This window comes from Ranitomeya variabilis, chromosome 1, assembly GCF_051348905.1.
Source record: "Ranitomeya variabilis isolate aRanVar5 chromosome 1, aRanVar5.hap1, whole genome shotgun sequence".
NCBI lineage: Eukaryota > Metazoa > Chordata > Amphibia > Anura > Dendrobatidae > Ranitomeya > Ranitomeya variabilis.
This window is the reverse complement of record NC_135232.1, coordinates 1,047,975,263-1,048,119,441: the sequence shown is the minus strand read 5'-3', so window position 1 is coordinate 1,048,119,441 and position 144,179 is coordinate 1,047,975,263. Positions and strand designations below refer to the sequence as shown.

The 144,179-nt window shown below is 44.7% G+C and overlaps 1 protein-coding gene across 1 annotated transcript; it reads right to left on the bottom strand.

The window, feature by feature from the left end:
• Positions 1 to 75,453: 75,453 nt before the first annotated feature.
• CHIC2 (cysteine rich hydrophobic domain 2) lies at positions 75,454 to 123,644 on the bottom strand. The gene is made up of 6 exons (XM_077279759.1): positions 123,232 to 123,644; positions 106,860 to 106,914; positions 106,623 to 106,778; positions 79,742 to 79,798; positions 79,516 to 79,575; positions 75,454 to 78,022 (listed from the first exon to the last, which is right to left on the bottom strand). Exons 1-6 carry the CDS (start codon positions 123,351 to 123,353, stop codon positions 77,972 to 77,974), a joined length of 501 nt encoding a protein of 166 aa, XP_077135874.1. The 5' UTR covers positions 123,354 to 123,644; the 3' UTR covers positions 75,454 to 77,971.
• Positions 123,645 to 144,179: the final 20,535 nt, after the last annotated feature.

Below are 144,179 nucleotides of genomic sequence, written 5' to 3'. Positions count from 1 at the left end.
AAAAGTTTTCCAAAAAGGTGGTCATCCATTTAAAAAATATATATATAACAGTACCCTCAACAAATCATGTAATCATTTAAAGTATTGATGTGGCAGTGAGGACCGCACCAGGGATGGGACTATCATCGCAGACCTCCATAGCTATTCCAGTACCCATCATCTTAAAAATTTCTACAAAATGTGTGGCACAGATTCTCAATTTTCAATATGAATAGTAGCAGAAGTCAAACGAAATGGTGAAATGGACATAGGAAAATGATATCAGGCCAATAGATGTACCAGTCTCTAATAATGGATCTTCTAAACTTTGCTTTATAAATATATTACTTCCTGATTGTCCTTTATTTTCTTTCTCTACAATGGAGTCTACAGCTGCCTGATATTAGAGGTCACAGCAGGAAACGTCCCTCTGGGCAGTGACTGCAGCCTATAAACGATGAGCATCAGTAGATGAGTTGCTGAAACTGACACTGATTCTCAAATCAGTAAAATAGCAAATCTATTGTGTCCATGTTAAGAAGAAACTTTATTCACATTAACTTGCTTCTGTATTTATTTTTTTAGCTCTGCTCCATGATTAGCAGTAGACGTTCCAGGACCAGTCAAGTGATTCTCAGTGTTCAGATGTGCCACTGCTAGCAGACTGATAAGTTCTCTATCCGAAAAATAACTTATTTCCCAAGTGAAAAAGCCTATTTCTCATAGAAGACCCATCAGAATAAAGCCTGCGGCTTTCTTAAACCTCAGCTTTGCCAATGATATTTGCAATAACTGTGCTCTGACCTCAAACCTCTTCCTTTTAGCTTTGTGATATTTCCTTTCCTCTTTCTAACCTCAGTCAAAATGTGCCCCAAGGAGTTCTCTTCATAAATATATTTGACAATTTTTGCCTTTTGTCTGCCCTAAGCCTAGAGTTAATTCAGTCTTAAGCTAAATACCTGGTTGCTGGGACTATTCTGATGATAAAAGTCTCAACTCACAGCAAGGGAAGATCTAACTTTACCCCAACTAAAATGAACAGTTAAATGGGTTGTCCACAAAGCTGACATCCACTTCTGAATCCCTATGTTTACCCCGAGTAAAAGAGAAACATTTATACTCACCTCCAGTGCTGGCACCGTTCCATTGGTGTTGGCACTGACTCTCCCCTGGATCACTTGACATTGTCATGTTACATGATCCTGTGGTCAATCAGCGGCTGACTCACTCACCTCTCCTTCGGACAAATCAAGACATATGGAGGAAGTGAGAGCTGCTGCGCTTTTATTTACTCTGGATGTCAATTACGTCCATAGGAGAGGAGAGTGAATCCAGCACTGATTGGCCACAGAGATCACTTGACATAACAATATCATGCAATCCACAGGAGAGCCAGTGATGACACTGCTGGAATGGCGCCGGCACTGGAAGTCAGTATAAGGCCGGCGTGACATTGGCGAGTTTTACGGACGTATGAGCGCAGAAAATACACCCGTAAAATACGCATAACACACGGCCCAATGATTCTCTATGTCCCAGCTCCTTTCAGCCGTATTTTACTGATCCGTATTATACGGTCTTCTACGGCCGTACAAAATCGCAGCATGCTGCATTTGTCACCGTAATGCGCAAAAAAATCGCCAATGAAAGTCTATGGGGGCGAGAAAAATACGGATTACACACGGACCAGCAGTGTGACTTGCGAGAAATACGCAGCAGTGTTCTATAGAAAAGCCGGTAATTCAATTGCCGGCTTTTCATTTCTCCTTCACAATCCCGACAGGATATGAAACATGGTTTACTGTTGTGAATTTGGATTCTGGGCTCCCCCGGTGGCTACTGGTGGAATTGAACTTGTGACATCATCTTCCCTGTTCACCTGTTCTGATTAGATCTGGGTGTCGCTATATAACCTGGCTTCTCTGTTAGATGCTTGCCGGTCAACAATGTTATCAGAAGCCTCTCTGTGCTTGTTCCTGCTCCCAGACATCTACTAGATAAGTTGGACATTCGTCCATGTTTTGTTTTTGTATTTTGGTTCCAGTTCACAGCTGCAGTTTCGTTACTGTGTCTGGAAAGCTCTTGTTGATCAGGAATTGCCACTCTGGTATTATGAGTTAATGCCAGAGTCCTAAAGTAATTTCTGGATGTGTTTTGTTAGGGTTTTCTACTGACCATGAAAGTATGCTTTCTGTCTTCTGCTATCTAGAAAGCGGACCTCAAATTTGCTAAAACTATTTTCCTGCTGCGTTTGTTGTTTCATCTCATATCACCGCCAATATATGTGGGGGGCTTCTGTCTCCTTTTTGGGCATTTCTCTAGAGGTGAGTCAGGTCTTATATTTCCCTCTGCTAGCATTATTTAGTTCTCCGGCCGGCGCTGGGCATATAGGGATAAAAAGTAGGACATGCTACCTGGCTACTTCTAGATGATGCGGTAGGTTTAGTTCATGGTCAGTACAGTTACATCTTCCAAGAGCTTGTTCCTATTGAGGCTTATGCTAGTTCTCTGGCCATGGAGATCATGACAGTTTGACCGGCCCACTAAAGGGTTAAAATCCTTGGCTGAGAAAGGAGAGAAATAAGAAGTCTGCTGAAAATTTTTTTTTTTTTTTTCTCTAGTAGTTAGTGTGCTCTTAATTGGATCACTTGCCAGTCTGTCTATGCTGCAGTCTTTCTTTTTTTTCTCTCTCCTTCTAATCTTTGAATGGCTCTATGTTCACCTGTCTATAATGGATCTACAGAGTGTAACTGCAGGTTTGAATAATCTCGCCACGAAAGTACAAAGTTTGCAAGATTTTGTTGTTCATGCTCCGGTATCAGAGCCGAGAATTCCTTTGCCGGAATTCTTCTCAGGGAATAGATCTAGCTTTCAGAATTTTAGAAATAATTGTAAGTTATTTTTGTCCCTGAAATCTCGTTCTGCTGGAGACCCTGCACAGCAGGTTGGGATTGTGATTTCCTTGCTCCGCGGCGACCCTCAGGATTGGGCTTTTGCATTGGCACCAGGGGATCCTGCGTTGCGCAATGTGGATGCGTTTTTTCTGGCCTTGGGCTTGCTTTATGAGGAACCTCATTTGGAACTTCAGGCAGAAAAAACTTTGATGTCCCTATCGCAGGGGCAAGATGAAGCTGAAATTTACTGCCAAAGATTCCGTAAATGGTCTGTGCTTACTCAGTGGAATGAGTGTGCCTTGGCGGCTACTTTCAGAGAGGGTCTTTCTGATGCCATTAAGGATGTTATGGTGGGGTTCCCTGTGCCTGAAAGTCTGAATGAGTCCATGACAATGGCCATTCAGATCGATAGGCGTCTGCGGGAGCGCAAACCAGTGCACCATCTGGCGGTGTCCACTGAGAAGACGCCAGAAAACATGCAGTGTGATAGAATTCTGTCCAGAAGCGAGCGGCAGAATTTTAGACGGAAAAATGGGTTGTGTTTCTATTGTGGGGATTCTACTCATGTTATATCAGCATGCTCTAAGCGTACTAAAAAGCTTGATAAATCCGTTCCCATTGGCACTTTACAGTCTAAATTTATTTTGTCTGTGACCCTGATTTGCTCTTTGTCATCTATTACTACGGACGCCTATATCGACTCTGGCGCCGCTTTGAGTCTTATGGATTGGTCCTTTGCCAATCGTTGTGGGTATGATTTAGAGCCTTTGGAGACTCTTATTCCTCTGAAGGGGATTGACTCCACCCCATTGGCTAATAATAAACCACAATACTGGACACAAGTGACTATGTGTATTAATCCGGATCACCAGGAGACTATTCGTTTTCTGGTGCTGTATAATCTACATGATGATTTGGTGCTAGGATTGCCATGGCTGCAGTCTCACAACCCAGTCCTTGACTGGAGAGCTATGTCTGTGTTGAGCTGGGGATGTAAGGGGACTCATGGGGACGTACCTTTGGTGTCCATTTCATCATCTATTCCCTCTGAAATCCCTGAGTTCCTGTCTGATTATCGTGACGTCTTTGAAGAACCCAAGCTGGGTTCGCTACCTCCGCACCGAGAGTGCGATTGTGCCATAGATTTAATTCCGGGTAGTAAATACCCAAAGGGTCGTTTATTTAATCTGTCTGTGCCTGAACATACTGCTATGCGAGAATATATAAAGGAGTCCTTGGAAAAGGGACATATTCGTCCATCGTCATCTCCCTTAGGAGCCGGTTTTTTCTTTGTGTCAAAAAAAGACGGCTCTTTGAGACCATGTATTGATTATCGGCTTTTGAATAAAATCACGGTTAAATATCAATACCCATTGCCGTTGCTGACTGATTTGTTTGCTCGCATAAAGGGGGCCAAGTGGTTCTCTAAGATTGATCTCCGTGGGGCGTATAATTTGGTGCGGATCAGGCAGGGGGATGAGTGGAAAACCGCATTTAATACGCCCGAGGGCCACTTTGAGTATTTGGTGATGCCTTTTGGTCTTTCTAATGCCCCTTCAGTCTTCCAGTCCTTTATGCATGATATTTTCCGCGATTTTTTGGATAAATTTATGATAGTGTATCTGGATGATATTCTGATTTTTTCGGATGATTGGGACTCTCATGTCCGGCAAGTTAAGAGGGTTTTTCAGGTTTTGCGGTCTAATTCTCTGTGTGTCAAGGGTTCTAAGTGCGTTTTTGGGGTTCAGAGAATTTCCTTTTTGGGATATATTTTTTCTCCCTCTTCCATTGAGATGGATCCTGTCAAGGTTCAAGCTATTTGTGATTGGACGCAGCCCTCTTCTCTTAAAAGTCTTCAGAAATTTTTGGGCTTTGCCAACTTTTATCGTCGATTTATTTCTGGTTTTTCGGATGTCGTTAAGCCATTGACCGATTTGACTAGACAGGGTGCTGATGTTGCTAATTGGTCCCCTGATGCTGTGGAGGCCTTTCAGGAGCTTAAGCGCCGTTTTTCTTCTGCCCCTGTGTTGCGTCAGCCTGATGTGACTCTTCCTTTTCAGGTTGAGGTCGACGCTTCTGAGATCGGGGCTGGGGCAGTGTTGTCGCAGAAAAGTTCTGACTGCGCCGTGATGAGGCCTTGTGCCTTCTTTTCCCATAAATTTTCGCCCGCTGAGCGGAATTATGATGTTGGGAATCGGGAGCTTTTGGCCATGAAGTGGGCGTTTGAGGAGTGGCGCCATTGGCTCGAGGGGGCCAGACATCAGGTGGTGGTATTGACTGACCACAAAAATTTGATCTATCTTGAGACCGCCAGGCGCCTGAATCCTAGACAGGCGCGCTGGTCATTATTTTTCTCTCGGTTTAATTTTGTGGTATCGTACCTACCGGGTTCTAAGAATGTTAAGGCGGATGCCCTTTCTAGGAGTTTTGAGCCTGATTCACCCGGCAACTCTGACCCCACAGGTATTCTTAAGGAGGGAGTTATCTTGTCAGCCGTTTCTCCAGACCTGCGGCGGGCCTTGCAGGAGTTTCAGGCGGATAGACCGGATCGTTGTCCGCCTGATAGGTTGTTTGTTCCTGATGATTGGACCAGTAGAGTCATCTCTGAGGTACATTCTTCTGCATTGGCAGGTCATCCTGGAATTTTTGGTACCAGGGATTTGGTGGCAAGATCCTTCTGGTGGCCTTCCCTGTCACGAGATGTGCGAGGCTTTGTGCAGTCTTGTGACGTTTGTGCTCGGGCCAAGCCTTGTTGTTCTCGGGCTAGTGGATTATTGTTGCCCTTGCCTATTCCTAAGAGGCCTTGGACACACATCTCGATGGATTTTATTTCAGATCTGCCTGTTTCTCAGAAGATGTCTGTCATCTGGGTGGTGTGTGACCGTTTTTCTAAGATGGTCCATTTGGTTCCCCTGCCCAAATTGCCTTCTTCTTCCGAGTTGGTGCCCCTGTTTTTTCAAAATGTTGTTCGTTTGCATGGTATTCCTGAGAATATCGTTTCTGACAGAGGAACCCAATTTGTGTCTAGATTTTGGCGGGCATTCTGTGCTAGGATGGGCATAGATTTGTCTTTTTCGTCTGCTTTTCACCCTCAGACTAATGGCCAGACCGAGCGGACTAATCAGACCCTGGAGACATATCTGAGGTGTTTTGTGTCTGCTGACCAGGATGATTGGGTTGCTTTTTTGCCATTGGCGGAGTTCGCCCTCAATAATCGGGCCAGCTCTGCCACTTTGGTGTCCCCGTTTTTCTGTAATTCGGGGTTCCACCCTCGATTTTCCTCCGGTCAGATGGAATCCTCGGATTGTCCTGGAGTGGATGCGGTGGTGGAGAGATTGCATCATATCTGGGGGCAGGTGATGGACAATTTAAAGTTGTCCCAGGAGAAGACTCAGCTTTTTGCCAACCGTCACCGTCGTGTTGGTCCTCGGCTTTGTGTTGGAGATTTGGTGTGGTTGTCTTCTCGTTTTGTCCCTATGAGGGTCTCATCTCCTAAGTTTAAGCCTCGGTTCATCGGTCCGTATAAAATATTGGAGATTCTTAACCCTGTTTCCTTCCGTTTGGACCTCCCTGCATCCTTTTCTATTCATAACGTTTTTCATCGGTCGTTATTGCGCAGGTATGAGGCACCGGTTGTGCCTTCCGTTGAGCCTCCTGCTCCGGTGTTGGTTGAGGGTGAGTTGGAGTACGTTGTGGAAAAAATCCTAGACTCCCGTGTTTCCAGACGGAGACTCCAGTATCTGGTCAAGTGGAAGGGATACGGCCAGGAGGATAATTCTTGGGTCACTGCATCTGATGTTCATGCCTCTGATCTGGTTCGTGCCTTTCATAGGGCCCATCCTGATCGCCCTGGTGGTTCTGGTGAGGGTTCGGTGCCCCCTCCTTGAGGGGGGGGTACTGTTGTGAATTTGGATTCTGGGCTCCCCCGGTGGCTACTGGTGGAATTGAACTTGTGACATCATCTTCCCTGTTCACCTGTTCTGATTAGATCTGGGTGTCGCTATATAACCTGGCTTCTCTGTTAGATGCTTGCCGGTCAACAATGTTATCAGAAGCCTCTCTGTGCTTGTTCCTGCTCCCAGACATCTACTAGATAAGTTGGACATTCGTCCATGTTTTGTTTTTGTATTTTGGTTCCAGTTCACAGCTGCAGTTTCGTTACTGTGTCTGGAAAGCTCTTGTTGATCAGGAATTGCCACTCTGGTATTATGAGTTAATGCCAGAGTCCTAAAGTAATTTCTGGATGTGTTTTGTTAGGGTTTTCTACTGACCATGAAAGTATGCTTTCTGTCTTCTGCTATCTAGAAAGCGGACCTCAAATTTGCTAAAACTATTTTCCTGCTGCGTTTGTTGTTTCATCTCATATCACCGCCAATATATGTGGGGGGCTTCTGTCTCCTTTTTGGGCATTTCTCTAGAGGTGAGTCAGGTCTTATATTTCCCTCTGCTAGCATTATTTAGTTCTCCGGCCGGCGCTGGGCATATAGGGATAAAAAGTAGGACATGCTACCTGGCTACTTCTAGATGATGCGGTAGGTTTAGTTCATGGTCAGTACAGTTACATCTTCCAAGAGCTTGTTCCTATTGAGGCTTATGCTAGTTCTCTGGCCATGGAGATCATGACAGTTTACATACAGTAAACCATCTCATATCCCTTTTTTTTTGCATATTCCACACTACTAATGTTAGTAGTGTGTATGTGCAAAATTTGGGCGCTGTAGCTTGTAAAATAAAGGGTTAAATCACGGAAAAAATTGGCGTGGGCTCCCGCGCAATTTTCTCTGCCAGAGCAGTAAAGCCAGTGACTGAGGGCAGATATTAATAGCCTAGAGAGGGTCCATGGTTATTGGCCCCCCCCTGGCTAAAAACATCTGCCCCCAGCCACCCCAGAAAAGGCACATCTGGAAGATGCGCCTATTCTGGCACTTGGCCACTCTCTTCCCACTCCCGTGTAGCGGTGGGATGTGGAATAATGAAGGGTTAATGTCACCTTGCTATTGTAAGGTGACATTAAGCCAGATTAATAATGGAGAGGCGTCAATTATGACACCTATCCATTATTAATCCAATAGTACGAAATGGTTAATAAAACACACACACATTTTTAAAAAGTATTTTAATGAAATAAAGACACAGGTTGTTGTAATATTTTATTATACTGGTAATCCAGCTGAAGACCCTCGTTCTGTAAGAAAGGAAAAATAAAAAAACAACAATATCTCATACCTTCCGACGCTCAGGTCAGTCCCACGAAGTAAATCCATCTGAAGGGGTTAAATCATTTTACAGCCAAGAGCTGTGCTAAAGCAGTGCTCGTGGCTGTAAAACCCCCGGGGACTGAATGGAAAGCAGGGTGACCTGGAGTTACCTTGAGTTGCGGTGAGGCGCCCTCTGCTGGATGTCCTCATGAACTGGAGCCTGGTAAAAGTTCCCACGCTCGAGTTCATATGAGGACATCCAGCAGAGGGCGCCTCACCGCAACTCAAGGTAACTCCAGGTCACCCCGCTTTCCATTCAGTCCCCGAGGGTTTTACAGCCACGAGCACTGCTTTAGCACAGCTCCTGGCTGTAAAATGATTTAACCCCTTCAGATGGATTTACTTCGTGGGACTGACCTGAGCGTCGGAAGGTATGAGATATTGTTGTTTTTTTATTTTTCCTTTGTTACAGAACGAGGGTCTTCAGCTGGATTACCAGTATAATAAAATATTACAACAACCTGTGTCTTTATTTCATTAAAACACTTTGTAAAAATGTGTGTGTGTTTTATTAACCATATCGTACTATTGGATTAATAATGGATAGGTGTCATAATTGACGCCTCTCCATTATTAATCTGGCTTAATGTCACCTTACAATAGCAAGGTGACATTAACCCTTCATTACCCCATATCCCACCGCTACACGGGAGTGGGAAGAGAGTGGCCAAGTGCCAGAATAGGCGCATCTTCCAGATGTGCCTTTTCTGGGGTGGCTGGGGGCAGATGTTTTTAGCCAGGGGGGGGCCAATAACCATGGACCCTCTCTAGGCTATTAATATCTGCCCTCAGTCACTGGCTTTACCACTCTGGTGGAGAAAATTGCGTGGGAGCCCACGCCAATCTTTTCCGCCATTTAACCCTTTATTTTACAAGCTAGAGGGCCCACATTTTGCACATACACACTACTAACATTAGTAGTGTGGAATATGCAAAAAAAAAGGGATATCAGATGGTTTACTGTATGTAAACCATGTCTCATATCATGTCGGGTTTGGGAAGAAGAAAAAGCCGGCAATTGAATTACCGGCTTTTCACATATCTCGCGCTGAATTAAATATAAATACAGAATATATATATGTGTCTCAATTACATATATATATATATAGATACTGTATATATGTTTTAACGAACATTTGAGCCCATAAATCCATTAGATGTCAGTTTTGCAAGCGTGCGAGAAAATATCCCAGTACGGATGCCATACAGATTACATACGGAGGATGCCATGCGCAAAATACGCTGACACACCCTGCCTACGGATGACATACGGATCACTATTTTGGGGACTTTTCTGCGTATTACGGCCGTAAAAAACGGACCGTATTTACATACGCTGAGTGTGACGCCGGCCTAAATGTTATTCATTTACTAGGGCGATTAAGAAGAGGTTGTCCAACTAGTGGACAACCCATTTAAACAAGTTTTAATGCAGTTTTGATTTAAAATATTCCGCCATTTTGTGTCAGCTTTGCAGATTTGTGTCTCAATGGCAACAGACTCTTCTATCCCCTAATTGTCACTTATATACATTTGACAGGTTGCAACAGAAACTGAATATCTCAGATGAATCTAATCTATGACAACCATAGATGTGAGCCTAAATGGTTATTCCCAACTTGGTAAATTATCATTTATCCACAGGATAGGTGATAATTTGCTCACAGAGGGTCCTAACAACTGGACTAAGCTAGGAGACATAGCTAGCACTAGAGAAGATGAAGGATTCAGAAGGATCTAAATAAGCTTGAACAATGGGCATCGACTAATAGAATGGTATTTAACAGGGAGAAATGCAAGATTCTACATCTGGGCAAGAAAAACAAAAATTACATCTACAGAATGGGAGGAATAGAACTAAGAAACAGTATGTGTGAAAAAGACTTGCGTATACTAATAGATCACAGACTACACATCAGTCAACAGTGTGATGCAGCAGAAAAGGCAAACACAGTTCTAGGATGTATTAAGAGAAGCATAGAGTCTATGCATCTCTCAAGATCATGACTAAGACCACCAGGTCGAAACACGTAGATCATTGATAGGTTCAGAGTCAATGTGTACTTAGTATTGGATTGTGCTGGATACCATACACATGGAAGATTTTTTAGCTAATGTTCATTGAAAGTTAATTTTTACATTCACCACTCACTGAACACACCTGTTCTTCTGTTGGATTTGTTGTGCTTGCTTTACCCTGGTCCGTTCTAATCATTGGTAATCATACAGGAGGTCAAGATACAAAGATATGGTGAGCTGACTTTTGTCTTGTATAGTGTTAAAGGGAAATGCAGGACGCATACAGAAGTAGGTGGAGCATAGCCGGAGCTTCACGGAGGAAGAAGGGAGGAAGTACACTGCCATCCGCAGCCCTCCTGAACGCAAATGTGAACCTAGCCTCAGTAATGGGGGTGTCTGACACTGATTTGGTGGCAGCATTAATGGCACATTTTATAGGACACCTGACAGTCATAAAAAAAGCATAGTTTATGAGGATAGTTTTGTGATAGTAGTGGTTTGGCGCAAATAGGAGATATTGTTTTGAGGGCAACATGCTGTCTGACACTGGAAAAATGGATACACTTGAAATTCTCAATTGTGATTCAAAAAGAAGAACTGCTCTGTAAGGGCTGCTTTTGTTCCGCAGGCCAGAGATTTCCATACATTACATGGATGACCATTCATTAGAATTGCCAGTGCCACCTTTAAAAACAACTTTAGCACTGATGAACTTTGAGAAACCATGTTTCATGAAGACAATTCCTTTTGAATGAAAGTCAACAGGGCAATCAGATGATTACCACAGATCCAGCTTCCTCGACACCAGGCAACTGCTGTAATATTATCATCAGCAGTTGAAGGGATACATGCAGCCATGCCAAGGATGGACAAATGTACTCCATGGATGAAGTATGTGGGAGTATATTTGTGGGAGCCACTGTTACAGATGGGCTCTCCATTCTGGTTCATAGTAGGAGCCAACCGTACACCTTAATTTAAAGGAAACCTGTTACCAGGTTTTCCCCATATAAAGTGCGTCCAGCACCTGTAAGCCCTCTTCCAAAGCATTCTGTTATACTGTTCTGTATGTCCCCAATACTCTATGCAAGGCACAAAAAGACCTCTTATTGTACTCACAAACCTCGTGGTCCCGTCCAATGGGCATCTCTGGTCTTGGTCCGGCACCTCCTACATCATCAACACAGTGCCCTCCATCGCGCAGCTCTCTGCCCTGCACTGTAGTGTGCATGTACCCACTATACCTACAGGTCATCAGAGCTCTTTTACCTTTCCCGGGCATCCACACTACAGTACTTTGCTCTGTCTTCGGCAGGGCAGAGACAAGTGCGCCTGCGCAGGAGCATGATGGGGACACTGTGTGGATAACATAGGATGCATCATTCACAAGAAGCAGGGAAGGGGGATGGCGATTACAGGAAAGGAGGGGGGTGCTGGATCAAGACCAGAGATGCCCATCAGAATGGACCATAATGTATGTCAGTATAATAAAAGGTTTTTTTTGTGCCTTGCATAGAAGATTGGTGACATACATACAGCATACCAGAATGTTGTAGAAGAGTGCTTGATGGTGCTGGCCGTACTTTATTTGGGGAAAACTTGATGACTGGTTCCCTTTAATATAAATGCCCCAATAGGTATTATAGACATGAGTACTCTGTGTGGACAACTTCTTTAGAACTGGACAATCTAAATTCTTGACTGATCTTGGTTACTCCTAAACAAAGAATTCCCCACCACTGACCCCATGTTCACCAGCCTAAGCCAATGCAGATAGTTTGCAAACAGCAGCAACGAAGCCAAGCTTACTCTCATTAAGTAAAGCTTAACAATTTCTTTAGTGTGGAGCTTAACCTTCTTAAGTGCAACTTAAACTTCAGGAAAATACCAACTCCACTTTCCTGCATGTCCAGAAGAATTCTAGTAGTGCTACAGATCTCCTACCAATCTCTTATTTCAGTGACCGATGTGTTCTAAATCCAGAATCACAAAGCCTAATGCCATGAGTGCCTGGTTAAGTGCTTATTCTCAGGAAGCATTCCCCATATGGTAACCATAGGCTTAATACTTACAACATCTGATCTGAAAGAAGCTGTAAAACATGATCCTTGGTATCATCTTTACCTTGTCTTTAAATTAACAATATGTCTAAGGTTATCCACTTATTAGTCTGGTAAGCATCCATATCTTCACTCCATATCTTCACTCCACGACATGGAAAGCCACCGCTTTCTATAACGCTATGCTCACATCAGCCATAGACTCAGTCGCCCCTATCATGCATGGCAAAGTGTGACAAATCATTAGGCAACCCTGGAAAAACAATCTCAACAAAAAACTTCGACAAGCGTCCAGGGTCGCGGAGCGGCATTGGAAGAAAACACGCCTGCCAGACGATTTGACAGCTTTCAAACAAGCTACACATGCCTTCAAATTAGCCCTCACCTCCGCTAAACACACCTATTTCACAAACCTTGTAACTTCATTACCCTACAACCCAAAACAACTGTTCAGCACATTCAACTCTCTCTTCCACCCACCACTGCCTCCTCCAACTCCCCTAATCTCTGCCGAGGACTTTGCCACCTACTTCAAAAATAAGATCGACCAAAGAAGGCAAACCTTTACTGTTCCACCACCCCAACCACACCATATACCAGACCTCTGCCTTTCCCTAATAACTTCCCTCTCCAACATCACTGAAGGAGAGCTTACCCATCTCCTTTCCAAATCACACCTCACCACCTGTGCACTTGACCCCATTCCTTCCCACCTGCTCCCCAACCTCACTAACACGCTCATTCCAGCCCTAACCCATCTCTTCAGCTTATCGCTATCTTCTGGTACCTTAGGGCAGCACGGTGGCTCAGTGGTTAGCACTTCAGTTTTGCAGCGCTGGAGTCCTGGGTTCAAATCCCACCAAGGACAACATCTGCAAGGTGTTTGTATGTTCTCCCTGTGTTTGCGTGGGTTTCCTCCCACATTCCAAAGACATACTGATAGGGAATTTAGATTGTGAGCCCCATCGGGGACAGCGAGGATAATGTGTGCAAAACTATAGAGCGCTGCGGAATATGTTAGCACTATATAAAAATAAAGATTATTATCATACCATTCTGCCTTTAAACATGCCACCATCACAGCCATCCTCAAAAAACCTAACCTTGACCCAACAAAAGGCCAGAAGCCTCGCCAACAAAATGGATGAATTAGAACTAATGTTGTTGGAGCATAATTATGACATGGTGGGGATATCTGAGACGTGGCTGGATGAGAGCCATGACTGGGCTGTTAACTTGCAGGGCTATAGCCTGTTCAGAAATGACCGTACAGATAAGCGAGGGGGAGGCGTGTGTCTATATGTAAAATCTTCCTTAAAACCCATCCTGCGTGATAATATAGGTGAATTTAATGAAAATGTAGAGTCCCTGTGGGTGGAGATAAGGGGAGGGGGAAAAAATAATAAATTACTGATAGGGGTTTGTTATAAATCTCCAAAACTAATGGAAGCAATGGAGAATATCCTCGTAAAGCAAATAGATGAAGCTGCGACTCAAGGAGAAGTCATTATTATGGGGGACTTCAACTACCCTGAAATAGATTGGGGAACAGAAACCTGCAGTTCCGGCAAAGGTAATCGGTTTTTGACAACTATGAGAGACAATTACCTTTCACAACTGGTTCAGGACCCAACAAGGAGGGGGGCACTGCTAGACCTAATATTAACTAACAGGCCAGACCGCATATCAAATATAAGGGTTGGGGGTCACTTGGGGAATAGTGATCACAAAATAATAAGTTTTCATGTAACCTTTAATAAGATGGGTAGTAGGGGGGTGACAAGGACACTAAACTTCAGGAGGGCAAATTTCCAATGGATGAGAGAGGATCTTGGTGCAATTAACTGGGACGATATCCTGAGACACAAAAATACACAAAGAAAATGGGAGACATTTATTAGCATCCTGGATAGGACCTGTGCACAGTATATACCGTATGGGAATAAACATACTAGAAATAGGAGGAAACCAATATGGCTAAATAGAGCTGTAAGGGGCGCAATAAGGGACAAAAAGAAAGCATTTAGAGAATTAAAGGAAGTAGGTAGTGAGGAGGCATTAAATAAATACAGAAAATTAAATACATTCTGTAAAAAGCAAATCAAGGCAGCAAAGATTGAGACAGAGAGACTCATTGCCAGAGAGAGTAAAAATAATCCCAAAATATTCTTTAACTATATAAATAGTAAGAAACTAAAAAATGACAGTGTTGGCCCCCTTAAAAATAGTCTGGGTGAAATGGTGGATGAGGATGAGGAAAAAGCCAATATGCTAAATGACTTTTTTTCATCAGTATTTACAAAAGAAAATCCCATGGCAGACAAAATGACTAGTGATAAAAATTCCCCATTAAATGTCACCTGCTTAACCCAGCAGGAAGTACAGCGGCGTCTAAAAATAACTAAAATTGACAAATCTCCGGGCCCGGATGGGATACACCCCCGAGTACTGCAGGAACTAAGTACAGTCATTGATAGACCATTATTTTTAATCTTTAAAGACTCCATAATAACAGGGTCTGTACCACAGGACTGGGGTATAGCAAATGTGGTGCCAATATTCAAAAAAGGGGCAAAAACTGAACTCGGTAATTATAGGCCAGTAAGCTTAACCTCTACTGTGGGTAAAATCCTGGAGGGCATTCTAAGGGATGCTATGCTGGAGTATCTGAAGAGGAATAACCTCATGACCCAGTATCAGCACGGGTTTACTAGGGACCGTTCATGTCAGACTAATTTGATCAGCTTCTATGAAGAGGTAAGTTCCGGACTGGACCAAGGGAACCCAGTGGACGTAGTATATATGGACTTTACCAAAGCTTTTGATACGGTGCCACACAAAAGGTTGTTACATAAAATGAGAGTAATGGGGATAGGGGAAAATATGTGTAAGTGGGTTGAGAGCTGGCTCAGGGATAGGAAAAAAAGGGTGGTTATTAATGGAGCACACTCGGACTGGGTCACGGTTAGCAGTGGGGTACCACAGGGGTCAGTATTGGGCCCTCTTCTTTTTAACATATTTATTAATGACCTTGTAGGGGGCATTCAGAGTAGAATTTCAATATTTGCAGATGACACTAAACTCTGCAGGGTAATCAATACAGGGGAGGACAATTTTATATTACAGGATGATTTATGTAAACTAGAAGCTTGGGCTGATAAATGGCAAATGAGCTTTAATGGGGATAAATGTAAGGTCATGCACTTGGGTAGAAGTAATAAGATGTATAACTATGTGCTTAATTCTAAAACTCTGGGCAAAACCGTCAATGAAAAAGACCTGGGTGTATGGGTGGATGACAAACTCATATTCAGTGGCCAGTGTCAGGCAGTTGCTACAAAGGCAAATAAAATAATGGGATGTATTAAAAGAGGCATAGATGCTCATGAGGAGAACATAATTTTACCTCTATACAAGTCACTAGTTCGACCACACTTAGAATACTGTGCACAGTTCTGGTCTCCGGTGTATAAGAAAGACATAGCTGAACTGGAGCGGGTGCAGAGAAGAGCGACCAAGGTTATTAGAGGACTGGGGGGTCTGCAATACCAAGATAGGTTATTACACTTGGGGCTATTTAGTTTGGAAAAACGAAGACTAAGGGGTGATCTTATTTTAATGTATAAATATATGAGGGGACAGTACAAAGACCTTTCTGATGATCTTTTTAATCATAGACCTGAGACAGGGACAAGGGGGCATCCTCTACGTCTGTAGGAAAGAAGGTTTAAGCATAATAACAGACGCGGATTCTTTACTGTAAGAGCAGTGAGACTATGGAACTCTCTGCCGTATGATGTTGTAATGAGTGATTCGTTACTTAAATTTAAGAGGGGACTGGATACCTTTCTGGAAAAGTATAATCTTACAGGGTATATACACTAGATTCCTTGATAAGGCGTTGATCCAGGGAACTAGTCTGATTGCCGTATGTGGAGTCGGGAAGGAAATTTTTTCCCCATGGTGGAGTTACTCTTTGCCACATGGGGTTTTTTTGCCTTCCCCTGGATCAACATGTTAGGGCATGTTAGGTTAGGCTATGAGTTGAACTAGATGGACTTACAGTCTTCCTTCAACCTTAATAACTATGTAACTATGTAACTATGTAACTGCTATGTCCAGCTATCGCCCCATATCACTGCTCCCTTTTGCTTCCAAACTCCTTGAGCAGCATGTCCATGCTCAATTTTCCTCCCACCTCTCATCTAACTCTCTCCTTGACAACCTCCAATTTGGCTGTTGCCCCCACCACTCCACCGAAACTACCCTGACCAAAATTACTAATGACTTACTCAGAGCCAAAGCTAAGAGACAGTTCTCCATCCTCCTCCTTCTCGACCTGTCCTCTGCCTTCGACATAGTTGACTACTGCCTACTGCTACAGATTCTTTCTTCCCTTGGTATCAAAGACCTTGCCTTGTCCTGGATTGCCTCATACCTTTCCAACCACACATTTAGCGTTTCCCACTTCCACACTACCTCCTCATCCCTCTCTGTTGGAGTCCCTCAAGGCTCTGTCCTGGAGCCCCTTCTCTTTTCCATTTATACCCTTGGCCTAGGACAACTCATAAAGTCCCATGAGTTCCACTACCACCTGTATGCGGACGACATTCAGATCTACCTCTCTGGCCCAGATGTCACCTCTCTGCTGTCCAGAATCCCGGTGTAACAGGCCAAAGTAACCCCGTCCCAGATTAACCCCGGGTATAATTTGGCCTAGGCCAGAGTATACCCCGGGGTATAAACTGGCCTAGGCCAAACTATACCCAGGCATAAAATGGCCTAGGCCAAACTATACCCCGGGGTGTAAAATAGCCTAGGCCAAACTATACCCCTCCAGGCCACATTATACCCCCCAGGGTTAAAGTGGCCTAGGCTACATTTAACCCTGGGTATATTTTGGCCTAGGCCAAACTATACCTAAGGATGTAAAACAGCCTAGGCCAAACTATAACAGGCCACACTATACCCTCAGGCCAGACTATAGCCTTTTACTGGTTGCTATGGGATTTTACATGGCCACTTTATCCTAGCAACGCCCTGGATACGGTTGGAAAAGGGGTTTATCTACCTTGGGGGCACCCTCACAGCACTGCGGGGAAGCCGGGGAACCCTTTTACTGGTTGCTATGGGATTTTACATGACCAATTTATCCTAGCAACGCCTTGTATACGCTTGGAAAAGGGGTTAATCTACCTTGGGGGCACCCTCACAGCACTGCGGGGTGGGTGGGGATCCCTTTTACTGGTTGCTATGGGATTTTACATGGCCACTTTATCCTAGCAACGCCCTGGATACGGTTGGAAAAGGGGTTTATCTACCTTGGGGGCACCCTCACAGCACTGCGGGGAAGCCGGGGAACCCTTTTACTGGTTGCTATGGGATTTTACATGACCAATTTATCCTAGCAACGCCTTGTATACGCTTGGAAAAGGGGTTAATCTACCTTGGGGGCACCCTCACAGCACTGCGGGGTGGGTGGGGATCCCTTTTACTGGTTGCTATGGGATTTTACATGGCCACTTTATCCTAGCAACGCCCTGGATACGGTTGGAAAAGGGGTTTATCTACCTTGGGGGCACCCTCACAGCACTGCGGGGAAGCCGGGGAACCCTTTTACTGGTTGCTATGGGATTTTACATGGCCACTTTATCCTAGCAACGCCTTGGATACGCTTGGAAAAGGGGCTTATCTACCTTGGGGGCACTGTCGCAGCATTGCATGGAGGCTGGGGAACTCTTTTCCTGGTTGCTAAGCGATTTCAAATGATCAATCTAAGGTACTTACACCATGTAAAACCCTATAGCAAGCAGGGTGCCCCCAAGGTAGATAAACCCCTTTTCCAAGCATATACAAGGCATTGCTAGGATAAAGTGGTCATGTAAAATCCCATAGCAACCAGTAAAAGGGTTCCTCGGTGTAACAGGCCAAAGTAACCCTGTCCCAGATTAACCCCGGGTATAATTTGGTCTATGCCAGAGTATACCCGGGCATAAACTGGCCTAGGCCAAACTATACCCCGGGGTGTAAAATAGCCTAGGCCAAACTATACCCCTCCAGGCCAGATTATGTAACTAATCTGGGGTTAAAGTTGCCTAGCCCAATTTATACCTCTCAGCTCATATTATACCCCAATGAAATCATTTGCATTGAGTGATATACACAAGAATTACTTAATGCTTCAACATTTTATTGAGAAACCAAACTGACAATTCTTAAAGAGTACCTCCCACTATACAAAACTTTTGCCCATGGCAAAAGTAGTTGTAAAGGGGGGTATTTGTAATGCATATGCATTACAAATACCCCCCCATTTTATAGTTACCTTAGGGGGGCTGCCCGATTACCCCCCCTCGCTAACCGCCGCTGCCCGTCTCCTGGTAGACGGGGTCCCCCTCCTGCCGCTAGGTGGCGCTGCCTCTCCATGCGCCGACGTCACAGCCAGGCGCCATAGAGGAGAGCGGCACCTGGCTAGTGCCGTTGGAGCTTGTAGAAGCAGAGCCAGCACCACCTAGCGGTGGGAGGGGGGGCAATAATTTCTCATTAGCTATAAGTCACTTATCATGCAATGCAATTATCTGGGGCAACAAATCGCCCAACAGTCATTCTGTGTATTATGACATTTAGTCTAGCATGTCCTTGCTACCAAATTAACGTTTAAAGCTAAACACTGATAACAACATTGAAATGATCGTGCTTATTTTCAAGATACAGTGCATGTTCAGTTGTTGACTGCAGATTGAAGCTTGCAGGATATGTCAACCAATCCATGGAGTCACCGACGTTTGTGTAGATTATTATGTCGCAACTCAACAGATTCGCCGTGGTCATGATCTCTGCATCAGTTGCCCAGACTCCATCACGAGAGATTCCAGAGATGTTCACATATTCATTCACATTTTGGTTCAAGTAGTCCTGTAGTTTTTTTGTCAAGTCAGTTTTCATATGGTGGATGACTTTATCTCTGAGAAGGGAATGGTTGTCCTCTGTTCCTGTCAAGATGTAGCTGATGGCCCGGAAGAAGCAGTTTCCATCACCTTTGGTTTTATATGTACGCCGTGGTTGTTCAAGGTCTCGTCTGCATCCACAGTATACAACCTTACTAAACGTAAGGCCAAGAGTGGTGCTAAGATACTTCCTTCTTGAACTTGCTAGTAGGTTGAAAGCCTTAGTTTGCTTATTTTTCTGTGTGGCAGAGTCACTGGAATAATCATCATCGGATGGTGGAGAAGCCTCTTTATCCTGGTAAATCTTTAGGTTGCTGGTGTGGTATGTGTTGCTTAATATCTTGCCAGTTTTGTTGTTCTTAAGTTTTACTCGTCCCTTGGTCAAGGATTCCACAACTAAATAAGGTCCAATCCAGCGTGGTTCCATCTTTGAACCTATGCGTTGAATACGGCGCTGATTCTTGATATAAACTATGGTACCAGCAGTGATTTCTTTGTTGCTTTTGTGTCGGCGATCAAAGGCACACTTCTGGTGTTCTTGAGCAGAGTGGATGTTGGTACTGACGTCTGAGTGCAGCTTTTTAAGAATGCTTGACAGTGTATTTAGCACATCAGGGGTGGCATGATCTGAAATGGGCATGGGATCCACCGTATCATCTTTTGAGGGATTAAGGTCCATGGGAAGCTTGGCCTTCCGTCCATACATGACCTCAAATGGAGTAACCTTGGTTGAAGCATGCACAGATGTGTGATAGGCAAACAGAACACCAGGGATGAATTGATCCCAGTTGTTTCCTTGGTCATTGACAAGCTTACTAAGAGCTTCTTTAAGTGTCCGATTATCACGTTCCCGCTGGCCATTTGTTTGTGGGTGGTATGCAGATGAAATACGGTGATCTGTTTGAAAATGTTCCATCAGGTTGTCAATGATCGAGTTTACAAACTCTCGTCCCTGGTCGCTAATCAGAGTCTCCATACAGCCAAGGCGACAGATAACGGAGTACAAAAAATTTGCCACTGACTTGGCACTCTTATCTGGGACAGCTGTTGCTTCAGTCCATTTGGAGAAATGATCAGTGGCAGCAACTATATATTTGTTGCCATTTGATGTTTCCTGAAGAGGGCCAATCATATCAATCCCAACTAAGCTCCATACTTTTCCAGGCACTGATATACTGTTGAGTGGTGGAGCTTCCTTTGTGATTTTGGGATTTATAACAAAACATTTTTGACAGGCTTTCACATACTGGTGAACGTCATTTTTCATTCCCTTCCAGTAAAACCGGTCAGAGATTTTGGCTAAAGTTTTATCTCTGCCAAAATGGCCCCCAGATATTGGGTTGTCATGACAGGCCTTCAGGATATTTGGCAGTCGACTTTTAGTAAGAACCTCCTTTTCCCTATGATAAACAATTCCTCCTTGGGCTCGATATGGCTTTGCTGTTTGTCTAAACTGGGACTTGGCATTTGCACGTTTCTCAGGAGGTAGATCGTAGGTATACTGAGGGTACCTTTGTTCTGTTGCAGTGTAGAATCTCAAAAGCTGGTCATACAATTGATCTTCCATGGTTGTCAAAATTGGAAAAGATTTGGTGTCATAGAGAGCAGAGAGGTGTCATAGAGAACATACAAAACAAGTTATCATTAACTATGCACTGACAGGACAGCGCCATCTACTGTCAGTTCAGATCTGCACACTTTTCAACAAATAAGCAATAGGGTGAGAAAAACAGTGAAGTGATAACATTATGGCCTAGAGAAATACTATAAAAACTATTTTATACCCCCTGGTATAAAGTTTATCCCCCGGGGGTATACTATGGCCTAAGTCAGCTTTTGAATTTTTGTGCTGTTTCCTTCCTCAGTAAAAGGGTTCCCCGGCTTCCCCGCAGTGCTGCGAGGGTGCCCCCATGGTAGATAAACCCATTTTTTAAGCGTATCCAAGGCGTTGCTAGGATAGAATGGCCATGTAAAATCCCATAGCAACCAGTAAAAGGGTTCCCCACCCACCCCGCAGTGCTGTGAGGGTGCCCCCAAGGTAGATTAACCCCTTTTCCAAGCGTATACAAGGCGTTGCTAGGATAAATTGGTCATGTAAAATCCCATAGCAACCAGTAAAAGGGTTCCCCGGCTTCCCCACAGTGCTGCAAGGGTGCCCCCAAGGTAGATAAACCCCTTTTCCAAGCGTATACAAGCCGTTGCTAGGATAAAGTGGTCATGTAAAATCCCATAGCAACCACCTAAGGGGTTAACCACCTATCCTTAAGTGCTGCGAGAGTGCCCCCAAGGTAGATAAACCCCTTTTTCAAGCGTATTCAAGGCGTTGCTAGGATAGAGTGATCATGTAAAATCCCATAGCAACCAGTAAAAGGTTTCCCCACCCACCCGCAGTGCTGCAATGGTGCCCCCAAGATAGATAAACCCCTTTTCCAAGCGTATCCAAGGTGTTGCTAGGATAGAGTGATCATGCTATATCCCATAGCAACCAGTAAAGGGGTTCCCCACCCACCCCTCAGTGCTCGTCAGTGCCCCCTAGGTATACAAAGCCCTTTTCCAAGCATATCCAAGGCGCCAAGACAACGAGCTGGCACGAGCAGGGCTGAAGATTTCATGTCACATGTGACTATAGGGAGGGGGTGGGGCTTAGAAAGGGAGATCCCTGGCGTCACCAGAGGTGGAGGAGCTTGAAAAGGAGCAGTGCCCGATGGGAGGGGGAGCTGTGACCTAGAAGAATGAGCAGCTTTCCCTCAGCTTACCCTGGGGGGTATAATCTGGCCTGGAGGGGTATACTTTGGCCTAGGCTATTTTATACCCCGGGGTATAGTTTGGCCTAGGCCAAAGTATACCCGGGGTATAATCTAGCCTAGGCCACTTTAACCCCGGGTATAGTCTGGCCTGGGGGTATAATCTGGCCTGTTACACCGGGATGTCTATCAGCCATATCCTCCATCACCTCTCGCTTCCTAAAACTAAATGTAGACAAAACCGATCACATCATCTTTCCTCCATCTCGCGTATCTCCCCTACCCGACTTATCTATTATGGTAAACAGCATCACGCTCTCTCCCCCACCTGAAATCCACTGCCTTGGAGTAACTCTCGACTCTGCCCTGTCCTTCAAACGCACGTCCAAATTCTTGCCATCTCCTGTTGCCTCCAACCCAAAAATATTTCCAGAATCCATCCTTTCCTCAGCCCTCAATCTACTAAAACTCTTGTGCATGCCCTCATCATCTCCTGCCTTGGTAACTGCAACATCCTCCTCTGTGGCCTCCCCGCTAACTCTCTTGCACCACCCCAGTCTGTACTCAACTCTGTTGCCCGACTAATCCACCTGTCTCCTCGCTACTCCCCTGTTTCTCCCCTCTGCAAATCCTTCCACTGGCTCCCAATTCCCCAACTAATCCAGTTCAAACTACTAACACTGATCTACAAAGCCATCCACAAACTATCCCTTCCCTATATCTCTGAACTAATCTCCCAATATCTTCCCTCATGTAATCTTCGATCCTCCCAAGACCTCCTTCTCTCCTCCACACTTATTCGTTCCTCACACAACAGCCTCCAAGATTTCTCCCGAATATCCCCCATCCTCTGGAATTCCACGCCTCAACATGTCCGATTACCCACCACCCTCGGATCCTTCAGACGGAACCTGAAAACCCATCTCTTAAGGAAAGCTTACAGCCTGCAATAACCATTCTGCCGCCTCACCACCACCCGAGCTGCCGCCTCACCATCACCAGAGCAGCTGCACCCCCGACCTTCTGTTACTTCCCCATTATCTTCCCCATTAGAATGTAAGTCTGCAAGGACAGGGTCCTCTCCCCTGTGTTCCAGTCTGTCATTGTAAATTTGTTTACTGTAAATTATATCTATAACTTTGTATGTAACCCCTTCTCATGTACAGCACCATGGAATTAATGGTGCTATATAAACAAATAATAATAATAATAATAATAAGTAGGGCCATATGTATTGGGTCCTGCTACATACAACCAACATATTAGATCAATAAAAAGCCTCAAAGGCAGAGTACACATATAGGTATATAGATAATACTTAACAGTAAAAATTCGAAAGAGGAAATGCAATCACCACTACATGTGTACATAAGACATAGAATCGGGACATATCGGCAAGATGAATAATAAGAAACAAAGATAAAACTAAATTTAAGAGCCCAAAATAGATGAAAAATTGCAACTTTATTCATATTACAAGACACATAAAATAAGGTAGGGGCGGGAAAGAATGACCAGTGAAAAAGCAGAAGCAATACACAAGGGAAAAGGCAAAATATTAATAAATATGAATATACAATAGCATCAGATTTAATAGAGACATCATAACTTGTAAATGCAAATTAGAAAGTTCATATGTGTATAATTACAAGGAAAAACATGATAATAGATATAGAACAATATGAAACAAGCATATACAGGTATGTTTTTCAGATAGAAGAAAATAAAAGTGCATGTGCAATTGGCATCAGGAATTGGCCAGCTGTAAGCAATAGAATATAGATAAGAAGAAAAAGTAATAACAATAATAGTCACGGGGATAGTAATTGTTACGGTGACCTGCTGATGTACAAAGTACTGATGTAAGTATTACCTGGTGCAAGTGAGAGCTGTCCGAAGGGGTGGATGCATCCAAGAGACAGCTCTCACTTGCACCAGGTAATACTTACATCAGTAGGGGAACATTTCCAGGCTGCTTGCAGTGGAAATGTTGACGTTTAGACTTCCTGACAAGGAGGATTTCAACCGACTCATGGCGTCAGCTGATCCTTGGTACACAGTCCCCAGCCACCACTTCTTCTCTCGATGTGGCGTCCCCTCTTTGTGCTATCACATGTCCAGGAACTTAACCTATCCCTTACCAATGCGATTACTGGGATTGTCTACTTAACAACCGACACGTGGACAAGCACTTGTGGCCAGGGACGCTACATTTCCCTGATGGCACACTGGGTGAATATTGTGGAAACTGGAGTTGACTCCCACCCTGGCACGGCATGTGTGGTCCTGACACCAAGGATTGCTGGCCCTACTTCTAGCAGGGTTTCTTCCACATCATACATCAGTTCCTGCACCCCTCCTCATCCTTTATCTCCGATGTGTTATCTCAGAGCACATCGTCCACATCAGCCGGAAGCTGGAAACTCTGCAGGACTGCCTCAGTGAAATGGCAACAGGCTCTGCTGAAGCTAACTTGCCTAGGAGACAAACCGCACACTGCGGCAGAGTTACTTAAAGGAATAACAGACCAGACAGATCTGTGGTTTTTGCCACTGGACCTCCAACCAGGCATGGTCTTATGTGATAATGGGTGCAACTTGATGGCGGCTGTGAAGCTTGGCAAGCTCACACATGTACCATGCTTGGCAGTTCAGCGGTGTCTGAAAATATACCTAGATTTGCCAGAGCTTCTGGTCAAGGTACGCCGCTTCAGCACCCATTTCCTCAAGTCAGCTGCAGCTGCCGTACTCTGGCAGTGCATGCAATTGCCAGCTTACTGACTGGTGTGCGACATGCCCACACCTTGGAACCCCACACTGCACATGCTGGCAAGGCTTTGTGAGCAGCAGAGGCCAGTTGTTGAGTACCATCTCCCAAACGCCCGTTGGTATTCTGGTCAGCCTCCACACATAACAATTGAAGAGTGGCCATGTATGCCTGACATTTGTGTGGTTCTCCAAGACTTTGAGGACTCCACAAATATGGTGAGTGGCGATGATGCCATAGTCAGCGCAACAATCCCACTTCTGTGCCTACGCCTACATAAAACAGTTGCAGCTCACAATTAAACATAAAGCTATACATGCGGACCAGGTGGAGATGGAGGATGACAGGAGACAGGGAGATACTACCCAGCCCAGCCACATCTCATCTGCTCAGCGAGGATTGGGTAATAATGAGGAGGTGAAGGCTGAGGAGGAGGAACAAGAGCTGTTGGCTAACCCCACAGAGACTAGTACTCACGCAACCTTTGTCCCGTCTCTCCTACATGGATAGGTTGAGGATGGGAATGAGGAAGAAAAGAGGGAGGAGGAGGTGGAGGAGATGGAGAGTCGTCATCTTGGTGGAGACAGGGAAGTGTTTGCGGTAGGGAGTTTGGCACATATGCCTGACCTTATGTACCTCTGCCTTTCCTGCTGTGACCCTTGAGTTACATTCATCTTGGCCAAAAAAAAAGGTACTGGTTGTTCACCCTGCTAGACCCAAGTTACAAGGAGAATCTAGCATCTCTCCTTCCTGAGGCAGAGAGGTTTACTAAAATGGTGCTATCAAAAAGCCATTGTGGATATATGTTGGAAAAACTTGCATCAGATAATGTTAGCAGCAGGGGGTAAGCTCTCTTGGCCATCCAAGGAGGAGAGGCGAGAGAGACACACACCAGGTACAGCATAGTCAGGTGTACACTGTCAAAGGCCTGGGCCAATTTCATGACACCATCCCAGTGTCCAGGCCCTGATGATCGGGTATTTTTGACAAGGAGGTAAAAGTTTTAATGATGGTCAAGCAATACCTGGCCAACAAAATCAGTGTACTCCCTAATTCCTCTGCAACCTTTAGCTATTGGGTTTCAAAGCAGTACACCTGGCATGAGCTGTCCCGCTATGTCTTGGAGGTGCTGTGCTGCCCTGCCACTAGCATCTTGTCTCGGTTTTAAGTGCCACTGGGGGGGTCCACAACAGACAGGAGCTTTCACCTATCAACAGAAGGTGCTGACAGCCTCACTCTGATAAAAATGAACAAAGCTTGGATTAGCCCCAACTTTTCCACACCACTAGATGACAGCAACACATTGAGTGTTTTTAATCTTCAATACTTGAATGAGGCCCATCACTTGTTGCCTTCAAGTATCCAAGGATGACTGGATAACCCTCCTTATCATTTTTTTGTGGCTTTGTACTTCATCCAGAGCCTTTATGAGTGTAGGAGTGTTATTGCCTTCAAGGGTCTATAGATGAACCTGCTTATAATTTTTTTTCTGGCATTGCGCTGTGTGCAGAGCCTTAATGAGTGTAGGAGTACCACAACTACACTTTGTTCACAATATTTGAATGAGGTCCTACAGTTGGTGCCTTCAAGGGAGTATGGATGACCCTGCTTGTAATTTTTGGCAGGCTTTAACTGTGCAGAACATTTATGAGTCTAGGAGTACCACAACTACACTTTGTTCACAATATTTGAATGAGGTCCTACAGTTGGTGCCTTCAAGGGTGTATGGATGACCCTGATTGAAATTTTTGGCAGGCTAAATTTACACTTAGTGCATAGCCTTTATGAGTCTAGGAGTACCACTACATGATCATTTGAACAGAATGTGTATGAGCCCTCCTTTAGTCTATTACAGGGTGTATTTCAGTACCTCTTCAATCACAGTTTTGGCAGTTCTTGCTTCCTTCATAAATTACACTGAAATTTCCAAATTTTTTTAATAAAAATTTCAATATTGGTTTACATTATTATTATTTTTGTAAATCCTTCTTAAATTTTGTCATATATATATATATATAAGTCATTATACAGGAAATAATCTATTTATATAATTGCCTTGTAATGTTTTCATTCCCTGTTCTGTCCAGATGTCACCGTATCCCAGAATTCCAAGAGGAGGAAGTTCACCAACTGCCATATTGGGGCATCCAAGTGATGGTGTCTCAATATGGAAATTGCTGCTGGTACCAACCTATTGCACGGTACCACCAGCGGAACACCGTCGCACCACACACACAGACACACTCTCACATTCACACTCACATAGCCTCTTGCGCGGTACCACCAGCGGAACACCTTCTCGAACACGCCACCGCCGGGATCAGCTGAATGATTCACTGACTGCCGCCATCTTTGTACAGGAGGAGTGCATGCGCAGTTTTAATGTGACCGCCGCTATCTGTCTGCACAAGGATGGTGGCGGTCTGATTTACTGCGCCTGCTGGAATTACGCGCAGGTGCAGTGAATCATTCGGCTGATCCTGGCGGCAGATGCGACAGACAATGAAAGGAAAGCAGCAAAGGCACAACATTGAAGACACAAAGGGCAAATGAGACTCTTGAAGAGCAACAGCATCTCTGGGAAAAAAAACAATGCAAATAAGCGTAGGTATCAAGCACATGAGTCCCCTGATGCAAAAGTCATTAGATTATCCCAGGCAGGTCCGCCAATAGGGCATTACTGCCCTGACTGGCGTATGGGACCCAGTGGGCAGAGGGGGCTTACATCGGGCCCCGTCTCATCTGCAGATAGGGCCCGGGCCCCAGCGGCAGGCTTCTGATGGTTCACTGAACAGACACAGGTTCAGTTACTCTGTTTCCTTAAGGGCCCATGCAGTAGTTAAAACCGACAGCAAATCGGAGGCTGTCAGCTGACATCAGCGTGCATGTCGCCGGCGTATGATGTCATTGTCATTCGCTGGCGAGTCCGCGCTGAAATGCCTGGGATGGACGGCAGCGCTGGACAGCGGCCAGGAAAGGGGAAAGATGTTTTTTTTAATTCCTACTGAATGCAGCAAGCCCGGGGCAGAATGGAGACACAGGGGCTGGATGGGAGACACAGGGGCTTGATGGAGACACGGGAGCAGGAATGAAAACATAGGCAGGAATGGAAACAACACGGGGCAGGAATGGAAACAACACAGGGGGCAGAATGTGAGACACAGGGGGCAGGAATGGAAACAACACAGGAGGCAGAATGTGAGACACAGGGGGCAGGAATGGAAACAACACAGGGGGCAGGAATGGAAACAACACGGGGCAGGAATGGAAACAACACAGGGGGCAGTGTGTGAGACACAGGGGGCAGGATGGAGACATGGGGGAAGAATGTGAGACACGGGGCAGAATGTGAGACAAGGGGGCAGTATGTGAGACACAGGGGGCAGGATGTGAGACAGAGGGGGCAGGATGTGAGACATGGTAGCTGGATGGGAGACACGGGGCAGAATGTGAGACACGTGGCAGAATGTAAGACAAGGGGGCAGTATGCGAGACACAGGGGGCAGGATGAAGACACGGGAAGAATGTGAGACATGGGGGCTGGATGGGAGACAGAGGGGGCAGGATGTGAGACAGAGGGGGCAGGATGTGAGACATGGTAGCTGGATGGGAGACACGGGGCAGAATGTGAGACACATGGCAGAATGTAAGACAAGGGGGCAGTATGCGAGACACAGGGGGCAGGATGAAGACACGGGAAGAATGTGAGACATGGGGGCTGGATGGGAGACACGGGAGCAGGAATGAAAACACAGGAGGCAGAAATGGAAACAACACAGGGCAGGAATGGAAACAACACAGGGGGCACTGTTGTGAAATTGGATTCTGGGCTCCCCCGGTGGCCACTTGTGGAATTGTACTTGTGTGCATCATCCCCTCTGTTCACCTGCTCCTATCAGGATGTGGGAGTCGCTATATAACCTTGCTCCTCTGTCAGTTTCATGCCGGTCAACAATGTAATCAGAAGCCTTTCTGTGCATGTTCCTGCTACTAGACAACTCCCAGCTAAGTTGGACTTTTGTCCTTGTGTGTTTTTGCATTTTGTTCCTGTTCACAGCTGCTGTTTCGTTACTGTGTCTGGAAAGCTCTTGTGAGCGGAAATTGCCACTCTGGTGTTATGAGTTAATGCTAGAGTCTTAAAGTAATTTCTGGATGGTGTTTTGATAGGGTTTTCTGCTGACCATGAAAGTGCCCTTTCTGTCTTCTTTCTATCTAGTAAGCGGACCTCGATTTTTGCTAAACCTATTTTCATACTACGTTTGTCATTTCATCTAAAATCACCGCCAATATATGTGGGGGCCTCTGTCTGCCTTTTGGGAAAATTTCTCTAGAGGTGAGCCAGGACTGTCTTTTCCTCTGCTAGGATTAGGTAGTTCTCCGGCTGGCGCTGGGCATCTAGGGATAAAAAAACGTAGGCATGCTACCCGGCCACTTCTAGTTGTGCGGCAGGTTTAGTTCATGGTCAGTATAGTTTCCATCTTCCAAGAGCTAGTTCTCATATATGCTGGGCTATGTTCTCTCGCCATTGAGAATCATGACAGGGCACAATGTGAGACACAGGGGGCAGGATGGAGACACGGGGGAAGAATGTGAGACATGGGGCAGAATGTGAGACAAGGGGGCAGTATGCGAGACACAGGGGGCATGATGTGAGACATGGGGCAGGATGAAGACACAGGGGAAGAATGTGAGACATGGGGGCTGGATGGGAGACACGGAGGCTTGATGGAGACACAGGGGCAGGAATGAAAACACAAGAGGCGGAAATGAAAACAACACAGGGCAGGAATGGAAACAACACAGGGGGCAGAATGTGAGACACAGGGGGCAGGGATAGAAACAACACAGGGGGCAGAAATGGAAACAACACAGGGGCCAGAATGTGAGACACAGGGGGCAGTATGTGAGACACAGGGGGCAGTATGTGAGACACGGGGGAAGAATGTGAGACACGGGCAGAATGTGAGACAAGGGGGCAGTATGCGAGACACAGGGGGCAGGATGTGAGACACGGTGCAGGATGTGAGACACAGGGGGCAGGATGTGAGACACAAGGGGGCAGGATGTGAGACACAAGGGGGCAGGATGTGAGACACAGGGGCAGAATGTGAGACACGGGACAGGATGTGAGACACAAGGGGCAGGATGCGAGACCCCGGATGCAGAATGTGAGACACGGGGGCAGGATAGGAGACATGGGGCAGAATGTGAAACATGGGGGGCAGAATGTGAGACACAGGGGGCAGAATGTGAGACACAGGAGAGCAGAATGTGAGACACGGGGGCAGGATAGGAGACACGGGGCAGGATGGAGACAGATGGGGCAGGATGAAGACAGATGGGGCAGGATCATGGTGCAGGATGGATACGATGGAGACAGATGGGGCGGTAGGATCATGGGATAGATGGGTCAGGATCATGGGACAGATGGGGCGGTAGGATCCTAAGGACAGATGAGGCAGCATCATGGGGACAGATGGGGCAGGATCATGGGGACAGATGGGGCAGGATCATGGGACAGATGGTGAGATCATATGGGGGCAGAATGGATACTCATGAGGGCAGAATGGGAGAACATGGCTGGAGCCAGGAATGAGATACACGGGGCCAGGATGGGGGATATTATTACTATAGGGGCTAATTAAGGGATATTATTACTGCAGTGATGTATTTATTTTATTTTTTGAGGATACTGTTTTAAATGGGAGGGTCGGTCCTGTTACTGTGCAGAGCTACATTATGTCGCCTTTTTCTTCATCTGGTGTACTGTAGAAGTTGGGAAAAATTAAGTAATGTGTTCTGCAAGCGGCGCTCTAGATAACTTTGTTATTTCCTGCAGAGACGAGTCCTGGCTGGAAGACGTGATGGTGGTCTGTGCTGCATGAAGATGAAAAGCGAAGCTGAAGGACTTCACCTAGAGATGTCATTGGTGAGTCAGTATGTTACCTATACACTATATACAGAGTTCCTGTGTGCAATGTCACCAGTGATCACTGAATTACATGTACACTGGCACTATATACAGAGCTCCCCAGTATAATGGCACTGGTGATCACTGTATTACCTGTACACTGGCACTATATACAGAGGTCCTGTGTACAATGTCACCAGTGATCACTGTATTACCTTTACACTGACACTATATACAGAGCTCCTGTGTATATTGTCACTGGTGATCACTGTATTACCTGTACATAGACATGGCATACTAAGTACAGATCTCCTGTGTATAAAGGCACTTTTGGTGATAGTATTATGTTTCTTTTATTAATGATCAGTATTGTAGTATTTAGTCAATATGTGGTGGCAATATATTGTCCGGCCATGGTGTGACGGTATTTTGTCCCTTGTATGTGCTATTATTCGGTCAATGGTGTGGCGGTATTTGCTCCCTGTATGTGGTATTATTCGTCACAGTGTGGTAGTAATATGTGATCTTGACATGGAGCGGTGGTATTTGTTCCTTGTATGTGCTATTATTCGGTCACTGTGGTGGTAATATGTGGTCTAGACATGGTGTGGCAGTATATGTTCCTTGTATGTAGTATTATAGGTCGTTATGTGGTGGTAATATGTCATCTGGTCATGGTGTGGCGGTATTTGTTCCCTGTATGTGGTATTATTGGTCACCATGTGGTGGTAATATGTGATCTGGACATGGTGTGGTGGTATTTCTCCCTTGTATGTGGTATTATAGGTCTCTATGTGGTGGTAATATGGTGTCTGGTTATGGTGCGGTGGTATTTGTCCCTTTGGATGTGATATTATTGGTCATTTTAAGAATTGAAAAATAAATAAAAATATACCTAAATTGTATTGCATAAATATTGCATATTTTAACAAATTTTCAATAGGTTAGAGTAGAGTAGGGCCCGACCAAAGAGTGTACCTTGTTGTGGTGGCAGATTAGAAAAATCTTTTAGCCAAAACAAAAGCTGCTGGCTATATGTGTGATCTGGTGATGGGAACTGTTAATGTGTGACTGGTTAGAAGTGGAGTTTTTCCAAGAGAGAGCGGTGAGACTGTGGACAGTTCGAGGGGGTGGAGGCGGGGCTGGGGTTGGAGATTGGGCAGAGTCTCAAGGGGGCCCCAAATATTTTGCCAGTATGGAGCCCCGAAATTCCTAGTGGCAGCCCTGATCACAGGATACCATTAGGCAACAACAGCGCCACATTCCTGCTCCCATCGTGACATTACTGCCCTCCTGAAGCATCGGGCCTCCATCTAGTATTTGATAACTTTTTTCCTGTGAACTCCAATTTCTCATCAATTTTGAAAGTATTATTGTGAGTTTTTAAATCCTTAAAGTGGAGTAAAAGTGTGACATTATTGTTCTCTGCAGTGATCTGGGAGTCAGAGAGGCTTCCAGGGGTCTTCCCCATGCTGTTCTCCTTTCATTCAGCACTTTTTCCATCCATTTCAACTTTTTCACCCGCCACCAAACCACTTTGTAGGGTATGCCGGAAAAATACTTGGTTTTCCCATTGGCTCCCATTGTACTCGTTCCTCGAAATGAGCATCTGAGCATTAGGAATTGTTCAGTTCGAGTAACAAGCTTCTGAGTATGTTAGTGCTCGCTCATCTCTACCTCTTACTCTTTAGTGTACCAAATCAATGGGAATGTGATTGAATGTACATTCTCTGAATGACCACTAGGTGTCATAAACTGACTCTAAGAAAATGGAGAAGAGCGTGTAAGTACTTGTATATGAACTTCTGCAGTTTCTTAAACAAAATCTGATCAATAGTGACTTGTTTTCTTTTGAAAGGCAGAACAAATATTTCTTCTAATTAAAGTCTGTTAATTCCTGTTTATTTAGCGGTTAGAACAATACATTAGCCTAATGTAACCCATTCTACAAGAATTTACTATGCCGAAGTTGGTTTCTTATTTGCAAACTTTTTCTTTTTTTTTACTGTTTCTAAGTTTAATAGCAAGCAGAAATTATCCCAATAATAAAAATACAATACAACGAGGAGCCCTGACATGAATACACTTAAAAGCAGCTACAAACAGTATAAAAGTGGCATAAAAAAAGAAGGGGGTTATGAAAAGGGGTTATATGACTTTGGGCCACTGATTACACATTACTGTTACACAGAGATAAGTGCCCTGCATAAAACTTGGATAAATCCAGCCTGGCAGAAATGGGTTCTTGGCATAAGAACTGGCATGAATGGGGGCAGGTAATCCATGTGCACAGACTCAAATAAGGAACTGGTGTTTATAAAGGGTTAAATAACATTGGGCCACTGATCTTATAACTCTATTAAACAATGATGCTCTGCTTCAGACAGGTAACTCCTGGCCCAAACGGGTTTTGAGCATGCTGTTTGGCATCAAACTAGGCTATTAGCCAATTTTTATAAGTAACTGGTGTTTTTAAATGGTTAAGCTACTTTGGGCCACTGATTTCACACCAGTGGCACATAGATAGGGTTCCTCCACGTGAAACTAAGGTGACTCCAGCCTGGCCTATACAGGTTCTGTGCACAAAAGCTGGCTTCATATTTGGAAATTAGCCAATTTTCACATATTGAAAACACTTCTTATTCACAAGGGTTAAATGAATTTGGGCCACTGATCTTACAGCACCATTACACAGACAAGGATGCCGCGCATCAAACTCCGGTCACTCTAGGGTGGCTCATAAATGGGTTCAGGGCATAAGAGCTCGCATTAAAGTTGTCAGTCAGTTTTTAAAAACATTGAATCAATAACATATGAATTGAATAAATGATGGATGTTTTTAAAGGGTTAAATGACAGGCAGGGCCGGCCCGAACGTATGGGCGAACTAGGCGGCCGCCTAGGGCGCCGACCCCAAGGGGGCGCCAGAGAAAAAATTGAAAAAATTATAAAAAATCTTTTCAAAAGGCAAAAGGTGTATGGAGCGGAGCTGAATGTGTATGAGGTGTATGGAGCGAAGCCGCATGTGTACGAGGTGTATGGAGCGGAGCGCGTGTGTACGGAGCGCAGCCACGTGTGTAGGAGTAGCTATGTGTGGCCATTATACGGTACGAAGTATCATGTGCGGCCAATATACAGTATGGAGCATCATGTGTGGTCATTATACAGTAAGGAGCATCATGTGTGGCCATTATACAGAATGGAGCACTGTGTGGCCATTATACAGTATGGAGCATCATATGTGGCCATTATACAGTGTGGAGCATCATGTGTGGCCATTATACAGTATGGAGCACTGTGTGGCCATATTTTTTTGTTTATAATTATTCTTTATGAAACAGTGTGATCAGCAGTGCTAACACCACTGGGTGTGGTTGGGACGTGGATATGGGTGTGGCTAGTTATGAATGGGTTTGGTCAGAGGCGTGGCCTAAAATTTGCCGCGGCGCGCTGGTGTAAAACCGCAGTGGAATCCGCACAAAAACCGCCATAAATCCACAGGAAAAATGCACTGTTTTTGCCCTGCGGATTTATCAAATCCGCTGCGGAAAAATCCGCAGAGGATCTTTCTACGTGTGCACATACCCTTGGTGGTCAGTCTGTCAGAGGGAGAGGAGTCAGACAGAGGGAGTCTGAGAGTGGAAAGCTGGGGCCGTGTAGACAAGTGGTTCTGCAGCTCCTGGAAGGAGGAAAGAGAAACAGAGCAGTTTGTAGGAGACTGATAGGAGAAGAGAAGCAGAGGAGAGTAAAGTGCTGGAGGGGAGCTGCGACAGCTTCCTCCACGCTGAAGCGCAGAATACCGGAGGCCGAATTCCGAGGTTGTGGGGGTAACTGTATGCCACACAGCAGAAACCGGTGGTCAGGAGATTTCAAGTCGCCTGTCCACCATTAACACCCGAAGGCACAGCAGCACATAGAGTCCGGAATCATAATTAGAGACACCTGTAAAAAGGCTTGCGAGAGAAAGTGAGGACCTTGTGGGAAGCCTTAGGCAGCAAGGAACTACAACACGGCACGGTAAGGAAGGCTTCCAACCCCTCCTGGCTAGGGGGATTTCCAAATCGCTTCCAAGCTGGCCAGACCTCACCATTACCTGTGATCCGTACCCTAGATTGTAGCTGATTACAACAGTAAAAAGTAAAGAGACTGCAACTTTGTGTCCTCTGATTCTTTCTGGCACCACACCATCTACTACATCGGGAGCCCTGGGGATCCAGCATCACCTGTAGGAAGCAATGCCATCCCTGTTGCTGTACCATCATTCCCAGTGGACCTCTTTAAGCAGAGTCGGTCATCCCTGACCGAATACCACAGGTGGCGTCACGAACACTACTACCATAGACTTTATTTCCATATACTGATCCCCTTCTATTGGACGCCCAAGGCCACGGACCAGTTCACTGCCACCATGACGCATCCCTTTAAGAACCGGCCCAGTTCCGAGTACCCCAAGGCCCTAGTGGGCGCTCCAAATACCACTGCTTCAAATCTGTGAAAACTGTCTACGCATTTTGATGCTAGCTTTAATACCAAGAACCCGTTTGGGCAAGGCTGGAGTGAACCATGTTAGATGTAGGGCATCCCTATCTATCTAGCAATGGTGTAAGATCAGTGGGCTAAAGTCTTAACCCTATAAAAACACCAGATCCTCGAAAAAGCAGTGCATGTTTACAAACGTGTTTGCATATGTGACTCACTATTTGTTTGTGTGGGGCGAAGTAATCACTAAAAAAGCAGTGCATGTTTACAAATATTTGCATATGTGAAGTGTGCAATCCAATGTAAAAGAAAAGTCCAGCTCACCATAGTCGTTATCCCAGGAAGCTCGGAGCACGGAAACGCTGTGTCAGGGCGTGAGGAGGCCAGAAATGAAGAAAGAATTCCAGCTCAACGAGGCGGTGAAAAGTAAACACTTGGTACTTTATTCACTTCATGTCAGAAGCAGAGGATAAGACATCAGCACAATACAATTAAAAACACTATCTACGCGTTTCAGGTGACAGAGCACCCTTAATCATGATATCAATGTGCCTGAAATCGGATGGGCAAGGAGTTCGGCAAGCAGGAATATCCCCAAGGCAAATGTTAGGATTTGTTTGTGATGTCTGTAAGCAGCTTTGTGGTAGTGTGCTTTGGGGTAGTGTGGTGCCACCTGCAGGTCATTTTTCCTTACTGGTGGTTTATGAAAATTAATGTTTAAACTTTATTTTGTGATCACATTGTGGATACTGTATGTGGTTTGTTTGGCTATTTTCTTGCTGAAAGGGGCAAGTTTATCTTTCAAATGGTGTATCATTTGTGTGTGTGTGTGGGTGCAGTATTAATGGAGATACAAAGTAATCACCGAAAAAGAGTGTTTAGAAATAATATAGAAGGATTAGTATTCAGGATCTCACGCCAGGGCCCATCAGACTCTGGTTACGCCACTGACTCAAGGTGTTAAATCATTCAAAAGATCACACAGGTGGCATTATTACATTTAAGGGCACTGAAAGGACAGTATTATTTGTTAAGGGAAGACACCTACATGAAGTATTACCATTTTTAGGGGGACAGAATTTATTTTAACCTTCTCTTTTGAGCATTACTTTCTAGGGAGCAAACGGGTTACAACTACATTCTAGGGAACATGCGGCCCTAAAATAATGCCCCTTGCATTATTATTTTCTTGAAAGCTTCACTTTCTAGAGGGTACAAATTAAATATTATTATTATGTAAGGCCGGGTTCACATTTGCGTCCGGGGGCTTTGCGGAGGGCTGCGTACGTCCTCTGTTAAGCCCCACTTACTTCCGCATACTTCTGCATGCATCCTGCGTATCTATCTTTAACATTGGGTACGCAGGACATGCGGATGTATGTGGATGCGTCGTTTTGACGTGTCCGCCGTCCGCATAAAACGCAACTTGTTGAGTTCCTGTGCGGTCGGCGGGCGCATCAAAAATCCCCCACTCTGTACACCCAGCCATTTCTCAGCTTGCCAGTGAAGTGACCTTTAGTTCACCTTTAGTTCATAATTTAAACCAGAGACATACGTAGGATGATCCAGAGTACAAAAAAAACACAAAAAGTGGACCAAAAATCCAAGAATTAACATAGCACAAAGGGGCAGCCCAGGTCTCAGAACTAATGCACTCTCCGGATTCAGCAAACCCATGTAATAAAGATGGCGGCAATACAGGTTCTTGTATAGGGCGCTGTTTAGCCTTGTAAACTACCGTCCCCAGTACCGTCCCCATCTTTTTCAACCTGCGCAAACTCCTCATCCTGCTGATGCCCCAATGCTGAGCTGCTGCTGCCATATCCCTATTACTGCACCTGCTGTGTGGCATAAAAACAGGCCTCTTTACTGCCTCACATAATAATGCCACCACTGTGCCCCTTACAAAGTAAAATGCCTCCATTGGGCCTTATAGTTGGGAAAGTTGTCCCACCTTTGACAATCACAATACTCTTGAGTGCCCCATTAATTTTCAAGTGCCTATTTAAATTTTAATAAAGTCCCCCTAACCTCCTCATGTACAGCTACTCCTATACACAGTACAATTGGCCCACGGTTACTCTATACACAGTATAATGGGTCCACAGCTTCTCTATACACAGTACAGTGGGTGCACAGCTTCACTATACACAGTACAATGGGTCCACAGCTTCACTATACACAGTACAATGGGTCCAAAGCTTCTCTATGCACAGTACAATGGGTCCAAAGCTTCTCTATACACAGTACAATGGGTGCACAGCTTCTCTATACACAGTACAATGGGTCCACAGCTTCTCTATACACAGTACAGTGGGTGCACAGCTTCACTATACACAGTACAATGGGTCCACAGCTTCACTATACACAGTACAATGGGTCCAAAGCTTCTCTATGCACAGTACAATGGGTCCAAAGCTTCTCTATACACAGTACAATGGGTGCACAGCTTCTCTATACACAGTACAATGGGTCCACAGCTTCACTATACACAGTACAATGGGTCCAAAGCTTCTCTATACACAGTACAATGGGTGCACAGCTTCTCTATACACAGTACAATGGGTCCACAGCTTCACTATACACAGTACAATGGGTGCACAGCTTCTCTATGCACAGTACAATGGGTGCACAACTTCTCTATGCACAGAACAATGGGTCCACAACTTCTCTATGCACAGTACAATGGGTGCACAACTTCTCTATGCACAGAACAATGGGTCCAAAGCTTCTCTATACACAGTACAATGGGTCCACAGCTTCTCTATGCACAGTACAATGGGTACACAGCTTCTCTATGCACAGTACAATGGATGCACAGCTTCTCTATACACAGTACAATGGGTCCACAGCTTCTCTATACATAGTACAATGGGTCCAAAGCTTCTCTATACACAGTACAATGGGTGCACAACTTCTCTATGCACAGAACAATGGGTCCAAAGCTTCTCTATACACAGTACAATGGGTCCACAGCTTCTCTATACACAGTACAATGGGTCCACAACTTCTCTATGCACAGTACAATGGGTGCACAACTTCTCTATGCACAGAACAATGGGTCCAAAGCTTCTCTATACACAGTACAATGGGTCCACAGCTTCTCTATGCACAGTACAATGGGTGCACAGCTTCTCTATACACAGTACAATGGGTGCACAGCTTCTCTATACACAGTACAATGGGTGCACAGCTTCTCTATACACAGTACAATGGGTGCACAGCTTCTCTATACACAGTACAATGGGTGCACAGCTTCTCTATACACAGTACAATGGGTACACAGCTTCTCTATGCACAGTACAATGGGTCCACAGCTTCTCTATGCACAGTACAATGGGTGCACAGCTTCTCTATACACAGTACAATGGGTGCACAGCTTCTCTATACACAGTACAATGGGTACACAGCTTCTCTATACACAGTACAATGGGTCCACAGCTTCTCTATACACAGTACAATGGGTCCAAAGCTTCTCTATACACAATGGGTGCACAGCTTCTCTATACACAGTAGAATGGGTGCACAGCTTCTCTATGCACAGTACAATGGGTCCACAGCTTCTCTATGCACAGTACAATGGGTCCACAGCTTCTCTATACACAATGGGTGCACAGCTTCTCTATACACAGTAGAATGGGTGCACAGCTTCTCTATGCACAGTACAATGGGTCCACAGCTTCTCTATACACAGTACAATGGGTCCAAAGCTTCTCTATACACAATGGGTGCACAGCTTCTCTATACACAGTAGGATGGGTGCACAGCTTCTCTATGCACAGTACAATGGGTCCACAGCTTCCCTATACACAGTACGGTGGGCCCACAGCTCCCTTATATACAGTATGAAGGGTCATCAGCTCCCCTATACACACTATGATGGACCCAGAGCCAAACTGTATAATGGTCCCCATGGTAGGCCCCAAACTTTATAATTGCCCCCATGCTATATAATGGTCCCCACAGTCTATGGAGAGCCCACATGGTATGTGGGCCCCACAGTAGCCTCCACAATGTATTAGAGGCACCCATGCTGTGAGGGTCCCCACAGTAGCCCCAACACTATATAAGGGCCCTCACAGTAGTCTCTACAATGTATAAGCCCCCATACTTTATGATGCAACCCCCCCCCAGTTACATCACACATTTTAATTAAAATAAAAAAAATCATATATTAGCCTAATAAAGTTCCGGCACACGCACCAGACATCAGATTCCCAATGCAGCATGATAACGTCACTGCTCCGGGACCCTGATGTCCTATGCGTGCGTCAGGGTCTTCTGTCCCTACATCACCTTGCCTTTAAAGCAACCTGTGGTCTACAGAAAGGAGAATGGTAGTGCTGGGAGAACATGCCCCCCTGCTCTATTCTCACAGCTAACCATATCTGCGTGCGCAGTTGAGGATAGTGGTAGCTTCAGGTGGTCCCTTCTGAGTGCAAGGACCGAGGAACCTGCCCCCTCTGCCCCTCCGATAGCTATGCTACCAGATATGGGATTAGGTCAATGAACTAAACTTTTGCCACAAGCGCAGGAAAACCTAGCAGTGACTTTTTTATGTTATGCCATGTGTTCTTGCAAAGTAAAAAAAAGTTGACATTTACTGGTCCTTTAAGAAACCAGGCAGTGAGCAAAGGGAGAAAACGGGGAAAGGACATGGTTTAAATGACATCAAGATTCCTTTGGCTCAAAATTACTTAGGCTGGCCAGGTCCATACTGCGTTTTAGGCGTCCGTTAGACGGACTACTTTGCACCACGGCATAAGGCAGTATAACGCAGTCTGTTAACGCCGCCATTAAGTTCAATGTCAGACGCATCGCTAGTGCACGCCCACAATGGGGTGCTAGTGATGTGCCGTCATTGAGTGACGGACCCTGGGATGCGGGCTGTAGCATTTCCGGGTCCGTCACTACTAGTGCAGATAGAGCATCTGCTAGCTCTATCTGCGCTAATGCGATGTCATGTCGGCACTTGACATATACACTCACCGGCCACTTTATTAGGTACACCATGCTAGTAACGGGTTGGACCCCCTTTTGCCTTCAGAACTGCCTCAATTCTTCGTGGCATAGATTCAACAAGGTGCTGGAAGCATTCCTCAGAGATTTTGGTCCATATTGACATGATGGCATCACACAGTTGCCGCAGATTTGTTGGCTGCACATCCCAAAGATGCTCCATACAAGGCAGGATGGATCCATGCTTTCATGTTGTTTACGCCAAATTCTGACCCTACCATCCGAATGTCGCAGCAGAAATCGAGACTCATCAGACCAAGCAACGTTTTTCCAATCTTCTACTGTCCAATTTCGATGAGCTTGTACAAATTGTAGCCTCAGTTTCCTGTTCTTAGCTGAAAGGAGTGGTACCCGGTGTGGTCTTCTGCTGCTGTAGCCCATCTGCCTCAAAGTTCGACGCACTGTGCGTTCAGAGATGCTCTTAGGTCTACCTTGGTTGTAACGGGTGGCGATTTGAGTCACTGTTGCCTTTCTATCAGCTCGAACCAGTCTGCCCATTCTCCTCTGACCTCTGGCATCAACAAGGCATTTCCGCCCACAGAACTGCCGCTCACTGGATTTTTTTTCTTTTTCGGACCATTCTCTGTAAACCCTAGAGATGGTTGTGCGTGAAAATCCCAGTAGATCAGCAGTTTCTGAAATACTCAGACCAGCCCTTCTGGCACCAACAACCATGCCACGTTCAAAGGCACTCAAATCACCTTTCTTCCCCATACTGATGCTCGGTTTGAACTGCAGGAGATTGTCTTGACCATGTCTACATGCCTAAATGCACTGAGTTGCCGCCATGTGATTGGCTGATTAGAAATTAAGTGTTAACAAGAAGTTGGACAGGTGTACCTAATAAAGTGGCCGGTGAGTGTATATATGTGTATATGTATGTATATATATATATATATATACATATATATATATATATATATATATATATATATATATATATATACTAGCTGTACTACCCGGCTTCGCCCGGGTTAATGACTGCTGTTAGCAAACTAGAATGTGTTAACAAAAATTTATTCTGCACACAAAAACCACAAAACAAATAGATAGAAATGTAATTATTAAAAGGCAAAAACTAAGCTAATAGAAGAATTTCACAACATATATTAGCTTTGTTATACTGAGAATGTCTTTGTTGCCTATATTAACCAATCAGAGCTCAGGTTAATTAACTGTAGCAAAATAGAAGCTGAGCTGTGATTGGTTGCTATTGGCAGCCTGATAAATCCCCAGCCAACAGGAAGCCCTCCCCCCTGGCAGTATATATTAGCTCACACATACACATAATAGACAGGTCATGTGACTGACAGCTGCCGTATTTCCTATATGGTACATTTGTTGCTCTTGTAGTTTGTCTGCTTATTAATCAGATTTTTATTTTTGAAGGACAATACCAGACTTGTGTGTGTTTTAGGGCGAGTTTCATGTGTGGCGACATGCATGTAGCGACTTTTGTGAGATGAGTTTTGTGTGGCGACATGCGTGTAGCAACATTTTGTGTGTCGAGTTGCATGTGACAGGTTAGTGTAGCAAGTTGTGTGCAGCAAGATTTGTGCATGGCGAGTTTTGCGCGTGGCGAGTTTTATGTGTGGTGCGTTTTGAGTATGTGCAAGTTTTGTGTGAGGCAACTTTTGCATGTGGTGCAACTTTTGTACATGTGGCAATTTTTCTGTGTGTGCAAGTTTTGCATGAGGTGAGTTTTCCATGAGGTGAGTTTTGCACGTGTGGCGAGTTTTGCGTGAGCCTAGTTTTGTATATGGCCAGTTTTGCATGTAGCGAGTTTTGCGCTTAGCAACTGTACGGTATATACTCTTTGGCGCCATCGCTCTCATTCTTTAAGTCCTCATTGTTCACATCTGGCAGCTGTCAATTTTCCTCCAACACTTTTCCCTTCACTTTTTCCCCATTATGTAGATAGGGGCAAAATTGTTTGGTGAATTGGAACGCGCGGGGTTAAAATTTCACCTCACAACATAGCCTATGACGCTCTCGGGGTCCAGACGTGTGACTGTGCAAAATTTTGTGGCTGTAGCTGCGACGGTGCAGATGCCAATCCCGGACATACACACATACGTACATACACACATTCAGCTTTATATATTAGATATACCTGTATGTAATCTCCTGTATATAGTATATACCTGTGTGTCATCTCACCTATATATAGTATATATCTGTGTGTCATCTCCTCCTGTATATAGTATATACCTGTATGTCATCTCCTCCTATACATAGCATATACCTGTATGTCATCTCCTCCTGTATATACTACAGGTCCTTCTCAAAAAATTAGCATATAGTGTTAAATTTCATTATTTACCATAATGTAATGATTACAATTAAACTTTCATATATTATAGATTCATTATCCACCAACTGAAATTTGTCAGGTCTTTTATTGTTTTAATACTGATGATTTTGGCCTACAACTCCTGATAACCCAAAAAACCTGTCTCAATAAATTAGCATATCAAGAAAAGGTTCTCTAAACGACCTATTACCCTAATCTTCTGAATCAACTAATTAACTCTAAACACATGCAAAAGATACCTGAGGCTTTTAAAAACTCCCTGCCTGGTTCATTACTCAAAACCCCCATCATGGGTAAGACTAGCAACCTGACAGATGTCAAGAAGGCCATCATTGACACCCTCAAGCAAGAGGGTAAGACCCAGAAAGAAATTTCTCAACAAATAGGCTGTTCCCAGAGTGCTGTATCAAGGCACCTCAATGGTAAGTCTGTTGGAAGGAAACAATGTGGCAGAAAACGCTGTACAACGAGAAGAGGTGACCGGACCCTGAGGAAGATTGTGGAGAAGGACCGATTCCAGACCTTGGGGAACCTGAGGAAGCAGTGGACTGAGTCTGGTGTGGAAACATCCAGAGCCACCGTGCACAGGCATGTGCAGGAAATGGGCTACAGGTGCCGCATTCCCCAGGTAAAGCCACTTTTGAACCATAAACAGCGGCAGAAGCGCCTGACCTGGGCTACAGAGAAGCAGCACTGGACTGTTGCTAAGTGGTCCCAAGTACTTTTTTCTGATGAAAGCAAATTTTGCATGTCATTCGGAAATCAAGGTGCCAGAGTCTGGAGGAAGACTGGGGAGAAGGAAATGCCAAAATGCCTGAAGTCCAGTGTCAAGTACCCAGTCAGTGATGGTGTGGGGTGCCATGTCAGCTGCTGGTGTTGGTCCACTGTGTTTCATCAAGGGCAGGGTCAATGCAGCTAGCTATCAGGAGATTTTGGAGCACTTCATGCTTCCTGGCACCTGCTCACAGTGCCAAAACCACTGGTAAATGGTTTACTGACCATGGTATTACTGTGCTCAATTGGCCTGCCAACTCTCCTGACCTGAACCCCATAGAGAATCTGTGGGATATTGTGAAGAGAAAGTTGAGAGACGCAAGACCCAACACTCTGGATGAGCTTAAGGCCGCTATTGAAGCATCCTGGGCCTCCATAACATCTCAGCAGTGTCACAGGCTGATTGCCTCCATGCCACGCCGCATTGAAGCAGTCATTTCTGCCAAAGGATTCCCGACCAAGTATTGAGTGCATAAATGAACATTATTATTTGATGGTTTTTTTGTTTGTTATTAAAAAACACTTTTATTTGATTGGACGGTTGAAATATGCTAATTTATTGAGACAGGTTTTTTGGGTTATCAGGAGCTGTAGGCCAAAATCATCAGTATTAAAACAATAAAATACCTGACAAATTTCAGTTGGTGGATAATGAATCTATAATATATGAAAGTTTAATTGTAATCATTACATTATGGTAAATAATGAAATTTAACACTATATGCTAATTTTTTGAGAAGGACCTGTATATACCTGTAGGTAATCTGCTCCTCTATATAGTATATACCTGTGTGTCATCTCCTCCTGTATATAGTATATACCTGTATGTCATCTCCTCCTGTATGTAGTATGTACCTGTATGTCATCTCCTCCTCTATATAGTATATACCTGTGTGTCATCTCTCCTGTATATAGTATATATCTGTGTGTCATCTCCTCCTGTATATAGTATATATCTGTATGTCATCTCCTCCTGTATTAGCCCTCGTTCACACGTTATTTGGTCAGTATTTTTACCTCAGTATTTGTAAGCTAAAATGGCAGCCTGATAAATCCCCAGCCAACAGGAAGCCCACCCCCTGGCAGTATATATTAGCTCACACATACACATAATAGACTGGTCATGTGACTGACAGCTGCCGGATTCCTATATGGTACATTTATTGCTCTTGTAGTTTGTCTGCTTATTAATCAGATTTTTATTTTTGAAGGATAATACCAGACTTGTGTGTGTTTTAGGGCGAGTTTCGTGTGTCAAGTTGTGTGTGTTGAGTTGCGTGTGGCGACATGCATGTAGGGACTTTTGTGAGATGAGTTTTGTGTGGCGACATGCGTGTAGCAACTTTTTGTGTGTCGAGTTGCATGTGACAGGTTAGTGTAGCAAGTTGTGTGCAGCAAGTTTTGCGCATGGCGAGTTTTGCGCGTGGCGAGTTTTATGTGTGGTGCCTTTTGAGTATGTGCAAGTTTTGTGTGAGGCAACTTTTGCATGTGTTGCAACTTTTGTGCATGTGGCAATTTTTCTGCGTGTGGCAATTTTTTCTTCGTGTGCAAGTTTTGCGTGTGGCGAGTTTTCCATGAGGTGAGTTTTGCACGTGTGGCGAGTTTTGCATGTGGAGAGTTTTGCGCGTGGCGAGTTTTGAGCGGCGACTTTTGTGTTTCTACTTTTATGTGGCGAGGTTGGTGTATGTGTGGTGAAATGTGCGCTGAGGGTGGTATATATGTTCGAGCACGTGGTAGTGTGTGGCACATTTTGTGTGTGTGTTCATATCCCCGTGGTGGTGTGGTGATTATCCCATGTCGGGGCCCCACCTTAGCAACTGTACAGTATATACTCTTTGGGGCCATCGCTCTCATTCTTTAAGTCCCCCTTGTTCACATCTGGCAGCTGTTAATTTGCCTCCAACACTTTTCCTTTCATTTTTTCCCCATTATGTAGATAGGGGCAAAATTGTTTGGTGAATTGGAAAGCGCGGGGTTAAAATTTCACCTCACAACATAGCCTATGACGCTCTCAGGGTCCAGACGTGTGACTGTGCAAAATTTTGTGCCTGTAGCTGCGACGGTTCAGATGCCAATCCCGGACATACACACACATACACACACACACACACATACACACATTCAGCTTTATATATTAGATATACATATATTTTACCAACAGATGTAAGAAAATATTGCCTACCCTATAGAAATATAGGAAAGAGTACAAGATAAAAGCAATGGTGTGAAGAGGTGGAAGAGTTAATAGGTAGGGCAATGTAGAGTTGTTTGTGGTGGGTGGTCTAGACTCAGGGGGGCGCCCTCTTGCTATATCCAGCTCCTTGCTGCAGCTGGAAGGAGAGGGCTAGAGGTCTGCACTAGCCCAGTCTTCATTACTCACTCGAGTGCCCTTCTTTAGTTCCCTTTCAACTGCCCACTTTATATTGGCTTCATTACACCAATGCTCCATTTGTGATGTAAATGCCCAAACTCAGGGAAGTTTTTCTTTTAGCCTTGTCTGCGGAAGAATGCGGAGAGGTATTCAAAACGTATTAACACAAATCAATGGCACCAATAAAGGCAAAATCTCCTTAGCAACATAATCTTGATTGCAAAGGAAGAACTGAGAGCATTTAGGAGAACAGTAGCCAGCGTGGTATAAGCATTTGCCTGGAAGAATTTAACACAATGCTAAGAGGAGATATTTGGAAAGGAATAAAAAGTAAAATGAGCGCACAATGAACAGTTACTTTTCTTCATACAAAAGTGGACAATTGCCTACATCAAATCTTTCGTGTGCGCCTTCACAAAGGGCTGTGATACAATGTAGCTTAGTGGCCTGGACATTATCCTGCGCCTTACTGTACTATTACACAAAAAAGGGCCGGGACTCACCGAAAACTGCACAATTAGGGCAAACTCCAATGAACAAAAGAAGCATTAAATTTCAATGTAAGAGAATAAATGACTATTTATTGGCCGGCGTGTTGTTTAGTGATTTGGGTAATAAATTGTTAACCTCCATTGCTTATTGAACTTTATAGTAGATATGTCACCCTCATTATATTATTACTCTCATCATTATTTTCGGAATGTATTTTTATGAAATTAAAAAGTAACAATTAAGAAATGAATGAATAGTTCCTGTACCAATGTAACAAATGTATTTTTTACCCGTCTTATTACTTCCAGCCATATTATATTGTATAGAGATACAGATAAGGTTTACTTAAAAAGATTTACTTCATCTATTTCTGTATAAGGTATTCTCTGAAAATGCACACATCTTAGCTTAGTTTTTGGTAGAGAACTCAAAAACACATATTGTAAATTTTTTATATAAACATCTAAAACTCAGGGACCCATGTCTCTATGCCCTGATTGAGCACATGGCTGGGTTCGACATTTATCTGTCGTACTGCCCCTGATACTCCAGAAAGTCCAAGTCCTCACAGTTCCATATGTCGTCTAGGAAGCTGTACCCAGACCCGGGGTCTATGTGTCCATTAGGAACAGAGGCTTAGTGACTCTACCTCACCAGGTGTGCCTTACAAAAAGTATTCCCCCTACCCCTAGCATTGCACAAGAGCACATCAATATATAACATTGTCTAAGGGGTACTTCCGTCTGTCTGTCGGCAACTTCCGTCATGGAAATCCCGCGTCGCTGATTGGTCTCTCCAGCTGCCTGTCATGGCTGCCACGACCAATCAGCGACGGGCACAGTCCAATTAGTCCCTCCCTACTCCCCTGCAGTCAGTGCCCGGCGCCCGCTCGCTCCATAATCCCCTCCGGTTACCGCTCACAAAGGGTTAATGCCAGCGGTGACGGACCGCATTATGCCGTGGGTTACGCACCCTGTTACCACTGTTATTAACCCTGTGTGTCCCCAACATTTTACTATTGATGTGTTTGGGCTGTGTTATATACTGCGTGGCCACTGTTATATATTGCGTGGCCGGTATTAACGCATCGGGTATTCTACAATATGTATGTATATAGCAGCCACATACTATATAGCACACGTACTATTTGTCTGCTATATACTACATGGCTCCTATATACTACGTGGCCTGTGCTATATACTATGTGGCTGCTATATACATACATATTCTAGAATACCCGATGCGTTAGAATCGGGCCACCATCTAGTAGTCAATAACTCCGTCAGAGCATACGCCCGAATCCCTTTTTGCAGGGGGATTCGGACACAAGCCCAGATAGGATCAACGAACGTGGACAAAAACTACACAATGTGAAAGGAGCCTTTCGTGTATCTGCAGTATGGCACAGCAATAGACCCAATAAAAACACAACCAAAAACAAAGATTAGTAATAAGATAATAAATTAAATATGAAAATTCTTACACCAGCACTTTATGCATTTGCAGTTTATTATTATTGTTATATAATTCTATCTAATTTTGCACATGTGACTATTATTGCATCAGATATATATATATATATATATATATATATATATATATATATATATATACACACACACACCGAGGAATATTATTCTACTAGCATCCAATTGCCATACCAAATATACTGTTAAGGACATTCCATTGGGGGAATTTACACAGATAAAGAGAAATTGTAATGATAGAGATAAGTTATCAAAAGAATTTAAGGGGTCTTCCACCACTAGGACAACCCCATAACTAAATGTTATGCCCCGATAACATAATAAAGCCTGTGCTCACCTCCAGTACTGGCTCTGCTCCAGCAGTGTCGGCACCCATGGTCCCAAGGCTGTGATGCGGTGTTGTGACACATGACACTAGGGTTCAGCGACCTTTACATTTATAGGATCGGGTCGGGTTTCACGAAACCCGACTTTTTCAAAAGTCGGGTCGAGTGAAATCGGCCGATCCTATAAAAAAGTCGTGGTCGGGGTCAGCCGAAACTCGAAACCCAATGGTTCCCAGGGTCCGGAAAGAAGCCGAGGGTGAGTATATTCCTATTAGGTATATACTCACCCTCGGACACGCCCTGCTTCTTTCCAGCAGCCTTCCTTCCTAAGAATCAGCCCTTCCAGGACCCTCGGTGACGTCACGGTGATGTCGCGGCTTGTGATTGGTCGCGCGAGCGGTCACATGGGCGGCCGCGCGACCAATCACAAGCCGCGACGTCACCGCAAGGTCCTGGAAGGCTGATTCTAAGGAAGGAAGGTTCCCGCTTAGTACCAGGGCGCATCAGATGGTAAGTATAGCGATATTTTTTATTTTAATTCTTTATTTTACACTTAAATCTGAATTCCGATACCAATTCCCGATATCTTAAACATATCGGGAATCGGTATCGGAATTCCGATTCCAGATTCAGAAGATCGCCGACTTCATGGCCGACCCCACACAGGGGTCGGGTCGGGTTTCATGAAACCCGACTTTGCCAAAAGTCGGCGACTTCTGAAAATTGCCGACCCGTTTCGCTCAACCCTACATGACACCCATCGCCCAAACAGTGCAGGTGTCATTGTCTCTGTATTCGGACAAACTGAACATGAAAAGCAAGTCCAGGATCAGCTGTAGCCCTGGCTTCCTCTTCATATTCAGTTTGTCCGAAGATGGAGACAGACTGGGCGCTGGGCATCACGTGTCATTCCACCGCATCGCAGCCCTGAGAATGTGAACTCCGACACCGCTGGAACAGCGCCAGCATGGGAGGGGAGTATATGCTTTTATATGTTAACGCAGCCTGACATAGTCATATAGTGGATAACACCTTTAAAGGGAACCTGTCACCTGAATTTGGCGGGACCAGTTTTGGGTCATATGGGCGGGGTTTTCGGGTGTTTGATTCACACTTTCCTTACCCGCTGGCTGCATGCTGGCTGTAATATTGGATTGAAGTTCATTCTCTGTCCTCCGGAGTACAATATTGCCTTGCGCTGGCGTGTATTCTGGAGGACAGAGAATGTAATCCCAAAGCAAGTGCTCAGCGTACAGTGCAGTATAAATTTGATTCCAAAGGTTATGTAAAATGTTCGAAATAAAAGCTTCAACTCATTCCACAAAAATAGCAAGTCTCCACTCAGCTCTGTCACCTGTTATGGTAAAAATATAGGGGCTTCCATTTTACTGGTAGCACAAAGGCTCTGGAATAGCGCCATGTCTCCTCGCACCCCAAATGAAATCCAGCAAATTATGTGCTCCCAAATCCAAATACCCCCTCCCTTCTGAGCCCCAGTGTGCCTAAACCACATTTAGCGTCCACATGTTTGGTATTTCTGTAGCAACGACGGCCCACTTAATTTACGGGTGCATGTCTCCAGAAGCATGAGCTGGGCACAACAACGCACTGGTCATGACAGCGGACTGGTCACTACAATAGCAGTTCGAAATTTACTCAATAACATCCACTGCTACTTGTTTCTGGAAAACACCCAATGGAGTCAAAATTGTCACTATACCTGTAGATACATTCCCAAAGGGGTATAATTTCCAAAATGAGGTCACTAGAGGGGGGTAATCTCTAGCAATTAGGGGCGCTATATATGGAGTTCACAAACTATTGTAGGAAAATCTGTGCTCCAGGAAGCAAATAGCCTTCTATCCCTCCAGAGTCTCTCTCTATGGCTAAGTAGCATTTACAGCCACATATGGGGTATTTCAACATTCAGCAGAAATTGTGGGACCAATTTTGGTACCATTTTTACCCATTTCTCCTTGAGAAAATGTAAAATCTGGGGCTAAAACATTTTTTTTGTGGTAAAAAATGTAATTATTTCCCCAAAATGTAAAATAACCAATCAATTTCGTTCAACTTTACAATTGTGTTCCACTTGTTGTTGATTCTACACCAAAAATTTACATTTGGCATCTTTATGTTTGAAGCATGATATGTGGGAAAAGGTTGAAAACTTCCAGGGAGCCGAATACTTTTGCAAGGCACTGTATATTTCAATTGTGTTTGAACAATTTAGGGAATTAGTTTAGCGTATATTAATAAAATTTATTTTTAAAGGGTATTTTTTGTGTGTGTCCTATGTAATATACCCCCACTTAAGTGAATTTGTAAGTAATCAACTTTTAACCCTTATAACTTCCTAACGATGATTCAAAAATTGTACTGATGTAAAGTAGTCATGTGGGAAATGTTACTTATTAACTATTTGGTGTGACATAACTCTCTGATTTAAGGGCATACAGATTTCCGCTTTTTTCACAAATAAACTCAAGTCATATCGAACAAATGTCATCATCATGAGGTACAATATGTCACTAAAAAACAATCTCAGAATCAGTAGGATCCGTTGAAGTGTTCCAGAGTTATCACCTCATAAAGTGACACTGGTCAGAATTGTAAAATTTGGCCTGGTCATGAAGGTGCAAACATCCTTGGGTGGTAAAGTGGTTAAAATACCCACATTTAGAACTTGGAGCATTTTTCAGTCACTTATGTTTTTATTAATCACAATGAATACCAACAGTATAAAATTTAAACATTTATTAACCCCTTCCTGACATCCGACGTACTATCCCGTCGAGGTGGGGTGGGCCCGTATGACCGCCGACGGGATAGTACGTCCAGCGCGATCGGCGGCGCTCACGGGGGGAGCGCGGCCGATCGCGGCCGAGTGTCAGCTGCCTATCGCAGCTGACATCCGGCACTATGTGCCAGGAGCGGTCACGGACCGCTCCCGGCACATTAACCCCCGGCACACCGCGATCAAACATGATCGCGATGTGCCGGCGGTGCAGGGAAGCATCGCGCAGGGAGGGGGCTCCCTGCGGGCTTCCCTGAGCCCCCCGCAGCAACGCGATGTGATCGCGTTGCTGCGAGGGTCTTACCTCCCTCCCTGCCTGCTCCAGACCCGGATCCAAGATGGCCGCGGATCCGGGTCCTGCAGGGAGGGAGGTGGCTTCACAGAAGCCTGCTCAGAGCAGGCACTGTGAAGCAGCCTGCACTTCTCGCAGATCGGTGATCTGTCAGAGTGCTATGCAAACTGGCAGATCACCGATCTGTATTGTCCCCCCCTGGGGCAAAGTAAAAAAGTTAAAAAAAAATTTCCAAATGTGTATAAAAAAAAAAATATATATTCCAAAATAATGAAAAAAAATATATATATATTCCCATAAATACATTTCTTTATCTAAATAATAAAAAAAAAACAATAAAAGTACACATATTTAGTATCGCCGCGTCCGTAACGACCCGACCTATAAAACTGGCCCACTAGTTAACCCCTTCAGTAAACATCGTAAGGAAAAAAAAAAAAAAACGAGGCAAAAAACAACGCTTTATTATCATACCGCCGAACAAAAAGTGGAATAACACGCGATCAAAAAGACAGATATAAATAACCATGGTACCGCTGAAAGCGTCATCTTGTCCCGCAAATAACGAGCCGCCATACAGCATGATCAGCAAAAAAATAAAAAAGTTATAGTCCTGAGAATAAAGCGATGCAAAAATAATTATTTTTTCCATAAAATAGTTTTTATCGTATAAAAGCGCCAAAACATAAAAAAATAATATAAATGAGGTATCGCTGTAATCGTACTGACCCGAAGAATAAAACTGCTTTATCAATTTTACCAAACGCGGAACAGTATAAACGCCTCTCCCAAAAGAAATTCATGAATAGCTGGTTTTTGGTCATTCTGCCTCACAAAAATCGGAATAAAAAGCAATCAAAAAATGTGACTTGCCCAAAAAGTTACCAATAAAAACGTCAACTCGTCCCACAAAAAACAAGACCTCACATGACTCTGTGGACCAAAATATGGAAAATTTATAGCTCTCAAAATGTGGTAACGCAAAAAATATTTTTTGCAATAAAAAGCGTCTTTCAGTGTGTGACGGCTGCCAATCATAAAAATCCGCTAAAAAACTCGCTATAAAAGTAAATCAAACCCCCCTTCATCACCCCCTTAGTTAGGGAAAAATAAAAAAAATGTATTTATTTCCATTTTCCCATTAGGGTTAGGGTTAGGGCTAGGGTTGGGGCTAGGGTTAAGGCTACAGTTAGGGTTGGGGCTAAAGTTAGGGTTAGGGTTGGGGCTAAAGTTAGGGTTAGGGTTGGGGCTAAAGTTACGGTTAGGGTTTAGATTACATTTACGGTTGGGAATAGGGTTGGGATTAGGGTTAGGGGTGTGTCAGGGTTAGAGGTGTGGTTAGGGTTACTGTTGGGATTAGGGTTAGGGGTGTGCTTGGATTAGGGTTTCAGTTATAATTGGGGGGTTTCCACTGTTTCGGCACATCAGGGGCTCTCCAAACGCGACATGGCGTCCGATCTCAATTCCAGCCAATTCTGCGTTGAAAAAGTGAAACAGTGCTCCTTCCCTTCCGAGCTCTCCCGTGTGCCCAAACAGGGGTTTACCCCAACATATGGGGTATCAGCGTACTCAGGACAAATAGGACAACAACCTTTGGGGTCCAATTTCTCCTGTTACCCCTGGGAAAATACAAAACTGGGGGCTAAAAAATAATTTTTGTGGGAAAAAAAAAGATTTTTTATTTTCACGGCTCTGCGTTATAAACTGTAGTGAAACACTTGGGGGTTCAAAGTTCTTACAACACATCTAGATAAGTTCCTTGGGGGGTCTAGTTTCCAAAATGGGGTCACTTGTGCGGGGCTTCTACTGTTTAGGTACATTAGGGGCTCTGCAAACGCAATGTGACGCCTGCAGACCATTCCATCTAAGTCTGCATTCCAAATGGCGCTCCTTCCCTTCCGAGCCCTCCCATGCATCCAAACGGTGGTTCCCCCCACATATGGGGTATCAGCGCACTCAGGACAAATTGGACAACAACTTTTGGGGTCCAATTTCTCCTGTTACCCTCGGGAAAATACAAAACTGGGGGTTGAAAAATAATTTTTGTGGGAAAAAAGTTTTGTTTTATTTTTACGGCTCTGCATTATAAACTTCTGTGAAGCCCTTGGTGGGTCAAAGCACTCACCACACATCTAGATAAGTTCCTTAGGGGGTCTACTTTCCAACATGGTGTCACTTGTGGGGGTTTCTACTGTTTAGGTACATTAGGGGCTCTGCAAACGCAATGTGACGCCTGCAGACCATTCCATCTAAGTCTGCATTCCAAATGGCGCTCCTTCACTTCCGAGCCCTCCCATGCATCCAAACGGTGGTTCCCCCCACATATGGGGTATCAGCGCACTCAGGACAAATTGGACAACAAATTTTGGGGTCCAATTTCTCCTGTTACCCTCGGGAAAATACAAAACTGGGGGCTGAAAAATAATTTTTGTGGGAAAAAATTTTTGTTTTATTTTTACGGCTCTGCATTATTAACTTCTGTGAAGCCCTTGGTGGGTCAAAGCACTCACCACACATCTAGATAAGTTCCTTAGGGGGTCTACTTTCCAACATGGTGTCACTTGTGGGGGGTTTCTACTGTTTAGGTACATTAGGGGCTCTGCAAACGCAATGTGACGCCTGCAGACCATTCCATCTAAGTCTGCATTCCAAATGGCGCTCCTTCACTTCCGAGCCCTCCCATGCATCCAAACGGTGGTTCCCCCCACATATGGGGTATCAGCGCACTCAGGACAAATTGGACAACAAATTTTGGGGTCCAATTTCTCCTGTTACCCTCGGGAAAATACAAAACTGGGGGCTGAAAAAAAATTTTTGTGGGAAAAAATTTTTGTTTTATTTTTACGGCTCTGCATTATTAACTTCTGTGAAGCCCTTGGTGGGTCAAAGCGCTCAAAACACATCTAGATAAGTTCCTTAGGGGGTCTACTTTTCAAAATGGTGTCACTTGTGGGGGGTTTCAATGTTTAGGCGCATCAGTGGCTCTCCAAACGCAACATGGCGTCCCATCTCAATTCCTGTCAATTTTGCATTGAAAAGTCAAACGGTGCTACTTCCCTTCCGAGCTCTCCCATGCGCCCAAACAGTGGTTTACCCCCACATATGGGGTATCAGCGTACTCAGGACAAATTGTACAACAACTTTTGGGGTCCAATTTCTTCTCTTACCCTTGGGAAAATATAAAATTGGGGGTGAAAAGATAATTTTTGTGAAAAAATATGATTTTTTATTTTTACGGTTCTGCATTATAAACTTCTGTGAAGCACTTGGTGGGTCAAAGTGCTCACCACACCTCTAGATAAGTTCCTTAGGGGGTCTACTTTCCAAAATGGTGTCACTTGTGGGGGGTTTCAATGTTTATGCACATCAGGGGCTCTACAAACGCAACATGACGTCCCATCTCAATTCCTGTCAATTTTGCATTGAAAAGTCAAACGGCGCTCCTTCCCTTCCGAGGTCTCCCATGCGCCCAAACAGTGGTTTATCCCCACATATGGGGTATCAGCGTACTCAGGACAAATTGTACAACAACTTTTGGGGTCCAATTTCTTCTCTTACCCTTGGAAAAATAAAAAATTGGGGGCGAAAAATAATTTTTGTGAAAAAATATGATTTTTTATTTTTACGGTTCTGCATTATAAACTTCTGTGAAGCACTTGGTGGGTCAAAGTGCTCACCACACCTCTAGATAAGTTCCTTAGGGGGTCTACTTTCCAAAATGGTGTCACTTGTGGGGGGTTTCAATGTTTAGGCACATCAGGGGCTCCCCAAACGCAACATGGTGTCCCATCTCAATTCCAGTCAATTTTGCATTGAAAAGTCAAATGGCGCTCCTTCGCTTCCGAGCTCTGTCATGCGCCCAAACAGTGGTTTACCCCCACATATGGGGTATCGGCGTACTCAGGACAAATTGTACAACAACTTTTGGGGTCCATTTTCTCCTGTTACCCTTGGTAAAATAAAACAAATTGGAGCTGAAGTAAATTTTTTGTGAAAAAAAGTTAAATGTTCATTTTTATTTAAACATTCCAAAAATTCCTGTGAAGCACCAGAAGGGTTAATAAACTTCTTGAATGTGGTTTTGAGCACCTTGAGGGGTGCAGTTTTTAGAATGGTGTCACACTTGGGTATTTTCTATCATATAGACCCCTCAAAATGACTTCAAATGAGATGTGGTCCCTAAAAAAAAATGGTGTTGTAAAAATGAGAAATTGCTGGTCAACTTTTAACCCTTATAACTCCCTAACAAAAAAAAATTTTGGTTCCAAAATTGTGCTTATGTAAAGTAGACATGTGGGAAATGTTACTTATTAAGTATTTTGTGTGACATATCTCTGTGATTTAAGGGCATAAAAATTCAAATTTGGAAAATTGCAAAATTTTCAAAATTTTCGCCAAATTTCCATTTTTTTTTGCAAATAAACGCAGGTAATATCAAAGAAATTTTACCACTATCATGAAGTACAATATGTCACGAGAAAACAATGTCAGAATCGCCAAGATCCGTTGAAGCGTTCCAGAGTTATAACCTCATAAAGGGACAGTGGTCAGAATTGTAAAAATTGGCCCGGTCATTAACGTGCAAACCACCCTTGGGGGTGAAGGGGTTAACTAACAAAATGTGGCTCATACAATCTATTGCTCCCTTGCAATAAAATGCAGTCAGTACTACAAGGAAATAAAAAATGTGCATTGCCGAACATGTTTCAGCTATTACCTGTTCCACCAATTCTCACCAGTTTTCCATGCGTCTAGGCACTTCATTATTCATGTCACTTGTCTTATCTATTGCATTATTCCTGTGCAGAGGTGTAGCTAGGGTTTTGGTTCAGGCGGGCGAAACTTCTGAGTGGTCCCCTAACCAGGTAACCTTGATTACAACTGGGTGACGCACCCTAATAGTGGAGGAGAACCTCCATGACCGCGCTGTTACTGAAAATAATCTCTATATAAAGACCAACATAGATATTACCGCCATATGGTCAGTGGTAGATACCAGCCCTACAGAACATATGAGATCACAGTACAGTTATAGATGGTGACTTACCGCTGACATTATTTTTGATGGAATCGTTCATTTTTCCCGTCTTTTTCATCTGGACCAGACCGACATGACAAATTCTTCCACCTATTACTGCACCTGCTGTTTGGTTCTCTGTGCCTTCTAAATTCAAAAGCACCCCTCTATAATATAGTAATGCCGGGTGCAAGTGCCCTAGAAAACAGTGTCCATATTTTTTCCCCTAGAAAGTAATAATGCCCCGTGTGCCTCTTTGATAGTCACTGTAACCTGAGTTCCCCTATAACAATAAGTGCCCACTTTACATTTAATAATGTCCCGAGTCTCCCCCCTGTACAGCTCCCCTATACACAGCATGATGCTCTCTTATACACAGTATAACGCCCCCTCACTGTATAGTACCACCCACACAGTATATTGACCCCTTAGTAGCCTCCAAACTGTTTGATGGCTCCAACACTGTATGATGGCCCCTTCACTATAATCCCCACACTGTACAAAAGCCCACTCACTGTAATCGTCACTGTATGATGCCCCTAGCCTCCCATTAGCATAATGCACCAGATAGTCCTAAATGTAGTATAATGCACTCCGCATAAGCATCCATATAGTATAATGCACTCCCCATAAACCTCCATATAGTATAATGCACTACCCATAGGCCTACACTATATTGTATAATGCACCCCCCATAGGCAGACTCTATAGCACAAGGCAGCACCCCCATAGGCAGACCCTGTAGTATAAGGCAGCACCCCCATAGGCAGACCCTGTAGTATAAGGCAGCATCCCCATAGGCAGACCCTGTAGTATAAGGCAGCACCCCCATAGGCAGACCCTGTAGAACAAGACAGCACACCCATAGGCAGACCCTGTAGAACAAGACAGCACCCCCATAGGCAGATCTGTAGTATAAAACAGCACCCCATAGGCAAACTCTGTAGTATAAGATAGCACCCCATAGGCAGATCCTGTAATCTAAGGCAGAACCCCCTAGGCAGACCCTGTAGTAAAAAGCAGCAGACCCTGTAGTAAAAGGCAGCACCCCCATAGGCAGATCCTGTAGTATAAGACAGCACCCCATAGGCAGACTCTGTAGTATAAGACAGCACTCTATAGGCAGACCCTGTAATCTAAGACCGCACCCCCATAGGCAGATCCTGTAATCTAAGGCAGCAACCCATAGGCAGACCCTTTAGTACAAGGCAGCACCCTCATAGGCAGACCCTGTAGTATAAGGCAGCACTCCTCCATCAATGCAATCAGCTGTATCGGCTAGATGCCAGTACAGCTGACCCTGCGATGACGGGCAGGGGACCTATAGGTGAAATTTACGGCCACTAACTGCCCCTGCGCAAGTGACATACATCACTATTCCCGCGCATGCGTAGTAACGACTGTTACTGTGCCTGCATGGGAATAGCGGAGACATGTATGTCACTTGTGCAGGCGCAGTTTGTGGCCTTGCGGCCAGGAACTGTGCCTGCGCGAGTGACACTGCCGTGGTGCCATATGGGATTCGGGGACAGCGTTCAGAAGTCCCAACTGGCAATTATTATAGATGCTAATGTAAACTAACAGGTCTAATTACTTGGCCATCTTTTTACATGTTCTTTTTCAAAGATGCAGCATGTGCCAATTTGATTGTTTTCGGGCTAGAATATGCCGATTAAAGTTTATTGGAAGAGTTTAAATGGAACCAATTACATCAAATAACGCTATTAACCTGCAAATGTAGGGTCAATCTACAGGTCAATCGCATTAGACTGGTGCCCAGACATCATACTGAAAGTGCAGCATCTGGAAAAGGACTTAATTAATTACCGTTAATGGGATTTTTCAGAACTCGTGATCGCTTCAAGGAGAGAGGGGATCCACCCTTCAAAGAGGAAGCCTACAGGATAAAAGGGCAGCACCTCTCCCAGGCATCCATTGGATTACAGAGCACAAGAGGACCTCCACGTTTCCTTAAGCACTAAGTGGCCCAACAACATGATTTAGTGTTCATCCATACAAGTGACGGGAGAGAATATAAGGGTGCAGTTATCGGTTCTGAAAAATCACATTACCGGTAAGCAATTACATCTTTTTCTCTCACCCATGACATCACCACGGAGAGAATTATAGGAGACTTGGGATTCAGGGCGTGATCACAGACTGCATAACCTTTCTCCCAAAGGTGAGATCAGAAGAGGAGGCAAATCCAGTCTATTGTGTTTAGATAAAAGTAGTGGGGAGAGGACAACGTCGCTGCCTTACATACCTGTTCAATGGACACATCTGCCCGCTGTGCCCAGGAGGTTGCAATAGCTCTTATAGAGTGAGTCCTTCGACCCTCTAGAATAACACTACCACTTGTGGAATGAAGTAATTTGATGGCATCTCTAACACATATAGCTAGAGTACTTTTTGATACTTTCCTAGGTCACTGAAAGGAGACAAACAGCATTATTTTCTCCAGGACTCCGTAACTGATACTTTATCAGGCATCTTTTGACGTCTAGCATATGAAGTTGCTCTCCTTTATGATTTGTGGTATTAGCCCAGAATGAGGGAAGAATACCTTCTTGACGAACCTAGAAGCTACTATATGGAGATAAGTCATTTTAAAGCCAGATCTGGCCTATCCTTGAGGAGATGAGTGAAGGGAGTATCTACTGAGAGGGCCTGAATGTTGCTAACCCTGCGAGAGGAGGTTAAGGCCACTAGAAGGAGTGTAACTTGAGGAATTTAACTGATGCTAGGTCTATAGGTTCAAAGGGAGAGACTTGCAGAGCTGTCAGAACCAGATTCAAATCCCAAAGAGGAACTTTTAGCATGGGAATTGGTCGTGACCTGGAGCAAGCTTTAATAAAATGGGAAATCCAATGGTCATGGCCCTGGTCATAATTATACAGGGGCTTAAGAGCTAACACCTGAACGTTAAGGGTGTTAGCAGGAAATCCCTGCTCTAGACCTTCTGTAGGAACTCTAAAATGGTACGGACTGGCACTCCATCCCCCAGTTTTGCTGCTGAAGTAGCTAGAAATTTCCTCCAGGTCCAACCATAGATCCATGTAGTGACTACCTACCTACTCTGGAGCAAAGTGGAAATCAGGTTAGAAGAAAATACTGTTCATTAAACAGTGACCTCTCAAGTTCCATGCTGTCAAATATAGACCGGCTGCCTGAGGATGCCACACCAGACAAAATTACAGAGAAATTGGACCTTCAAGGAGTGACCTGCAGAACCCTTCTCCCAAAGATGAGATTGGAAGGGGAGGTCAAATCCAGCCCAGTGTCGCTGCCTTACATATCTACACCCAGGAGTTTGCAATGGATGTTGCAGAATGAGCCTTTAGGGTATGTGCACACGTTCAGGTTTTTTCAAGATAAAAACGCTATAAAAACTCATTAAAAATGCATACATTATGCATCCTATCATTTAGAATGCATTCTGCATGTTTTGTGCACATGGTGCGTTTTTTTCCGCGAAAAAATCGCATCGCGGTAAAAAAAGCAGCATGTTCATTAATTTTGCGGATTTTCCGCGTTTTTCCCCGCAATTCTATGCATTTGGAAAAGGCATAGACTAATACAAATTCTGAAGAATCACATATTTATGCACAACATAGCACAGAACAAAAAAAAAAAAAAAAACATGGATAAGACAGGTGGCATGAAGCAGAATTACCATGAGTGATAAACAGTTATGACCATAACTGTTTATCACTCATGGTAATTCTGCTTCATGCCACCTGTCTTATGTTTTTTTTGGGGTTTTTTTTTGTTCTGTGCTATGTTGTGCATAAATATGTGATTCTTCAGAATTTGTATTAGTCTATGCCTGATGAAGAGACCTGAGTAGTCTCGAAAGCTTGCAATTTGTTACTATCTTTTCAGTTAGCATTAAAAAGGTATCAACCACTGAGGACTCTCAATTCTAAACATTTTTTTAGGGAGATATTCATTTTAAAGCCAGCTCTGGAATATCTTCCAAAATTTGTGTAAAGGTAAGATGTACTGACAGGGCTTGGATGTCGCTAATCCTACAAGCTGATGTTAAGGCCACTAGAAGGACTGTCTCCAGCAAGAGGATCTTAAATGATACGGAATCTATAGATTCAAAAGGGAGCATCTGTCAGAGCTGTCAAACAGATTTTAATCTCAAGGATGTACATTTGAAATGGGGATTGGTCTTTATCTGGAGCAAGCTTTGATAAAATGGGAGATACAATGATTAACCGCCAGGTCAATCATATAGGACACCAAGGGTCGACATTTGAACTTTAAAGGGCCACTGTCACCCCCTCCAGCCGTTATAAACTAAAAGAGCCACCTTGTGCAGCAGTAATGCTGCATTCTAACAAGGTGGCTCTTTTAGTTTTTGATTCAGTTATTCCCTGAATAAAGCGTTTTAAAGTTTGCCACAAATACCTGACTGTACCTGGAGGCGGTCCGAAGCCTCCTCTATGAATCTCCCAACTGCCGTCACTCTTCTCTTCAGGGGCGATGGTCGCCGCCCCCTGAGCGCTGTTTCTTCTTAAATCCGGCGCCTGCGCTGTGCGTGCCTGCCTGGGGCAGGCGCAGTCTTCATTGTCAGTCACAGCTCAGATGCAGGGTGCCTGACTGCGCCTGTGCGGGCAGTGCGGCCACCCTGTTGCTGAATCCCCGCCCCGCACTGTGTTATGCATTATGCACAGTGCGGGGCTGGCATTCCTGGGCATGCGCACTGCGCTGTTCAGGCGCTCCCCCATCTCGGACGCTCCCCCTGCTCCCCCGCCTTCCAGCATTGTTATTTGCGGCTGCCTCATTACAAACGCTGGTGAGGTTTAGTGTATATTGCGGCAACGCTGGAAGGCGGGGGACCGGGGAAGCGTCTGAACAGCGCAGTGCGCATGCCCAGGAACCCCAGCCCCGCACTGTGCATAATGAATAACACAGTGCGGGGCGGGGATTCAGCAACAGGGTGGCCGCACTGCCCGCACAGGCGCAGTCAGGCACCCTGCATCTGAGCTGTGACTGACAATGAAGACTGCGCCTGCCCCAGGCAGGCACGCACAGCGCAGGCGCCGGATTTAAGAAGAAACAGCGCTCAGGGGGCGGCGACCATCGCCCCTGAAGAGAAGAGTGACGGCAGTTGGGAGATTCATAGAGGAGGCTTCGGACCGCCTCCAGGTACAGTCAGGTATTTGTGGCAAACTTTAAAACGCTTTATTCAGGGATTAACTGAATCAAAAACTAAAAGAGCCACCTTGTTAGAATGCAGCATTACTGCTGCACAAGGTGGCTCTTTTAGTTTAGAACGGCTGGAGGGGGTGACAGTGGCCCTTTAAGTGGAGAGTCCCTGTTCACAACCCTTCTGGAATTCTAAACTAGAATACATAGTTACATAGTTATTAAGGTTGAAGGAAGACTTTAAGTCCATCTAGTTCAACCCATAGCCTAACCTAACATGCCCTAACATGTTGATCCAGGGGAAGGCAAAAAAAACCCATGTGGTAAGAGTAAGCTCCATCATGGGGAAAAAAAATTCCTTCCCGACCCCACATACGGCAATCAGACTAGTTCCCTGGATCAACGCCTTATCAAGGAATCTAATATATATACCCTGTAATATTATACTTTTCCAGAAAGGCATCCAGTCCCCTCCTAAATTGAAGCAATGAGTCACTCATTACAACATCATACGGCAGAGAGTTCCATAGTCTCACTGCTCTTACAGTAAAGAATCCGCGTCTGTTATTATGCTTAAACCTTTTTTCCTCCAGACGTAGAGGATGCCCCCTTGTCCCTGTCACCGGTCTATGATTAAAAAGATCAGCAGAAAGGTCTTTGTACTGTCCCCTCATATATTTATACATTAACATAAGATCACCCCTTAGTCTTTTTTTTTTCCAAACTAAATAGCCCCAAGTGTAATAACCTATCTTGGTATGGCAGACCCCCCAGTCCTCTAATAACCTTGGTCGCTCTTCTCTGCACCCGCTCCAGTTCAGCTATGTCTTTCTTATACACCGGAGACCAGAACTGTGCACAGTATTCTAAGTGTGGTCGCACTAGTGACTTGTATAGAGGTAAAATTATGTTCTCCTCATGAGCATCTATGCCTCTTTTAATGCATCCCATTATTTTATTTGCCTTTGTAGCAGCTGCCTGACACTGGCCACTGAATATGAGTTTGTCATCCACCCATACACCCAGGTCTTTTTCATTGACGGTTTTGCCCAGAGTTTTAGAATTAAGCACATAGTTATACATCTTATTACTTCTACCCAAGTGCATGACCTTACATTTATCCCCATTAAAGCTCATTTGCCATTTATCAGCCCAAGCTTCTAATTTACATAAATCAGCCTGTAATATAAAATTGTCCTCCCTTGTATTGATTACCCTGCAGAGTTTAGTGTCATCTGCAAATATTGAAATTCTACTCTGAATGCCCCCTACAAGGTCATTAATATGTTAAAAAGAAGAGGGCCCAATACTGACCCCTGTGGTACCCCACTACTAACCGTGACCCAGTCCGAGTGTGCTCCATTAATAACCACCCTGTTTCCTATCCCTGAGCCAACTCTCAACCCACTTGCACATATTTTCCCCTATCCCCATTATTCTCATTTTATGTATCAAAAGCTCTTGAAAAGTCCATATACACTACATCTACTGGGTTCCCTTGGTCCAGACCAGAACTTACCTCTTCATAGAAGCTGATTAAATTAGTCTGACATGATCGGTCCCTAGTAAACCCGTGCTGATACAGGGTCATGAGGTTATTCCTCTTCAGATACTCCAGTATAGCATCCCTTAGAATGCCCTCCAGGATTTTACCCACAGTAGAGGTTAAACTTACTGGCCTATAATTTCAGAGTTCAGTTTTTGTCCCCTTTTTGAATATTGGCACATTTGCTATACGCCAGTCCTGTGGTACAGACCCTGTTATTATGGACTCTTTAAAGATTAAAAATAATGGTCTATCAATGACTGTACTTAATTCCTGCAGTACTCGGGGGTGTATCCCATCCGGGCCCGGAGATTTGTCAATTTTTGTGATTTTTAGACGCCGCCGTACTTCCTGCTGGGTTAAGCAGGTAACATTAAATTGGGAATTATTATCACTAGTCATATTGGCTGCCATGGGATTTTCTTTTGTAAATACTGATGAAAAAAAGTCATTTAGCATATTGGCTTTTTCCTCATCCTCATCCACCATTTCCCCCAGACTATTTTTAAGGGGGCCAACACTATCATTTTTTAGTTTCTTACTATTTATGTAGTTAAAGAATATTTTGGGGTTATTTTTGCTCTCTCTAGCAATGAGTCTCTCTGTCTCAATCTTTGCTGCCTTGATTTGCTTTTTACATAATTTATTTAATTTTTTGTATTTATTTAATGCCTCCTCACTACCTACTTCCTTTAATTCTCTAAATGCTTTCTTTTTGTCACTTATTGCGCCCCTTACAGCTCTATTTAGCCATATTGGTTTCCTCCTATTTCTAGTATGTTTATTCCCATACGGTATATACTGTGCACAGGTCCTATCCAGGATGCTAATAAATGTCTCCCATTTTCTTTGTGTACTTTTATGTCTCAGGATATCATCCCAGTTAATTGCACCAAGATCCTCTCTCATCCGTTGGAAATTTGCCCTCCGGAAGTTTAGTGTCCTTGTCACCCCTCTACTACACATCTTATTAAAGGAGACATGAAAACTTATTATTTTGTGATCACTATTCCCCAAGTGACCCCCAACCCTTATATTTGATATGCGGTCTGGCCTGTTAGTTAATATTAGGTCTAGCAGTGCCCCCCTTCTTGTTGGGTCCTGAACCAGTTGTGAAAGGTAATGGTCTCTCATAGTTGTCAAAAACCGATTACCTTTACTGGAACTGCAGGTTTCTGTTCCCCAATCTATTTCAGGGTAGTTGAAGTCCCCCATAATAATGAATTCTCCTTGAGTCGCAGCTTCATCTATTTGCTTTACAAGGATATTCTCCATTGCTTCCATTATTTTTGGAGATTTATAACAAACCCCTATCAGTAATTTATTATTTTTTCCCCCTCCCCTTATCTCCACCCACAGGGTTTTCATTAGATTCACCTATATTATCACGCAGGATGGGTTTTAAGGTCGATTTTACAAACAGACACACCCCACCCCCTCGCTTATCTGTACGGTCATTTCTGAAAAGGCTATAGCCCTGCAAGTTAACAGCCCAGTCATGGCTCTCATCCAGCCATGTTTCAGATATCCCCACCATGTCATAATTATGTTCCAACATTAGTTCTAATTCGTCCATTTTGTTGGCGAGGCTTCTGGCATTAGTATACATGCACTTGATGTTCCTCTCTGTACCTCTATTCTTTCTTAAATTACTAACTGTTCTAACCCCACCCCCCATGCCTCCGCCACCCCCAACTTCCTTATTTGTGCCCAGGTCTCTATCTGCACTATCTTCCCCTCCTATAAAATGAATACCCTCCCCCCCCAATCCCTAGTTTAAACACTCCTCCAATCTTCTAACCATTTTCTCCCCCAGCACAGCTGCACCTTCCCCATTGAGGTGCAGCCCATCCCTAGCGTAGAGCCTGTAGCCAACTGAGAAGTCGGCCCAGTTCTGCAGGAACCCAAACCCCTGCTTCCTACACCAATTCTTGAGCCACTTATTAACCTCCCTAATCTCCCGTTGCCTCTCTGGCGTGGCACGTGGTACAGGCAGTATTTCAGAAAATACCACGTTGGAGGTCCTTGCTTTCAGCTTGCAGCCTAATTCCCTGAAATCATCTTTAAGGACCTTCCACCTACCTCTAACTTTGTCATTTGTGCCAATGTGCACCATGACCGCTGGGTCCTCACCAGCCCCTCCCAGTAATCTGTCCACCCGATCAGCGATGTGTCGGACTCGAGCGCCAGGTAGGCAGCACACCGTTCGACGATCCCTGTCTTTGTGACAGATTGCCCTATCTGTTCCCCTAATAATTGAGTCCCCCACTACCAGCACCTGTCTGGCCTGCCCTGCTCTCCTATTTCCCTCCTTACTGGAGCAGTCACTCCTCCGGCTTTCAGAGGACATGCCTGGCTGCAGCAGTGCTACCCCTGTACTGGCACCCCCCTCATCTGCCAACTTAGCAAACTTATTGGGGTGAGCCAGATCAGGACTAGCCTCCCTGGCACTCTTCCCTCTACCCCGCTTTCTGACTGTCACCCAGCTAACTGCCTCACTGTCCTGCAGCTCCATCCTACCATCCCCCTCCTCATCTATCCCATTGAGCGTCTGCTCTGTGAGCAGAAGACTCCTCTCCATATTGTCTATGGATCTCAGTGTTGCCAGCTGCACATTTAGATCCAGTATCTGGGTTTCCAAATGCACAACGTGCTCACATCTCGCACAGCAGTATGCACCCTCGACCGGCTGATCAAGGACTGCATACATGTGGCAAGATGTGCACTGGATGGCATTAACAATTGTGGAGCACATTTCCTAATGGGGATTGCACCAGACAGAAACGTTAAATAAAAATAAATACAAAGTATTAATTAACACTTGGAACAGCAATTCCTCCCTTGGAAACTCCCTGATTCCAAAGTCACTGAGTCACAAGTCACACTTACCGCCGTCCACACTTACGCTCAGGTCACACTCAGCTCGCTCACACTCGCTATGCTGAAGATTTAAAGATTTTTTTATTTTTTTTCCTCTATTTCCCTTCAAACAACAAGCCACCTTGCTGCTCAAATGCACTTCCAAAAAGGACTTGAGCCCCAAACAGCTGCCCCTTATAAACCCTTGATTATGACCGCCCACCCTAAGTTAACCCCTTGTGAATATAGCTACTCCCAATTCAACAACTCACACAAATTCACACAGGTATTTGTTAAAGGCCTTCCAAATACCTCTTCACTGAGTCACAAGTCACACTTACCGCCATCCACACTTACGCTCAGGTCACACTCAGCTCGCTCACACTCGCTATGCTGAAGATTTAAAGATTTTTTTTTTTCCCTCTATTTCCCTTCAACAACAAGCCACCTTGCTGCTCAAATGCACTTCCAAAAAGAATGGACTGGCATTTCATCCCCCAGCTTCACTGCTGAAATGTTTAGAAATTTTATCCAGGTCCTACCATAGATTCTTGCAGTGACTGCCTTCCTGTTCTGGAGTAAGGTAGAAATCAGGTTAGAAACAAAATCCCCTGTCACTTAACAGTGACCTCAAGTTCCATGCTGTTAAATATAGGCTGGCTGTTTAAAGATTCCACACTATGCCCTAGAAGAAGATCCAGAACCTGCACCCATGGCTCAGTGACCGACATCAGTCTCAACTAGGAAAACCACAGCCTCTTGGACCAAAAAGGTGCTATCACGAGGACTCTCACACTGTCTTCCCTGATCTTCCTCAGGACTGCTGGTATTCGTATTACTGGTGGAAAAGCATATGCTAGAACGTAACTCCATCTTACTAGAACATCCACTATCTGAGGATTCCCTCTGGGATTCTGAGAACAGAATTTTTCCTCTTTCCCATTTTGTCTGTTCGCGAATAGGGCTATGTCCAGCAAGCCCCATATATCCACAATTTGATTTAAAATTAATTAGTTCATAGCCCATATCCTTGATGTATCAGACTGCAGCTTAAGAAGTCTGCCTTGCAGTTTTTTTCCCTTTAGGTGTAACGCTGTTGCAGAAAGAAAATTGTTCTCTGCCATTTGAAATGTCACATTCATTAAGGAACTGGATAAAGTTCCTCCCTGATGTTTGACGTTGGCCACTGTTAGCTGATGGTCAGAGGATGCTCACATGGCGACCTTGTAGGAATAGCGCTTCTTTAGGTCGTGTTCTACTGCCAGTAACTTTTTCATGTTCAAACAAACAGATTTCTCTTCCCCTGTCCAATTTGCCTGGACAGAGATCTCCTGAATTAGCTCCCCATCCCTTTGGACTTGGGTCTGAGGAAATTATCCTCGATATTTGGTTTACCCAAGGGCACCCCTGTGGCTAAATTGTCCATGCTCAGTCATCAAAGAAGGGAATAGGTTGTTATTCTGAGGGTCAATTCATTCCTCAGAATGTCCCACTGCAACTTTCTGGTATGTACAAGTGCTTCTCAGTAAATTAGAATATCACAAAGTTAATTTATTTCAGTTCTGCGATACAAAAAGTGAATCTCCTATATTATATGGCGTCATTACAAACAGTGATCTATTTCAAGTGTTTATTTCTGTTAATGTTGATGATTATGGCTTACGGCCAATGAAACCCCCAAAATCATTATCTCAATAAATTAGAATACTTCATAACACCAGCTTGAAAAAGGATTTTAAAATCTAAAATGTTGGTCTACTGAAATGTATGTTCAGGAAATGCACTTTTACAGCTCTAAACTAGACTTTTTTTTTTTTTTGATTCAAGAGCTGACTGATTCTAACCGGACGTTCAACTGTTGGACTCACCTGCCTATACTTGAGAAATCGGCTTAGTATAGGACTAACGTATCTTTTTCTCGAAGGTGAGTGGTTACTTCTGCTATTACATTTGTGAAGACACGAAGTCCAAAAGGAAGGACCGTGAACTGGAAGTGTTTGATTTCTCCCATTATGGCTAAGCCAACTAAAGAGAATTTCTGGCATATCACACATATTGGCACATGATAATACGAGTCTTTCAGGTCCAGAACCATATAACAGTCCAGAAAAAGCACCTTTATGGCTGATCTTAAGGATTTCTTGCCTTCATTGAAGGGATCCTCAAACAAAACTTCTACCCTTTTTCCTCAGGTCATTCCATTTATCCTGATCTCTAGAAGGTCTTCTCGGTTATACCTTCTCTTCCAAAAGAATTTTTTATAAGTCGGAATGGACAAATTAGGGAATCCTTTCTTGCAATCTCCAACTTTCTCCAAAATGTCATCCAAGAATGGGTCAAATAAGTATTCCCCTTTGTATGAATTATGACCAAAATGCTGTCCCTAAACTAAATAGCAAATCCATAAAAAGAGGACTAAAAATGCTCCAAAAAATTAAGAATACAGCAAAAAATATAGTTCTTACCGATAACAGTATTTCTCTGAGCCCATGACGGCACCACGGAGAGAGGGGATCCGCCCACCAAGGACAGGAAACCTACGGATAAAAAAGGCGGTACCACTCTCCTGCATCAGTTTCTTTACATAGAGAATGATGGGAGACTACTTAAGGCATTTGTAATTTTCAACTGTTTAGCCTAATAAGATACCGCGTGACTTTAACTAAAAGTAGACTATGAATATACTAAGGCACTCTAAAAATGTGCACACCCATAAGTGAAGGGAGGGAATGTACGGGTGCCGTCATGGGCTCAGAGAAATACCGTTATCGGTAAGAACTATATTTTTCTCTGATCGCCCATGACGGCACCACGGAGAGAATTGCATAGATAGTACATTCAGGGAGGGACCACTGCTTCCAGAACCCTTTTACCGAAGGTAAGATCTGAGGAAGAGATTAGGTCCAATCTATAGTGCCTATAGAATGTAGATGGTGAGGACCAGGTAGCAGCTCTACATATCTGGTCTATAGAAGCGCCGGCCTTCTCCGCCCAGGAAGTCGCCACTGCCCTTGTCGAGTGAGCCTTAACCTCCCCGGGAACGGACATCCCACTTGCCGAGTATGAAAGACTGATGGCGTCCGTGATCCATCTTGCTATGGTGGCTTTAGAAGCTTTTTTCCCCTTCCGGGGACCCTGGAAACACACAAACAGAGAGGAATCCTCCCTACTCTCTCTAGTGGCTTCTAAGTATTGTAAGAGACACCTTCTTACATCCAGAGTATGTAATGTTTGTTCCTCCTTATTTGTAGGGTTGGGACAGAAGGAGGGGAGAGATATCTCTTGAGACCTGTGAAATTTTGAAGCCACTTTCGGGAGATATGCTGGGTCTGTTTTTAAAATGACCCTATCCTCTAAAATTTGTGTGTAAGGGGCATTAACCGATAGAGCCTGTAAGTCGCTGACCCTACGGGCAGAAGTGAGGGCGACCAACAGAGCGGTTTTGAGAGACAAGTTTTTTATTGGTTTTGTGTAATGGTTCAAATGGTGGACTAGTGAGGGCTTTAAGGACCAAGTTTAAGTCCCATTGTGGAACCACTTTCACTGGCAGAGGCCTCGATCTTCCTGCTGCTCTGATGAATCTAGAGACCCACCTATTTGAAGCTAAGTCAAAATTGAATAATGCACCTAATGCTGCCACGTGAACTTTCAGGGTACTGGTGGCTAACCCCATCTCCAAACCTTTTTGTAGGAACTCTAATATGGAATTGAGGGGAATCTCTTTCCCTATTTTTGCCCCTGAAGAAGATAAAAACTTTTTCCATATTTTGCCGTACTGTCTTGTTGTAACCGGCTTCCTACTTTTTAACAGAGTTGAGATTACGCCTGAAGAGAACCCTCTGTTTTCTAATATCTTCCTCTCAAGAGCCAAGCTGTCAAGTGCAAGTTCTTGACTTGCGGATGACAAACTGGGCCCTGCGACAACAGATCCTGGAGGTCTGGTAATACCCACGGGTCGGATATTGACATTTTCCTCATCCATGAGAACCAAGGCCTCTTCGGCCAGAACGGGGCAATCAGGATGACTAGTGCCCCGTCCTCCCGAATCTTCCTCAGCACTGCTGGAATCAGGATGAGAGGAGGAAAGGCATAGACCAGGTGGTGACCCCAAGAAATCAGGAAAGCGTCCACAGCTACTGGGTTCCCCAAGGGAGATAGGGAGCAAAAGGAGGTTACTTTTTTGTTTAAATGGCTCGCAAAGAGATCTATTTTGGGAACCCCCCATTTTTTTGTGATCTGAGTAAATATCCCTGGGTTTAGTTCCCATTCCCCCTGTTTTAGGCTGGAACGACTTAGAAAGTCTGCCTTGTAATTGTCTACCCCCTTTATGTGTAGGCTTGTCAGGGATAGAAGGCTGCTCTCGGCTATCTGAAGGATTGAGCTGGTCACTTCCATTAGGTTTTTGGAACGGGTACCCCCCTGATGATTTAGGTAGGATACTACTACTTGGTTGTCCGACATCACTCTTACATGGTGAGATTGAAGGACTCCCAAGAATTCCTGAAGGGCAAATTTCACTGCCAGGAGTTCCTTCATATTGGAGGAATTGTTTGCAAGGGACGGAGACCAGATACCCTGGGCTACTAGGTCGCCCAGATGAGCCCCCCACCCTGAGGGGCTTGCGTCTGTAGTTAGGACCTTCGAGATCGGGATTACCCATGGGACTCCCTGGGAAAGATTTTCCTGCAATGTCCACCAAGTCAGGGAGTGATTGGTGCGAGGAGACAATGTTAACCGCCCGTCTAAATGTTCTCCTAGGCGGTTTTGTTCTGACAGTATTTGCCATTGGAGATCTCTTGAATGTAGTTGGGCCCACTGGACCGCCGGGATGCAAGAGGTCATAGAGCCTAATAGAGACATGCCCTGACGGAGTGTTATGGAGGGAAGAGATTGTACTCTTAGCGCTAAATTTTTTATTTTTTGTATTTTGCTCTCTGGGAGCCGGCATTTCATTTGTTTGGAGTCTAGAGTGAGACCTAGGTACTCCTGAACCTGAGAAGGCACCAGTCTGGATTTTTCTAGGTTTATTAGCCAACCTAGATCTTTTAGAGAATGAATCACTAGGTCTAGTTGGCTCTTGCAATGCTGCGGGGAAGAGCCTATCACCAGGAAGTCGTCCAGATATGGTACGATTAGGGTATTTTCTTCCCTGAGGTGCGCCATTACCTCCGCCACCAACTTTGTGAAAACCCTCGGGGCGATCGCTAAGCCAAATGGTAGGGCTGAGAACTGGAAGTGACTTAGGACTCCCTGGATATGGACTGCCAGTCTGAGGAATCTTTGGTGGTCCTTGTATATTGGGACATGATAATACGCGTCCTTTAGGTCCAGGACCACCATGAAGCATTGAGGAAATAGCATCTTGATGGATGATTTTACTGTTTCCATCTTGAATGCTTGAACCTCTAGGTAGTTGTTTAGTTTTTTCAAATTGATGATGGTCCTGAAGGAACCATCTGGTTTCTTTCTCAGGAAAAGAGGGGAATAGTAGCCTTGCCCTCTTTCCTGAGGGGGAACTTTCTGGAGTACCCCTTTTTTTACTAACCCGACAACCTCGTTTTCTAGCGTCAACTGCTCTTCTGCCGAGGATCTTGTGGGTGTTATCTTGAAAGAGGGACGGGGGTACCTTTTGAATGTTAACCTCAGTCCCGACTCTATGATGTTTAGTATCCATCGACTTGAGGTAATCTTTTCCCAGGCTGGGAGAAAGAGAGATAACCTCCCCCGCACCTGGGGCGAACCTTCATTGTGAAGGCTTTTTGTTGTCATTGAGGTTTTTATTAAAGATAAAGCCCTTATTTTTGCTCTTTTTATCTTCCCATTTCCCCTGGTTTCTCCCCGTGTTCCTACGGAAAAACCTCTTGTTCCGAAAGGGCTTCCTATAAGAGGGGAGACCCAGAGGGGGGAAGGATTTTTTCTTGTCCCCCGCTTTTTCCAAGATGTCATCTAGGGTGGAACCAAACAAAAATTCTCCTTCACAGGGGATAGTACACAGTTTTGTTTTCGTCTGCAGGTCGCCCGGCCAATTTTTAAGCCAGAGGGCGCGCCTGGCCGCATTAGCAAACCCTGCTGCTCTAGCGGATAGCCTGATAGAGTCGGCCGAGGCATCAGCTAGGAAAGCCGCAGCCCCTCTCATTACGGGTAGTGTGTCCAGTATTGAGTCCCGGGAAGTTTTCCCCTTTAATTGTCCCTCTAGTTGGTTCAGCCAAATCATCAGGGAGCGTGAAGTACATGCTGCCGCTACCGCCGGCTTCAGGCCTCCTCCCGCTGCCTCCCAGGTACCTTTAAGAAAGGCATCTGCCTTTTTGTCCATCGGGTCTTTTAGGACCCCCATGTCCTCGAACGGGAGGGAAAATTTTTTAGAGGCCTTAGCGATTGCTACATCTAGTTTGGGGGCCTTCTCCCAAAAGGAGCAGGATTTCTTCCTCGAAGGGGTATTTTCTTTTAGGTGTTAAAAGAGCCTTTTTCATAGGCTTCTTCCATTCCTTTTTAATTAAGGCTGCTATTGTTTCGTTAAGAGGGAAAGCTCTTCTCTTTTTTTGTTCCAGGCCTCCAAACATTATGTCTTGTACCGTTTTTTTGGGGTGGGAGTCTACCAGACCCATGGTACTTCTTACGGCTTTTATGAGGCCATCAGTATCCTCTAGAGGGAAACAGTTATGTCCCCCCGAGGAAGAAGTAGATGATGAAGATGAGGTGGAGGAGTTAACGGACACCGAACTCTCACTATCACTTCCTGATTTTGAAACGGGAGATGGGGACCTGAGTCTGGCTTTCTTCCTTCTTTTCCCACTTTTTAGTGATCTGAAGGTGTCCTCTACTTGATCTTTAATCAGGCTCGTAAGGTCTGTTGCAAACCCAGGAAGGTTTTCGGATAAAGTTTGCTGAATGCAAGTATTGCATAGTCTCTTATCCCATGTAGGTGGAAGATCCTCTCTACAGATGGCGCAACTTTTGTGCTTAGTTTTACATACGCTTTTCTTCCCCTATAAGAGACAAATAATAATCTTACTGTCTCTGACATTCACGAAGATCCACTTACCACCTCCAGGACCCATAAATACCAGTTGGGGATTGTCTGCCTCTGGCTTCTTCCCCGACGCCGTACTGGACTCCTTACTGTGCTGGGACCTTTGGCGTTCTTTGCTGGTGTCCTTTCTGCTGTCGCCTTTTTTGCTGCTGCGGCGATGCTACAGGTGGAGGTGACTCGGGCTGAGGTGATGTCGGGTCGCTCATACTGCTGCTGGTCTGCGGATGCTGAACTGACGCTGCGGCACTACTGCTCATGAGGCTCTTTTGCTTATTACAGCAGAGCCACTGGGAGGATGTGCATCTCCATATTTAAATTCTCCCGCCGCTTCACGCAGCCCGCGGGGAGGAGCGCCGAACTCTCCAAGCAATTAGCTCGGCGCTCACTGCCGGCGCCTGCGCAGATCGCTTCTAGCGTCCAAGCGGCGCCCCGTCGGCGCCTGCGCAGACCGCGCTCAGCTCGAGCGGCGCTTTCTGGCGCCTGCGCAGATCGCTTCTAGTGAGCGGCGCCCGGCGCCTGCGCAGGCCGTGCTTAGCGCTTGAGCGTCATCCTGACAGCGCCTGCGCAGACCGCGCTCCGATCTCGCGGGACCAGCCTGGATCCCGGGCATGCGCCGAATTCCAAGATGGCGCCCGGGAAGCAGTTATGGCGCTGCTGACCGGCGCCCCCGGTCCTATGCAGCCCTTGTAGCGCGCCTCTGCACGCCCGATGGCGGTGCAGCGTGCAGTCTCATGCTTACTCAGGGAGGGTCGCGCTGCACCTCCCACAACCACAGAGGGACCCCCCTGGATGTTGTTGCTGCTGCATCTTACCTAGGGGAGGTGACCGCGACTCCTTATCACCTCCCCCGCACACCCTGTTGCCCCTGGCTCCCAGCGGTGGCGCTTCGGGTCACCACCCTAGCCGAGGCAGAGGGACCCCAGCTGCCTTGAATCGGACTGGTTGGCCCCGGAATTCCAACGTCGACTGGTAAGTCCGTAGGTCTCCCATCAAGGACAGGAAACCAACTGATGCAGGAGAGTGGTACCGCCTTTTTTATCCGTAGGTTTCCTGTCCTTGGTGGGCGGATCCCCTCTCTCCGTGGTGCCGTCATGGGCGATCAGAGAAAAAGTGGCAGAAGTATTTTCCTGCCCAGGTCTCAGAACTAATGAACTCTTAGGATGCAGCAAACCCATGTAGTAAAGATGGTTGGACACACATGCAAATACTGATAAGACAGCCACTCACAATCTACCAATTCATGGAGGGGGTGATTGCCTAGTATTAGATTGCACAAAAGTGGCTTTTATAGTGCGCTGGTCACAAACAGGTAACGCACACTATCTGGCTTACAACCCATTAGTACCACCATCTTTACTACATGGGTTTGCTGCGTCCCGATAATGCACTAGTTCAGAGACTTGGTCAGGTAAATCCTGCTGCCCCAAAATGCTGTCCCTAACCACCTTATCTCCTTCAGCTGACCTTCAAGATGATCCAATTAACCCATCAAAGAACTAGTGGTAAAATGTTGCCGAGATGGCTCCTTTCAGAGCTCCTGCAGAGTATTCCCAAGTACGCTTAAAGGTACCTTCACACTAAGCGACGCTGCAGCGATACAGACGATGCCGATCGCTGCAGCGTCGCTGTTTCGTCGTTGTGTGGTCGCTGGAGAGCTGTCAAACAGACGGCTCTCCAGCGACCAACAATGCCGAAGTCCCCGGGTAACCAGGGTAAACATCGGGTTACTAAGCGCAGGGCCGCGCTTAGTAACCCGATGTTTACCCTGGTTACCATTGTAAAAGTAAAAAATAAAAACACATACTCACATTTCGGTGCCCGGCGTCCGCTTCCCTGCACTCCTCCTGCATCCTGTGTCAGCGCCGAACATCTCCGGCATCTCCCACAGAGCAGAGCGGTGACGTCACCGCTCTGCTTTACGGCCGGCACTTACACAGGATGCAGGAGGAGTGCAGAGAAGCGGACACCGGGCACCGGAATGTGAGTATGTGTTTTTTTTTTTTACTTTTACAATGGTAACCAGGGTAAACATCGGGTTACTAAGCGCGGCCCTGCACTTAGTAACCCGATGTTTACCCTGGTTACCAGTGAAGACATCGCTGGATCGGTGTCACACACACCGATTCAGCGATGTCAGCGGGAGATCCAGCGACGAAATAAAGTTCTGGACTTTCAGCAACGACCAGCGATCTCACAGCGGGATCCTGATCGCTGCTGCGTGTCAAACAACGATATCGCTATCCAGGACGCTGCAACGTCACGGATCGCTATCGTTATCGTTGTAAAGTCGCTTAGTGTGAAGGTACCTTAAGAAAGCTATCCAAGTCATCCTTAATGATCCCCATATCTTCCAAGGGTAGAGAACCTTTTATATGCCTTTGAGGCAGTCACATCTAACTTTGATGCTGAGGCCTCATCAAAAGGATATTTCCTCTTAAATACTGAAGGAAACTCTTTTCGGGTTTCTTCTACTCTGACCTAATGAGCTTGGATTTTCTCATTAAACAGGAAATGTCTGACGCTTCCTTTGTTCCAGGCACCAAAACATGAAATTCTGGACAATTTTGGGACTTTAGGGTCAACAATCCCCATTGTGGATCTGACAACCTTAATCTATCCATTTTTTCTATAGGAAAGCACTGACGCCCCCCTGTACCACCATCTGATGACGAAGTAGACAAAAAGGTTTCCAAAGACATATTCCCCCTTATGACCTGCCGGATTGATCTGAATGTGGGGATAATCTCTGCTGTAGATAAGCCCTGAAAGGCAGTGGCCGCACCTTATATAGGCAAAATCTGCTGACAGGTTCCATTTAATGGTTTAAAAAAATAAAAAAAATTAATATGTTAGTCACCAGGAAATAAATACAAACCAGACAATTGCTTATTCTTTATCTTTTTTTTTCATTTTAATAGTGTACAAATGGCAAAACATAACTAAAGTAAAGCATCTTACAGCAACATACAGATATCAGAGTTTGTAGAACTGATTTTCCTTGAACAACATAGGCGGTGCATTCCGTTGCCAGCAGTGGTTATGCACTCAAAGAAAGGGACAGAATATTACAATATTTAATGGGCTGTCCAAGATGTTTTTATGAAAGGCCACAAAGCAGGAAATGCATTTACTTAATAAACTAACTTATATTCACCTCTCAGCAGTGAAACTACCACCACAACTATGGTGGTCCCACCAGTCTTTGCCAACAGCCCTTGAGTATTATTATTCTAACCACGCACCTGTCACAGAGACAATCACAGCAGAGGTCAGGGGCATGGCCGGAAAGTCGTTACCGCTGGACAGGTCACAATAACCAGTGGGGTCACACTCTGACAGGGGGGGATTTACCAGGTGAGTCAAGCTTATTTTAGTATTCAAATGTATTCTGGGCTTCCAAAAAAAAAAAAAAAATCTTGGACAACAGCTTTAACAACTAGAACAAAAAGTATTATAAAGGCATGAAAAGGTTAGGAAACTTGACAGCATCATACCACCCATGTTCTGTTAGTGCTGGCTATACTTCTGTTATAAGTGATAATATTAACAAAACTTTAAGGAAAAAAAACAAAAATAAAGTCAAGAGATGTCATGAAGATTTATCCAAGAGGGGGAGGGAGTGATCCTGACATCTATAATTAATAAATGTACCACATACCAATGTGTCTGTGAATGACGAGTTCTCATGGTGATATTCATTGTGGAATCCAAAATACATTTTTCTTTCTCATAGTGGTAATAAAAGTGTCATTATTTGCCGTATTAAATAGAGCATTGGTAATAACCATTTAGTTCTCTTTTTACATAAAGGATCTCAAGTTAAAATGCTGTACATCATATACCACAGATCTATACCGTAACTAATTTTAGAATATAAAAATGTTAAGACAACATCCAAGTAAAGAAAGAGAGGTATACTGTGTCTGAGAAGACTCCATTCTCATGTGTACAGAGTTCATAATGTGACAGATTCACTCGGAGCTTCCAAAGTAAACCAAAAGGATACATGTAAGCAATTAAATAGAATTTGCATGTGAGACACAGCCAACTAATGGGCGACGCAGGACGATGACGTGAAGTGATTAAAGGGAGTCTGTGAGCAGAAAATGATTGTCCAAACCAAGCACAGGCACTCGCTGTACCCTGGCGTGGCTGACTAGTATGGTGCACCTTCCTGCCTACTTGTTTTCAATCATCCTCCTCTGGCTCCTGTCTACAGCTGTCCATCAAGGAAGAGGAAGATGGAGATACATGGGAAACAAGTCAAAAGATGCAGAGTGTCGCTCATGGTTTGAACAGTCAATTTCTGCTAACAGGCTACATTTAAGGAAACTTGGTACAGTCAATCATAACAGCAAATGGAAAAAAGTTTCTGAAACCAAAATTAAAATGGCATGTCCAAGATTTTAATTAAAAAAAAAAAAAAAAGTACAGATAAAAAGAGTTGTGATAAAGTAACAAAAATGCTTATGCTACCTTAAAAATCAACAAAAACGCACTCCTTTGGTCCTGGCAGTCTTTGTTAAGCATCTTGCAGTGATGAAATTCCAATTATCCGCACATGACTGCTGCAGCCAATCACTGGCCTGATTAGTCACATGACAGCCATGGTACCACTACTGCTGAAGCCAGGGACTGTTTGCAGTAGTTACATGCCATAGGAGGTCATGACTGCAGGACAGGTAAAGGCTGACATTGGTGGATTTACCACGCCATTAAAGGTTGTGTTACTTCATCACATCTACTGATATCCAGATATATTTTAGTTAAAAAAAAAACCCTGGACAACTGCTTTAAGACAAGAATATGGCAAGTGTGGTCCTGAGCTCCAGCAATATGCATCATGCACATTTTCCTCATCGTAGATCAGTCACAAACGCATCAGCTACAACTTTTTTCCAGGGCATCCTCATCAGAGCCAGCTGACAGGATCATCATGATAAGCAGACAAGGATTCCTAATGGTGCAGTGAAATCTTGGTTCTCCAAAGTGTGACATGGAAAGTGGTGGGTTGGGGGTGGGGAGGAGAAAAAATAAATAATTACCCACATTAGCACTGTGAAACCTACATTTAAAACAAAACAAAAAAATACAAAAACTATAAATATCTACAGGGAATGAAGTCTATATAGAAGGTGAGAAGATGGTCACTGAGGTTTTTTTCCTTATTGGTGAAGCTGTAAAGCACTTAAATGATAAACTGGGTTAAGTAGTGTTTTTGATGGTGGACAAATAAAAACAAACTTACATTCCTTGAAATAAGGAACAAACCAACAAGATTCAGAAGAACCTTTGCTATGTCACCACTGGGAAAATACCAAGCAAGGCACCATCGGAAATACAGGTTAAGTCGAACAAGTCCTTGTGGAGAGAGAAAAAGCACTAAAAAAGGAAAAGAAAAACAAAAATCGGCAAAAAAAAAAAAAGACTGCTAATCTGGTCGAAAAATTGGTGTCTTTGGTAAAAATTCTATCAAGATGACCTGTGAATAGAAAAAAAGAAAAAAGTCATCACCTTTCTACTTCATCTATCATATCAGCAGTACAAAAAAGTGACATTTATTGACCACTTAAAAGCTATAGAACATGGAACTTCATGGAAAACAATAAAGGCAAGGAAAGAGGTCAAAACAAGCAAACAAAAAGTAAACTCTTAAGTCCTGAGTCCATTAGTTGTCGCTCCACAGCGGGTGTCAGAGTAATAAACAACAACACTGTGAGCTATGAAAAGAGGCATACAAACATATGGTTAAGAGGTCACTAAATCTGTTAACGCAAGCACCAGCTAATTATTAACCGATGATCTAAGTAATACAGTTCATCACGTTTGGATCACAAAACAAAAAGGACAATTCCTTTGATAGCACCTTTACAATGAAAGTATGCCTTACTGCTAATCATGGCCTTTTTAGAACTAATTAATGGCCTAGTGTCAAGGGGTCCATTGTAGATTTCCCCTTATGAATATTGATTCACTTTAGGAGGGTAATTAATTACATGGAATGTAAGGGTTAATCCAGTGCAACAGAATAAAATGGAGTTCAATGCAAACAAGAGAAACGTTCAGTAGGTGAGAGAGAAACTTTACTTTTTTCAGGATCAAATTTATGTTTTAGCCTCATTTCTACCCCCACACCAGCAAAAAAAAAAAAAAACTGAGCATTTTGGTTAGTCATAATATAATCTACATATAAATCAGAATGAATTCTAATATATGGTATACACCAGAAGAAACTTCTATTTTTATATAATAACTAAACGGATTTTAGTTATAGCTTATACTATTTTAATGGAAGAGGATCATTTAAAATATATAAAATTATATGAGATATAATACAGCCATACAATTCCAGGTTTGGTTTAAGCAAGATTAGTAGAATATAATTACCCATAAAGATTAGGTTTGCTTCAAATTTATTTTACCGTCATCAAAACAACCAACAATGGCACCAATTATTAAAACAATCATTTATCCCGGAATAAACCAGATACCCGGCCAGCTCATAAAGACAAAAGACAGCAAAATACTTTGGTTTCACAAAAAACAACCATTAAAAAGGAGAAGAAAGTCTTTATGTCTCTGATGAATTATCCTACGAGAGTGAACTTGAATATGGCTATTTAGTATAATGCTATTCAAGCCTCAGACTTGCTGTGCACCCAAAGATGTGCTTATCTTTCTTACAGAATCGAAAATTTCACACCCCATCAATGCACGCCCGAGCGGCTTTATTTTAGCAATTAATTTATTATTTTTCTTAACAGCGCAGTGAACACTTGTCTCCGTGGCCTTCATAACTTTATAAATCAGCCCTACGCTTGACTCTGGGCAATTGTGAACCGTAGAAAATCCTTCCGCTCGGCTGATTAAGCTCTTGACACCTTTACTGATTAATAATCAACAAAAAGAATGAGATCAGAGGCAAAATAAATGATCATTTAATAGAGAGACTCACAAAACAGCCCTTTAACTTACATATTCCATCATGTTATTGGTTTCACATTTCCTTTTGCTCAGTCTCCAGTGCAAGCACAGCTGGAAGAGAGGGATAGTAAAAGAAGAAAAATGAGCTCCGCTGGACTGCGGCACACACATTAGACCATTTATCCACCTTTCATATTTTTTGCCTAACAAAAGCATCTGTTTCCATACTGTGCAATTCAGACTTGGACACTGCGAAGTTGCTCCCTGTGGTACTCACCTTGTGGTATAACCTATTGTTTTCCCATTCCAATAACTTCTCAATCGATCTTCGTGTCTGGAAGACAAATGAGGGACAATTTTACCCTTCAGTAGTTTAAGTGAGATAAAGCAAATAAAAAAATACATGCACTTTGCAGCTGTTTATTGCATGAGACTATTCATGCTATGGGACAGTGGCTGGGTTTGGGGTGGTCTATGATTTCCTGAAAGGGACCCTGTTAAATAGTAACTCGCACCATAATAGATATATAGTTACAAGGGCAGCAAAGGATCCACTCAAAACAACTTTATGCATCTTAACAGGCCATAAACTTACCCCTATTGGTTCACAATGACATTTTCGGTAACAGTATATAACATAACTGCATCATTGAAATCACTTAACACTTGCTATGTGAACAGTTATACGGCTTGGAATATTCAATGCAATCTTCTTATATATTTTTTATGGATTTTTTTTGTCTACATAGGGAAGCATAGGCTAGTACAGGATAACAGAGGCTTTTAGCTCATGGCTTCGTTTTTAGTTCATATATCGTTTATGAGTTATTGACCATATTGATGGTTTCTCCCAGGGCTGTGGAGTCAGTATGCCAAACCTCCAACTCAGACTCCTCAATTTCCCAGACTCCTGACTCCACAACCCGGCCTCACTACTGAGCATGTACAAAAAGTGCAGCACAGATTCATCTCCACTAAAAGCCAAGATACTTAGGAACAGAACAGACATTTATAGGACATTTCATAACTTTCCCAAATTCTTATGAAAACATTTACAAGACATCCTGCATTGTACTGCTGTACCCAATGTATTATATATTTTAGGAGTCTGTCCATTTTATACTGACTCCACCAAAATGGACACTGACTCCACAGCCCTAGTTTCTCCTCTTAATGCATAACAGGGACTCAGCGCAGCCTACATTTCCCGTGATGCCTCTAGATCTGCAGAGGGGAAAGACTCTCACATAGGACTACAAGCAAAGCAAGTTCAATCTGAAAGCATAAGTAATTGATCTTAAAACTGCACTGTACACTGTAGAGTCTTCATAAAATGTAAAGTGTTTTCAGCATTTCTCCCTGCTCCTGCTTGTGATGGGGTTTTCACTAAACTCTCTTGGAAAAAAAAAAAGGCAAGTTAAAGACATCCCACTATTGACGTGTTCAGATGACAGTAATCTGTACATTACAGGGAAATTAAGGATTGAGCTTGTCCAATTTCAGGCTTTTGGTCCTTTTGTTCTCTTAGGGATAAGCTGCTGCCAAACACGTCTGGTGGCGTCTCTCCCAGATATCATAAGAGTGCTCCTGTGTATGAGCAAACTGGCGGGATGGCTGTCGCCAATAATCAGCAGAAGCATTGCTTGCCCGACATTTGGATCCTTCAAAAGAAGCCTGAAAACCCACCTCTTCAAAGAAGCTTACAACCTGTAATGACCACACGGCCACCTCAACACCATCAGAGCTCCTGCAACCCCCGACCTACTGTCTCCTTCCCCATAATCCCGTAGAATGTAAGCCCGCAAGGGCAGGGTCCTCTTCCCGCTGTACCAGTCTGTCATTGTTAGTTTTGTTTACTGTAAGTGATATTTGTATTTTGATGTAACCCCTTCTCATGTGCAGCACCATGGAATTAATGGTGCTATATAAATAATCTATTGTGTATGGTGGGCTATAGAATGCACTGCGGATGCTGCACACATCATTTCTTCATATAGTTAGTCAGTGAGAGACAGGGGAGTTTTATAACACCTTGTATAAACTCATCTAATACATCACTGCTTTCTTAAATAAGAAATTCTTTTGTATGAAAGACATGCAAAGAAACCGGTGGAGCTGCCGCAAAGGGCTGTCATGAGCTATTCATTAGGGCATATCATCACAGATCAATTCTGGCAGTAATGAGCAGTGGAATGAGTACTGCTTAACAGTGATCCGGCATATTAATATAACAAATATATTCACAATTGATGATCTTCGTAGTGTACATCTGTATTAGTAATGGCTGGTGGGGTTCCTCTTGAGATTCACAGTGTGATATACCTAGGTGGCATAGTAGTGTATCACATGAAGCCAGAGACTGACCTGTCTAGGAGAGCATGTACTAACTACACACGACCAAGCTGTCCATAATAAATACATTTAAAAAAAAAAAAAAAGTTCAAAAGGTATGGTTTAGCTAAGAATTAACAAAACTAACTAGACATCTAGAATATTACTAATGAAGCACCAAAAATTACTCAAAAGCTACTTTACAGTTCAGACATAATTGCTACAACATGAATAGGTAGGTATATACAGACTTTCAGTAAGATGGTACAGATAATGTGGCTACAGGCTGGCACAGGTGTACAAGTACAGAAGCCATTTAATCTGGATGAGGATAATGTTCTATTTGTGTAATGGTAACCTGGCTATAACATTATTTTTATTGTACTATTCCATCGCCTGACCCTATCCTGGAAGTCCAAGATGAAGCCGAGAAGTCTTTATATACACAATATAAAGTTATGATAAAACTAATCCTATGGTATGACGTTTCAGAACATTTAAAAAACAACACAGGTCCATAGAAAGTCTTTTAAAATCAGGTAAATATAACCTCAGCTAAACACCATCACAGGAAAATTTAAGTCTGGGCAGTAACAAAAACTTGGCCAAAATGCAGAAGCATTGTGTGGACAATTAAGCACACATTGCTGCTTCCATAGTAATTAAGAGGGTGCTGATAAAATGCCCTTAAGTAATTGTCCATCACCAAGTGTGACAGCAGCTATAAAAGCAGAGGTTTAAGCAGTTTGTTGGTTTGAAGCATTTGGGTATACACTAACACAATGCTTATAGGCAAGCAATCAGCAATGATCCTATGGAAGAAATTGATGCTGCATATCAGAAAGGCGTTAAGGCCATTCCCTAAAAATCTGGGAGTTCATTTCATAGTGAAATTAATAAATGGAAAACATTCAAAACAGTTAATCTTTCCAAGATTTGAAGCCCCAGTTAGTTCTCCCAAGTTCAGACTGTGCAGTGCTCAGAGAAATTACAAAAAAAAACAAAAAAAAACACAATACATTCCCAACTCTAAAGGACTCAGAATATTAACTGCTCAATTTTGCAACAGTACAATTAGAAAAACAACTGAACAAAGTTGCCAAAAGATTTTTTTTTCTAAAAAAAATAAATAAAATAAAAAATAAGACAGCCCATCTAAAGTTGGAAGAGTTGCATCTGAACAAACCACAAGCCTTTTGGAACAGTGTACTTTGGGCAGACGAGAAAAAAAAAAGTTAAGATGTTTGTCCACAACGTCCTGCACAACATTTGGAGAAGCCAAAAAGCATAACACAATACACCTGAAGGGTTGGCGATTTGGGCTTCTTTTGCAGCCAGAGGACCAGGTCACCATGCAGTCATTGAATTGCCCATGAGCTCCATCAATCTTCAGTCCAAATGCTAAAACCTGTCCATTACTGGGTCACGTAATCCTGAATAAAGGGACACTGCTTACAAGTCAGATAATTGGTAGCCACAGACTGACGATTTCATCAAGCACGACCCATTACTAAAAAATGCTGACAAGTGTCCCTAATGGCCCCTAAACAACCCTACAACCTTCTGGAGGACCAACACCGCTACATCCTTTACCAAGCAGTTACAGATTGGACCCACAAACCAGAAGTCCAGACTAGGCTTGAAAGTTGGGTCCCTTAGGGTGGCCATGAGTGATACTTTCACTTTTCTTACATAAAAAGAACAGTTACAAACTGATTATAGGATTTGCATGTAAACATTTTGGGGTGCAGTGATACCACATTTGTATTTATCTTTCGTTTTAATAGGAGAAAAAGGGGTCATTTGAACTTTTGTTTTTCTCTACACTTTTCATTAGATTTGTTAGTCGCGTTAGGGTACTTGAACCTACCTTGCAAACTACCTGGCTACAGGCAGGGTTTCAAGGTAGCTCCATATTGACAGACATAAAAGGTCTTAAACAGACGATTACAGGCGCGCCGATAGGCGCGTCATTCTATGCACCTCTTTGCCAGCGTGATGTTAATGCTGCTGCCGGAGTTTGACAGCAGCATTTAACAGGTGAACAGTCACAGGCAGAGCTCCACTCCATCAGAGACGGTTACGGGCAGGTCCTAGCAAAAGTAAAGTTAAGCAGTTCCCCCATACACATTAGATGAAGGTGGACAGAACCTGTCAACTAATCTGATTGGTATGAAAGCCTCCTGATTTTCCCTCAACAGATGATGCTGACAAGAGAATGATTGGGCAGTCAGAATTTCAGCAGCCAATATTTTCATTTTCAAGGGAGATTACCAGTTGCTTGTGGTTTCAGGCAGCAGTTTTCTCTGTTGAAAACACATGAATGTTCGACCAAGCACTACTGTGTATGGGGAAGTTGGTAGAAATGGCCGTCTGCCAAGTGAGCGTTTGGCCAACAGCCACCTCTGTATGGAGCCAGCTTTACACAGATGATAAATTGTCTGCTGGTTCTTTCACACCAAAGATCTGTCAATCAAGATGGAATACTGATCAGAAAGATTAAGACACTTTGGCCCAGCTTGATTTTTAATGTTTCTACAATTTGGAGTAATTTGCAACATTTTAGTGGCTTTAGAATTTGCACCTTATGCTCTATACGTTTTGCTCCTCTTTTTAAAATTGTCCTTAGTCTTTTTTCCCCTAGACAACCTTTAAATCCAGATGTTTCATACAGATTCATGAAAGGCGAATTTTACCAAAATTTCTCAAAAAAAATTTTTCTGGGTGCAACTCATCCCAGTTCTTTCTTGGAGTAAGGATTTTTAATGTTTAAAAGTCACAAAACTGCTTAAAAACACACAAAAAAAAGGAAAAACAGCTCATTATTTTGCACAATATTCATAAAGTGCGCCATTTTGAAAGCTTTGATGCAGAACAAAAAAGTCAGCAAATACAAGACAAAAGGCAATTTCAAGAAATTGCAAATGATGGATTGGGCTCTTAATGTGGGCTCGCAAAAAGTAATAATTAGTGACCTGAATAATGACATTCACTTGCATGTTCAGGCAACAAAGAAATAAATAACCTCACCAACTACGGTATTTTAACCAGATTAGTCTGCAGTGGGTCATACAAATAGCGGGTAATTTCCAAATAAAGGTTGGATGAAATAGTTATATTGTTTAAGCCAACGGTTATTTTGGCATTTTCAGAAACACCATAAAGTTTACACTTATTCTACACACAGAGGCAAAGCTTCAGAACTTTTTCAGTCTTCTATGCTGTCATTTTCTTTATAACCATTAATCCATACAGCGCAGTTTTCAGATAAAGAAGGATTTCATAAACCAAGTCCGCTTTCTTTCCATTCTTGCATGTAGCATAGCCCACAATGGCTTGTTTAGATGCGGGAGCATCACAGCAGACTAGACCAGAGAGGATAAATCATGATGCCAGGTGTTGAAAGCCAGCAAAAGCTGCAGGTGCAAAGTGACAGCTCAGCCGTGGGTGCAGCTGCAGGGTGGGATGAGAAAGGGTGACCCCGTACTGCACCACACTGATGGCAGCAACAAACAAGTCCAACGTAAAGCTGCATCATTGCCTCGAACCCTGGAGGGGTTTCCTCACATTACCAAACCAGCAAGTTACTTTTCATATTTCTCTGCCCGACATTAATATGCAATCAAGTCCACTAAATAATTACAGTTCGCCTGCAATAAAAACATAATCAGGACGATTAGCAATTAGAGCTCAATTGAACTGAATAGCTAACGAATAGCTAACGGGACTCCTGGGCTCTTGAGAGATAGTTTGTTGGAGTGGGAACCTAAGAGTTTACTTTGGACATGAGTGTCACTTTTTAAATTTATTACATTCATTATGTGAGCATTTCTAGAAAGTGAAACCGTGCCCCGAGCTGACAAAGATCAGCAGACCCTGCTTGTTTTTTTGTAAAGATCGCCTTTTAGAGGCTGTTCCCCTTTTAAATGAAAATGGGGCTGCAGCTATGGTCACACTTTGTGTTAATTTAGTTGCCAGTCAGCTTCAAATCAAAAGAAAATAAGGCTGCGGAGTGTAATTAACATTCAGTTCAGTCGTTTTGTCCCTTGTCTAGCCCCAAGCTTTGTTCAAATTGCCATCTGAATGCTGAAGGCTGGAGGGAAATCGATTTGATTCTAATCGCACCATGAAAAGAACATGATCTAACTGCTTTCAGCCCTCCGTAAATCTGTACTGGGTCTTTAGCACAATGTAACTTCCAATTTAGAAAGCACTGAATGTCTCGTCAATGACTTTGTGAAGGGGTAAGACGAGGAGAAAAAAAAAAAAGTTGGGGTGGGGGTTAGAGGGGTGGACAAAAAAAAAAAAAAAAAAAAAAAGGAGATAAAAAAACGAACAAGGAGCAGACATAAAAATTCCAATAGTTGTTTAAGCATTACAGTTCATTTGCATCACAGCAAACCTGAAAAGGGCTGACCCCTTAAACCGCCTCTCAAGTCTATGAAGTTGTAGGGTTGACAAGCTTATATTGACAGAAGCTCATTGACTCTGAAAGGCTACTCTATCAATGGTGCAAGACGCCAATAGGTTCTAGGCTGAGCAGGAATCTGCCCGCCCTCCTGCTGCTGAATCAATGGCACAGGATTAATACATTAAAATTCTTAATGTCACTTTAACACTACTGTCTTATAATGGATTCGGGGTGCACCTTTCATTTTTAATTTTTGCACTTAGTTTTAAGGATCCCATGTGACAACAAAGCAATGCCTTGGGATCACCTAAAAACACTCAATGCCTTTCTTTCACTTCTTGATGGATTTCAAAGATGGGGATCCTAATGGTACCATTATAAATGTCTACGGTCATTGTGAAAATCCTGCATTTGCCATTATTTCTATACTATCCAATGAATCATAGACCAATGCCTTTCTGTACACTAGTTTATCAGAAACATTACTACAGACCCACTAGTGCTCCCCGATACGGAAAAGACAGCTTCAGCAAGGCAGAAGTGAAGACCAAGAATTCTTTACTGGAAACAATACAAGGAAACATGACTTCATAATTCCAGGCCGTGAGCTGGAGATCAGACCGCAGAGCACATCATTACGCATTTTCATTTTTCTCAGTGACAGGTGAAAGTAAAACGCTCCTGCACGTGCAGTCTAATTAATCTCTGCACTTGACATGTCACTGGTTCCCAGCACAAGGCAGGTGACAGCGCACAAAAACATAAAAGGGCACTTCGTTGGAGAGTAATATTTTTAGCTCACAAAAATGGCACATTTATAGACACAAAGACAATGGAGGAAAGTCCGGCATGAAGAATAGTGTAGCCAGAGACGCTTCTGCAAGAACAAGATTAACCAAAAAAAAAAAAAGTTAAAATAAGTCTAAACTCAAAACATAAAAAGGAAAGAGCAAGTCATAAGAACAAACCATAACAGAAGGTGAAAGGCTAAATATTTTGTCTAATCTAAATACATTTAAGCCATCACAAATTCTGCATACGAGGGCATTATGACTTTAAGGGTCCCTTTCCACTTGCGAGAAAAAACGATCCGTAATCTGGACCGAAAAAACGGATGTAACGTATGCGATTGTCATGGGAGTGTCATGCGAGTGCAATGCGATTTTTAATCGCATCATCCGTTTTTTGTAATCGCATCATCCGTATGACTGTCCGATTTGTACGCACCGGTGTCCTTTGAAAAGCCGGCAAATCAGTGCTGTGTGCAGTAAAATCACACTGACTGGTTAGAATAGAATATATATATATATATATATATATATATATATATATATATATATATATATATATATATATATATATATATATATATATATATATATATATATAATCAGTGAGACACCTATATATTTATATTTAATGCAGCGCTAGATAGCATAAAAGCCGCTAATTCAATTGCCGGCTTTTGCTCTCTCCTTCCCAAACCCGACAGGATATGAGACATGGTTTACATACAGTAAACCATCTCATATCCCTTCTTTTATTACATATTCCTCTTCACTAATGTAAGAAGTGTCTGTGTGTCAAATTTGGGCGCTCTAGCTATGAAATTAAAGGGTTAAATCGCGGAAAAAAAATGGCGTGGGCTCCCGTGCAATTTTCTCCGCCAGAGCGGTAAAGCCAGTGACTGAGGGCAGATATTAATAGCCTAGAAAGGGTCCATGGTTATTGGCCCCCCTGGCTACAAACATCTGCCCCCAGCCACCCCAGAAAAGGCACATCTGGAAGATGCGCCTATTCTGGCACTTGGCCACTCTCTTCCCACTCCCGTGTAGCGGTGGGATATAGGGTAATGAAGGGTTAATGTCACCTTGCTATTGTCAGGTGACATTAAGCCACATTAATAATGGAGAGGCGTCAATTATGACACCTATCCATTATTAATCCAATTGTATGAAATGGTTAAAAAAAAAAAACACAATATTGCAAAGTATTTTAATTAAACAAACACACAGGTTGTTGTAATATTTTATTGCTCTCAATCCACCTGAAGACCCTCGTTTTGCAACAAATTAAAAATAATAAACCAACAATATACATACCTTCCGTAGATCTGTGACGTCCCACGATGTAAATCCATCTGAAGGGGTTAAAATATTTTACAGGCTCCTGCCTGTAAAATATTTTAACCCCTTCAGATGGATTTACATCGTGAAACGTCACAGATCTACGGAAGGTATGTATATTGTTGGTTTATTATTTTTAATTTGTTACAGAACGATGGTCTTCAGGTGGATTGAGAGAGCAATAAAATATTACAACAACCTGTGTGTTTATTTAATTAAAATACTTTGCAATATTGTGTGTGTTTTTTTTAACCATTTCATACAATTGGATTAATAATGGATAGGTGTCATAATTGACGCCTCTCCATTATTAATCTTGGCTTAATGTCACCTGACAATAGCAAGGTGACATTAACCCTTCATTACCCCATATCCCACCGCTACACGGGAGTGGGAAGAGAGTGGCCAAGTGCCAGAATAGGCGCATCTTCCAGATGTGCCTTTTCTGGGGTGGCTGGGGGCAGATGTTTGTAGCCAGGGGGGGCCAATAACCATGGACCCTCTCTAGGCTATTAATATCTGCCCTCAGTCACTGGCTTTACCACTCTGGCGGAGAAAATTGCGCGGGAGCCCACGCCAATTTTTTCCGCGATTTAACCCTTTAATTTCATAGCTAGAGCGCCCAAATTTGAATTAGCGGCTTTTATGCTATCTAGCGCTGCATTAAATATAAATATATAGGTGTCTCACTGACATATATATATATGTATATATACCTATTCTATGTGTATATATCTACTCTATTCTAACCTGTCAGTGTGATTTTACTGTACACCGCGCTGAATTGCCGGCTTTTCAAAGGACACCGGTGCGTAAAAATCGGACAGAACTCGCATAGTGCGAGTGCTGTGCGATTTTTTTTCTCGCACCCATTGACTTGCATTGGCGAGTCTCGTCCGAGAATCGCAGCAATACGCAGCATGCTGCGATTTTTTTCTCAGCCGATCCAGATTTTTCTCAGTCCGATTTCGGCTGAGAAAAAAAATCGCAAATGAAAAGACACCTATTGAATAACATTGGTCCGAGTGCAATCCGATTTTTTATCGGATTGCACTCGTCCGTTTTCCTTGCAAGTGGAAAGGGGCCCTAAATGTAAACCACTGAGGTGCCAAAACAGCAGACACCCCCCTCCCCAAGTGACCTCATTTCGGAAATTAGACCACTCAAGGAATTAATCCAGGGGTGTATTGAACATTTTTAACCTACAGGTGATTCACAAAACTTCATAACATTTAGATGTGAAAACAAAAAATGGCATCAAGATTGCCTCAGGCTTCACCACCAAATCGCAACGTGTACACAAGTCCTAATAGGAGAAAGTGTACCATAAACTTTATTGCCAAACCTGGCAGTAAACCAAGAACTGTCAAGAGTAGTGTTGAGCATTCCGATACCGCAAGTATCGGGTATCGGCCGATATTTGCTGTATCGGAATTCCGATACCGAGATCCGATACTTTTGTGGTATCGGGTATCGGTATCGAAACAACATTAATGTGTAAAATAAAGAATTAAAATAAAAAATATTGCTATACTCACCTCTCTGACGCAGCCTGGACCTCACCGAGGGAACCGGCAGCGTTCTTTGCTTAAAATGCGCGCTTTTCCTTCCTTCCGTGACGTCACGGCTTCTGATTGGTCGCGTGCCGCCCATGTGACCGCGACGCGACCATTCACAAGCCAGAACGTAATTTTAAAATCCTGAAGGACCTGAAATTACGTCACGGCTTGCTGTGATTGGTCGCGTCGCGGCCACATGGGCGGCACGCGACCAATCACAAGCCGGGACTTCACGTAAGGAAGTAAACGCGCAAATTTTAAGCAAACAACGCTGCCGGTTCCCTCGGTGAGGTCCAGGCTGCGTCGGAGAGGTGAGTATAGCAATATTTTTTATTTTAATTCTTTCTTTTACACATTAATATGGTTCCCAGGGCCTGAAGGAGCGTTTCCTCTCCTTCAGACCCTGGGAACCATCAGGGATACCGTCCGATACTTGAGTCCCATTGACTTGTATTGGTATCGGGTATCGGTATCGGATTGGATCCGATACTTTGCCGGTATTGGCCGATACTTTCCGATACCGATACTTTCAAGTATCGGACGGTATCGCTCAACACTAGTCAAGAGATGAGCTGTGGTTGACCATTTAGGTGGCACAGACACTGCTTCCGTTAACCCATTAATAGCAAAATATATCTCAGTAGGCTGTATAAGTACAAGGAGAGAAGCAAATAAGCAAATGCTGTAGCTGGATAAAATGTTCTCTGCACCGCCCTTCCTTGTGTTATCATCAACTCCAGGTTTCCTCTGTGCATAAGAGGGTAACCCTTTCCTTCCGTCTTGCATCCAGATTTTTTTTCCTGTGTTGTGTGTCCTATGCTGAAGGGGTGTTAAGAGTTAAATGGGTTTTCGCACAAACATTACATTGTAATCAATAGATATTGGAATAATAGATAAGTCCCACAATGGGATGTGGTTTAAATAAAATGTTCCTGTGCTGAGATAATCTTATAAATGTGCCCCTGCTGTGTACTGTGTAATGGCCATGTCTGACTGTACAGAACATGGTCTGATCATACCACAGCTCCTGGGCAGGAGGACGCAAAAGAGTATACAGATATTACAGCAGGGGATGGCAGCTGCTGCTTTTTGTGAGTTAAAACATTTCCCTGCCTGTTTAGAAGCAGTATTTTAACTTAGAGAACAACAATGTCTTACCCCACAGAAAGAATCAGTTGCAATTCCATGCAGTCCTGTCTGTATATTCTCTTTTGTTTCCATTCAACCAAGAGCCCCGACATAAATGGCAGGTACAAATAAATTGCAAGCGAGATTAAATTCCTTAATTGTAAAGGACATTATTGCCCTGATGCTGGGTCAGCAAAGAACTAATCTTATTAACACCTTCACGACATGTGCCATACTAGTACAGCACATGTCGTCTCCCCTCCTTTGATGTGGGCTCCGGCGGTAAGCCCACATCAAAGTCGCGACATGTCAGCTGTTTTGCACAGCTGACATGTGAGCGCAATAGCGGCAGGTGGAATCGTGATCCACCTGCCGCAATTAACTAGTTAAATGCCGCTGTCAAACGCTGACAGCGGCATTTAACTACCGCTTCCGACCATCAGGCCGGAAATGCACGCATCGCCGACCCCATGTCATGTGATCGGGGGTCAGCGATGGGTCGGCATGACAACCTGAGGTCTCCATGAGACCTCTATGGTTGTTGATGCTGGCTTGCTGTGAGCGCCACCCTGTGGTCGGCGCTCATAGCAATGCTGTAATTCAGCTACATAGGAGCGATATAATGATCGCTGCTACGTAGTAGAGCCGATCAGGTTATGCCAGCTTCTAGCCTCCATGGAAAATATTGAAGCATGGCAAAAGATAAAAAAATAAAAATAAATAAATAAATAAAAGTTTTAAATCACCCCCCTTTTGCCCCATTCAAAATGAAGTAAAAAAAAATTATATATATATATATCTCAAACATACACATATTTGGTATTGCCGAGTTCAGAATCGCCAGATCTATCAATTAAAAAAAAGCATTAACCTGATCGCTAAACGACGTGGCAAGAAAAGAATTCTAAATGCCAGAATTACATTTTTTGGTTGCTGCGACATTGCATTAAGATGCAATAACGGGCGATCAAAAGAACGTATCACTTTTGTGCAGATCTCATTAACCCCTTAACGACCGCCGATACGCCTTTTAACGGCGGCCGCTAAGGGTACTTAAACCACAGCGCCGTTAATTAACGGCGCTGTGGAAAAAGTGAATAGCGCCCCCCAGAGTCGGATTTTCTCTGGGGTCTCGGTTGCCGAGGGTAGCCGAGACCCCAGAGAACATGATTCGGGGGGTTTTTACCGACCCCCGAGTTGCGATCGCCGGTAATTAACCGTTTACCGGCGGTCGCAACAAAAAAAAAAAAAAACGCGATTTGCCGTTTAATTTCTCTGTCCTCCGATGTGATCGCACATCGGAGGACAGAGAAATGTGGTCCCCGATGGCCCCCAATAGCCCCCCAATACTTACCTACCTCCCCCGGTGCTCCTCGTGTCTCCCCATGGGCGCCGCCATCTTTTTTCCGGGAAAAAATGGCGGGCGCACGCGCAGTGCGCCCGCCGCCCGGCACCCGGATGTTCTTTGGGGTCTCGGCTGCCGGGGGTAGCCGAGACCCCAAAGAACATGATCGGGGTCGATTTGCACCGACCCCTGCTTTGCGATCGCCGGTAATTAACAGTTTACCGGCGACCGCAAAAAAAAAAAAAAAAAAAAGCGATCAGTTATTTCTCTGTCCTCTGATGTGATCGCACATCAGAGGACAGAGAAATAGGGGGATTCGGGGACCCTAACATACTCACCCGGTGTCCCTGGGTCCTCTTCTGTCTTCTCCTGCCAGCCGGCTTTTTCATCATGGCGGGCGCATGCGCAGTGCGCCCGCCATCTGCTGCCATCTGCCGGCCGGCAGGAGAAGACAAGTTGGGGCTAAAATTAGGGTTAGGGTTAGAGTTAGGGTTAGGGTTAGAGTTAGGGTTAGGGTTGGGGCTAAATTTAGGGTTAGGGTTAGGGCTAGGGTTAGGGTTAGGCTACTTTCACACTAGCGTTTTTTGGCTTCCGTCGCAATGCGTCGTTGGAGAAAAAACGCATCCTGCAAAAGTGCTTGCAGGATGCGTTTTTTCTCCATTGGCTTGCATTAGCGACGCATTGCGACGGATTGCCACATGTCGCATCCGTCGTGCGACGGATGCGTCGTGCTTCGGCGGACCGTCGACACAAAAAAAACTACATGTAACTTTTTTGTGCGACGTGTCCCACATATTTCAGTGCCACGTGCCACGTATTTAAGTGACACGTGCCACGTATCAAAGTGCCACGTGCCACATATTTCAGTGCCACGTATCAAAGTGCCACGTGCCACGTATCAAAGTGCCACGTGCCACGTATCAAAGTGCCACGTGCCACGTATCAAAGTGCCACGTGCCACATATTTCAGTGCCACGTATCAAAGTGCCACGTGCCACGTATCAAAGTGCCACGTGCCACGTATCAAAGTGCCACATATTTCAGTGCCACGTGCCACGTATCAAAGTGCCACGTGCCACGTATCAAAGTGCCACGTGCCACGTATCAAAGTGCCACGTGCCACGTATCAAAGTGCCACGTGCCACGTATCAGAGTGCCACGTGCCACGTATCAAAGTGCCACGTGCCACATATTTCAGTGCCACGTATCAAAGTGCCACGTGCCACGTATCAAAGTGCCACGTGCCACATCTTTCAGTGCCACGTGCCACGTATTTAAGAGACACGTGCCACGTATCAAAGTGCCACGTGCCACATATTTCAGTGCCACGTGCCACGTATTTAAGTGACACGTGCCACGTATCAAAGTGCCACGTATCACGTATTTCAGTGCCACGTATTTAAGTGACACGTATCACGTATAAGTGCCACGTGTCACGTATTTAATTGCCACATATTTAAGTGCCACGTATCAAGATTTTCCATGGAGAACAGACACATCCAGAGATATGTCTGCTCTCCACGGCTGCAGCAACACACTGACAGGAGCCATAGTTCCTGTCGGTGTGTCACTGCGCATGCGCGAGCGAGTTTACCGGCGGTCATTGACCCCGGCACTCTCGCTTAACGGCAGTGCTGCGTGGGAAAGTTCAACGCAGCTGTACTGCTGTTAACCGAGACGCCGGAGTCATTGAACTCCGGAACAGTACGCGATACACTGCTAGGAGCTTCGCTCCTGGCAGTGTATCGCCGGAGAGCAGCCGATCGGCGTGGGACACTCGTTTTATGGATTCTGCGGACAGGGAGTATGAATTTGGTTTATTATTTTTGGATTTTTTCCTGGAGGATCGAGGGCTTCGCCTACAAGTGTGCTGTTGGTGAGTATATACTCTGTGTTATATGTTGTATGTACTGTGTGTCATGTATGTGTATTGTGTGTAGGTGTTTTGTGTAACTTTACAATTGTGCTAAGTCGCCGGACACAGGGACAACTCTCCCATCCTAATACCGGATGGGAGTAGTAGTCCCATACGGCGACTTAGCACAATGGTGGCACTAGCGTCGCATGGGGACACACACACGCACACACACGCACACACACGCACACACACACACACAGAAGGACTCCATGCTGCTTCACTGGGGGGCGGGGGCTTCCCTCTTCCTGTCCGACGTCACGTCCGGTCCTGGGTGTCAACCCCTCCGTACAAAGACGCCGACACCCAGGACAAAGGCGCTGTGTGTGGAATGGTACTCCCTCCCTTCTGAGCTCTGCCGTGCGCCCAAACAGTGGTTTACCCCCACATATGGGGCATCAGCGTACTCGGGATAAATTGGACAACAACTTTTGGGGTCCAATTTCTCCTGTTACCCTTGTGAAAATAAAAACTTGGGGGCTAAAAATCTTTTTTGTTGGAAAAAAATATATTTTTTTATTTTCACTACTCTGCATTATAAATTTCTGTGAAGCACTTGGGCATTCAAAGTTCTCACCACATATCTAGATAAGTTCCTTGGGGGGTCTATTTTCCAAAATGGGGTCACTTGTTGGGGGTTTCTACTGTTTAGGTACATTAGGGGTCTGCAAAGGCAACATAACGCCCGCAGACAATTCTATCAAAGTCTGCATTCCAAAATGGCACTCCTTCCCTTCCGAGCTCTGCCATGCGCCCAAACAGTGGTTTACCCCCACATATGGGGTACCAGCATACTCAGGACAAATTGGACAACAACTTTTGGGGTCCAATTTCTCTTGTTACCCTTGTGAAAATAAAAATTTGGGGGCTAAAAAAATCTTTTTTGTGGGAAAAAAAATATTTTTTATTTTCACTACTCTGCATTATAAACTTCTGTGAAGCACTTGGGCATTCAAAGTTCTCACCACATATCTAGATAAGTTCCTTGGGGGGTCTATTTTCCAAAATGGGGTCACTTGTTGGGGGTTTCTACTGTTTAGGTACATTAGGGGTCTGCAAAGGCAACATAACGCCCGCAGACAATTCTATCAAAGTCTGCATTCCAAAATGGCACTCCTTCCCTTCCGAGCTCTGCCATGCGCCCAAACAGTGGTTTACCCCCACATATGGGGTACCAGCATACTCAGGACAAATTGGACAACAACTTTTGGGGTCCAATTTCTCTTGTTACCCTTGTGAAAATAAAAACTTGGGGGCTAAAAAATCTTTATTGTTAAAAAATATATATTTTTTATTTTCACGACTCTGCATTATAAACTTCTGTGATGCACTTGGGCATTCAAAGTTCTCACTACACATCTAGATAAGTTCCATGGGGGGTCTAGTTTCCAAAATGGGGTCACTTTTGGGGGGTTTCTGCTGTTTACGCACATCAGGGGCTCTCCAAACGCGACATGGCGTCCGATCTCAATTCCAGTCAATTTTGCATTGAAAAGTCAAATGGCGCTCCTTTGCTTCCGAGCTCAGCCATGCGCCCAAACAGTGGTTTACCCCCACATATGGGGTGTCGGCGTACTCAAGACAAATTGTACAACAGCTTCTGGGGTCCATTTTCTCCTGTTACCCTTGGTAAAATAAAAATTTGGAGGCAAAAAGATCATTTTTGTAGAAAAAATGCGATTTTTTTATTTTCACGGCTCTACGTTATAAACTTCTGTGAAGCACCTGGGGGTTTAAAGTGCTCACCACACATCTAGATAAGTTCCTTAAGGGGTCTAGTTTCCAAAATGGTGTCATATGTGGGGGGTCTCTACTGTTTAGGCACATCAGCGGCTCTCCAAACGTGACATGGCGTCCGATCTCAATTCCAGCCAATTCTACATTGAAAAAGTAAAACGACACTCCTTCTCTTCCAAGCTCTGCGGTGCGCCCAAACAGTGGTTTACCCCCATATATGGGGTATCGACGTACTCAGGAGAAATTGCACAACAACTTTTGTGGTCTAATTTCTCCTGTTACCCTTGTGAAAATAAAAATTTGGGGGCAAAAAGATCATTTTTGTAGAAAAAATGAGATTTTTTATTTTCACGGCTCTACGTTATAAACTTCTGTGAAGCACTTGGGGGTTCAAAGTGCTCACCACACATCTAGATAAGTTCCTTGGGGGGTCTAGTTTCCAAAATGGTATCACTTGTGGGGGGTTTCCACTGTTTAGGCACATCAGGGACTCTCCAAACGCGACATGGCATCCGATCTCAATTCCAGCCAATTCTGCATTGAAAAAGTCAAACGGTGCTCCTTCACTTCCAAGCTCTGCGGTGCGCCCAAACAGTGGTTTACCTCCACATATGGGGTATCGACGTACTCAGGAGAAATTGCACAACAACTTTTGTGGTCTAATTTCTCCTGTTACCCTTGTGAAAATAAAAATTTGGGGGCAAAAAGATCATTTTTGTAGAAAAAATGAGATTTTTTATTTTCACGGCTCTACGTTATAAACTTCTGTGAAGCACTTGGGGGTTCAAAGTGCTCACCACACATCTAGATAAGTTCCTTGGGGGGTCTAGTTTCCAAAATGGTATCACTTGTGGGGGGTTTCCACTGTTTAGGCACATCAGGGACTCTCCAAACGCGACATGGCATCCGATCTCAATTCCAGCCAATTCTGCATTGAAAAAGTCAAACGGTGCTCCTTCACTTCCAAGCTCTGCGGTGCGCCCAAACAGTGGTTTACCTCCACATATGGGGTATCGACGTACTCAGGAGAAATTGCACAACAACTTTTGTGGTCTAATTTCTCCTGTTACCCTTGTGAAAATAAGAATTTGTGGGCGAAAAAATCATTTTTGTGAAAACAAATGCGATTTTTTATTTTCACGGCTCTACGTTATAAACTTCTGTGAAGCACTTGGGGGTTCAAAGTGCTCACCACACATCTAGATAAGTTCCTTGGGGGGTCTAGTTTCCAAAATGGTATCACTTGTGGGGGGTTTCCACTGTTTAGGCACATTAGGGGCTCTCCAAACGCGACATGGCGTCCGATCTCAATTCCAGCCAATTCTGCATTGAAACAGTCAAACGGTGCTCCTTCACTTCCAAGCTCTGCGGTGCGCCCAAACAGTGGTTTACCTCCACATATGGGGTATCGGCGTACTCAGGAAAAATTGCACAACAAAATTTGTGGTTAAATTTCTGTTTTTACACTTGTGAAAATTAAAAAAAATGGTTCTGAAGTAAAATGTTTGCAAAAAAAAGTAAAATGTTCATTTTTTTCTTCCACATTGTTTTAGTTCCTGTGAAGTACGTAAAGGGTTAATAAACTTCTTGAATGTGGTTTTGAGCAGCTTGAGGGGTGCAGTTTTTAGAATGGTGTCACACTTGGTTATTTTCTATCATATAGACCCCTCAAAATCACTTCAAAGGTGATGTGGTCCCTAAAAAAAACATGGTGTTGTAAAAATGAGAAATTGCTGGTCAACTTTTAACCCTTATAACTCCCTAACAAAAAAAAAAATTGTTTCCAAAATTGTGCTGATGTAAAGTAGACATGTGAGAAATGTTATTTATTAACTATTTTTTGTGACATATCTCTCTGATTTAAGGGCATAAAAATACAAAGTTTGAAAATTGCAAAATTTTAAAAATTTTCGCCATATTTCCATTTTTTTCATAAATAATCGCAAGTAATATCGAAGAAATGTTACCACTAACTTGAAGTACAACATGTCACGAAAAAACAATCTCAGAATCAGCGGGATCCGATAAAGCGTTCCAGAGTTATAACCTCATAAAGTGACACTGGTCAGAATTGTAAAAATTGGCTCGGTCATTAAGTACCAAATTGGCTCTGTCACTAAGGGGTTAAAAATGTCAGCTTGGCACGCAAAAAATAAGCCCTCACCCGACCAGAGATCCCGAAAAATGGAAACACTACGGGTATCAAATTTTTTTTTTTTTTAGCAAAGTTTGGATTTTTTTTTTCACCACTTAGATAAAAAATAACCTAGACATGTTTGGTGTCTATAAACTCAATGACCTGGAGAATCATAATGGCAGGTCAGTTTTAGCATTTAGTGAATCTAGCAAAAAAGCCAAACAAAAAACAAGTGTGGGATTGCACTTTTTTTGCAATTTCACCACACTTGGATTTTTTTTCCTGTTTTCTAGTACAAGACATGGTAAAATCAATGGTGATGTTAAAAAGTACAACTCGTCCCGCAAAAAATAAGCCCTCACATGGCCATATTGACGGGAGAAAAAAAAAAACAAAAAAAAAAACAAGTTATGGCTCTGGGAAGGTGGGGAGCGAAAAATGAAAACGCAAAAACAAAAAAGGGCCGTGTCTTGAAGGATTTAAATACTTAATAAGTAACATTTCCCACATGTCTACTTTACATCAGCACAATTTTGGAACCAATTTTTTTTTTGTTAGGGAGTTATAAGGGTTAAAATTTAAACAGCGATTTCTCATTATTACACCATATTTTTTTTTTTTTTTAATGGGACCACCTCACATTTGAAGTCACTTTGATGGGTCTATGTGATAGAATGGTGTCACTTTTGGGTATTTTCTAAAAACTGCACCCCTCAGGGTATGTGCACACGTTGCGGATTTTGCTACGGATCCGCAGTGGATTGGCCGCTACGGATTCGCAGCAGTTTTCCCTGAGTTTACAGTACCATGTACACCTATGGAAAACAAAATCCGCAGTGCACATGCTGCAGAAAAAAACGGGCAGAAATGTAGCGTTGTTTATTCCGCAGCATGTCAATTCTTTGTGCGGATTCTGCAGCGGTTTACACCTGCTCCATAATAGGAATCCGCAGGTGTAAAACCGCAGGTGGAATCCGTACAAAATCCGCAAAAAAAAACCGCAGTAAATCCGCAGTAATTCCACAGGTAATCCACAGTGCGGTTTACCTGCGGATTTACCAAAATCAGTCCTAAAACCACCACTTTCCGCAACGTGTGCACGTGGCCACAAGGTGCTCAAAACCGCATTCAAGAAGTTTATTAATCCTTCAGGTGCTTCACAGGAATTTTTAGAATGTAAATGAACATGTAAACTTTTTTTTCACAAAAAGTTTACATCAGAGCCAGTTTTTTTCTATTTTACCAAGGGTAACAGGAGAAATTAGACCCCAAAAGCTGTTGAGCAATTTGTCCTGAGTATGCTGATATGTGGGGGTAAACCACTGTTTTGGCGCATGGCAGAGCTCGGAAGAGAAGGAGCACCGTTTGACTTTTTCATCGCAAAATTGGCTGGAATGGAGATCGGAAACCATGTCGAGTTTGGAGAGACCCTGATGTGCTTAAATACTGGAAACCCCCCACAAGTGACACCATTTTGGAAACTAGACCCCCCCAGGGAGCTTCTTTAAATGTGTGGTGAGCACTTTGAACCCCCATACTTCACAGAAGTTTATAAAGTAGAGCCGAAAAAATAAAAAATAAATCATATTTTTTCCACAAAAATGATCTTTTCGCCAGTTTTTTTTTTTTTACCAAGGGTAACAAAAGTTGTGCAAAATTTTCTTGAGTACGTCGATACCCCATATGTAGGGGAATACTACTTTTGAGGTACAGTGCAAAGCTCAGTAGGGAAGAGGTGCCATATTGGAGTTCAGATTTTGCTGAAATGTTTTGGGGTGCCATGTCACATTGGCAGAGCCCCTGAGGTGCCAGAACAGCAGAAACCCCTATATGTGAATTCATTTTACAAACTACACTCCCCAATGAATTCATCTAGGGGTGCAGTGATCATATTAACACCACATGTGCCTCACAGAATGTTATACCACTAAGCGGTGAAGAAAGAATAAGTTACATTTCTACCACTAAAATGTGTTAGCCCCAAGTTTTTAAGTTTTCTAAGGGCTAATAGGATTTTTTTTTTTACAAAAAACTGGGGTCCATTTTTTCCTGAGTGTGCCAATACCCTACATATAAATCGGGAAATATTTTTCAGGCACAGTGCAAAGCTCAGAAGGCAAGGAGCGTCAGATTTTATTGGGAGAGACTGAGGTCCCAGAACAGCAGAACCTCCTCATAAGTCACCCCAATTTACGAACTACACCCTCTCAATGAATTAATCTAGGGATGCAGTGATCACATTGACACCATGGGTGTGTGTCAGAATTTTATACCATTGGGAAGTGAAGTGAAGATAAAAACTACATTTTTACCACCAAAATTTTGTTTTAGCCAAAGATTTAGCATGTTCACACAAAAAAGTGGGTAAAAATGGCACCAAAATTTGTCCCACAATTTCTACTGAACATGGCAATAACCAATATGTGGCTGTACAGTACTGCTTAGCCATACGGAAACACTCGGGAGGAAGGAAGCGCTAATTGCCTATTCAAGTGAATGGGTGTGTGCACATGTCAGTGTGTTTCCATGGACCAAGTGTCCGTGGGCAAAACACGCTGACATGTCCATTTTTTAATGTTAGCACGGGCCACAAAACGTCCCAAACATATGCATAACACACATGGACGTCATCTGTGTGAGATGCATCAGAGCCGGGGAAGAAGCGTTACAGTAAGCGCTGTTCCTCATTGTCGGGTGCTGAACATGGCTCTCATCATCCCCCCCTGCTCTGCCGGCAATCGGCGCGAGCAAGGGAGAATGATGAGAGTTACATTTAAGTGATAAAAGCTGGAGGCAACCTCTATGACAGTCACTGAGGCTGCTTTCCCAGCAACTCATTCACCAGTGGTTTTCAGCCGGGACGGTTGCATCTTGGCACGTCTAGGTTGAAAATTTATTAACCCCCAGACATGGATTACGGCGTGAGACACGACGGACAGGTATGGTATATTGTTGTTTTTTTATTTTATTTTTATTACAGGAGTTTGACGGCTTCGGTGGAATTAGGCGAGGTCATAAGTATGGTTTAACTGAGAATATTAAAGGAGTCTGTCATTTTTTCAATAAAAGGACTTTATTCTGGCTGTGTGTTTATTTACAATACAACTAAAGGATCAGTAATGCATAGGTGTCTCATAGACACTTCTGCATTACTAAGCCATGGGCTTGATGTCACCTGACAATACAAAGATGACATCAACCCCACAAATATGAACCCCACTTGCCACCGCTACAGAGCAAGTGGGAAGAACCGGGCAAAGATGTGCCTTTTCTGGGCAGTTGTGGGCTGCTATTTTTAGGCTGGGGGGGGGGGGGGTCAATATCCATGGCCCCTTAGCAGCCTGAGAATATCAGCCCCCAGCTGTGAGCTTTAGAAAGGCTGCTTGTCAAAAATGGGGGGAACCCCCACACTGGTTTTTCTTATTTATAAAAATAAAATAAAATAAAAAACAGCGCGGGGACTCTTCTACTCTTGATAACCAGCCTTGCAGAAGCTGACAGCTGAGGGTTGCAGCCCCCAGCTGTGAGTTTTGCCTGGCTTGTTATAGAAAATACAGGGGAACCCACGCGGTTTTTTATTTTCATTTACTTATAGCGCAGGCAGCGGTTTATGAATACCCACATCAGCCGCTCCTGCAGTCATTTATTAGCAGCAGGGATAGGCTAATTGAAGTAATAGTCCCATCAGCCGCCGCCTGCTCTTTTATCACTTCAATGTAACTCATCATTCTCTCCTGCACCTGGCGCCGGGTAACAGCGTTTACTGTAACGCTTCTTCCTTGGTGCCCGTCCATGTGGTACTGATGCGGCACATGCATGCCACACGTATTACACACACGGACACTGACATCTCCTGTACTGGAAATATCATGACGTGCGAAGGAGACCTTATAGCGGGTTTTTACATTTTGCTGCTGTCACACACTAAAAGATGCTTTTTATTGCAAAAAATAGTTTTTGCATCGCCACATTTTGAGAGCTATAATTTTTCCATATTTTGGACCACAGAGTTATGTGAGGGCTTGTTTTTTGCGGGACAAGTTGATGTTTTTATTTGCACCATTTTTGGGGCACGTGGCATTTTTTTGATCGCTTTCTATTCCGATTTTTGGGAGAGAGAATGAACAAAAACCAGCGTTTATACAGTTACATGTGTAGTAAAATTGATAAGGCAGTTTTATTCTTCAGGTCAGTACGATTACAGCAATGCCTCATTAATATTTTTTTTATGTTTTGGCGCTTTTATACAATAAAAACAATTTAAAAATAATTATTTTTGCATCACTTTATTCTGAGAGCTAATAACTTTTAGTTTTCCGCTGATGGAGCTGTATGGCAGCTTGTTTTTTGTGGGACAAGATGATGTTTTCAGCAGCACCATGTATATTTATATCCATCTTTTTGATCGCGTGTTATACCACTTTTTGTTCGGCGGTATGATAAAGCTTTGTTTGCCTTGTATTTTTATTTTTTATGGTGTTCTCTAAAGGGGTTAACTAGTGGGACAGTTTTATAGGTCAGGACGTTGCGGATGCGGCGATATTAAATGTGTACTTTTATTGTTTAGTTTTTTTATTCAAATATTTAGTTAGTGAGAATATATATTATACAGGTCCTTCTCAAAAAATTAGCATATAGTGTTAAATTTCATTATTTACCATAATGTAATGATTACAATTAAACTTTCATATATTATAGATTCATTATCCACCAACTGAAATTTGTCAGGTCTTTTATTGTTTTAATACTGATGATTTTGGCATACAACTCCTGATAACCCAAAAAACCTGTCTCAATAAATTAGCATATCAAGAAAAGGTTCTCTAAACGACCTATTACCCTAATCTTCTGAATCAACTAATTAACTCTAAACACATGCAAAAGATACCTGAGGCTTTTAAAAACTCCCTGCCTGGTTCATTACTCAAAACCCCCATCATGGGTAAGACTAGCGACCTGACAGATGTCAAGAAGGCCATCATTGACACCCTCAAGCAAGAGGGTAAGACCCAGAAAGAAATTTCTCAACAAATAGGCTGTTCCCAGAGTGCTGTATCAAGGCACCTCAATGGTAAGTTTGTTGGAAGGAAACAATGTGGCAGAAAACGCTGTACAACGAGAAGAGGTGACCGGACCCTGAGGAAGATTGTGGAGAAGGACCGATTCCAGACCTTGGGGAACCTGAGGAAGCAGTGGACTGAGTCTGGTGTGGAAACATCCAGAGCCACCGTGCACAGGCGTGTGCAGGAAATGGGCTACAGGTGCCGCATTCCCCAGGTAAAGCCACTTTTGAACCATAAACAGCGGCAGAAGCGCCTGACCTGGGCTACAGAGAAGCAGCACTGGACTGTTGCTAAGTGGTCCCAAGTACTTTTTTCCGATGAAAGCAAATTTTGCATGTCATTCGGAAATCAAGGTGCCAGAGTCTGGAGGAAGACTGGGGAGAAGGAAATGCCAAAATGCCTGAAGTCCAGTGTCAAGTACCCAGTCAGTGATGGTGTGGGGTGCCATGTCAGCTGCTGGTGTTGGTCCACTGTGTTTCATCAAGGGCAGGGTCAATGCAGCTAGCTATCAGGAGATTTTGGAGCACTTCATGCTTCCTGGCACCTGCTCACAGTGCCAAAACCACTGGTAAATGGTTTACTGACCATGGTATTACTGTGCTCAATTGGCCTGCCAACTCTCCTGACCTGAACCCCATAGAGAATCTGTGGGATATTGTGAAGAGAAAGTTGAGAGACGCAAGACCCAACACTCTGGATGAGCTTAAGGCCGCTATTGAAGCATCCTGGGTCTCCATAACATCTCAGCAGTGTCATAGGCTGATTGCCTCCATGCCACGTCGCATTGAAGCAGTCATTTCTGCCAAAGGATTCCCGACCAAGTATTGAGTGCATAACTGAACATTATTATTTGATGGTTTTTTTGTTTGTTATTAAAAAACACTTTTATTTGATTGGACGGTTGAAATATGCTAATTTATTGAGACAGGTTTTTGGGGTTATCAGGAGTTGTATGCCAAAATCATCAGTATTAAAACAATAAAAGACCTGACAAATTTCAGTTGGTGGATAATGAATCTATAATATATGAAAGTTTAATTGTAATCATTACATTATGGTAAATAATGAAATTTAAACTATATGCTAATTTTTTGAGAAGGACCTGTACTTATACTTTTTTTTTTAATATACTTTTTTCTAACTTTTACTTTGTCCCACTATGGGACAATCATTTTTTGCAGGCTGATCGCTTCTATAGCATGCAGATGAAGCAGCATCTGCATGCTATGGAAGCTGTCAGTTCTGCACTGACAGGGAGACTTGCTGATCATGCACTGTGCATGACCAACAAGCTTCCTTTCTCTGGTGACCCGGATGTCGTCACGAAGACATCCGCTCACCATGGCAATGATCGGGACCACACGTCACGCTGCAGGGTCTCAGATCCAAAGGCAGAGGGGCTGTCAGCCCTGTATAGGCTTCCGAAATGCTGCGGTCATGTTCGATTGGGGGTTAAAGTGCCGGGAGCGGTCATAGACCGCTCCTGGCACTTAGTACCAGGTGTCAGAATCAGCTGACACCCGGCGGCGATCGCCCACGCACACCCAGTGTGCGTGGATGGTCGCTCAGACTTATTATTCAGTCCATGGTTAAATAGGCCTGGGTCACATGGACAGAATATTACATCTGATATCAGAAAGGGGTTAATCAGCACCATAAATTTTATATAAAGACGTTCAGACATAGTTGGCACCAAAATCACTATACACCAGTGTTATAAATACAGTACAGACCAAAAGTTTGGACACACCTTCTCATTTAAAGATTTTTCTGTATTTTCATGACTATGAAAATTGTACATTCACACTGAAGGGATCAAAAGTATGAATTAACACGTGGAATTATATACTTAACAAAAAAGTGTGAAACAACTGAAATTATGTCCTATATTCTAGGTTCTTCAAAGTAGCCACCTTTTGTTTTGATGACTGCTTTGCACACTCTTGGCATTCTCTAGATGAGCCTCTAGAGGTAGGCATTGGGAATGGTCTTCCAACAATCTTGAAGCAGTTCCCAGAGATGCTTAGCACTTGTTGGCCCTTTTGCCTTCACTCTGCGGTCCAGCTCACCCCAAACCATCTCGATTGGGTTCAGGTCTGGTGACTGTGGAGGCCAGGTCATCTGGTGTAGCACCCCATCACTCTCTTTCTTGGTCAAATAGCCCTTACACAGCCTGGAGGTGTGTTTAGGGTTATTGTCCTGTTGAAAAATAAATGATGGTCCAACTAAACGCAAACCGGATGGAATAGCATGCCGCTGCAAGATGCTGTGGTAGCCATGCTGGTTCAGTATGCCTTCAATTTTGAATAAATCACCAACAGTGTCACCAGCAAAGCACCCCCACACGATCACACCTCCTCCTCCATGCTTCACGGTGGGAACCAGGCATGTAGAGTCCATCCGTTCACCTTTTCTGCATCACACAAAGACACGGTGGTTGGAACCAAAGATCTCAAATTTGGACTCATCAGACCAAAGCACAGATTTCCACTGGTGTAATGTCCATTCCTTGTGTTCTTTAGCCCAAACAAGTCTCTTCTGCTTGTTGCCTGTCCTTAGCAGTGGTTTCCTAGCAGCTATTTTACCATGAAGGTCTGCTGCACAAAGTCTCCTCTTACCAGTTGTTGTAGAGAGGTGTCTGCTGCTAGAACTCTGTGTGGCATTGACCTGGTCTCTAATCTGAGCTGCTGTTAACCTGCGATTTCTGAGGCTGGTGACTCGGATAAACTTATCCTCAGATGCAGAGGTGACTCTTGGTCTTCCTTTCCTGGGGCAGTCTTCATGTGAGCCAGTTTCTTTGTATCGCTTGATTGTTTTTGCCACTGCACGTGGGGACACTTTCAAAGTTTTCCCAATTTTTCGGACTGACTGACCTTCATTTCTTAAAGTAATGATGGCCACTCGTTTTTCTTTACTTAGCTGCTTTTTTCTTGCCATAATACACATTCTAACAGTCTATTCAGTAGGACTATCAGCTGTGTATCCACCAGACTTATGCGCAACACAACTGATGGCCCCAACCCCATTTATAAGGCAAGAAATCCCACTTACTAAACTGGACAGGGCACACCTGTGAAGTGAAAACCATTCCCGGTGACTACATCTTGAAGCTCATCAAGAGAATGCCAAGCGTGTGCAAAGCAGTCATCACAGCAAAAGGTGGCTACTTTGAAGAACCTAGAATATAAGACAAAATTTCAGTTTCACACTTTTTTGTTAAGTGTATAATTCCACATGTGTTAATTCATAGTTTTGATGCCTTCAGTGTTAATGTCCAATTTTCATAGTCATGAAAATACAGAAAAATCTTTAAATGAGAAGGTGTGTCCAAACTTTTGGTCTGTACTGTACATCCTACATTTTTGCATTACAGCATAGAGAAACAGAGATCAGAATTATAACTTACTCTTTTACTGAGACATACGACTGGCCACATACTACATCCCAGCGTGCAGCAGCAACAAAGACACCCACATAGCAGCCATCGAACATTTATTGGAAGATTCTTTTTAAGACAACTATTGACTCGGTTAATACTAGATTTAAATTCTTCTGGTGCTACCTGGAAGTATAAATAAAATAATTAGAAATTAGATTATGAAACCATTAAAACTTCACATATTTGTGAGGAATGAACACTTACTTTTCCAGTTAGGGATGATGGGAATTCTGCTTCAAACTTGTTGCTAAGACCAAACCTACAAAGAAAAAAAAAAAGAAAAGAAAAAAAGTAAACCAATGTTTTCTTGTCAGAAAGGCTTGCAGCACACTGAAAACTGAAGATCACAACATTAAACCTATGGGCGATTAGGCTGAGGCAGAGTACACAGAAAAAAAAAGCTCAGTTTTATTTCTGGAAATAATAAATTGTCCTGGGTTGCAATGTTGTGCCAAAGATGTAAACCTGGGTGGGCACAACCATCACAAGCAGTTGTGGATGTGCAGATGTGGTCCCTCTTGACCAATATAGTACATGACCAGGTGCCTTCAAGTGGCATCACTATGCAGGCAGAACATCTAACAGGTGCCCAAAGCTAAAGGCACTGGTGGAACCTGTGTTATCTTTCATTGTAATTCTGCCTCTAATGGTAATGACTGAGAATTGGACTTTACGGACCAGGAAGGATAAGCCTACAGTATTACGAGGATCTAGGGAGGGTGATATGCAAAACAAGCTGCGGAAGGAATACAGGAGTTTTCAGAAACCAGAAAACCTCTTTAAATACTGATGCATCCATGTCTTAATCAGTTTGTGCATCCTTATTTGCACTCAATATCATTTCCTCATTGAAATGTCCCAAAATTTAAATGCAATTCCAATTGTTGCGACTGAGGATTTAACACTAGCTCCAGCAAGCACCACCAAAATGGGAGGATCTGGGGTGAAATCTACCTGTCAAATTAATCATAATTTGCGCCAGCAACGTGCCATAAATTATGCATTTTTGCGCCTCTTAAATTTCTGGTAGAGGCACAAGGCAGTTGCAAGTTGAAAGATGCACCAAATTAATTACAAGGCGTGCAGAGTTTGGCGCATTGCACTCCAGTGATGCTTTCGATAAGACTTGAGTGCAAAACATCAACTTTAAAAATCGGGGCCATAGTGTTAAGAGCCAATAAATAGAGATGGGTGGACACCTGGATGTTCGGGTCCGGCAGGTTCGGCCGAACAGTTACAAAAAGTTCGGGTTCGGGTACCAGAACAGTACCCGGACTCGAACATCCATTGTTTGCCACGCTGTCATGTGCATGACAGCGTGGCAAACACCACTTCTGATCGGCGGTAAAATCATCACTGCCGGTCAGACAGATAGCGTGAGCCCGCAGCTGTGATCGGAGGTATAAAGTTAACCTCTGGTCACTGATGTCAGCAGATATGACTAATCGCTCCCATCAGCTGATACCTGCTGCCACTAATAACAGTGAGAGCAGGAGCAGATGATAGGAATATTCATCAGCTGGCGCCTACGCTGTAAAGAAATAAAAAAAAAAACACACATTAAACTGATAAGACTGAATTTGGAAAGGCACACACCTGTCTATATAAGACCTCACAGCTCACAGTAAGGGTATGTGCACACGTTGCAGAAAGGTGTGCGGATTTTTCCGCACTGATTTTGGTAAATCCGCACTGCGGATTTCCTGCGGAATTACCACGGTTTTTGTGCGGATTCCAAATGTGGTTTCCTATTATGGAGCAGGTGTAAACCGCTGCAAAATCTGCACAAAGAATTGACATGCTGCAGAATAAACAACGCAGCGTTTCCGCAGCATGTGCACTGCGGATTTTTTTCCATAGGTTTACATGGTACTGTAAACTCATGGGAAACTGCTGCGAATCCGCAGCGGCCAATCTGCTGCGGATTCGCAGCAAAATCTGCAACGTGTGCACATACCCTAAATGTCAGACCAAATGAGAATCATGAGTTCAAAGGAACTGGCCAAGGAGCTCAGAGACAGAATTGTGGCAAGTCACAGATTCGGCCAATGTTACAACAAAATTTCTGCAGTACTCAAGGTTGCTAAGAGCACAGTGGCCTCCATAATCCTTAAATGGAAGAAGTTTAAGACCACCAGAAGTCTTCCTAGATCTGGCCATCTAGCCAAACTGAGCAATTGTGGGAGAAGAGCCTTGGTGAGAGGTAAAGAAAAACCCCAAGATCACTGTGGCTGAGCTCCAGAGATGCATTAGGGAGGTGGGAGAATGGTCCTCAAAGTCAACCATCACTGCAGCCCTCCAACAGTCAGGCCTTTATGGCAGAGTGGCCCGACGGAAGCCTCTCCTCAGTGAAAGACATATGAAAGCCCGCAGAGTTTGCTAAAAACACATGAAGGACTCCAAAACTATGAGAAATAAGATTCTCTGGTCTGATGAAACAAAGATAGACCTTTTTGGTGATAATTCTAAGTGGTATGTGTGGAGAAAACCAGGCACTGCTCATCACCTGCCCAATACAATCCCAACAGTGAAACATGGTGGTGGCAGCATCATGCTATGGAGGTGTTTTCAGCTGAAGGGACAGGATGACTGGTTGCCATTGAAGAAAATATGAATGCGGCCAAGTACAGAGATATCCTGGATGAAAACCGCTTCCAGAGTGCTCTGGACGTCAGACTTGGCCGAAGGTTCACCTTCCAATGACCCTAAGCACACAGCTAAAATAACAAAGCAATGGCTTCAGAACAACCCTATGACCATTCTTGACTGGCCCGGCCAGAGCCCTGACCTAAACCCAATTGAGCATCTCTGGAGAGACCTGAAAATGGCTGTCCACCAGTGTTCACCATCCAACCTGACGGAACTGGAGAGGATCTGCAAGGAAGAATGGCAGAGGATCCCCAAATCCAGGTGTGAAAAACATGTTGCATCATTCCCAAGAAGTCTCATGGCTGTACTAGCTCAAAAGGTGCTTCTACTCAATACTGAGCAAAGGGTCTGAATACTTCTGACCATGTGATATTTCAGTTTTCTCTTTTAATAAATTTGCAAAAATGTCTACATTTGGTTTTTCAGTTAAGATGGGGTGCAGAGTGTACATTAATGAGAAAAAAATAAACTTTTTTGAATTTACCAAATGGCTGCTGCAATGAAACAAAGAGTGAAAAATGTAAAGGGGTCTGAATACTTTCCATACCCACTGTATATTTACAATATGCACATCATTACTCTGACACATCCTAAGTTTCATTTGGAGGTGGTCCAAGTGGTAAAACCTCAACTCATAACTTAAGGCTATGTGCACACGTAGGAAGGGTCCTCTGCGGGTTCTCCCGCAGTGGATTTGATAAATTGCAGGGCAAAACCGCTGCGGTTATCCCTGCAGATATATCGCGCTTTGTCTTGCGGTTTCCGCTGCGGGTTTACTCCTGCACTTGTTTTACTATTGATGCTGCATATGCAGCATCAATAGTAATGTTAAAAATAATTTTAAAAAAATGGTTATACTCACCCTCCGACGTCCCGATCTCCTCGGCGCTGCACGCGGCGGTCCGGTTCCAAAGATGCTATGCGAGAAGGACCTTTGTGACCGTGACGTCATCGCAGGCCCTGCTCACATAGCAACCCTGCGACCGGACGGCCACAAGCAGCGCTGAGAGGTGAGTATATCATTATTTTTTATTTATTTATTTATTTTTTTTACACAAATATGGTTTCCAGGGCCTGGAGGAGAGTCTCCTCTCCCCCACCCCGGGTACCATCCGCACATGATCCGCTTACTTCCCGCATGGTGGGCATAGCCCCATGCTGGAAGTAAGCGGATCAAAGCATTACTATGTGTGCAGAATCGCCGCGATTCCGCACAAAGAAGTAACATGCTGCGGGTTGTAAACCGCTGCGTTCCCGTGCGTTTTTTCCCGCAGCATGTGCACAGCGTTTTCGGTTTCCCATATGTTTACATTGAACTGTAAACTCATGGGAAACTGCTGCGGACCCGCAATTGCAGAAACGCTGCGGATCCGCAACGTGTGCACATACCCTAAAGGGGATATTCAGGACTTTAAAAATAAATGTACAGATGCATTAAAAGGCAGGTAATTGCTACTTACCTGCCTGTTGGGTCTGGCGCCGTTCCCTGCCGTCACAGACTTCTGCTGATGTCACTTCAAAAGAGTAGCAGTTTCTTTTCCTGTAGACAGGGTGGGATTACTGGTGTCATACTGATTGACAGATGGCTTCCTGCAATTGGGGGAAACCCAAAGCTGTCAATCAGTATGACGCCAGTAGTCAAAATATGTCAACAGGAAGAAAACCCGCTGCTCTATTCACAGGGAGCAGCTGAATCTCTGACAGGAGCAGTCAATGAATATAGCCAGGTACAACAGACAGATAGTTGCCTCTGTTGGCAACTACATGCCTGTTTAGTGCTTAGGCGCATTTTTCTTTACAGTCCAGGATATGCTTTTTAAACGAAGGGGCAGAAACACGTGTAGATCGTTTGTGAGCTTGTACTCCTCTGCTCAGTCTCCAGATGAGAGCCAGCCATGCATGTCTAAGGCTATGTGTACTCGCTGCGGATTTTCTGCGGATCAGCAGCGGTTTTTGCGGTGCAGAAACGCTGCAGATCCGCAAGTGATTTACAGTACAATGTAAATCAATGGAAAAAAGAAAAAAACGCTGTGCTGATGGTGCGGAAAATTCCGTGCGGAAATGCTGCGGATTAAAAGAAGTAGCATGTCACTTCTTTTTTGCAGATCTGCAGCGTTTTTGTACCCATTCCATTATAGAAATCCGCAGGGGTAAAAAACGCAGTAAATCCGCACCAAAAACTCAACAAAGCCGCATCGGCGTTTTCTGCCAGGAGATGCAGAATCTTAACCAGAAATTCCTAAGCCTAATCCGCAACGTGTGCACATAGCCTAAGGCTGCTTTCACACTAGCGTCGTACGTCGCAATGCGTCTTTTGGAGAAAAAATGCATCCTGCAAAATTGCCTGCAGGATGCGTTTTTTCTCCATACACTTGCATTAGTGACGCATTGCCACACGTTGCATCAGTTGCGCTACGGATGCGTCGTGTTGTGGCGGACCGTCAGCACAAAAAACGTTACATGAAACGTTTTTTTGTGCGTCGTGTCCGCCATTTCCGACTGCGCATGCGTGGCCGGAACTCCGCCCCCTCCTCCCCGGACATTACAATGGGGCAGCGGATGCGTTGTAAAACTGCATCCGCTGCCCCCGTTGTTTTTTTTCACAGTATGCGTCGGCACGTCGCATTGTGACGTGCGTCGCTAGTGTGAAAGTAGCCTAAGGCTACTTTCACACATCAGGTTTTTGCTGTCAGGCTAAATCCGGCTAAATTTCAAAAAATGTTGCCGCCGGATCGTTTTTTTCCCCATAGACTTGCATTAGTGCCGGATGACATTGCGTTTCATCCGGTTTTCGCCGGATCTGGCAAATCTGCCGTTTCCGGTTTCTGGAAAAAACGTCCATAGCAACGTTTTATGTCTCCGGCGAAAAAGCCGGAAGAGCCGGATCCGGAAAAATGACGGATTCCGGCACCGGATTCCGTTTTTTTTGTTTTTTGTTTTTTTTTAACTGAGCATGCTCCAATTTTTTTTTTCCAATAATCTAGATATGCTAGCCAGATCCGTCGAAAAAACGGATCCGTCGCATCAGTTTTTCACAATCTGCGTCGGATCTGGTTTTTCCAACATTAGCCGGATTGTGCCTGATGCAAAAAAACGATGTGTGAAAGTAGCCTAAACGTGACAGACAAGACATCTCCAAGTCATATCTGAAAGGCTCATTTTCCATAACTGACAGAAATTAAAAGAAAAGGAGTTGTGGACAGAGACCAGGTTGTATAAACCACAGCAGATCCTCTCTCTTGGACCTGCACTTATCAGACATTTATGACATATCCTCTGAATAGCCAGACAATTTTCAAGACACTGATCTGGTGTTTGTGAGTACAACAGGCTACAAACCAATACAGAAGAAACACTAAGCTGTGTGTGTTACATTGTATCCAGTAAGCAGGCTTCTTGTGGACCAATGGTTGGCTACAAAGTAAAGTATCAATATATAGCACTGGTTGTATGAACCACAGGATTTCTGAACATGATAGAACTGTAGCAAATACTATAATGGTGTTGGGAGTTTTCAATCTGTACGTGTTAAACACAAATCGTTCCATGAACTCAAAACAAGGAAAGAGCTTCAAAATATCCCCAAAAAAATGAAAGAGCAAATCAGCAGCAGCCTGGAATCTTTAAGAAATTTTTTTTTATACAATCCTTGACAGTTGGAAAAAAATGGCAGCCAAAGCCAGCATGCTGTAAAATAACTATAAATGTTCAGCAACACTCAGCATTCTAGCAGCAATGAAACTACGACTCCCAACATGACCTGGCAGTTGTAGTTTCACAATCAGGAGTGTTGACGTTTGCTGTTCCAAGCTTACAGAGAAACCATCTACCGTAACTCCACAATCCACTACACAACCACAAGCTGCCCAATAAGCTAGCAGGTTTTAACAGTCCAGCTTTGCTGCTCATCATGTAGCTGAAGAATTCAAAGAAGCGCCTCAAAACTAGAGATTCAGACTATGCAGCTGGGAAGCAATTGCCTGCAGCAGAAGAGACAAATATCATTTACTTGCACCTGATGAGAAAGGTAAATGGCACACAGTCTAGTATGGTGAACTACAAGCCCAGGTGCCAGATAATGTAAGCAAGCCATGTACTCAGGGCAAGATGAGCGCTCTTATCTACACTAAACAAACAAAATACCAAGAAGCCAGTTTAACCTCTTCCGGACTGTCCGGGTACGTGTGGTGACAGTTTTCAGACATGCCAAAGACACTTAAGGTACCGTCACATTTAGCGACGCTGCAGCGATCTAGACAACGATGCCGATCACTGCAGCGTCGCTGGAGAGCTGTCACACAGACAGCTCTCCAGCGACCAACGATGCCGAAGTCCCCAGGTAACCAGGGTAAACATCGGGTTACTAAGCGCAGGGCCGCGCTTAGTAACCCGATGTTTACCCTGGTTACCAGTGTAAATGTAAAAAAACAAACAAACACTACATACTTATATTCCGATGTCTGTCGCGTCCCCCGGCGTTCTGCTTCCCTGCACTTGTTAAGAAAATTGCAACCACAACGGGGGTAAAGGAAAAATAATATAGACTTAATTATTAATGATTTATAATGACCCCAGTGATAACAAAAAAAGTGAGTGGAAACCACTCATGCCATGAGGAAAAAAACCAACCACCTAAAGCCAGGAAACCAATCCCAGAAAAAGGAAACCAAAGCAGGGAATATGTATAATTATATATAGATCTTTATTGATGGTGATACAAATAATTAAAAAGTGCACATGTTGGATAAAATAATTGAAGTAAAATTCCCAAACAAACATATATAATAGCCAATAGGCCTACGGTGTACCATAAGTAATAAAACAATTGTATAGAAATATCATATATATGTCTCCCAAATTATACGTGTAAAATGTGAAAATTGAATAAAATTTAAAATGAAATATATTAACCCATAATAGGGTAAGGAGGAGAAAGTGCCAATAGTGAGAAAAGTGCAATATAAATCACTCGCAAATCTATCAAGTGCACTACACAAAAAAAGCAATAAAGTGGCCAGTATGAAATGTGGAGGACATATACCTTATGGAGTCACCGTATCCAACAAAGCGCACCCCAAGGGGTGCGCTTTGTTGGATACGGTGACTCCATAAGGTATATGTCCTCCACATTTCATACTGGCCACTTTATTGCTTTTTTTGTGTAGTGCACTTGATAGATTTGCGAGTGATTTATATTGCACGATTGCACTTTTCTCACTATTGGCACTTTCTCCTCCTTACCCTATTATGGGTTAATATATTTCATTTTAAATTTTATTCAATTTTCACATTTTACACGTATAATTTGGGAGACATATATATGATATTTCTATACAATTGTTTTATTACTTATGGTACACCGTAGGCCTATTGGCTATTATATATGTTTGTTTGGGAATTTTACTTCAATTATTTTATCCAACATGTGCACTTTTTAATTATTTGTATCACCATCAATAAAGATCTATATATAATTATACATATTCCCTGCTTTGGTTTCCTTTTTCTGGGATTGGTTTCCTGGCTTTAGGTGGTTGGTTTTTTTGCTTCCCTGCACTGTAAGCGCCGTCCCTAAAGCAGAGCGGTGACGTCACCGCTGTGCTTTGCTTTACGGCCGGACGGTGCTGACACAGTGCAGGGAAGCAGAACGCCGGGGGACGCGACAGACATCGGAATGTAAGTATGTAGTGTTTGGTTTTTATTACATTTACACTGGTAACCAGGGTAAATATCGGGTTACTAAGCGCGGCCCTGCGCTTAGTAACCCGATGTTTACCCTGGTTACCAGTGAAGACATCGCTGAATCCGCGTCACACACGCCGACTCAGTGATGTCTGCGGGTGAGCCAGCGACGAAATAAGGTGCTGGCCTTCTAGCTCCGACCAACGATGTCACAGCAGGATCCTGATCGCTGCTGCGTGTCAAACACAACGATATTGCTATCCAGGACGCTGCAACGTCACGGATCGCCAGCGATATCGTTGTTAAGTTGTTCAGTGTGAAGGTACCTTTACTCAGGTAACCCCATTCACTTGGGTCTGTGACATGTCAGTGTATTTCCAGTAAAGTCCCATCAACCACCATCTGCTCTCACTGTTATCAGTTGAATACAACTCAACACTCACCCCTGCTAGTGCCAATCTCTGTATGAGCAGGGGAGAACGATGAGAGCGGTCTTCAGCATTGGGGAACAGCGCTAACTGTACAACTGCCTCCCAGGCACCGATACATGTGATACTTGATACAGCACACGGTTGCTACACGTGTGCCGCAAGTATTACACAGACACATCACCGGTACTGGTTTTTCCAGTACCGGAAATATAAGGACGTGTGAAACCAGCCTAAGACAGAAACCAACTGCATTCAGCACCCCCCCCCCCCCTCTCAAAAAGGTCAACAATCTACATATCGCATGGAGAAGCATGTATGGCATCTGGAGAGCAATCTATACACTTTTCATATAAATGACGACCTATGTGCCTCACATTTCCCATGGGAAAACCTTTAAAGGGAACCTGTCACCCACAAAATCGAGGGTGAGCTAAGCCCACCAGCATCAGGAGCTTATCTACAGCATTCTGTAATGCTGTAGATAAGCCCCCCGATGTATTCTAAAAGATAAGAAAAAGTGGTTAGATTACACTCACCCAGGGGCGGTCCCGGTCCAATGGTTATCGCGGTCCATTCCGGCGCCTCCCATCTTCATCAGATGACGTCCTCTTCCGGTCTTCACGCTGCAACTCCGGCGCAGGCATTCTTTGTCTGCCCTGTTGAGGGCAGAGCAAATTACTGAAGTGCGCAGGCGCCGGGCCTCTGACCTTTTCTGGCGCCTGCGCACTGCAGTACTTTGCTCTGCCCTCAACAGGTAAGACAAAGAATGCCTGCGCCGGAGCAGCAGCGTGAAGACCAGAAGAGGACGTCATCCTATGAAGATGGGAGGCCACGGACCGGACCGCGACGCCCGCCGGATTGGACCACCCGCCCAGGTGAGTATAATCTAACCTCTTTTTCTCATCTTTTAGGATATATCGGGTGCTCATTTGCGAGAAAAACGGACTAAGTGTAATCCGATTAAGGCTGTGTGCACACGATGCGGATTTAGTTCGGATCCGCAGCGTTTTTTCCGCGCAGAAACGCTGCAGATCCGCACTGTGATTTACAGTACAATGTAAATCAATGTAAAAAAAAAAATGCACATTATGCAGAAAAATCAGTGCGGAATTGCTGCGGATTTCAAAGAAGTGCATGTCACTTCTTTTGTGCGGATCTGCAGCGTTTCTGCACCCCTCCATGATAGAAATCTGCATTAGGAAAAACTGCAGAAAATCCGCACAAAAACCGCATAAAAACTGCGGCAAATCCGCAGCTGCGGATTCTGCCAGGAGATGCGGATTTTGTGCAGAAAATTCTGCACCTCTTTTCTTACATGTGCACATAGCCTAAAAAGAAAAAAAATGGATTGCACTCCAGTCAATGTTAATCTACGAGTTAGGCTACTTTCACACTAGCGTTAACTGCAATACGTCGCAAATGCGTCGTTTTGCCGAAAATACGCATCCAGCAAAAGTTCTTGCTGGATACGTTTTTTCGTCATAGACTAACATTAGCGACGCATTTGCGACGCATTGCCAAACGTCGCGTCCGTTTTGCGACGCTTGGGCGTGTGGTAGCGGACCGTCAGGAGAAAAAAAACGTTACATGTAACGTTTTTTGCTCACGACGGTCCGCTTTTTCCGACCGCGCATGCGCGGCCGGAACTCCGCCCCCACCTCCCCGCACTTCCCCGCACCTCACAATGGGGCAGCGGATGCGTTGGAAAAATACATCCGCTGCCCCCGTTGTGCGGCGGAGACCACGCTAGCGTCGGGAACGTCGGCCCGACGCACAGCGACGGGTCTTTCCCGACGCTAGTGTGAAAGTAGCCTTACAGCTCATCTGTGATTTTTTTTTCTCAGCTGAAATCGGACTGAGGAAAAAAAAAAACGCATGCTGCAATTTGCCACGTATATTGGCCGAGACTTGCCAATAAAAGTCTATTTGTTTGGATAAAAAAAAAAAAAAAATAAGCATGGCACTCAGATCATGCAAGTGCCATCCGATTTTGAAAACTGTGTGTAAATAACAGAGAATTGCTCTATGTAAACGTTCATGTTAAAATCGCATTGCAATCGGATAGCATTCGCATGTGCCATATTTTTCTGACTATAAGAGGCACTTTTTTCCTCCAGAAATGTGGAAGAAAATGGGGGAGCGTCTTATAGGCCGGATGTACCGATTCTGCTTGGGAGGTGGGGGAGCAGTTTCGATGGAGCAGGGGTCAAAGAGGCAGGAGCCGGCTGCTGCGGCTAACTCCTGTGCGAGCTGCTAATTCACTGCATTCCACGCCCATGGGCGTGGAGGGCAATGAATGTTCATTTCTCTTGATGGCATCCTGGTATGATTGGCCCCCATGCCGGTCCTGGTATGATTGGTACCTTCCTTTCCTTATCCTGGTATGCATGGCTTCATCAGAAAACATTAAAATAACAAACCATTATAGTTACCTTCCCAGCATACTATTACGATGCCAACAACTGCTTTATGCTTGTAAGCAGAGCTTGGCAGGGACGTCATGTGCTGCTTGCAAGCCTAAGGGCCGCTGCCAGAATACTCAATGCTCTACACGCCGGGACTGTGTGCGCACAAAGCAGTGAGTATTCATTGCTCTCTAGCGAGCACAGTGTCAGAAGGAGACTTCCTGCTTCCGGCTGTCCCGTGTGTCACTACTTAAGAGAAATAAATATTCACCCCATTTCATGACTATTCATTTCTCTTAAGTATCGGCACACTTGACCGCCGGCAGCAGCAGGAAGTCTCCAGCTGACACTGTGCTCGCTAGAGTGCAATGAATACTCACTGCTTTGCGTGCACACAGTCCCGGAATGCAGAGTATTGATTATTCTGGCAGCTGCCCTTCGGCTTGCAAGCAGCACATGACATCTCTGCCAAGCGCTGCTTATAAGCATAAAGCAGTTGCTGGCATTAGAACAGGATGCTGCGAGGGAGCGCCGGGAATGTAAGTATAATGGGTTTTTTTTTTTATGTTTTCTGATGGGGCCGTGCATACCAGGATGGGAATGAGTGGGTGGGAGCTAATCATAAGGATGGGGGCGTGCATACCAGGAGCGGTGTTTGGGGCCAATCATACCAGAATAAGGATGGGGCCATGCATACCGGGATGGGGAGGAGGGGGACCATGCATACCAGGATAGGGATGGGGATGAGGGGGACCATGCATACCAGGATAGGTATGGGGATGAGGGGGACCATGCATACCAGGATAGGGATGGGGATGAGGGGGACCATGCATACCAGGATAGGGATGGGGATGAGGGGGACCATGCATACCAGGATAGGGATGGGGATGAGGGGGACCATGCATACCAGGATAGGGATGGGGATGAGGGGGACCATGCATACCAGGATAGGGATGGGGATGAGGGGGACCATGCATACCAGGATAGGGATGGGGATGAGGGGGACCATGCATACCAGGATAGGGATGGGGATGAGGGGGACCATGCATACCAGGATAGGGATGGGGATGAGGGGGACCATGCATACCAGGATAGGGATGGGGATGAGGGGGACCATGCATACCAGGATAGGGATGGGGATGAGGGGGACCATGCATACCAGGATAGGGATGGGGATGAGGGGGACCATGCATACCAGGATAGGGATGGGGATGAGGGGGACCATGCATACCAGGATAGGGATGGGGATGAGGGGGACCATGCATACCAGGATATGGGGATGAGGGGGATCATGCATACCAGGATATGGGGATATTAAGTACAGAATTGACCACATTTTTTTGCTTCAATTTTTTTCCCTAATATCCTCCTCTAAAACCTAGGTGTGTCTTACGGTCTGGTGCATCTTACAGTCCGAAAAATACAGTAAATCGGATGCTAGATGTGAAAAATCGGATGGCACTCGCTTGAAAAATCACATGACACTTGCAGGGCACTAGTCCTACTTTTCTGGACTGAAATCGGAACTTTTTTTTTTTTTACGATGATCGGTACGAGCCCTTACAGAGGAGAGCTTGTGACAGTTAGGCTATGTGCACACATAGCGGTTTTTACCGCGGAACCGCAGCGTTTCTGCAGCTGCGGGTCCGCAGCAGTTTCCATTGCGTTTACAGTTACATGTAAACCCTATGGAAACCGCAATCCGCTGTGCACATGCTGCGGGAAAAACAGCGCAGAAACGCAGCGGTTTACATTCCACAGCATGTCACTTCTTTTGTGCAGAATCGCTGCGATTCTGCACACATAGGAATGCATTGATCCGCTTACTTCCCGCATGGGGCTGTGCCCACGATGCGGGAAGTTAGCGGATAATGTGCAGATAGTACTCGGGGTGGAGGAGAGGAGACTCTCCTCCAGGCCCTGGGAACCATATTTGTGTAAAAAAGAAAAGAATTAAAATAAAATATAATGATATACTCACCTCTCAGAGCTGCACGCAGCCGTCCGGTCTCAGGGTTGCCGTGACGTCACGAAGGTCCTTCTCGCACAGCATCTTTGGAACCGGACCGCCGCGTGCAGCGCCGAGGAGATCGGGACGTCAGAGGGAGAGTATAACCATTTTTTTAAATTATTTTTAACATTACTATTGATGCTGCATATTGCTGCATATGCAGCATCAATAGTATAGGAGTAAACCCGCAGCGGAAACCGCAAAACAAACTGCGATAAATCTGCAGGGATTACCGCAGCGGTTTTGCCCTGCAGATTTATCGAATCCGCTGCGGGAGAACCCACAGAGGACCCCGCAAAGTGTGCACATAGCCTTACTCTGACATCTGGTCAGTCAGAAGTTGCAGTTACAAGATGGCGGATTTGGATCAGAGCAGCGTTGGGCAAAGCTGAAGACTGTGGATGGTAAGTATAAGACTAAGGGGAAGGAACTTACATTAGTTGCACCACTCCAGGTCTGAAATAAAATACCGTAAAATACACGCTGATTGACTTGATCTAGGGCAGTGTTTCCCAAACTCCAGTCCTCACGGACCCCACAGGTCATGTTTTCAGGACTTCCATAGTGTTGCACAGGTGAGAGGATTCCTGAGGGCTTGATGAAACTTCCACCACCTGTGCAATACTAAGGAAATCCTGAGAACATGACATGTGGGGTCCGTGAGGACTGGAGTTTGGGAAACACTGATCTAGGGTATGCAACAGATACCAGTGTCCAAGCAGAAGTAACAATACAATCTGATAATCACCACATTACCATTTCCTTGCAGCTTCTTCACCAACTGTTACATCTCATCAGGCAGCCCCCAATGTCACATACCTGTAAGTTCCTACATAAAGTGATATAAAATGTGGGGTGCAGCAAGTGTGAGGTTCATGTATATATAGAAACACAAGTGAGAAGATGCAGCTCATCATAGGCTGGAAAGAAACATGTCTGATTTCTTGCAGCCTGTGATGGGGGCATCTCGTCACGTGTGTGTGTTAGTGAGACCAGTGTGAATGGGCGTGCCATGTGCAAAACATGCGCATGTGTATCACGTATGTGTCATGTGCATGTCATGTTACGTGCGTGTGTGCGACTGTCTCACGTGCATGACGTGTATGTTTTACATGTGTATAACGTGTGTGCCTCCTTACTGCTGGTGATGAGGTACTGAGGAGGGGGCAGAGGTACTGAGGAGGGGGCAGAGGTGCCCATGGCTACCTTCAGTTTGTTGCAAGGTGGACATACCTGCCTGCCCCGTGCTCCGCTCTAACCTGCCAGCCCCTGTGCGGTGCTCCCCTCTAACCTGCCAGCCCCCTGTGCTGTGCTCCCCTCTCTCCTGCCTTCCCCCTGTGCTCCCCTCTCCTGCCAGCCCCCTGTGCTGTGCTCCCCTCTCCCGCCTGTCCCGTGCTCCTCTCTCCCGCCAGCCCCCTGTGCTGCGCTCCCCTCTCTCCCGCCTGCCCCCTGTGCGGTGCTCCCCTCTCCCGCCTGTCCCCTGTGCTCCTCTCTCCCGCCAGCCCCCTGTGCTGCGCTCCCCTCTCTCCCGCCAGCCCCCTGTGCTGCGCTCCCCTCTCTCCCGCCTGCCCCCTGTGCTGCGCTCCCCCCTCTCCCGCCTGCCCCCTGTGCTGCGCTCCCCTCTCTCCCGCCTGCCCCCTGTGCTGCGCTCCACTCTCTCCCGCCTGCCCCCTGTGCTGCGCTCCCCTCTCTCCCGCCTGCCCCCTGTGCTGCGCTCCCCTCTCTCCCACCTGCCCCCTGTGCTGCGCTCCCCTCTCTCCCGCCTGCCCCCTGTGCTGCACTTCCCGTCTCTCCCGCCTGCCCCCTGTGCTGCGCTCCCCTCTCTCCCGCGCTCCCCTCTCCCCCGCCTGCCCTGTGCTGCGCTCCCATCTCCCCCGCCTGCCCCCTGTGCTGCGCTCCCCTCTCTCCCGCCTGCCCCCTGTGCTGCGCTCCCCTCTCTCCCGCCTGCCCCCTGTGCTGCGCTCCCCTCTCTCCCGCCTGCCCCCTGTGCTGCGCTTCCCGTCTCTCCCGCCTGCCCCCTGTGCTGCGCTCCCCTCTCTCCCGCGCTCCCATCTCCCCCGCCTGCCCCCTCTGCTGTGCTCCTCTCTCCCCTGCCAGCCCCCTGTGCTGTGCTCCTCTCTCCCCTGCCTGCCCCTGTGCTCCTCTCTCCCCTGCCTGCCCCCTGTGCTGTGCTCCTCTCTCCCCTGCCTGCCCCTGTGCTGTGCTCCCCTCTCCCCTGCCTGCCCCCTGTGCTCCTCTCTCCCCTGCCTGCCCCTGTGCTGTGCTCCCCTCTCCCCTGCCTGCCCCCTGTGCTCCCCTCTCCCCCCTGTGCTGTGCTCCCCTCTCCTGCCTGCCCCCTGTGCTGTGCTCCTCTCTCCCCTGCCTGCCCCTGTGCTGTGCTCCCCTCTCCCCTGCCTGCCCCCTGTGCTCCCCTCTCCCCTGCCTGCCCCCTGTGCTCCTCTCTCCCCTGCCTGCCCCTGTGCTGTGCTCCCCTCTCCCCTGCCTGCCCCCTGTGCTCCCCTCTCCCCCCTGTGCTGTGCTCCCCTCTCCTGCCTGCCCCCTGTGCTGTGCTCCTCTCTCCCCTGCCAGCCCCCTGTGCTGTGCTCCCCTCTCTCCTGCCAGTCCCCTGTGCTGTGCTCCTCTCTCCCCTGCCAGCCCCCTGTGCTGTGCTCCCCTCTCCCCTGCCTGCCCCCTGTGCTGTGCTCCCCTCTCCCCTGCCTGCCCCCTGTGCTGCCCTCTCCCCTGCCTGCCCCGCCCTCTCCCCTGCCTGCCCCCTGTGCTGTGCTCCTCTCTCCCCTGCCTGCCCCCTGTGCTCTCCTCTCCCCTGCGCTGTGCTCCTCTCTCCCCCCTGTGCTGTGCTCCCCTCTCCCCTGCCTGCCCCCTGTGCTGTGCTCCTCTCTCCCCCCTGTGCTGTGCTCCCCTCTCCCCTGCCTGCCCCCTGTGCTCCCCTCTCCCCTGCCTGCCCCCTGTGCTGTGCTCCCCTCTCCCCTGTGCTGTGCTCCCCTCTCCCCTGCCTGCCCCCTGTGCTGTGCTCCCCTCTCCCCTGCCTGCCCCCTGTGCTGTGCTCCCCTCTCCCCTGTGCTGTGCTCCCCTCTCCCCTGCCTGCCCCCTGTGCTGTGCTCCCCTCTCCCCTGCCTGCCCCCTGTGCTGTGCTCCCCTCTCCCCTGCCTGCCCCCTGTGCTGTGCTCCCCTCTCCCCTGTGCTGTGCTCCCCTCTCCCCTGCCTGCCCCCTGTGCTGTGCTCCCCTCTCCCCTGCCTGCCCCCTGTGCTGTGCTCCCCTCTCCTGCCTGCATTGTGCCGGCACATCGCACACCACACTCTCTCCGGCTCCTGCCTGCTCGGTACCGGCTGTGAGCCGCATTCTTTCCGTTACATGTGCATCCCCCCCGTCCTACCCCCACTGCCCTCTCCAGACTTACACTGTGACGTGCCCACATCCCCGCACAACCACCGGGTCCGGGGCGTATTTCAGCAGCTGCTCCTCCAGCGCACGCTCCTCGTCTTCTTCTTCCTCTTCGTAAATCTCATCAAAATCCGCCATTCTCCACAGCCGGGTGGTGGGGCGCCGCTGCTCTCTTCTACCTTGTCCCCGGTGCCGTTACCAGGAAGCTAAGGCCGCCATACCCGGTAGTGACTAGAACGGAGTTGATTTCTTGAGGTAATGATGCCACCGGAAGGGGCGGGGCCTCCGAGTCCACTGAAGACTTGAAGACTCGATAGCAGGAAGCTGCGTTGTGCTGTGTTGAGGCTGCTGGAGAAGAGATGCAGGAAATGAGGGGCTGCTCCATGGAGCCGTATGAGGAGAGGACCGAGGGGCTGCTCCATGGATCCCTGTGAGGAGAGGACCGAGGGGCTGCATCATGGATCCCTGTGAGGAGAGGACCGAGGGGCTGCACCATGGACTCTTGTGCAAATGGGAAAGAGGACACAGGACTCATTCAGGGAGGGGCGATGATGAGGGGCTGTGGGGAGAAGGAGGGGATGATGAGGGGCTGTGGGGAGAAGGAGGGGATGATGGGGGGCTGTGGGGAAAAGGAGGGGATGATGAGGGGCTGTGGGGAGAAGGAGGGGATGATGGGGGGCTGTGGGGAGAAGGAGGGGATGATGAGGGGCTGTGGGGAGAAGGAGGGGATGATGAGGGGCTGTGGGGAGAAGGAGGGGATGATGAGGGGCTGTGGGGAGAAGGAGGAGATGATGAGGGGCTGTGGGGAGAAGGAGGAGATGATGAGGGGCTGTGGGAAGAAGGAGGGGATGATGAGGGGCTGTGGGGAGGAGGGGATGATGGGGGGCTGTGGGGAGAAGGAGGGGATGTGGGGAGAAGGAGGGGATGATGAGGGGCTGTGGGGAGAAGGAGGGGATGATGAGGGGCTGTGGGGAGAAGGAGGGGATGATGGGGGGCTGTGGGGAGAAGGAGGGGATGATGGGGGGCTGTGGGGAGAAGGAGGGGATGATGGGGGGGGCTGTGGGGAGAAGGAGGGGATGATGGGGGGGGCTGTGGGGAGAAGGAGGGGATGATGGGGGGGCTGTGGGGAGAAGGAGGGGATGATGGGGGGGCTGTGGGGAGAAGGAGGGGATGATGGGGGGGCTGTGGGGATGATGGGGGGGGCTGTGGGGAGAAGGAGGGGATGATGGGGGGCTGTGGGGAGGGAGAAGGAGGTGATAAGAGGGGCTGTGTGGGGAACGGGGGGATGATGAGGGCCTGTGTGGGGAACGGGGGGATGATGAGGGTCTGTGTGGGGAACGGGGGGATGATGAGGGTCTGTGTGGGGAACGGGGGGATGATGAGGGGCTGTGTGGGGAATGGGATGAAGAGGGGCTGTTTGGGGAGAATGGGATGATGAGGGGTTGTGGGTAGAAGGGATTATGAGGGGTTGTGGGGAGAAGGGATGATGAGGGGCTGTGGGGAGAAGGGATGGTGTGGGGAAAAGGAGAGATGATGAGGGTCTGTGGGGAGAAGGAGGGGATGATGAGGGGCTGTGGGGAGAAGGAGGGGATGAGAGGGGCTGTGGGGAGGAGGAGATGATGAGGGCCTGTGTGGGGAATGGGGGGATGATGAGGGGCTGTGTGGGGAACGGGGGGGGGATGATGAGGGGCAGTGTGGGGAATGGGATGAAGAGGGGCTGTTTGGGGAGAATGGGATTATGAGGGGCTGTGGGGAGAAGGGATGATATGGGGCTGTGTGGGGAGAAGGAGAGATGATGAGGGGTTGTGTGGAGAAGGGGGGATGATGAGGGGCTTTGCAGGGAATGGGTGATAATGATCAGGGGCTGTGCAGGGAAGGGGGTCATGAAGAAGAGGGGCTGTGTGGGGAAGGGGAAGATCATACTGGTTTGCTGCAAGGTGAATGTGGTGATATAAAACTCCCTTGTACGTAAAATAGAAAAAAACAGCTTACCCAAGCTCTAGGCGCACAGAAGCACTAAATCCCTAGCACCAAATGTAAATAAAATATAAAGAAAATCCGGCTTCTCTGAAATGACAAAATTGAAAAAGAGATTTAAAAAAAATCAAATGTGCTAAATTGCAGAGACAGCATAGCAACGCTTTTAACCCCTTAGTGACAGAGCCAATTTTGTACTTAATGACCAGGCCAATTTTTACAATTCTGACCACTGTCACTTTATAACACTGGAACGCTTTAACGGCTCCCCCTGATTCTGATACTGTTTTTTCGTGACATATTGTACTTCACGTTAATGGTAAAAGTTCTTCGATATGACTTTTATTGTTATTTATGAAAAAAATGGAAATATGGCGAAAATTTTTAACATTTTACAATTTTTAAACTTAATTTTTATGCCCTTAAATCAGAGAGATATGTCACACACAATAGTTAATAAGTAACATTTCCAACATGTCTACTTTACATCAGCACAATTTTGGAACCAACATTTTTTTTTTTTGTTAAGTTATAAGGGTTAAACGTTGACCAGCGATTTCTCATTTTTACAACAAAAGTTACAAAACCACTTTTTTTAGGGACCACATCACATTTGAAGTCACTTTAAGGGGGTATACATGACAAATACCCAAAAGTGACACCATTCTAAAAACTGCACCCCTCAAGGTGCTCAAAATCACATTCAAGAACTTAACCCTTCACGTGCTTCACAGAAACTGAAGCAAGGTGGAAGGAAAAAATGAACATTTAACTTTTTTATCACAAACATTTCACTTCAGAACCAGTTTTTTTTTTTTCACAAATGTAAAAATAGAAAATGAACCACAAAATGTGTTGTGCAATTTGTTCTGAGTACGCCGATACCCCATATGTGGGGGTAAACCACTGTTTGGGTGCATGGCACGGCTTGGGAGAGAAGGAGTGCCGTTTGACTTTTTCAATGCAGAATCGGCTGGAATTGAAATGGGACGCCATGTCGCGTTTGGAGAGCCCCTGATGTGCCTAAACAGTGGAAACCCCCCACAAGTGACACCATTTTGGAAACTAAACCCCCCCCCCAAGAAACTTATCTAGATGTGTGGTGAGCACTTTGAACCCCAGAGTGCTTCACAGAAGTTTATAACAAAGAGCCATGAAAAGAAAAAAATCTTTTTTTTTTTTTTTTTCACAAAAATGATTTTTTTTTTTAACCCCCAAATTTTTATTTTCTCAAGGGTAACAGGAGAAATTAGACCCCAAAGTTGTTTTCAAATTTGTCCTCAATATGCAGATTCCCCATATGTGGGGATAAACCACTGTTTTGGCGCTCGGAAGGGAAGGAGCGCCGTCTTACTTTTTTCAGCCTGAGGCTGCGTGTTGGTGGGACTGTGTCGGGAAGTGGGTAATGTCACTTTCGTGAAGCTGCATGTTTGGGGGGGGAGAAGTTGCTGTCACTCTTGTGCTTTTTGTTTTTGTTACTTAACGTGGCTTTCTTCTACATATTGATTTGTAAAGTTTATTGTTATAGACTTTTGTATGTATAAATATTTTTGTATTTTTCTCCTTTTTGTTATTTATTTATTTTTGTGTTTAATAAAACTGAGAACTATGTGTTGAATTTTTATTTCTATATTTTTAAAGCTCGGGGTATGTTCACACATTGCAATTTGTTGAGGAAACAATCTGCACCAAAGTCCTGACCAGTAGTTCCGCACTAAATCGTTCAGATCTCACTGACAATTTATTTCCTGTCCTCAGTAGCATTTAGCATATTTTTCTCCCAAATTTGGGAGGAAAATTGGTGTGTCTTTTAGTCAGAATATTGCTTATACGGAGGGGGGCCTGTAGTTGTGGAGCGGGGTCATAGGAGGCAGGGTCCCTGCTGCAGGAAGCCGGCGGCAAAAGCATGGCGAGGCTGCAGGACCTCAGCCTAGATCCTAATCTGCGCATGCGCCGCCTGAGGTGGCTGTTTTCTTGAAGCACGACCACTTCTTCCAGCCCAGGACCCGTAGCCTTGCAGTGCTAGGACACCCTCTCCTCCCATCCGGGGCCTGCAACACCGCTCCACTGCCGCCGGTTTCGTGCAGCACGGACTCTGCCTCCCGTGACCCCTATCCACCGCTCCTCATGTTAGCTACTGTAAATACAGTATGGACTGTAAGATCCTCACTTTATCAAAAATCTTTTTTTTTCCTATTTATCTCACCAAAATTTGGGGTGCCTCTTTTGGTTTGAAAAATACAGTAATTTAAAAAAAAAAAAAAATTAAATAATACACATGATAATTGCTTATGTAACCAATTTACTACGGTATGTCCCTATGGTGTTTCTCTGTGTAAGTCGTCTTTCTGTGGCCACTTCCCATTCTCTGTGACCCACACAGCCTCGTCCGTTTTAAGTCACATATGACAACATTTTTTTATGGATGTTTATTAAAGGGCCATCAGTTGCTGAGGGTCTGACTGTGGGTGCCCCCACTGCTCCATAGCACAGACTCTGGCAGAGGTCACACTGCAAATTTTACAGAGGGGTAAAAATACTGATTAATAATTTTGAAGAGTATTTTTAGCCAAGAAGGACATAATTTGCAGTAGCTCAAATCTATGTACATAGTACAGGTCCTTCTCAAAAAATTAGCATATAGTGTTAAATTTCATTATTTACCATAATGTAATGATTACAATTAAACTTTCATATATTATATATTCATTATTCACCAACTGAAATTTGTCAGGTCTTTTATTGTTTTAATACTGATGATTTTGGCATACAACTCCTGATAACCCAAAAAACCTGTCTCAATAAATTAGCATATCAAGAAAAGGTTCTCTAAACGACCTATTACCCTAATCTTCTGAATCAACTAATTAACTCTAAACACATGCAAAAGATACCTGAGGCTTTTAAAAACTCCCTGCCTGGTTCATTACTCAAAACCCCCATCATGGGTAAGACTAGCGACCTGACAGATGTCAAGAAGGCCATCATTGACACCCTCAAGCAAGAGGGTAAGGGTACCGTCACACAGTACCATTTTAATCGCTACGACGGCACGATCCGTGACGTCGCAGCGATCGTATGATTATCGCTCCAGCGTCGTAGACTGCGGTCACACTTTGCAATCACGGCGCTGGAGCGATGCCGAAGTCCCCGGTAACCAGGGTAAACATCGGGTAACTAAGCGCAGGGCCGCGCTTAGTAACCCGATGTTTACCCTGGTTACCAGCGTAAACGTAAAAAAGACAAACAGTACATACTTACATTCCGGTGTCTGTCCCCGGCGTTCTGCTTCTCTCCACTGTGTAAGCGCCATAGCCGGAAAGCACAGCGGTGACGTCAGTCGTCACCGCTGTGCTCGGCGCTTTCCGGCTGACAGGCGCTCACAGTGCAGAGAAGCTGAGACGCCGGGGACAGACACCGGAATGTAAGTATGTACTGTTTGGTTTTTTTACGTTTACGCTGGTAACCACGGTAAACATCGGGTTACTAAGCGCGGCCCTGCGCTTAGTTACCCGATGTTTACCCTGGTTACAAGCGAACACATCGCTGGATCGCTGTCACACACAACGATCCAGCGATGTCAGCGGGTGATCAAGCGACGAAAGAAAGTTCCATACGATCTGCTACGACGTACGATTCTCAGCAGGGTCCCTGATCGCTTCTGCGTGTCAGACACTGCGATATCGTAACGATATCGCTAGAACGTCACGAATCGTACCGTCGTAGCGATCAAAATGGTACTGTGTGACGGTACCCTAAGACCCAGAAAGAAATTTCTCAACAAATAGGCTGTTCCCAGAGTGCTGTATCAAGGCACCTCAATGGTAAGTCTGTTGGAAGGAAACAATGTGGCAGAAAACGCTGTACAACGAGAAGAGGTGACCGGACCCTGAGGAAGATTGTGGAGAAGGACCGATTCCAGACCTTGGGGAACCTGAGGAAGCAGTGGACTGAGTCCACTGTGTGCAGGAAATGGGCTACAGGTGCCGCATTCCCCAGGTAAAGCCACTTTTGAACCATAAACAGCGGCAGAAGCGCCTGACCTGGGCTACAGAGAAGCAGCACTGGACTGTTGCTAAGTGGTCCCAAGTACTTTTTTCTGATGAAAGCAAATTTTGCATGTCATTCGGAAATCAAGGTGCCAGAGTCTGGAGGAAGACTGGGGAGAAGGAAATGCCAAAATGCCTGAAGTCCAGTGTCAAGTACCCACAGTCAGTGATGGTGTGGGGTGCCATGTCAGCTGCTGGTGTTGGTCCACTGTGTTTCATCAAGGGCAGGGTCAATGCAGCTAGCTATCAGGAGATTTTGGAGCACTTCATGCTTCCATCGGCTGAAATGCTTTATGGAGATGAAGATTTCATTTTCCAGCACGACCTGGCACCTGCTCACAGTGCCAAAACCACTGGTAAATGGTTTACTGACCATGGTATTACTGTGCTCAATTGGCCTGCCAACTCTCCTGACCTGAACCCCATAGAGAATCTGTGGGATATTGTGAAGAGAAAGTTGAGAGACGCAAGACCCAACACTCTGGATGAGCTTAAGGCCGCTATTGAAGCATCCTGGGCCTCCATAACATCTCAGCAGTGTCACAGGCTGATTGCCTCCATGCCACGCCGCATTGAAGCAGTCATTTCTGCCAAAGGATTCCCGACCAAGTATTGAGTGCATAACTGAACATTATTATTTGATGGTTTTTTTGTTTGTTATTAAAAAACACTTTTATTTGATTGGACGGGTGAAATATGCTAATTTATTGAGACAGGTTTTTTGGGTTATCAGGAGTTGTATGCCAAAATCATCAGTATTAAAACAATAAAAGACCTGACAAATTTCAGTTGGTGGATAATGAATCTATAATATATGAAAGTTTAATTGTAATCATTACATTATGGTAAATAATGAAATTTAACACTATATGCTAATTTTTTGAGAAGGACCTGTATATATTACACCTGGGCATAGTGTAGCACGCAGGAGATCCAGCCCTCTGGCTGTTCCTGTCCGGCGTGTGGACTGAGGCAGCCAAAGGGCCTGAAAATTGTGTCCCACAGGCTGAACCATGCTATTGGCCTCTCACCGACCAAGCTTGCCAACCATCCGGAAATTCCAGGACAGTCTATGAAAACATGGCAATTTTTTGTCCGGTCTGTAAAAAAAGATTTAAGGTGGCCATGATTTTTATTTTTTTAATCTGAATAAATTTATTCAGATAATTTTTACTAATTCAAATAATTTTATAGTTAATGCAGTTATTGTCTTAATATCATAATTATGTATTGTAGATATGTAACATAATAATGATTTTTCAATGTGCCCATAAGCATTTTTTTGCCTGTCTGATTTTTTTAATTGGCTGCCCAGAAAAAATAAAAAGTCAAGTTGGCAACCCTACCGGTGTCCCAAAATATAGGGGAGGAGGCAACCCTACCGGCGACCCAATATATGGTGGCTTCTCCCACTATTCAGCACAAGCAACTGAAATAAGACGCGATGATGTCACTACATTACATCTGTGCAGAATGTGAGTGCACACAGGAAAGACGGCTGCAGAGCAACAGGAGAATGGGAACAAGGTGAATATTTTTTTTGTATGTGGGGTCTCGTCGGTATATGGGGGCTGTGAGTATATAAGTGGCTATGTGTGTGAAGACTCACAATATAGGGGGCTCTGGTGACCATAATACTTTCTGGTGTGTTGTGGGAGATTATACTGTGTATAGGGGCCCATGAGAACCATTATACCATATGTGGGACGCTGTGAGGACAGTCATATTGTGTTCGGCTGTCTGTGAGGACCGTCATTACTGTCTGGGGATATATGGGTGCCATCACTGTGTGGGGGCTGTGATGACCATCAAACCATGTATGGGGTGCTGTAAGATCCATCATACTGTGAGGCCATCATACTGTCTCTGTAGGGCCATCAAATTATGTTGGGGAGCTGTGGGGGCATTGTGCTGTGGGAGTATTGTACATTGTGAGGGCATCGTACTGTGTATGGCTGGGGCTGTAGAGCATCGTACGTTGGGGCATTGTACTGTGTGTGGCTGAGACTGGGGGGCATTGTACATTGTGGGGGCATTGTACTGTGTGTGACGGGCTGTGGGGTCATCGTACATTGTGGGGGCATTGTACTGTGTGGGGCTGTGGGGGCATCCTACATTGTGGCATTGTACTGTGTGTGGGGGCATTGTACTGTGTGTGGCTGTGGGGGCATTGTACTGTGGGGGCATCCTATGTTGTGGCATTGTACTGTGGGTACATCGTACTGTGTGTGGCTGCGGCTGTGGGAGCATCGTACGTTGTGGCATTGTACTCTGGGAGGGCTGTGGGGGTATCTTACTGTGTGTGGCTGGGGCTGTGGGATCATCGTACATTGTGGGGGCATCCTACCTTGTGGCATTGGTTTGGCCTCCACAACAGTCACAGGCTCTCATGCGGCCCCTCAGGAAAATAAATTGGCCACCGCTGGTGTAAAGAATACTAAAATATCACTATGAGGGGAAACTGGATCTTATAACGATGCTTCCGTGTATGAATACAGAACTTGTTTTCATCAGACGACCCCCAAGGTGATCGGTGTCCATCAGCTGGAACCTGCACTGATCGTCAGAATGGGGCACACTTATCTCTGTAAGGCCACGCTCACACTGGCATATAACTCGGATAAATGCAATTCGATAAAAAAATCAGATTGCTCTCGGACCAATGTTATAATGAGGCCATGCAGATCTGTGTATTTTTTTCTCAGCTGTGTTCGGCATGCTACGATTTCACTCTGAAATTTGATGGGTGTGACAAAAAAATCAGATGCCATATGAACCATCAGTATACGGACCACCAAGATATGGAACACCAGTATACGGACCATCTTTATCACGCCGACCTTTTTAGAAAACACCAGTGATTGTCTTACCGCTGTCTCTAACATCATGTCCTCCCTCTATCTGAAACTGAACCTGTCAAAAACTGAACTCCTCGTGTTCTCTCCCTCTACAAACCTACCTTTGCCCGACATTGCCATCTCTGTGTGCGGTTCCACCATTACTCCAAAGCAACATGCCCGCTGCCTTGGGGTCATCCTTGATTCCGAGCTTTCATTCACCCCCCACATCCGATCACTGGCTCGCTCTTCTTATCTGCATCTCAAAAACATTTCCAGAATTCGCCCTTTTCTTACTTTCGACTCTGCAAAAACTCTTACTGTCTCACTTATTCATTCTCGTCTGGACTATTGTAACTCTCTACTAATTGGCCTACCTTTTACCAGACTCTCTCCGCTCCAATCTGTCCTGAATGCTGCTGCCAGGATCATATTCCTCGCCAACCGTTACACCGATGCCTCTACCTTGTGCCAGTCATTACACTGGCTACCCATCCAATCCAGAATCCAGTACAAAACTACTACCCTCATCCACAAAGCACTCCATGGCTCAGCACCACCCTACATCTCCTCTCTGGTCTCAGTCTACCAACCTACCCGTGCCCTCCGCTCTGCTAATGACCTCAGGTTAGCATCCTCAATAATCAGAACCTCCCACTCCCGTCTCCAAGACTTTACACGTGCGGCGCCGATTCTTTGGAATGCACTACCTAGGTTAATACAATTAATCCCCAATCCCCACAGTTTTAAGCGTGCACTAAAAACTCATTTGTTCAGATTGGCCTACCGCCTCAACGCATTAACCTAATTATCCCTGTGTGGCCTATTAATAAAAAACAACAACATAATCACGTTCCTCCATCATGTTCTCATACACTTTATGCAGTTAATAGCCTCTGTGTCTGTACTGTTACATACTTAGGCAGTTAACTGGTTCATGCAGCTTTACATGAACACCCGAGCCTTACACTATGGCTGGTCCAAATAACTAAAGCAATTGTTACCATCCACCTCTTGTGTCTCCCCTTTTCCTCATAGATTGTAAGCTTGCGAGCAGCAGGGCCCTCATTGCTCCTGGTATCTGTTTTGAACTGTGATTTCTGTTATGCTGTAATGTCTGTTGTCTGTATAAGTCCCCTCTATAAGTTGTAAAGCGCTGCGGAATATGTTGGCGCTATATAAATAAAATTATTATTATTATTATTATTATTATCTTTATATGGACCACCAGGCAGCAAGGTGGCGCAGTGGTTAGCACTGCAGCCTTGCAGCTCTGGAGTCCTGGGTTCTAATTCCACCCACGACAACATCTGCAAAGAGTTTGTACTCTCCGTGTTTGCGTGGGTTTCCTCCGGGTACTCCGGTTTCCTCCCACATTCCAAAGACATACTGATAGGATATTTAGATTGTGAGCCCTATTGGGGACAGTGATGATAATGTGCGCAAACTGTAAAGTGCTGCGGAATATGTTAGCGCTATATAAAAATAAAGATTATTATTAATATGGCACCAGCTTATTATATCTGGTTATTATAACTTAATTAGCCAGACGACTATGTTTAGCAAACCAAGAAGAATTTACTTTTTATCTGTATATTCACTTTTGGATTTAAGTATTGATTTCTGGTGGGTCAAGAAAACATATTTTTGTTTGTGTAAGCCTGGAATATTGACTTGTAATCTGATATTTGATGTAACATAGTCTGCTCTGATCCTTGATGAATAGTGATTTGTACTGATATGCTGATTATACAATGTCTAGCCCAGATAGTTTGTTGATTTTTAAAACAGAGGAGGAAAATCTATGCAAACAGATTACATAATAAATTGTGAATTTGTGCATTAATAAATCCCACAAATTACCAATAACAGTCGAATTAAAGGGTCTTTCAGAATTAGAAAATCTCTCCATGGGCTAGGTCTGGTATTACAACTCAGCCCCATTTATTTAAAAATAAACAAACAGCACAGCCATGCAGCCCTACACATACAAGAAAGAAGCCTGTCCTTGTCAGCTTTTTTAGAAAAAAAACTTTTTCCATTTCCACTAATATAATGCCCTAATATCTGCATATCTAAATAGTTGTTTGATTTCACTGTCTATTCAAAGGATTAAGTAGCAAATGAAAGGATATGGAAAGTACTTTATTTTTCAGACTATAAAATGCACCTTTTCCCCAAATTTTTTTTTGTTGAAATGGGGGTGCGTATTATAGTCCAAATGTACTTACCAGGAGTGTGGCGGCCGCAGTAGTCGGTCAATTCTGCAGCAATGGAAGTGCGGGGGCTCTGGCTTTCACAAAATGTCGGCGGAGCCCCCCGCACCACCGAGCACCGCCGAATCTGCCGCACCAGCCTGGGATGGGAGTCAGATCATTGCCAGACTACTGAACAACTCCTGTAACCCCGCTGTGCCAATACCTCCAGCAAGGTGAATTCGGACTGTAAGATGGGCCCCCATTTGACACATTAATCTTGTTCTCTATTTTCAGTCTGAAAATTTGGGTGTGTCTTATGGTCTGCTACGCCTGCAGTCTGTTTCACAACACAACATTCCAGAGCAGGTTTCCCCTACATCTGCCTTGGATACTAGCATGTCCAAGACTAACACTTTTACTATTTCTAGTCTGCATTGCAGCCACCACTACGCCCGTGACTGCCATGCACTCCTATGGCCTTCATACGCCTCCGTGCACAACCTGGGGAGAACGCACAGTGACCCCTACCTGTGACATCGTTCACTGCTTCACCATTGCAATCAAAGCTACACCTGTGACTGCAATGCCCCCTCATGGCCTCACTACACCTCCGTGCACTTCCTGGGGAGAAAAAACAGCGACCCCTACCTGTGACACCGGTCACTGCCTCACACACCCTTCGTGCGCCGTACAAATTCCTTTTAAACTCCGCCCACAAAGTGCGTCCTGACGCTGGCACTGGTGTCAGGACGTAATCCTTCATTTCATGCACCTCAGCACTCAGTAGTGAACACAGTGTGCGTGCACTCACAAACTAAGAAAAAAATAATGGGCCGGCAGCCAGCAAAATACACCTGCCAGCCCGAGCACTGTGGTCCTTGGGAATCTGTCCAGGGGCAGGATAAAAGGTCATTGATGACCATAAATGGCCCATGGGTCTGAGGTTCCTCACCCCTGCCTTAGGAGAAAGTAAATGATTCACAAAAGTTCCAACTGCTGATAATGAGCGGCAAAAGCATTAATTGAAAAATAGTGTTGGAACATTTGAGCAACAGGAGACAATAGCAATAATAACAATAACAAAATAAGATTTATAATTTGGTCTGTTTTCTTGATTATTATGGAAATTGGTTGCAGAAATGAAATGACTTACTACTCATAATAGGCGACTAAGAGGGCTTCAGTGCCACCTGCACAGGATTTTAAGCTGAAACTGACCTGAAATACTTGGCATGTGCTTTTATTCATTCAGAAATGCAAAGGCTTACATAAAGAATAAAATACCAGCCAGGGGACAAACCGACTTCTCAATGAGGGTAATTGTGCCTCTTTCACTTGGAAGAAAGACCTTTACTCCAGAAGCTAATGCTCTTAAAACTGCAACTCTAATGAAATAAGCATGATTTTCCAGTCATTTGGTCTTAGCCTGTCATTCACTAGCATTTAAATATTTGTTTTCTTCATCATTTTATTAGGCACATTAATCTTTTTTAATATGCCACACAATACTGCTTTCATTTTATAAGTTTGATCATGCATTGCTTTTCATTAGCGTGCTGGTAATGAAGCAAACATAAAAGGTATTACCTATATTATAATCATATTTTATGTACGTGTGATTAATAAATCCCACAAATTACCAATAACAGTCGAATTAAAGGGTCTTTCAGAATTAGAAAATCTGTCCATGGGCTAGGTCTGGTATTACAACTCAGCCCCATTTATTTAAAAAGAAACAAACTGCACAGCCATGCAGCCCTCCCCCCCCCCCCACACACAAGAAAGAAGCCATTTTGTCCTTGTCAGCTTTTTTAGAAAAAAAACTTTTACTATTTCCACTAATATAATGCCCTAATATCTGCATATCTGAATAGTTGTTCGATTTCACTGTCTATTCCAAGGATTAAGTAACAAATGAAAGGATCTAGAAAGTACTTTATTTTTCAGACTATAAAACGCACTTTTTCCCCAAAATTTTTTTTGGGGGTGCATATTATAGTCCAAATGCACCTACCAGGAGTGTGGCGGCAGCAGGAGTCGGTCAATTCTGCTGGCCCTGGGCTGGGAAGAGGGGGCCACCGCATTGCAGCAATGGAAGTGCGGGGGCTCTGGCTTTCACAAAATGTCGGTGGAGACCCCACATCACCGAGCACCACCAAATCTGCCGCACCAGCCTGGGATGGGAGTCAGATCATTGCCAGACTATTGAACAACTCCTGTGACCCCCCTGTGCCAATACCTCCAGCAAGGTGAATTCAGACTGTAAGACGGGCCCCCGTTTGACACATTAATCTTGTTCTCTACTTTTAGTCTGAAAATTTGGGTGCGTCTTATGGTCTGCTACGCCTTATAGTCTGAAAAATGCGGTACCTTATAATAAGCAATGTGCACATGTTCAGTATTTGGTCAGTATTTTACTTCAGTATTTGTAAGCCAAAACCAGGAGTGGGTGATAAATACAGAAGTGGTACCGTATTTCTATTATACTTTTCCTCTGATTGTACCACTCCTGGTTTTGGCTTATAAATACTGAGGTAAAAAACTCACCAAATACTGAATGTGTGAATGTGTGAACATGGCAGGATTCCATGAGTTTTTGGTGAGGTTTTGACTCTGCATATTTTTGCTCCATCAAAAATGCAGTGTCTTACACTTTCAGTAAAGTGGATGGGATTTATAGAAATGCTATGCCCTCTGTGCCTTTTTTTATGTTGTCTAAACTGACCTGTGGTCATATTTCCAAGCCACAACATGTCAATTTCTCTTGCTGAATTTTCTGTGTGGATTTTCCTTGTAGACTTGCATTGCATTCGGAAAATCCTCAGGTAACAACATGTTTTTAGTGCATTTCCACTGCGGAGGGGCATAAAAAATGCATTTAATCTGCACATGACTGCATCCATAAAGTTTTGACCAAGCCAAATACCAGGAAGTATCAAAAATGAAGGAGCTTTGTATAAAGCATGGCACATCAACAAGAGACAAAAACTGCAGCATCAAGAATGCGATAAAAATGCATGTAAAAAACACATGGCGAAAAATCCAAGTAACCTCATTTACATCATAGGTGCAGAAAATCTGCAACATCAAAAACTCCCCAAAAGCTCATCGTGGGAAAGCAGCTAAGGCCAGTCTCACACATCCAGATAATTCCGATACCGGAGAAATCAGTACTGGAGTTATCCGTGTCCGTGTGCTCACGTGGCACATCAGTGTGGCACACGTGCGGCAGCCGTGTGCCGACTGAGGACCACACGGACCGTGCAGGAGACAGAGCTACAGTTAAGCGCTGTCCCCTGCTTTTGGTGCTGAAGCTGGCATTCATTCCTTCTCCCCAGCAGCGTTCGCTGGAGAGAAGGAATGAAAAATCAAGGGTTTTTTTAATTTTTTTTGTTAAAAATAAAATTTGGGGTCACCTCCCGCCTCCCACCCCCCGTGCGCCCGCCTGCTTGCCGAGAAATACTCACCCAGCTCCCGCGATGCCTCCTTTCAGCGCCAGCGAATGAATGCCGGCTTCAGCACCAAAAGCAGGGGACAGCGCTTAACTGTAGCGCTGTTTCTCCTGCGGCGGTACGTGCACACGGAGGAGAGTGCACACTGTTCTCCGTGTGCACGTGTGCGGGACGCTTTGCGGACCGTGCTGCCGGAGAAAAGCGGACATGTCTCCGTGTTTTGAACACGAACACACGGTCCGTGAAAACACGCTGACATGTGCAGAGACACATTTATTTTAATGTGTCTACGTGAGTCAGTGTCTCCGGTACGTGAGGAAACTGTCACCACACGTACCGGAGCCACTGACGTGTGAAACCGGCCTAAGGAGTAGCTTCCTGCAAATTAACTAAAGGAAGGCAGAGAAAAACATGCTGGTTTTCTCCTTGTATCAAAAACGGCGTCACTCTTGTTTGTTGTAGATTTAAAAATTCTACACCCCCTTGTTAAAATGGCAGGTTTTTGTCATGTCAAAAATTCATACAAAAAGGAATCAACTCAGAATGTTTTCTACCTTTAGGCTATGTGCACACGTTCAGGATTTCTTGCAAAAATTTCCTGAGCAAAACAGGACATTTTCTGCAAGAAATCCGTATGCGTTTTTCTTGCGTTTTTATCACGTTTTTACCGCGTTTTTGGTGCGTTTTTGGTGCTTTTTTTGCGGATTTTAGGTGGGAAATCCACATACACTCTGCAAAATTAATGAACATGCTGCGTTTTTTACCGCGATGTGTTTTTTCGCGGAAAAAAACGCATCATGTGCACAAAAATTGCGGAATGCATTCTAAATGATGGGATGCATAATGTATGTGTTTTTTTCGCATTTTTATAGCGAAAAAATGCGAAAAAAAGCGAAAAATCTGCAACGTGTGCACACAGCTTTAATGTCACCCATAATCGGTGCAAATCCATTGAGAAAAAGCTGAAATAATTTTGAGAGGGATAATAAAATAACAAGACTAAAATAATGTGGTTGTATGAATGTTAACACCCTCTTATATTGGTGATGTGGTTCTGTTCAGGATTAGCCAATCACATTTAAAGAGAACTTGTCAGCAGGATTTTGCTAAGTAAAATACAGACATGGCCACATTGGCACTGCAATACTGATTAAAATGATACCTGCATTGAAGAAATCCGTTTGTGGTTTTTGTGTAATCATTGTTTCAAGTTTTCTTGTGATGATCTATTCGTGAGTTGGGGCTGGACTGTGGGTAGCCTATATCTTTGTGCTTTGGCCCCTCCGTTTGCCGCCTGCTTTGAATGAAAGGTCACTGATTCATCATTGACCTGCCTCTTATTTTGAATATTGTGTCAGCGCCTACATTAGGTTTCCAATAAAATGCCGCTGTCAGTGGCGCATGTGCTGTTGCATCCACAAATAATTAATATAGATGCGATCGTGCATGCGCCACCGACAGCACCATTTTATTGGAGAACGATGTGGATGCTACCACGCATCCAAGGCAAACAGTACCATTTTATTGTAAGCTTAATGTAGGTGCCGACACAATATTTAAAATAGTAGTCAGATCAGAGACGTATTAGTGACCTTTCATTCATAACAGGAAGCAGACCAAGGGGCCAGAGCACCAAGATAAGACCCTACCCACTGTTCCGCCCCAATAAGGTTAGGACCATGCCGACTAGGGTCACCGTGACGTGGTGGGATGGATTTTACATTTTTTAAATCAAAATTATGTTAACCAAGTACTCTATATTATTTTCATGCACAATTGCTATTCAATTGCTTACTGCAGGGTATTCACTCATTTTGTTTTTATCTGAGGTTTTGTCTGTTTATTTGGCCAGTGTGAACATGCGCCTGCATGCTGCATGCACATCAACTTATACTCCAGTTCATTGTTTTGATAGTAGTCACAGTTGCCTTCATGTAGAGAGATTGTGATTAACCTCATATAAAGTTTAGATCTTGTAGTAGGGCTTTCCTGGCATTTTCTTAGAACACCGATATAAGAAAAATGAAAGCCAAGAAAATCAATGTATACTTTATTAATAAAAAGGTAAAATTACATACGTGAAAAAACATAAATATGAGAATGGAGCACACTGGTATAGGAAATCCGGGGGGTTATCACGACATGGTAAGTGAATGCATGATAAAATGCAAAATTGGCATATAAGTGGATAGGTCCAGTGCCTTGCGAAAGTATTCGGCCCCCTGGAACTTTTCAACCTTTTCCCACATATCATGCTTCAAACTTAGGCTACGTTCACATTAGCGTTGTGCGACGCAGCGTCGGGCGCCGCTGCGGCGACGCATGCGTCATGCTCCCCTATATTTAACATGGGGGCGCATGGACATGCGTTGCACTTGCGTTTTGTGACGCATGCGTCACTGCGGCTCACGCGTCAGGGCGCAGAGGACGCACCAAGTTGCATTTTTTGTGCGTCCAAAATCAAGCAAAAAAAGGACGCATGCGTCACAAAACAATGCGTTTTGCATGCGTTTTGCATGCGTTGTGCGTTGCGTCGCCGATGCGTCGCCGACGCAACACATAACAACGCAAATGTGAACGTAGCCTAAAAGATACCAAATGTAAATTTTTGGTGAAGAATCAACAATAAGTGGAACACATTTATGAAGTTGAACGAAATGTATTGGTTATTTTAAATTTTTGTGGAAATTCAAAAACTGAAAAGTGGGGCGTGCAATAATATTCGGCCCCTTTACTTTCAGTGCAGCAAACTCACTCCAGAAGTTCATTGTGGATCTCTGAATGATCCAATGTTGTCCTAAATGCCTAATGATGATAAATATAATCCACTTGTGTGTAATCAAGTCTCCGTATAAATGCACCTGCTCTGTGATAGTTTAGGGTTCTTTTTGAAGCACAGAGAGCATCATGAAGACGAAGGAACACAACAGGCAGGTCCGTGATACTGTTGTGGAGAAGTTTAAAGCTGGATTTGGATACAAAATGATTTCCAAATCTTTAAACATCCCAAGGAGCACCGTGCAAGCGATCATATTGAAATGGAAGGAGCATCATGCCACTGCAAATCTACCAAGACCCGGCCGTCCCTCTAAACTTTCATCTCAAACAAGCAGAAGACTGATCAGAGATGCAGCCAAGAGGCCCATGATCACTCTGGATGAACTGCAGAGATCTACAGCTGAGGTGGGACAGTTTGTGCATTGTTATGGTTCTCAATGGCAAGAGAACATAGCCCAGCATACATAGGAACTAGCTCTTGGAAGGATGGAAACTTAAACTGACCATGAACTAAACCTGCCGCACAACTAACAGTAGCCGGGTAGCGTAGCCTGCGTTTTATCCCTAGACGCCCAGCGCCGGCCGGAGGACTAACTAATCCTGGCAGAGGAAAATATAGTCCTGGCTCACCTCTAGAGAAATTTCCCCGAAAGGCAGACAGAGGCCCCCACATATATTGGCGGTGATTTAAGATGAAAATGACAAACGTAGTATGAAAATAGGTTTAGCAAAATCGAGGTCCGCTTACTAGATAGCGGGAAGACAGAAAGGGTACTTTCATGGTCAGCTGAAAACCCTATCAATACACCATCCTGAAATTACTTTAAGACTCTAGTATTAACTCATAACATCAGAGTGGCAATTTCAGATCACAAGAGCCTTCCAGACACAGAAACGAAACTGCAGCTGTGAACTGGAACAAAATGCAAAAAACAAACAAGGACAAAAGTCCGACTTAGCTGGAAGTTGTCTGGTAGCAGGAACATGCACAGAAAGGCTTCTGATTACAATGTTGACCGGCATGGAAGTGACAGAGGAGCAAGGTTAAATAGCGACTCCCACATCCTGATGGGAACAGGTGAACAGAGGGGATGATGCACACAAGTTCAATTCCACCAGTGGCCACCGGGGGAGCCCAAAATCCAATTTACAACAGTACCCCCCCCTCAAGGAAGGGGCACCGAACCCTCACCAGAACCACCAGGGCGATCAGGATGAGCCCTATGAAAGGCACGGACCAGATCGGAGGCATGAACATCAGAGGCAGTCACCCAAGAATTATCCTCCTGACCGTATCCCTTCCATTTGACCAGATACTGGAGTTTCCGTCTGGAAACACGGGAGTCCAAGATTTTTTCCACAACGTACTCCAACTCGCCCTCAACCAACACCGGAGCAGGAGGCTCAACGGAAGGCACAACCGGTACCTCATACCTGCGCAACAATGACCGATGAAAAACATTATGAATAGAAAAAGATGCAGGGAGGTCCAAACGGAAGGACACAGGGTTAAGAATCTCCAATATCTTGTACGGGCCGATGAACCGAGGCTTAAACTTAGGAGAAGAAACCCTCATAGGGACAAAACGAGAAGACAACCACACCAAGTCCCCGACACAAAGCCGAGGACCAACCCGACGCCGGCGGTTGGCAAAAAGCTGAGTCTTCTCCTGGGACAACTTCAAATTGTCCACCACCTGCCCCCAAATCTGATGCAACCTCTCCACCACAGCATCCACTCCAGGACAATCCGAAGATTCCACCTGACCGGAGGAAAATCGAGGATGAAACCCCGAATTACAGAAAAAAGGAGACACCAAGGTGGCAGAGCTGGCCCGATTATTGAGGGCAAACTCCGCTAAAGGCAAAAAAGCAACCCAATCATCCTGATCTGCAGACACAAAACACCTCAAATATGTCTCCAAAGTCTGATTCGTCCGCTCGGTCTGGCCATTAGTCTGAGGATGGAAAGCAGACGAGAAAGACAAATCTATGCCCATCCTAGCACAGAATGCCCGCCAAAATCTAGACACGAATTGGGTTCCTCTGTCAGAAACGATATTCTCCGGAATACCATGCAAACGAACCACATTTTGAAAAAACAGAGGAACCAACTCGGAAGAAGAAGGCAACTTAGGCAGGGGAACCAAATGGACCATCTTAGAGAAACGGTCACACACCACCCAGATGACAGACATCTTCTGAGAAACAGGAAGATCCGAAATAAAATCCATCGAGATGTGCGTCCAAGGCCTCTTCGGGATAGGCAAGGGCAACAACAATCCACTAGCCCGAGAACAACAAGGCTTGGCCCGAGCACAAACGTCACAAGACTGCACAAAGCCTCGTACATCTCGTGACAGGGAAGGCCACCAGAAGGACCTTGCCACCAAATCCCTGGTACCAAAGATTCCAGGATGACCTGCCAACGCAGAAGAATGAACCTCAGAAATGACTTTACTGGTCCAATCATCAGGAACAAACAGTCTACCAGGTGGGCAACGATCAGGTCTATCCGCCTGAAAATCCTGCAAGGCCCGCCGCAGGTCTGGAGAAACGGCAGACAATATCACTCCATCCTTAAGGATACCTGTAGGTTCAGAATTACCAGGGGAGTCAGGCTCAAAACTCCTAGAAAGGGCATCCGCCTTAACATTCTTAGAACCCGGTAGGTATGACACCACAAAATTAAACCGAGAGAAAAACAACGACCAGCGCGCCTGTCTAGGATTCAGGCGTCTGGCGGACTCAAGATAAATTAAATTTTTGTGGTCGGTCAATACCACCACCTGATGTCTAGCCCCCTCAAGCCAATGACGCCACTCCTCAAAAGCCCACTTCATGGCCAAAAGCTCTCGATTCCCAATATCATAATTCCGCTCGGCGGGCGAAAATTTACGAGAAAAAAAAGCACAAGGTTTCATCACGGAGCAGTCGGAACTTCTTTGCGACAAAACCGCCCCAGCTCCGATTTCAGAAGCGTCGACCTCAACCTGAAAAGGAAGAGCAACATCAGGCTGACGCAACACAGGGGCGGAAGAAAAGCGGCGCTTAAGCTCCCGAAAGGCCTCCACAGCAGCAGGGGACCAATCAGCAACATCAGCACCCTTCTTAGTCAAATCAGTCAATGGTTTAACAACATCAGAAAAACCAGCAATAAATCGACGATAAAAGTTAGCAAAGCCCAAAAATTTCTGAAGACTCTTAAGAGAAGAGGGTTGCGTCCAATCACAAATAGCCCGAACCTTGACAGGATCCATCTCGATGGAAGAGGGGGAAAAAATGTATCCCAAGAAGGAAATCTTTTGAACCCCAAAAACGCACTTAGAACCCTTCACACACAAGGAATTAGACCGCAAAACCTGAAAAACCCTCCTGACCTGCTGGACATGAGAGTCCCAGTCATCCGAAAAAATCAGAATATCATCCAGATACACGATCATAAATTTATCCAAATAATCACGGAAAATGTCATGCATAAAGGACTGAAAGACTGAAGGGGCATTTGAAAGGCCAAAAGGCATCACCAAATACTCAAAGTGGCCCTCGGGCGTATTAAATGCGGTTTTCCACTCATCCCCCTGCTTAATTCGCACCAAATTATACGCCCCACGGAGATCTATCTTAGAGAACCACTTGGCCCCCTTTATGCGAGCAAACAAATCAGTCAGCA

What these genes read in the sequence shown, in the direction of transcription:
- CHIC2 (XM_077279759.1), bottom strand. Translation starts at nt 123,353, where the DNA reads ATGGCGGATTTTGATGAGATTTACGAAGAGGAAGAAGAAGACGAGGAG. An exon ending in GGATGTGGGCACGTCACAGT is followed by an intron (nt 106,915 to 123,231) that starts GTAAGTCTGGAG and finishes TTTTCTTTGTAG; the next exon opens with GTTTGGTCTTAGCAACAAGT. An exon ending in TCGTATGTCTCAGTAAAAGA is followed by an intron (nt 79,799 to 106,622) that starts GTAAGTTATAAT and finishes TTTGTCTTCCAG; the next exon opens with ACACGAAGATCGATTGAGAA.